Source organism: Phyllobates terribilis, unplaced genomic scaffold (assembly GCF_046119375.1).
Source record: "Phyllobates terribilis strain yellow unplaced genomic scaffold, ASM4611937v1 Scaffold_11__3_contigs__length_659146591, whole genome shotgun sequence".
NCBI classification, from domain to species: Eukaryota; Metazoa; Chordata; class Amphibia; order Anura; family Dendrobatidae; genus Phyllobates; species Phyllobates terribilis.
In genome coordinates, this window is record NW_027362771.1 from 429,460,121 (window position 1) to 429,604,299 (window position 144,179).

At 44.3% G+C, this 144,179-nt stretch overlaps 2 protein-coding genes across 2 annotated transcripts in view; one reads left to right on the forward strand and one right to left on the reverse strand.

Annotated features, from left to right (window-relative positions):
• SERF2 (small EDRK-rich factor 2) overlaps positions 1-10,574 on the forward strand; it is a 15,874-nt gene extending 5,300 nt beyond the window's left edge. Inside the window, exons 2-3 of the mRNA XM_073650847.1 lie at positions 7,923-8,025; positions 10,080-10,574. Of these exons, the coding sequence (XP_073506948.1) occupies positions 7,923-8,025; positions 10,080-10,143 (167 nt within the window). The 3' untranslated portion in view covers positions 10,144-10,574. The remainder of the gene's footprint in view (positions 1-7,922; positions 8,026-10,079) is intronic.
• Positions 10,575-26,069: 15,495 nt separating this feature from the next.
• LOC141166476 (ras and EF-hand domain-containing protein-like) lies at positions 26,070-75,429 on the reverse strand. The gene is made up of 17 exons (XM_073653182.1): positions 74,794-75,429; positions 55,246-55,401; positions 54,125-54,215; positions 52,466-52,561; positions 50,980-51,057; positions 46,404-46,519; positions 44,838-44,906; positions 41,207-41,285; positions 40,046-40,095; positions 38,504-38,708; positions 36,298-36,414; positions 34,625-34,772; positions 32,091-32,172; positions 29,295-29,409; positions 27,872-27,982; positions 27,718-27,794; positions 26,070-26,789 (listed from the first exon to the last, which is right to left on the reverse strand). Exons 1-17 carry the CDS (start codon positions 75,108-75,110, stop codon positions 26,693-26,695), a joined length of 2,004 nt encoding a protein of 667 aa, XP_073509283.1. The 5' UTR covers positions 75,111-75,429; the 3' UTR covers positions 26,070-26,692.
• Positions 75,430-144,179: the final 68,750 nt, after the last annotated feature.

Below are 144,179 nucleotides of genomic sequence, written 5' to 3' on the forward strand. Positions count from 1 at the left end.
GAGATAGCGGATTAGACGGGAATGGACCAGGCGTTACAGGAGTTTAGAGATAAAGGGAAGATTGGAAACAGGTCTGTAGTTGGCCGTGCAGTTCTGGTCAAGGGATGTTTTTTTAAGTAATGCATGTATGCTGGCATGTTTAAAAGAAGAGGGAGAGGTTGAAAATTTTAGTTAGGTGAGTGGTGACAGCTGGAGCAAGGGACTGAAGGAGATGTGAGGGAATAGGGTCACTGGTGCTGGTGGTAGGGCGAGAAGATGCTAGGAGCCTGATCACTTCATCTTCCGTGACTGGTTCGAAGTCAGAAAGTGAGCAAGATACAATGTGGCGGGGGAGAGCATGCATAACGTTTGGGGATTGGGAGAAAATTTCCTGTCGGATATGGTCAATTTTTTCTTTGAAATAATTGGCCAGATCGTCAGCGCTGAGGTCGGGGCCTGTGTTTGATTGAGGAGAGAATGAAACGTGTCAAAGAGTCGTTTAGGATTATTGGAAAGTGAGATTATAAGGTTGCTAAAGTAGGTTTGTTTGGAGAGGTGAAGCGCAGAGTTATATGTTTTCAGCATAAATTTATAATGGAGGAAATCTTCGGGCAGATTAGATTTTCTCCACAGCCTTTCAGCACACCTGGAACACCGCTGGAGAAGACGTGTTTGAGGTGTATGCCAGGGTTGTCGCCATCTATGCCGAATTGTTCTTTGTGTAGGAGGTGCGGCTTCATCCAGCATTCATTGCAGAGTCGGGACATGAGAGGGAGGAGATTGGGGCCAATGATGAGTGCAACTTTTTCATCAATTTCTGGGTGTTAATGGCACGTACATTTCTATAAGTGTGGAAAGTGGGGGGGTCTAGAGTAGAGTCACAGTTCTTGACAGAGAATGAAAGAAGATTATGGTCAGACAGTGGAAGGGGAGAGTTAGTAAAGTCATGTACTGAGCAAAGCCGGGAGAAGATCAGGTCCAATGTGTTCCAGTCCTCATGTGTAGGAGAATTAGCAAGTTGTGAAAGGCCGAAGGAGGAGGTCAGTGATAAAAGGTGAGCGGCAGATGGGGAAAGAGGATCGCCAATTGGGATGTTAAAATCTCCCATGATTATCGTGGGGATTTCGCAGGATAGAAAATTTGGAACCCAGGCAGAAAAGTGATCCAAGAACTGACGGGAGGGACCTGGAGGGCGATAGACAACCGCCACTCGCAGGGAGATGGGCCTGTAGAGTCTGACTGTGTGAGCCTCAAAAGAAGGGAAGATAAGGGAGGGTATTAGCGGGATCACCTGAAAAGTACATTTTGTTGAAAGAAGCAGACCAACACCTCCACCTGATCTGTTGTCAGGTCTCGGAGTATGAGAGAAGTGTAGGCCACCATAGGAGAGAGCTGCGGCGGTGGTGTCCGACTGCTGGATCCAGGTTTCAGTGAGAGCCAGAAGGTTGAGGGAATTAAAGAGGAAAAAGTCATGGATATAAGAGAGTTTATTACATGCTGAGCGTGCATTCCAAAGGGCACAGTTGAATGAGACAGAAGATATGCAGGGAATATTAATGAGATTAGCAGGGTTTCTGAATGTAACAGGGAAAGTGTTAGTGTTATTATTACTGGAGGGTCCTGGATTAGGAGAAATATCACCTGCGACAAAGAGAAGGAAGATACAGAGAGTGAGCAGATGGTTGAATGATTTGTGTGAGCGTTTCCTGTGTTGTATGGTGGGAATGAATGGATCTGTGTGGTATAACATTGTGAAGAGAGCATGACAGCAGTACATAGATGAGAGGAGTGAGGGGTTAATATGGATGAAGTCTGCTGAATTTGTGGGAGAACGGTGAATGTGGATGATTGTAGCAGCCAGAATATAAATGGCACAGATACAAATGGTGAGTACTGTTTGCAAAACAGATGGACTGGAAGCAAGTTTGTTTAATTGTCTTGCATGTCTTACCTGTCTCCTGCCCTGTCCAACTGCCATATCTAACTGCCAGGACACTTTGATAAATTATGGCACTTCGATAAAGTATGCATAAATGCTGCCCCTTGACTATGTCTCAATATATAGGGAAGTGCCATGATGACCCCCGTGTCACCAAGCTACGGAAAGCTCCTGAGACCAATGCACAACAAGTGCATTGCAATACATTATACCTGTGAAAAAACTGAAAGTCCCATAGAAGGACGAGGTAAAAATCTAAAAAAAAATAAATTAAAAAAAAAAAAATTCCTGAATTGCTGGTTTTTGTTCATTCTGCCTCCCAAAAATCAGAATAGAAAGTGATCAAAAAATGTAATTTGACTGAAAATTGTACCAATAAAAGCGTCAACTTGTCCTGCAAAAAAACAAGCCATTACATGACACTGTGGGCCGAAATATGGAAAAATTATAGCTCTCTAAATATGGCAATGCAAACATTTTAGCCTTTGGGGGAGAAAAAAAAAAGTGTCTTTTAGTGTGTGACAGCTGTCAATCATAAAAACCCGTTATGAATCTGGTATCGCTGTAATCGCACCGACCCGAAGAATAAAGTCATCTAATCACTTATACCACACGAGGAACAGTGTTAAAAAATAAATAAAACCAACTCTTCAAATTCTTCACTTGCTGCTGATTTGTTCATTCTGCCTCCCAAAGATCGCAGTAAGGCTCTGCTCACATTTATCCTGCGCTGAGCGCTTACACCATGGTTTCCGTGTAAATCTCTGAAATAAATGATTCAGACGGAAGATTCCCTGTAATGAGGCAGCTGGAGACACTGTGGACGCCGTCTGACCTATGATTTGGTGGTGTCCATCTTTTTAGGCATAGATAAAACTGCGGTCGGCCACAGTTTTGTGCATCTCTGAAAAGGACCACGCTGAACAGAGGCCATACCGGAGTCCAGAGTAACTCTGCTGCCCCATCTCATTATAGTGAATGGATCCCTCCACGTTACTGGTAGTGCAAAGGCTCTGGAAAAGCAAAATGGCTCCTCGCCCCCCCAGGAAAATCTGCGCTCCAGGAGGCAAATAGCTCTCCATCCCTGCCGAGTGTCGCGTTATGGCTAAGCAGTACTGCACAGCCACATATGGGGTATTGCCACATTCAGCAGAAATTATGGCACACATTTTGGTGCCATTTTTATTCATTATCCCAGTGTAAAAATATAAATTCTGGGGCTAAAACAAAATTTTTGCAGTAAAAATGTAATTTTTTCCTCACTGCCCAGTGATATAAAATTCTGTGACACACCTGTGGTGTCAATATGATCACTGCACCCCTAGATGAATTCATTGAGAGGTGTAGTTTGTAAAATTGGGTCATCTATGGGGGGGATTCTGCTGTTCTGGCACCTCAGGGGCTCTTCCAGTGGGTCATGTCACCTGCAGTTCCCAATTACATGTAGGGTATTGGCTTACTCAGGAGAAATTGCACAACAAAATGAGAGGTCCATTTTTGTGTGTTGTGTTTTTTTTTTTTTTTTTTTTTTTTTATTCACGGTTCTACGTTATAAACTTCTGTGAAGCTCCTGGGGGTTCAAGTGCTCACAACACAAAATGGGGTCATTTTGGGGGGGGGGTTCCGCTGTTTAGGCACATCAGGGGCTCTCCAAATGCGACATGGCATTCGCTGATTATTCCAGCAAATTTTGAATTCAAAAAGTCAAATGGCGCTCCTTCCCTTCCGAGCCCTGCCATGCGCCCAAACAGTGGTTTTCCGCCACGTATAGGATATCAGCATGCTCAGGAGAAATTGCACAACTTTTGGGGTCCATTTTCCCCTGTTACCCTTATGAAAATGAAAAAAAAAATTGGGTCTAAATTAAATTTCTTGTGAAAAAAAAGTTAACTGTTAATTTTTTTTCTTCCTCATTGTGTCAGTTCCTGTGAAGCACTTGAAGGGTTAATAAACTTCTTGAATGTGGTTTTGAGCACCTCGAGGGGTGCAGTTTTTGGAATGGTGTCACTTTTGGGTATTTGGCTCAGTAGAGCAGGGACTAGCTCAGCCGATGAAATGGATGTCACTGATCACTCTTCATTTCAGGGTGGGGGCAGAGGCTGCACCAGTGACCACGGCCTCTGATCCCTGATGATATCTCATTTGAATATCTCAGCATGCAGTGGGGGCTCTCAAATTTAATTTCATCCATTCATGAAGTAGGTAAAAAAATAAAGCAGCAGTTAGAGTAGTGAGAGCGAATGATAGGGACCTTTTAATTAAAGTATTAGAAAAGCTATTAAAGGGGTTGTCCACTACTCGGACAACCCCATCTTAATCCCTTTATTTCCCCCTTGTAAAATAATAACACCTATAGTCATCTCTGGTGCTGGCACCGTTCCAGCGGTGTCGGCACTGGCTCTCCCGGTAATCGTTTGACAATAAGTCACGAGATTCCTGCGGCCAATCAGCGCTGGCTTCACTCTCCCCACCTTTAGGCTATGTGCCCACGTTGCATTTATGAAGCAGAAAATTTCTGCTGCATAAATGCAAGTCCTCTCCTGGAAAAACGCATGCGGAATTCCGCACGCGTTTATCGCGCGTTTATCACGCGTTTTCCACATGCGGAATTGCCTTGCGTTTTTTATGCATTGGACTAAGGCAATTCCGCTTGCGGAAACGCAAAATTAAATGACATGCTGCGGATTTTTGAACGCGGCATAAACGCTGCGGAAAAATCCGCAGCATGTGCATAGAACTTGCGGAATCCCATTGGGGACCATGGGGTGCGGATATACATGCGTTTTTCAAGCGTTTACGCTGCGGAAATTCCGCAGCATATACGCTTGAAAAATGCTACGTGGGCACACAGCCTTAGACGAATTGCATATATCTGGAAGAAGTAAGAAAACAGCAGCGCTCACTTTTTCAGGATGCACAGTGGGTACGGAAAGTATTCAGACCCCTTTAAATTTTTCACTTTTTGTTTCATTGCAGCCATTTGGTAAATTCTAAAAAGTTCATTTTTTTCCTTATTAAAGTACACTCTGCACCCCATCTAGATTGAAAAAAAACAAAAACAAATACAGAAATTTTTGCAAATTTATTAAAAAATAAAAACTGAAATATCACATGATCATAGGTATTCAGACTCTTTGATCAGACACTCCTATTTAAGTCACATGCTGTCCATTTCCTTGTGATCCTCCTTGAGATGGTTTTAATCCTTCATTGGAGTACAGCTGTGTTTAATTAAACTGATAGGACTTGATTTGGAAAGGCACACACCTGTCTATATATAAGACCTTGCAGCTCACAGTGCATGTCAGACCAAATGAGAATCATGAGCTCAAAGGAACTGCCCAAGGAGCTCAGAGACAGAATTGTGGCAAGGCACAGATCTGGCCAAGGTTACAAAAGAATTCCTGCATTATTCAAGGTTCCTAAGAGCACATTGTCTTCCATAATCCTTAAATGGAAGAAGTTTGGGACCCCCAGAAGTCTTCCTAGACCTGGCTTTCCATCCAAACTGAGCAATCGTGGTAGAAGAGCCTTGGTGAGAGAGGTAAAGAACAACCCCAAGATCACTGTGGCTGAGCTCCAGAGATGCAATAGGGAGATGGGAGAATGTTCCACAAAATCAACTATCACTGCAGCCCTCCACCAGTTGGGCCTTTATGGCGGAAGCCTCTCCTTAGTGCAAGACATATGAAAGCCTTCATAGAGTTTGCTCAAAAACACATGAAGGACTCCCAGACTATGAGAAATAAGATTCTCTGGTCTGATGAGACGAAGATAGAATTATCACCAAAAGTTCTATCTTCGTCTCATCAGACCAGAGAATCTGATCACCAAAAAGTTCTAAGCGGTATGTGTGGAGAAAACCAGGCACTGCTCATCACCTGCCTAATACAATCCCAAAAGTGAAACATGGTGGTGTCAGCATCCTGCTATAGGGGTGTTTTTCAGCTGCATGGACAGGACGACTGGTTGCAATTGAAGGAAACATGAATGCGGCCAAGTACAGAGATATCCTGGATGAAAACCTCTTCCAGAGTGCTCTGGACCTCAAACTTGGCCGAAGGTTCACCTTCCAAAAAGACAATGACCCTAAGCACACAGCTAAAATAACAAAGGAGTGGCTTCAGAACGCCTCTGACCATTCTTGACTGGCCCAGCCAGAGCCCTGACCTAAACCCAATTGAGCTTCTCAGGAGAGACCTGAAAATGGCTGTCCACCAACGTTCACCATCCAACCTGACGGAACTGGAGAGGATCTGCAAGGAAGAGTGGCAGAGGATCCCCCAATCCAGGTGTGAAAAACTTGTTGCATCATTCCCAAGAAGACTCATGGCTGTACTAGCTCAGAAGGGTGCTTCTCAATACTGAGCAAAGGGTCTGCATACTTATGACCATGTGATATTTCAGTTTTTCTTTTTTAATAAATTTGTAAAAATTTCTACATTTCTGAGGGTTTTTTTCAGTGATGATGGGGTGCCGAGTGTACTTTAATGAGAGAAAAAATGAACTCTTTATAATTTACCAAATGGCTGCAATGAAACCGAGTGAAAAATTTAAAGGGATCTGAATACTTTGCGTACCCACTGTATATGATTTGACCCAAGGTGGGGAGAGTGAAGCCAGCTCTGATTGGCGGCCACACAGATCACATGACATAATGTCAAGCAATCCCCAGGAGAGCCAGTGCTGACACCACTGGATCGGCCCCAGCACCAAAGGTGAGTATAGGTGTTATTATTTTACAAGGGGGGAAACATAGGGATTGTCCGAGTATTAGAGATGGAAATTTAGGATTAAAATCAATGTTGGTTTCGGACCACCCATTAAAGGGCTTGTCCGATCCAAATCGATAAGTCTTCAGTCATTCTGAGTGACCGCAGATTTATGAAACCCCCAACACATGCCCTGTGGGGATTCGCCAGTTTCTGACTCGGGACCGTTATTCATATTCCCGGCCAGAGCCCGTCTAGTGGGCATGGTCTCTCTCCATAATGGTCTCTCTCACTTGTAAGGAGCAGGACTGCGCCCTCTAGTCGGCCATGCCCACTAGATGTGCTCTGGCTGGGAGTATGTATAACGCATTCATTCCCTCCGGTACCGGGTCAGAAACAGGCGAATCCCCGCAGCTGGGGGATTCATAAGTCTGCAGCTACAAAGATTGACCGCAGACTTATCAGTTTGGACCGGACAACCCCTTAAGTTCACCCAAGGACCACAAACATTTTTATGGAGATTGTATGTCCTGCAATTTCTTTATGAGCTGGGAACACTTCTTCTTGTACAGATACACCACAGATAACGGCTGACGGCTGTTGGTAAGGAGTCTCTCAGACTACGGTCACATGACTGTAGATTCTTTCACCCAAGAAAATCTGGGCCGATTATGCAAATAACACTCTGATCCGAGTGTCAGCATAGTGTGATCCAATTCTCTCCGAGCACACTGAGAAGATAGAGAACAAAATTTCTCCATCTTCACTCTGCGAGTCCACGGAAATCGGACTGTACTTGGATGTCATCCAAGTGCAGTCCGATGTTTTTCACGCACCCATAGACTTGAATGGGTGAGTGGCATCTGATTTCAAAGTGAAATCGCAGCTTGCTGCAATTTGTGTCATAGACAGATTCTGTCACTGAAAAAAATTGAGCATCAGCACTGCCCCATTGAATAACATCGGTCCGAGTGCTATCCGAAAAAAAATCAGATGGCACTCGTCCAATATGTGAGCAAGCACATACACATGCAGTCTCAATTCACCTGTGGGAATAAAAAATTAGGCATGTTTGTCCTGACATCTGCCAAAATCATGAGTTTTGGTCAATTTGTGTATAGGCACTAAAATATATAGCAAATATGCTCTGTTCATGTAGTTGCATGCAATAATGAAAGCTTTGACTTTTTTTCCTCCAAAGAGTACTGCCGTTTCCTATTTCATCACAAATGCCAAAATGAAAGTTTTTGTCACTGAGCCATCATGTGATGTAATACATTTTAATTCTGCAGGTGGAAACCAGCGTGAACTTGCACGAGCAAAAAATATGAAAAAAAATCCAGATAAGGGAAAAAAGCAAGATGACGGCTTATCTGCTGCTGCACGAAAGCAAAGGTAATGTGTATGGGTTGCATCTGTGTCTTTTGTGGATTATTTAGGATTGTAATGGCTGCAGATGACTCTAGGTAAAGAAAGTCCAGTAAGAGACCAGCACTCGCTTCATCCGTAAAAAAAGGCTTTTATTCCAATAACTATAAAATCAGGAACAGTTCACACAGCATTACTCCATGAGGCATAGCAGCAGGGCCGGCTCCACGTTTTTCTGGGCCCCGGGCGAAAGAGTCTCAGTGGCCCCTTTAACACATACCACCATTCAAGGTGCACAGATACCGCAGAGAAATATAGATATAGTACAATGCCGAAGATTTCACTTCTTACATTACATGAGTGATATCTATTGTAAATTCCACAATAGCTCAGAAACCGGTGAATCGCTCTATACAGAATATTGGCCCCCATAAAATGCTCCATACTGGAGACTGGCCCCTATAAAATGCTCCATGCGGAATACTGGCCCCCATATAACGCTCCATACGGAATACTGGCCCCCATATAATGCTCCATACAGGATACTGGTCCCCCTTATAACGCTATATACAGAATACTGGCCCCCATAAAATGCTCCATACGGAATACTGGCCCCCATATAACGCTCTATACGGAATACTGGCCCCCATATAACGCTCTATACGGAATACTGGCCCCCATATAACGCTCTATACGGAATACTGGCCCCCATAAAACGCTCTGTACAGGATACTGGCCCTCATATAATGCTCCATACAGGATACTGGTCCCCTTATAACGCTCTATACAGGATACTGGCCCCCATATAATGCTCCATGCAGTCTGTTCCCTCCACATAATGCCCCATGCAGGATGTCCCTCCCCCCTTCCATATAATGCCCCATGCAGGATTTCACCCTCCTTCTTTATAATGCCCCATGCAGGATATAACCCCCCCTTCTTTATAATGCCCCATGCAGGATGTTACCCCCCCATATTATGCCCCATGCCTCCATACATAAAAAAAAAATCAAATACTCACTTCTCACCTGCTGCTGCTGCTTAGGTCTGGACTCCAGCGTCGCCAGCGTCTTCCTGCTCTGCGCTACCTGTGATGGCTCAGGGGAGGGCGCGGTGTAAAGACGTCACCGCACCCTCTGACCTGAGACGTCACAGGGAGAGCAGAGCAGGAAGACAGCGGATCTGCCGAGGCACGGGGAGGGGTAAGTATCCGGCTGCCGGGGCCCTGAGCAAGCGGGGGAGAAGGGCGGGCGCTGGCACCGCTCTCCGCCCATAGCCCGGTGGGGTGCCTGACTGCAAGTGGGCCCCCCGCCTGCTCAGGGTTCCGGCACTTGCCCGGGTGCTGACTCCCGCCCTGCATAGCAGGAAACTATAAAAAGAGAAGGCAACGCATTTCTGACCTTTTTGGTCCTTAATCACTACTACCTTTTTCTCTCTGACTCTAGGTAAACCTTTGGTCTCTAGGTAAACCTTTGGTGCAGATCACTTCCTACTCCCTCTGTTTTAGAATTTGTGTAACGTTTATCATGATGATTTCTTCATTAAAGGGGTATTACCATCACGGACACTGGTCGCATATGCCATAAATGTTTGACAGAGGGTAGGACCTGCTTTTATCTCAAGAGCAGGTCCATGTTTCTCACCATTGGAAATTGAGAGGAGACTGCACATCCATAGCAATGTCCAAAATAGCCAAGGTACTTTTGTAACTCCCAGGAAAATATCCCTTTAAAGGAACAACCCCACATGATTGCTGCAGCCCATCTCCAGATGCTGATGACCTACAGCCTTCATGCTTTTTTCAGACCGAACACTTGCTTCTGATGGAACTGACTGCAGCGGTCTTGTGACATAATCAGTAGCCGCTGATGGGCTGCAGCCTTCAGAATATCATGTGACTGCTGAGCGACATAGTGCCAACATCCCTGGAATTATGTGTTTTTTGTTTAAAATGGGTCACATTGGCATTAAAGAAGTGGTTGTCAAGTACTTAACGATCCACTTAAAGACTACCCAGAATTCTTTGCAGAAAACCATCCAACCATGATGATCATAATATATTTCTCCCTTTTTTATTTAAGAGATGCTCAGATAATGCAAGAGAAGCAGAAAAAGGCAATGGAGAAAAAAGACGAGCCGAAATAGCATTTGTGGATTGCACATGATGGATGAAGATGACGACAATGCGTTGATACATTGCCCAATTCCTGAACAAAAACATTTGGCTAAATGGCTTTGTTTGCCCCAATGCAGAGTTTTATTCTTTTCCGCTGTCATTTTTAGCCTTTTCCTTTTGTCAAACTAGCATAATTTTTACCTTTTTTCCCCTCTCTGCCTTGTGTACATATTATAAATATACCGCCACTTTGTTACAACCCTGCACCAATTTCAGGCCATTTTTATTCCTTCCTTACGGCTTTCTCTGCATGCTGACCTAGCATTGGTTAAGTCAGCTAAAGCAAATGTGTTCTGATGGAAATCAAGGTTCAACAAGCAAATCATGATTTAAAGTAAATTGTCATTTTGTATTCACAGTGGACCCAGTCAGATATGAAATAAAGTGACTTTTTTCCGTGGGTGGTGTACATTGTGGATTTTGTGCGTGTGCTGTCAGAAGGTTGAACTGTCCCCTACATTATAACTGTCATCATCATCAATATCTGTGATAGTTGTTGCTGTGTCACAGATGGAAAACTTTCGTGGTGCATTCCAGTTTCATCACCGAAGCAGTTCTGGTGCCAGAGATGGTAACAATCTTCCTTCAGAGTGCATAAAGCCATATAGTTCTCTGGGTCACAGTAAGATCACATGACCTAACTAAAGGGAAGTATGCTATGAAATGTCTAAGGCCACGTTCACACTATCAGTATTTGTAAGCAAAAACCAGTAGTGGGCCAAAAAATGCGGAAGTGGTGCATGTTTCTATTATACTTTTTCCTCTGATTGTAAGCCAAAACCTGGAGTGGAAGAACTGCTGTGAGGAGGGGGATGATGATGGATGTGAGGAGGGGGATGATGATGGATGTGAGGAGGGGGATGATGATGGATGTGAGGAGGGGGATGATGATGGATGTGAGGAGGGGGATGATGATGGATGTGAGGAGGGGGATGATGATGGATGTGAGGAGGGGGATGATGATGATGATGATGGATGTGAGGAGGGGGATGATGGATGTGAGGAGGGGGATGATGATGATGATGATGGATGTGAGGAGGGGGATGATGATGATGATGATGGATGTGAGGAGGGGGATGATGATGATGATGATGGATGTGAGGAGGGGGATGATGATGATGATGGATGTGAGGAGGGGGAGGATGGTGATTATGGAGGATGTGAGGAGGGGGAGGATGGTGATTATGGAGGAGGGGGAGGATGGTGATTATGGAGGATGGTGAGGAGGGGGAGGATGATGATTATGGGGGATGTGAGGAGGGGGAGGATGATGATTATGGGGGATGTGAGGAGGGGGAGGATGATTATGGGGGATGTGAGGAGGGGGATGATGATGATTATGGGGGATGTGAGGAGGGGGATGATGATGAGGAGCATTGTGGAGGAGGGGGAGTGATGTGGGGCTGTGCGGGGAAGGGTGGTTAATGTCATTCTTATGAGGCTGCATGCAAGGTGGCTGCGTGGGGCTGCGGGATGTGTTGTGAGGGGAGTGATGCTACTCACATGAGGCTGCATAGTGAAGGGGATAATGTCACTCATGCAGGGCTGTATGCTGAGTGCCTGTGTGGAGAAGGGGGTAATGTTACTTGTGTGGGGATGCATGCTGGGGCTGTGCAGGGAGCTATGTGGGCCTTATACAGTACATAGGTAGTTAAATGAGTTCTCATACTGAATCTAGGTAGCTATGTGGGAACTCATACTGTACATAGTTTGAGCCTCCACAAAGCTATCTATGTACGGGGCTGTGTGCGGGCTTATACTGTATGTAGGGGCTATATACCTCGTGTCTGTGAGGTATATGGATGTTTTGTGACTTAATTACACTGCCACTTAACTGGCCATTTATGATCTGAAGGGTTACTAGTTTCTATATTTTATAAATGTTTATTAAATGTTATCTGATCACCTATTGAGAATGCCTGGTCAGTTAGAGTAGTGGTCTGGCTACAGAGGGACAGTTGACGGGGGGCGCCATACCGTGTAAACTTAGGGTGCCAACCTCCGCTGTCAAGAAGGGAATTGTGAAGGGCAAAACTAGTCCCCAACTCCCCGCGTTTCTGCTCTTTTTTTATATCACGGTTTTTCTGTGCTATGTGTGTGTATTTTTGTCTGTATGTTTTGGGTTTTTTAACCCCTTTACAGCCCAATGTGGTTTGCACGTTAATGACCAGGCCAATTTTTACAATTCTGACCACTGTCACTTTATGAGGTAATTACTCTGGAACGCTTCAACGGATTCCCCTGATTCTGAGATTGTTTTTTCGTGACATATTGTACTTCATGATAGTGGTAAAATTTGTTCGATATCACTGGTGTTTATTTGTGAAAAAAAAATGGAAATTTGGCGAAAATTTAGCAATTTTCAAAATTTGAATTTTTATGCCCTTAAATCAGAGAGATATGTTACACAAAATAGTTAATAAATAACATTTCCCACATGTCTACTTTACATCAGCACAATTTTGGAACCAAATTTTTTTTTTTTATTAGGGAGCTATAAGGATTAAAAGTTGACCAGCGATTTCTCATTTTTCCAACAAAACCATTTTTTTAGGGACCACATCGCATTTGAAGTTACTTTGAGGGGTATTTATGACAGAAAATACCCAAAAGTGACACCATTCTAAAAAGTGCACCCCCTCAAGGTGCTCAAAACCACATTCAAGAACTTTATTAACCCTTCAGGTGCTTTCACAGGAATTTTTGGAATGTGGAAGAAAAAAATTAACAATTAACTTTTTTTTTACAAAAATGTTATTTTAAACCCAATTTTTTTTTATTTTCGCAGGGGTAACAGGAAAAAATGGACCCCAAAATTTGTTGTGCAATTTCCCCTGAGCACGCAGATACCCCATATGTGGGGGAAAAAACACTGTTTGGGTGCACAGAAGGGAAGGCGCGCCATTTTGACTTTTTGATTGTAAAATTTGCTTGAATAATTAGCGGACCACATGTTGCGTTTGGAGAGCCCCTGATGTGCCTAAACAGTGGAAACCCCCCACAAGTGACACCATTTTGGAAACTAGACCCCTCAGGGAACTTATCTAGATGTGTGTTGAGCACCTTGAACCCCCAGGTGCTTCACAGAAGTTTATAACATTGAGCCATAAAAATAAAATGTTCACATTTTTCCCACAAAAATGTTTTTCAGCCCCCAATTTTGCATTTTCATAAGGGTAACAGGAGAAATTGCACCATGCAGTTTGTTGTGCAATTTCTCCTTAGTAAGAAGATACCTCATATGTGGGAGAAAACCACTGTTTGGGCGCACGGCAGGGTTCGGAAGGGAAGGAGCGCCATTTGACTTTTTGATTATAAAATTTGCTTGAATAATTAGCGGATGCCATGTTGCGTTTGGAGAGCCCCTGATGTGCCTAAATTGTAGAAACCCCCCACAAGTGACACCATTTTGGAAACTAGACCCCTCAGGGAACTTATCTAGATGTGTGGAGAGCACCCTGAACCCCCAAGTCCTTTACAGAAGTTTATAACATGGAGCCATGAAAATAAAAAAATTAAAACTTTTTCCACGAAAATGATGTTTTAGCCCCAATTTTTTTATTTTCACAAGGGTAAGAGGAGAGAATGGACCCCAAAACTTTTGTGCAATGTCTCCTGAGTTACCCAATACCCCATATGTGGGGAAAATACAGTGTTTGGGCGCACGGCAGGAATGAAGGAGCACTGTGTGACTTTTTGAACGCAAAATTGGAGAGCCCCTGATGTGCCTAAATATTGGAAACCCCCCACAAGTGACCCCATTTTGGATACTACACCCCTCAGATTTTATCAAGGGGTATAGTGAACATTTTGAACCCAGAGGAATTTGATAACATTAGGTCATCATATTGAATAAATTGTCATTAGTCTTGAGCGCAAGTGCTCGCTACTTGAGTTTGCATCGGGTACTCAGGTATGCACCATGTATCGCGGGTGCTCGAGTGACATGCTCGAGTCCCCACCCACATGTTTCACGGTTATTAGACACCCCCAAAAAAAACATTCGGGGGATCACTCGTGCATGGCAGGCAATCCCCGCGAGGATTTTTTTTCGCAAAGCATATGGGGTGGAGACTCGAGCACCCGCGATACTCAGTGCATACCCAAGTACCCGATGCGAACTCAAGTAGCGAGCACTTGCGCTCAACACTAGTCGCCATATCGTCATCTTTTTTTTTCCCAACCCTAAACCTTGCACAACCCTAACCCGAGAGTTTATTTTTTACGCCGTTCCTCGTGCGATATAAGTGATTAGACGTATTTATTCTTCGGGTCGGTGCGATTACAGCGATACCAGAATCATATCGGGTTTTTATGATTGACAGCTGTCACACACTAAAAGACGCACTTTTTGTAAAATCTAGTTTTTGCATCGCCATATTTTGAGAGCTATCATTTTTCCACATTTTGGCCGACAGAGTCATGTGATGGCTTGTTTTTTGCAGGATGAGTTGACGTGTTTATTGGTGCCATTTTCACGCACGTGACATTTTTTGATAGTTTTCTATTCCGATTTTTGGGAGGCAGAATAAACAAAAACCAACAATTCAGAAATTGTTTTTTTTTTTTTTATGCTGTTCCGCGTGTGGTAAAATTGATGAGGTATCTTTATTCTTCGGGTCAGTACGTTTACAGCGGTACCACATTTATATCATTTTTCTGTGTTTTGGCGCTTTTACACAATAAAAGCTATTTTATAGAAAAAAATATTTTTTTGCATCGCTTTATTCTGAGAGCTATAACTTTTTTATTTTCCGGCTGATGGAGCTGTATGGCGGCTTGTTTTTTGCGGGACAACATGACGTTTTCAGCGGTACCATTTTTATTTATATTCGTCTTTTTGATCGCGTGTGATTCCATTTTTTGTTTGGCGGTATGGTGATAAAGCATTGTTTTTTGCTTCATTTTTTTTTTTCCGTGTTCACTGAAGGGGCTAACTAGTGGGACAGTTTTATAGGTCAGGTCGTTCAGGACACGGCGATACCAAATATGTGTACTTTTATTGTTTTGTTTTGTTTCATAATATTTATTGATGGGTACATTATATTTTTATTTTTGATGGATTATTTTATTTTATTTTTTTTCATTATTTAACACTTTTTAGACTTTTATTCTGTGTCCCACTCTGGGACTTTCACTTTTTTTATTCTGATCGCCTGTATAGCTCAGGAATGCAGCACCATCCCTGTGCTATACAGGCTGTCAGTGCTGCACAGGGAGAAGGTTCTTTGGTCATGCACTGCGCATGACCAAAGAATCTTCCTGCTGTCTGGTGACCCGGATGTTGTCATGATGACATCGGGTCATCATGGCAACATCCAGGAAGCCGCGGCAGACAGCGCTGGAGGTCGGAAGAGGAGGTGAGTATTGCGATCACCTCCCCTTGCCACCACAATGCTGCGATCGTCTTCGATCGCAGCATTGCGGGGGTTAATGTGCCGGGAGTGGTGCGGGACCGCTCCCTGCACATTGTCACAGCTGACACCCGGCGGCGATCGCGCTCGCACAGCCTGTGTGCGGGTGCGATCGCCAAGACGTACTATTCCGTACCTGGCTCTTAAAGCCCAGGGCGCAGGTACGGAATAGTACGTCATGGGCTTTAAAGGGGTTAAACTAAATAAAAAGAGAATTCTTCAAGTTTTTTTTTTTTTTTGTTAGGGCTTATATGTATAAGGGCCCCATAGGTTGATCACTTTGGTTGTCAGGATACTTAATTCTGCTCAATATTAAGTCAATATTAAGTCATACAATATTCTATCAAACAGAGGCTGGACAGACATCTGTCTGAGATGATTTAGTGAATCCTGCTTTGAGCAGGGGGTTGGACCAGATGACCCAGGAGGTCCCTTCCAACTCTACCATTCTATGATTCTATGAATAATAATTATTTTTTACTAGATGAAGGCCCGATGCTATGGCATTGGGAGGGCGGTAATGTCACGATGGGGGCAGGCTTTGCAGTGTTGAGAATCTCTCCCCCATGTGCTCACCCACCTATCCACTCTCTCTTTCCCCCATGTGCTGACTTCTCCCATCTGTCCTCTCTTCTTTGACCTGTCTACCCCATGTGCTATCCCCCTTGTCTGCTGTCTCTCTCCTTCCTGTGCTGTGTTCTCCTCTCATGTGCTGTCCCGTTTGAGCTGTCTCCCCCCGTGCGCTTTCTCTCTCCCCTATCTGCTGTCTTCTCCTCTCATGTGATCTCTTCTTTGACCTGGCTACTCAATGTGCTCTCCCCCTTGTGTGCTCTCTCTCTCCACCCCTGTGCTGTCTTCTTCCCTCATGTGTTCTCTCGTTTGAGCTGTCTCCCCGCGCAGTAAATCAGACCGCTGCCCTCTTTGTGTAGGCAGATAGCGGCGGTCACATTAAAACTGCGCATGTGCTCCTCCTGTACAAAGATGGCGACGGTCAGTGAATCATTCAGCTGATCCGGGAGGTGGCATGTACGACGTGTTCGCAACGGTGTTCCGCTGGTGGTACCGCGCAGCGGTTTCCATATTGAGACACCCATCACTTGAGTGTCCAAAATTGGCGGTCGACGAACTTCTGCCACTTGGAATTCTGGGCTCTGGACACATCTGGATGGAACAGGATGTGAAGACATTACAAGGTAAGTATATTATAGATACTATGGTAATATTGAGCAGAATTAATTTCATCCTATTGGTTTGGCCTCCAGAACAGTCATGGTCTCTCACCCCTGCTCTGTTAGGTATGGCGCTGTACATAAGAGAAAAATTTGCGTGTGTTACAAACATGACCTATCACATGATCTATCAAATGGGATCATGTGACATGTCACATGATACATCCGGTATCTAGGGAGGCCCAAGCCTTCTAAACTGCCCGGGGCCCTGGCTACTCTTAATCCACCCCTGCTCACATGTATTAAAGCTTCCAAACAGTTCCAAATCATGCAATAGAATGACTAAAACATAACATTCGAGCACGCTGAAGATACTTGGGCGAGCACCTGAGCATGCTCGCTCATCACTAAGCATGACCTATTCAAGTATTTTAATACTTGCAAACTGGTCCATGATCCCTGGTCTGCAGGAAATATGTCCGGCACCATCGTAAGAGAAACATGCCCATATCATGATGCTTGCACCACCATGCTTCACTGTCTTCAGAGTGTACTGTGGCTTTAATGCAAAGTTTGGGGAATCGTGTGACGAACTGTCTGGGGCCCTGGGACCCAAAAAGAACAATTTTACTTTCATCAGTCCACAAAATGTTTCTCCATTTCTCTTTAGGCCAGTTGATGTTTTCTTTGGCAAATTGTATCCGCTTCAATACTTGTCTTTTTTTTTTCTTTTTAACAGTGGGACTTTCGGGGTCTTCTTGGTAAGAGATAAGCTTCACACAGGCGTCTGTCACAGTACTCACAGGTAACTTGAAAGTGTCTTTGATCATCCAAGAGCTGATCATTGGTTGGGCCTTTGCCCTTCTGGCTCTTCTTCGATCCATTCAAATGTTAGCCTTCCGTTTTCTTCCACGTCTCGCTGGTTTTGCTTTTCATTTTATAGCATTGGAGATTATTTTAGCTGAAAAGCCTATCATTGTCTGCACTTCTTTATAAGTTTTACCCTCTCCAATCAACTTTTTAATCAAAGTACCTTGTTCTTCTGAACAATGTCTCAAACGAACCATATTTCTCAGGCTTTCAAGGAGAAATGCATGTACAACATGTGCTGGCTTCACCCTTAAATAAGGGCCACCTGATTCACAGCATGATTGACCTCGCTAATTGAACGCCACACTGCTATTATTTTGAACACACCCCCTTTCAATTAATTATTAAAATACACAGACTCAAAAACATGGAGTTCATGAATGCTGAGTTTGTTGGTTTTCTTAGAATCTACTGCACCAACTGGTAAATTGTTTGACATGTAATAATATAATTTATACCAAAAACAGTGATTAATCTAGTAAATCATATTGAACTATTATTTTGAAGAAGAAGAAAAAGTTCACAGCATGCTGCGTATGACTGCGACTCACCAATGTAAGTCAATAGGTGTGAGAAAAAGATCGCACGGCCTACGGACCATGCCTGTACCGTGCAATTTTTACGCACTCATCTTATAGGAAACCTGACATTTCATCAGCAGAGTACAGTAAGCTCACAGCGTGAACCATCAGAATAGATATATAGAAAAAAGTGATATATATATAGCACTGTGTGTGTGTGTGTGTGTGTGTGTGTGTGTGTGTGTATCTAGCTACGAAATAAAATTTTAAAAAATGGCGTGAGGTCCCTCTTATTTTTATTAACCAGCTGAGGGAACGTAGACTGCCGAGAGCTGATCTTAATAGTCTGGGAAGGGGGCAATAAACATGGAGCTTCCTAGGCTATTAATGTCAGCTCACAGCTGTTTGCATAGCCTTTACTGGTTATTAAAAAGGGGGGTTACATGGATATTGGCCCCCTCCCAGACTAGTAACATCACCCCTCAGCCACCCCAGAAATGGTGCATCCATTAGATGCTCCAATTCTGGCACTTAGCCTTGGCTCTTCCTGCTTACCCTGGTGCATTGGCAAGCGGGGTAATGTCAGCTGACATCAAGCCCAGGGGTTAGTAAAGGAGAGGCGTCTGTAAGACAGCCCCTTTACTAATCCCGTAAGTTTAAAGCAAGAAACACAGAGAAAAGTCCTTTATTTGTACAAAGCATTCCCAGACCCCATTTTACCCATTTATTACTTTTAATAAATGAAATATTCCAAAGAAGTCCGCCTTAAATCCACGCCATGATGATCTCCAACTCTGCTACATCCGGATGGTGTGTTGAGCCGTGACCTGAGTAATGAGACCGCTCAGCATGCCAGCCTGAAGACACTGACAGTAGCGTGTGAATCCGACTGCTGCGATGATCACTAAGGTTATCGTAGTTCATAGCCGATGAACTGCGGTAACCTTACTGACGTCACTGCTCACAGCATGAGAACTCTTAGGCCATGTTCACACGTTGAGTATTTGGTGAGTTTTTATACCTCAGTATTTGTTAGCCAAACCCAGAAATGGGTGATAAATACAGAAGTGGTGACGTGTTTCTATTCTACTTTTCCTCTGACTGTCCCTCTCCTGGTTTTGGCTTACAAATACTGATGTAAAATACTGACCAAATACTCAACGTGTGCATGTAGCCTTGTATACTATACAATTGTAAAACATCAGGCTAAAACAAAACAGGGGAAATCTAAGTCAAATGAGTCAGAAAACGGTCTTTCATAAGGTGTACCATATTTATTATGTATTTTAGACCGTTCATGTGCCTTGTCTGTCAAATTCGAAAGGAGTCATCAGAATAGGCCATGCCCTTAGTACAACGTCAATCCTAAACGTGACACCGTACACCAAGATAATGTGACATTTTTGCAACAAATTCTTGGAACAAAGTAAGGCAACTAATACAGGGTGTAAACTTAGACTAAACAGTCTTGAGATTTATCAAAGAGCATGAAGCATTTAGTAAACTTACTAGTCAGTCTTAAAATGTGCCAGATTTATCAGTGTCTAAAAGTTAGACCACATTAACCATCCCCGATGTTTGACATACATTGTACATTATAATTGGGTGGAGTTCCCACAATGAGATACAGGGACGACATGGTAAACATGGTGGGCACAGGAGCAGTGCCCGCAAGGTAACTGACAGCCAAGCTCCAATAGCAAAAGCAAGAGTTTATACCAGCACCAACCTTCTAGATGCCAGGGTCAATAGAGAACGCTGCATCAAGATAGTTGAGAGAGTGAAGAGGGATGCCAGTGATTGATGGCAGCCCAAGACCAAGAAATGGCCTCCTGGTCAGCCAGCTACAGTGGTCTGTTAAGATTTGTTAAAAAAAGGCTTGAAAAAAAGAATCATGCAGATTAGTTTAGTCATTAAAACAACTTTTCTATAAAATCAAAAAAATATAAAAGTAAATAAATATAATTGGCATTGATGTGTCCAGAACTATCATCTATAAAACTGTAAACATAATTTAACCTGCATGTTAAACATCCTAAAAAACGCTATTTCTTCATCATACTGCCACACAAAAAAAGTTAATAAAAAGACCAATATGCTGTATTTTAAAAAAAACTGGCTATTACTGAAAACCTCATCTGGCCCCCAAAAAACAAGACCTCATGTGACCAAAAGGAAAAATAAAAGTTATAACTCTCAGAATATGGTGATCTAAAAAAATGTTATTGCAGATATGGCTCAGTTCACATTTATCCTGTGCTCTGGGTACTTGCGTCAGGATTTGTATCTAAATCTTAAAAAAAAACGTGGTTCAGACGCTACCTCCCCGCCAAACATCTCTTTATAATGAGGCAGACAGTCATTTTGGACTCCCATTAGCTTTTTTTTTCAGTGGCATTCATTTTTTTTTTAGAGCTTTTTCTGCATGCCTAAAAAGACTGTTCTGTATGTGGCCTCTGACAGCAATGCCCCGTGTGACTTCATCTGTCTCATTGTAGTGTGTGGTTAAGTCTGTGGGTATGTGCGCATAATGTCTTTATTAGGAGGATTCTGGCTGGAATCCACCTGGAAAAGTGCCGTAAAAAATGAACATAAGATGTGCAGAACAATGTTGTTTTGACATTGCTGTGCATTAAGTTTTTTGTTACTTCTTTTAATCGCTTCTTGGCTTCCGAACCCTAAAGTAGCACTCTCATTCTAGTAGCATGCTCGGTAGTAGTGTGCTAACTAGTTTAAGTTATATAAAAAATAAATAAAAGACAATGGTAGCAAAAACGATGGCAAGACTGCTAGCACAACGGCTTGAAGGAAAAGACCGCTGGCTTCACCTAGGAAATCCTTGATGGGTGCTCCGGCATCTTAAAGATTTTGTGTGCACATACCCGGAATCATGTTTTCCACAGATTTATATAGAAACCCTAGCAAAAAAGTGTTCATCATAGAGCATAGAATAAATGTAAACCTAGCCTTCAAAGTGATCAAAAAATGTTATGTACCACCAAAATGTCACCAATACAAACTTTAAATCATTCCATTAAAATAAAAAAAAACACACCACCCCCACACTCCCCCGTCACTGCGAACATAGGGCGTATCCACATTACTGGTAAGAATCCACACTCCCAGAGCGAAATTGTCACCCCTCGCTCCACACCCTCCTGAACACCAAAATGTGTAAAAACTAGTGTTGAGCGAGTATGTTCTGTCCGAGTATGCTCGGGCCGAGCTCCGAGTATTTACAGCTGCTCGGTGATATGGTTGAATCGCTCCCGTGTGCATGATTTGCAACTGCTTGACAGCTTTATTACATGTGAGGAATGTGTAAGAAATAGACATTCTTCACATCTAATAAAACTGTCAAACAGTCGCAAATCATGCACACGGGAGCGATTCAACCATATCACCGAGCAGCTATAAATACTCGGAGCTCGGCCTGAGCATACTCGCCGAAAGGGTTAATAGAACATACTCGCTCACCATTAGAAAAAAAGTGAGCACCCGCATATATGGCACTGTTGTAGCGCACACATCAAACCGTGGCCCGCAGGGTGATAATATTTGGCACGCGACACTGACACTGCCCGGTATCGCACTTTAGACTATCTGCATCCTAGATTCCGATACAGTTGAAAGCAATGATGGAAGAGGAAGCAGTCTGCTGACGCTCACTCCACCATCATTCTTGCTCTGCGTCTGACATCTCAGCATAGCAGGCACGAGGACGTCACCATTTCACACCCTGAAATCATGTGATGAGTAGTGAAGTGCTTCAGAGTGCTCACTGCAGAGAGCAGAGCAGCGGGACCGGAGAGAGGAGAGTATTTATTTCTTTTGGCCCATTATACTGTATGGAGAACTGTGTGGCCCATTATACTGTATGGAGGACTATGTGGGACCCATTATTTTGTATGGAGGACTACAAAAAGCCCATTATTCTTTGTGGACAACTGTGTGGCCCATTATACTGTATGGAGGACTGTGGGGCCCATTATTCTGTGTGGAGGAAAATGTGGGGCCCATTATTCTGTGTGGAGGACTATGTGGGGCCCATTATACTGTATGGAGGACTATGTGGGGCCCATTATTCTGTGTGGAGGAAAATGTGGGGCCCATTATTCTGTGTGGAGGAAAATGTGGGGCCCATTATTCTGTGTGGAGGAAAATGTGGGGACAATATACTGTATGGAGGACAATGTGGGGCCCATTATACTGTATGGAGGACAATGTGTGGCCCATTATACTGTATGGAGGACAATGTGTGGCCCATTATACTGTATGGAGGACAATGTGTGGCCCATTATACTGTATGGAGGACAATGTGTGGCCCATTATACTGTGTAGGGATCACAGTTGGGGCATCATACTGTTTTGGGATCACCATACTTTGCTAGGGGGGTACAGCAGGGTCATCTTACCGTGAGTGGAGGAATTCACTGTGAGGGTATCATACACAGTTTGGGGGGGCACGTTTGTTGACATCATACTTTATTATCTGTATTATTTATTAATTCAATTTTTTTTATCCTTTGTTATTACATTTAAATTAGGCCATTTGGCCGTATGCTTTTTACTTCTCTTACATAACATATTATTCCAGTATGCCCCATTTGTGATGTGTTTATTTTATTACAAGATCTATTAATTAAAATGTGCTTTATTCGTGGGACAACCCCATAAAGGTTGTTTCAATACAAAAAAAATCAGTTATGTTTTATTAAAAAGGAAAGTCTTCCTCAATTGCACACTTTGTCCAAGTTTTTTATTTGGCCTCTCTGTGAATTTGAGTTTGACATTCCTGCTGTAGCGGAAAAACCCACTTAATAAATTATAGGGTGCTTGTCTCCAGAACCCTAAGCTGGGCACAATGAATTGGGAACTAAAATGGCACATTCACAATTTTCACTTGACAACATCCACTGACTGCCTATTTCTAGAAAACACCTGTGGGTTAAAAATAGTCACCTGTAAATTAATTTCCAGAGAAGTGTAATCTCCAAAATAGGGTCACTTTTAGGGTGTGTGCAGACGTATCTCGCAGCATGCGGCCCCGACGCTGCGGAGGAGCTGCGCGTGGATATGCCAATGAGTTCCGCCTGTTTTTCTTTTACTTACAGACTTTCCCCACAGAGATTAGGTCTATGGGGAAAGTCTGCATGCGGACCCGCAGGAGAAATTAACGTGCTGCTGCCTGGAAAGACGCGCTGCATGTCAGTTTCCACGGGTGTACGGAGGCGCATAGTGGACATTGGATTTGCACAAATCCCATCCACTATGCTGTAACAGCTGGCCGCTGCGGGTTTGACGCTGCAAAAGTCCGCAGCGGCTCCGGATCGTCTGCACACGATGCAGAAATGCTCCGGATTTTTTCCTGAGCGTTTCTGCATCTCCCTGGCAGAAACAACGCATGTGGATTGTACATGCGGATTGTACATGCGTTTTTCCTGCCAGGGACATGCGGAAGTGAAGCGTTCTTCACATGCATTTCCACATGCGGGTTGACAAGCGCTTTCCAAGCGATTTTAGCATCACTTGGAAAGTGCTTGACAACTTGGTCACACTATATAAATCCATGCAACCGGCATGGATTTATATAGTGTGACTGAAAGAATGTTAAAAAATAAATAAATCTATACTTGCCCTCTGATGGCCCCCGGAGTCTTGCTTCCCTCTGTCCTGGCTTGCCGGCAGCTCACGGTACACTGAAGTACCTGCCGTCACATGACTAGGACGTCAGCGCAGGTCCTTCAGTCCACCGCGAGCTGTCGGCAAGTGAAGACGAGCACACCGCAGGCTATCAGAAGGTAAGTATAATATTTTATTCTCTTTTTTTTTTTTTTTTTTACAGGTACTATGGTACCCGGGTCCGGAGGAGATTCTCCTCTCCTCCACACCCGGGTACCATCCGCACATTGAAACGCTTGGATTCTGCATGTACAGATCCAGTGATGCGTAATCCATGCGTTCCAATGCAAGTCAATGGCGGCGAAAACGCAACGCTTCCGCAAAATAATTGGTAGTGCTGCATTTTTTTCCCGCAATGATAACCCGCAGCGGAAATTTCCGCAGCATGTGCACAGCACATGCGGATTATCATTGGGGAACATTGCAGACCTTCTACCATGCGTTTAAGCGTTTCTGCAGCGTTTTTGCCGCTACGGAAACGCTTAAAAAACGCATCATGGGCACACAGCCTTAGGGTGTTTCCTGCTGTTCTTGCAAATGGTGCTCGCAAACTATTAAAAAAAAAAAATTATCTGTACTCAAAAGTCAGATTCCCTTCCAAGCCCTGCCGTGTGCCCACACAGAAGTTTTTGACCACATATCAGGTATTGGTACATTCGTGAGAAATAGCATAACAAATTGTGAGGTTCAATTTCTCCGGTTATTTCTTGTGAAATAAATATTTGGGGCTATTTTTAATTTAAAATTCTGTAAAGCACCTGTGGGTTCAAAACGCTCGTGATAACCTTAGATGAATTCCTTAAAGAGTGTAGTTTCCAAAAGAGGGTCAGTTGCGAGGTGTTTCTTCTGTTTAGGCACCGCAGGGTGTTCTGCAAATACAACATGGCGTCCACAGTGTGTTGTAGACAAATGTGCGCTTCAAAAATCAAAATAGTGCTCCTTCCTTTTCAAGCCATGCTTTGTGCCCAAACAGTAGTCACCAGCCACATATGGATATTACCACTTTCAGGAGACATTGAATAACAAGTTATGAGGTTTTCTCATTACCCCTAGTGAAAATGAAACATTTGGAGCTAAAACAACATTTTAGTGGGTAAAAAAAAAAAACTGTTCATTCTACTTCGCGATAATTCCTGTGGAACAAACTTTCTGAATGCAGTTTTGAATAGTTAAAGGGGTTGTCCGGTCTAAAATGATAAGTCTGCAGTCATTCTGTGTGACTGCAGACTTTTGAATCCCCCCAGCACAAGCATTGTGCACTGCAAGGATTCGGCGGTTTCTGTTCCGGGAACGGCGGTGATGTATCCGATATGCATACTGCCGGGCAGAGCCTTTCTAGTGGGCACGGACTCGCCCCATACAAGTGTATGGAGCGAGGGCGCAACTGTCTAGCGGGCACAGCCTTGCTCAATACACTTGGATAGAACGAGGCCGCGCCCACTGTATAGCTTCTGCCTGCACGTATGCATATTGCATACATCACCGCCGTTCCAAGCTCAGGAACTGGTGAATCCTTGCAGCGCACAGTGCCTGCGCTGGGAGGATTCATAAGTCTACAGTCACACAGAGTGACTAAAGGGGTTGTCCGGTCTAAAATGACAAGTCTTCAAAATGGTGCTACTTTGCAAATGGTATTACTTTTGGTGTTTCTCCAAAATATAGGCCCCTTAGAACCTTCATGACCTTGCAATATTCTGCTTTAGTTTTTTTCCTCCCCTTATTCCAAGAGCCATAACTTTTTTTTTTTTCCTGTCCCTATAGCCGTATGAGGGCTTGTTTTTTGGGGGACAAGTTATAATTTTGAATGACACCATTCATTCTATTACATAGTGCACTAGAAAAGCAGGAACAAAATTCCAAGTGCATTGAAATTGCAAAAAGTGCAATTCCACATTTGTTTTTTTATTTATTTACCATGTTCACTATATGGTAAAACTGACCTGGCAATATGATTCTCCTGGTCAGTATGCCAAACATGTATCATTTTTTTTTTTTAAATTTAAAGTAGTGAAAATTTTTTTTCAAAATTTGTAACAAAAGCAGTTTCGCTTGTTTCCTCATTTTCCGAGACCCGCACCATTTTAAATTTTCAGGATCTGGGGCTGTGTGATGGCTTGTTTTTTGCGCCCTGAGCAGACATTTTTATTGATACCATTTTGGGGTAGATACAATTTTTTGATCGTACAAAACCAACTTTCTACCGGTGAATGGGATAAAATATGACAAATGCTGTCATAGATACTTAAATAAAAGCTTTATTTAGCATAAAAAGGTTCATATTCTCATATGCTGCAGTCCTATCAGGACATGTAGTCCACGGTCATCTCCATCAAATATGTAGGGTGCCCATTCCAGAATTACCACGGTGCAACACAAACTTGCAGTAAGTACATAAAAGACCTCATAGAGGAGCATTTCTCTTCTGTTCTGCCTTGTGTCACAGCAAACACATGAAACGGCACAGAACAAGTTTTATACTAAAATTATGTCACCTTGAGAATTCTCATTATTGGTCACTTCAGGAGTAATTTTGTCAGCTGAGAAGTCAACTGAACGTTAAAATATCAGTCTTGAAATTCCAAAACCACCTAAACATACAGGCAGTGAAGTCATAAAAATACATCCAAATGAAGTAGAAAAACGGAATTATCAATAAGAATATACAGCGCTTGTTCCCTGAGAGCTCACAATTATGTGCTAGAAATGAACATTAAATGCTTGTTAAAACTTAAAAATAATTTTCTTGTCCATGTTGGTGAGGAATCTGCCATCAAGATAATCCAATTACTCTGAAGCACCTTCCATAGTGTGTGTATGCTATCTTGTCCGCAGGACGAGATCCCGACTGCGGATGGCATGGAGTTATATCTTGCAGCAGCTAGACGTCTTCTCTGGAATACTGAGTTTAGTCACGGACTCAGCGTTTTCCTTGGACACATCCACAGTTTTCTTTACTTGTCTGTAAAGACAAAATGTAAAATGACATAACCTGATATTGCACCAGTAAGGCAATGTTCACATAATGCAGGTTTTATGCAGTTGAACGATGCATTTTTCAGCTAGAAGTGGGCGTAAACTGTTTAGAATCTATGCCTGGTTTTGGCTTAAAGGAGCTGTCCGTTCATTGTGACTGCAGACCTCTGAATCCCTACAGCGTGTGGTGCTCCCGCTGTCGGTATTCTCCAGTACTGCAAATGAGATTGTGCGCTCACGTGACCACAAGTATGTCATCTGCTTACTACTGGCCACACTCGAGTAGACTTGCTCGGCCTGGCGAGTACGGGTGAATTGAGCGAGGTCGAGATATCTAGTCGGATTGTGGCTGGAAGTATGCATGATCGCCCGCACTCACCGGTGATACCAGAGAACACAGACAGCACGCAGTGCAGTATTCAGAAGTCTGAGTCACTTAGACTGACTGCAGACTTTTCATAAGACTGGACAACTACTTTAATAAAAGTACCAAATCTACACCATGTGAATAAGGCCTAAAATGTCTTCATTTTCTAAATCTAATTTTTTAAAATAGAGATTTCAAGTGATTCACTTATTAGCATTACTTGTACTCTGGCAACCAGACAAGACAAACCTTTGGATGTTAACAGATGATACTACTGCTAAGCTGAGTAGTATTACAGCCAACACACAGACAAATATTACGTGGCAATAAGGCTGCCCTAAGCAGGTATAAAGCGTAGGGTATGGAGGACAATGTAGCCCATAGCAGTGTCCTATGCCTATGGGAATAAATCTAACAAGACGTTGCTGTGCATCAAGCCATCCTGTCCTCTCCCAGTCTTTATAGCTAGAATACAGCCGACACTATTTTGCAGTAACATATTTGGTTAGCACACCTTTAATGGTGCTGGTTTATGGTGAGACATTACCTGGCGAGATGAAGCACAGCTTCCACTACATTGGTGCCGTCCTTCGCACTGGTCTCACAGAAGAGGGAGCTATAGGCCTGTAAATACACCAGACATAAAGCTCTGCACACCTCATTGTCTATGGGTTAGACAGCTGACATTATTCCAAGCTTACCATGGCTAACTTCTCCCCCATAGAGGTCGGAATTCCAGATTGACTGCCTTCTGTCCTCAAGTCAGTTTTATTGCCTATGAGCATTAGCGGTATTGATCTATCACAGGAGTTCTGTAATAAGGAGAACACCACAAGGGATGTGGTGAACAGAACTGTATCAACCACTACAGCAGAAAAACAAAACTACAGAAATGTGTAGGATAAATGGAACCTAAAAGGATTTGGGGGCTATATATATATAAAATTTTACTTAAAAAGGTAACCTGTCACTAAGGTTTTCCCCATATAAAGTACGGCCACCACCATTAGGGTCTTTTTTTACAGCATTCTAGTATGTTGTATGCAAGTCCCCAAACCAGTCTGTAGATCCCAAAAAAGACTCTTTATGATACTCACAGACGGGCGGTCCGGTCCGATGGGAGTCTCTGGTCTTGATCCGGATCCTCCTCTCTACTTGCAATTGCCGTCCTCCTTGGCTTTGTGTGGATGACGTGTCCCATGTCATCCATACAGTATCCCCATTTTGCTCCTGAGCAGGCATACTTCTATCTGTCCTGATATGAGCAGAGCAAAATACTCTTTCTGGGTCATCGGCACTCTTTGGCCTTTCCTGCGCATGCACGAGGCAGATCGAAGTGCGTCTGTACAGGAGTGCGATGGGGGACAATGTGTGGATGACATAGGACGAATCATCCACACAAAGCAGAGAAGGAGGACGGTGATCACAAGAACAGAGAAGGCGCGGGATCAAGACCAGAGACATCCATCGAACCGACCCGTCTAAGTATAATAAAAGCTATTTTTGAATTGAAGCCTATGTTCTTGGGATTGGTCGGGGTTCCAGGGATTGGGAAGTTATTCCCCATTTCACTGATTGGGTCTTCTCAAGTTTGGAAGTTATACCCTATTAACTGTGAATCTGTCAGTGAGTTCATTCTCACTGCAGGGTTTATAACCATTACTTCTATTCTACTAAACTCTTCTAAGCTGGTTTATGGCTAAAAGTTCAAAGTTCAACTTCTGTGTGATCATAAGCTCGCCTCAGAATAAGAGAATTACCTACAGATGGTGTGCACCCAGTCTAGAGGTATGATGTTTTGCCCGATTGTCTTTGGCTATAGTTTATAATCCAAAATGATGGTGGAGATGCAGGGAGTTTTAGCTGTCATACGTCTCTCTTGCATTATTGTAAATCAGGTACATCACACCATGTATAAACGCCGGTGAATGTGTGATTTTGTTTTTTTATCTGGATGTATTTCAGAAAATATAAAAGGGTGGTTTTAATAAAAATTGGTTTGATGAAAATGGTGTGGGCTTTGCCCATAGCAACTAGATTTATGGTGTAATCATAGTTGTGATGATAATTGGAATGAAATAATGAACACAGTTTATCACAGAGTAAAACATCAGCATTTTATACCTTGATCTCATCAATCCATTGCCGTACATTGAGGAAGCTTTCTTGAGATGTGACATCATACATAAGCAGCACCCCATGTGCTTTACGGAAATAAGACTTTGCTATACTGCGAAACCTAGAACATTACAGACAATAAGTGTGAAAATGTGACCAACAGCTGCAAGTAAAATGCAAAACCCTGAATTATCTTATTCTTTATTAACATCGTTAGCTGAAAATTACATGTTGATTGGGATACTGGATAATTCCAGTGATGTACAACAAAAAAAAAATGCATCAAAGCCTCTTACGTTCAAAATATATATATATATATATATCCACAAAAAACTATTTGCAATAGTTACATTTTCCTCCTCCGTTGTCTAGTGGGAGTCTGGTCCTTTATAAAAATAGAAAAACAAAATGTGTATTTCTTTTTTAAGCTGGGAAAAAGGGGCAATTCATATTTTTATCCACACAGAAAAGTGGTAGGAAACTACTGTTTGGCTACACGGCACGGCTCAGAAGGGAAGGGCCACCATTTAACTTCTGGAGCACAAGTTTTGCTGGAATAGATTGCAGACGCCAAGTCACACTTGCAGAACCCTTGAGGAGCCAGAGCAGTAGAAATTCCCACAAGTGACCCAAGGTTGAAAGTTACACCCTCTTGGAATTCATCTCCGGGTGTAGTACTGATTTAAATCTATGGTTGCTTTCCAGAAACAAGCAGCAGTGGATGTTGCAGTGAAAATTGGCAATATGGTATTGTAATGTTTAATACATAGTGTCGAGCTTGTGCTTCTGGAGACCGGCACCTCGCTGCAGTAATGCCAAACGTGGACACTGACTGTGGCTTAGGCACACGGGGGGTAAAGAGAGTTCAGCAAGGATAGGGGTATTTGGATTAGAGACCTGTTGCTTTTCCAGAACTTTTGCACTACCAGTAAGGTGGAAACCCCCTATGTTTCCATTAACAAATTGTGTACATGATTGGGGACTTGTTTTTCGCAGATTGAGTTAAAGTTTTTCGAGATACATAACCTTGGCTCGGTTCACATTTATCCTGTGATTTACATTGAGCACTTACAACAGGGTTTCCACCTATATCTGCAAAAGACATGATTCAGAAGGAACCCCATACGGATCCATTCACTATCACGAGGCAGATGGAGACACATTGGACTACCTATGGCCGCTGTTGGCATCGTTTGCCCTTTTAGAGACAGACAAAAGGCAGAGCTTTTGTGCATACCTAAAACGATGGGACACTACCAGGAAAGAGGCCAGACTGCATCCAAAACATCCCCATCTTCATTATTATAGTGAATGTTCCATCAGGGTTTTGTCTGAATCACGTTTCTCTGAGATTTAGACGGAAACCCTTGATGTTATTGATCAGTGTAAAGTACAGGATAAAATGTGAACAGAGCTTTTTTGTGAAAAAGCAGAATGAATAAATCAACAGCAGGTCAAGAAGTTGATTTTTTTTTACTCGCAATATTAATAAGACGACTTTGTTCTTCGGATCAGTGCAATAACAGTAATATCAGATTTACATCGACTATGTTTTCCTACTTTTGTTAAAGAGTTTTTATTTAGAGGTAGAATTTATTTTACTGCTGACATGTGAGGGCTTGTTTTTTTTGCGCGATGATTTGAAGTCTTTTTTTACTACCATTTTGGAGTACATAACATTTTTTGATTACTTTCTATCTATACTTCGTATTTTTATACTGTTCAACATGATCAGACAGATTTATTCTTCGGGTCTGTAGGATTACAGTGATACTGCATTTCTTTTGATTTAGGTTTTGGTTACTTTTGTACACCAAGATCAATTTTGTACAAAAAAAATTGTTTACATACTGCCATATTTTGAGAGCTATAATTACTTTCCCGCTAATAGAGCTGAGTGGGGGCTTGTGGCTTGCGGGAAAAGATGTTTTCCAGTGATACAATTCTTATTTATGGTTCACATACAGTTTTTTGATCAAGTTTTGTTTTACTTTTTGTGCAGGAGAACGATGAAAAAAATTTTTTTTATTTTTTTTATTTTTAACGGTGTTCATTTTACAGTTTAAGTAGTGTGACAGTTTTATCGATTGTGTCACTCCAGATGCTGTGATACCAAACGTGTTTTTCTTTAATTTTGTCTTTACTTAAAAATGAGTATTTATTGCCACAATATTGTAAGCGATTTCTTTTTATTGTTCATTTTGTAGCTTTTTTTCTTAAATATATTTTTACAATTTTCTTATTTTTTTTTACATATTCCCTCTGTGGTACTTGAACATTTCATAGAATGATCAATGGTCTAATGCCCTGCAACACACATGCATTGTAGAGTATTAGACCTATCGTTTTAAACACTGAAAGGACGCCTGTTAGATCCCGCTTATGGCAGGCCTGTTCCACCGTGTATAGCAGACCCAGAGGTCATTCTTTCACCTCTGGGTCCATGACATCCATAGTCACCCCACGATCAAACCGCTGGTGGGTTGATGGCGTTAAAGAGGGAGCCCCCTCCCTCTTACAACCTTCTAAATGCTGAAATCGCTCTTGATTGTGGCATCTAGAGGAATAAATATCCAGAGACGGTGTTGGTGTGGTTACTGTAGGAACTCAATCACCTGGACAAACCAATACATCCGCTTACAGAAGTACTTGACAAACAGGACATACCAGTATGTCCAATGTCTAGAAGGAGTTAAATACATTTTTTTGGCACTGTACCTTTTGATATACATACTACAGCTATTTTAGGCTGAAGTATGTTATCAATGTAGATAGACACATATTTTCAAGGTTTGCACACACCTTTCTTGCCCAGCTGTGTCCCAGATCTGCAGTGTTGTATAATCTCCATCAACTAGAAGTTTCTTCATTTGAAAGTCCACTCCTAAATTAGAGAAATTCTTAGCTGACATGTTTATAGCAACCACATAGGTTATAAGACACTACTGAATAAAATAGATCTGAAGATGAAATAGGCTTAGGAAAGACAATCCGCTGTTAACAAGGTAATCTAAAATGGAAAAACAAACACGACATTCAGGACAAAGGTGTCACAGTGTGTGAGAGGCCACCACAGATCTTAGGTGCATTTTATACTAAAAGATCACTATGGGAATGCTCATTTCAGGATTATCTTTCAGTCTAAATAGGCTGCTGATCAACCGATGAACGAGAAAAACGCTTGTTTGTCGGGTGAAATTATTTTTAACCCCTTAGTGGCCGAGCCAATTTTAACCTTCATGACCAGGCCAAATTTTTGAAATTTGACCAGTGTAATTTTATGTGGCAAGAACTCTGGAATGCTTCAACATATCCCAGTAATTCCAAGACTGTTTTTTCGTGACACATTGTACTTTATGTTTTGGCTTTGTGAAAATATCGGAATTTCGGAGAAAATTTTGAAAAATTTCACAATTTTCAAATCATTATATCCTTAGACCAGTCAGTCATGCTGTACAAAATAATTTATAAATAACATTTCCCATATGTCTACTTAACATCTGAATCATGTTTCAAACATCATTTTATTTTGTTAGGAAGTTAGAAGGGTTAAAAGTTTCAAATTTTTTCAAGAAAATGTACAAAACCTGTTTCTTTAGGGACCTACTCGGATTTAAATGGAGGCCTATATATCAGAAACTCCCCAAAAGTGATACCATTTTAAAAACCGCACTCCTCAAATACTTCAAAAACTGCTGTCAGGAATTTTTTTGGTCTCTTTAATGGGTGTTAAATAACTTCACAACAAAACAAAAAGTACTCTTGGTGTACATGAAAATCAGAATAATACAATCACTTGAGGGGAGAAAGAAGAAGAGGGGGGGGGGGCGAGGTAGAAAAAGAACAAGGGAAAAAGAAAACAAAAAACAAACACACAGAAGAAATGTAAAAACAGAGTCTCATTCCGGAGAAGGGAAACTGATATTTTCAGTGCGATAGATATGCAACGTGCTTCATACCACAGTGCATTCAGTGGTTTGCTAACTTCGAACGAAGAAAAAAAATCTTACGGAAAGAAATCTAGAAATGTCTCTGTAGAGTGGAGGAAGGGTGGGAAAAGGAAAAAAAACAAAAAACAAGCCTGGGTCAGGAAGAAAAAAAAAAATACAAAAAAACAAACAAACAAAAAAAAACCAACACCTATTAAGTGACCAAGTATGAAGGTAAATGTCAGTTAACAGAAACTATGGATTATTGCCTTGATCTTAAGTGACGCATCAGCCCCTGAATGAGCAGAGCTGGCACTGTGCCATAGTAGCTATGGGAGGGGGACTATGTTATGTAGAACAAGGTGTGATGAGCATCAATGTACAACTGATGACCGGTTTATGCAGCAGTGCCCTTGATCTGCGGCAGGTCCTCTAGCAAAAAATGTTAAAAAATATCTGTGAGGCTGTCGTGTCACTATTTTCAGTGCAGGTTTTAGGTAACCCTTTCAGGAAGCTCCAGAAATTCCAAGTCTAAAAGAGAGTAGTGGAGAAGGAGGAATAAAAACAAACAAAAAAAAAAAAAGAAAAACACATTCTGTTCTGGGAGGAGAAAGGATGCTAGGAACCGAATTGTGGAAAAGTTGTGCTATAGATGGAGTCTGTGGGAAGGCACAAGAGGGGACAATCCAAATGCTTATAGTTATATTGGTTTATTAAATTTTCAGAAAATCCAAAAAAGGTGGAGCCGTTAGGTGCTATACAGAAACTAATACAAAGTCGAATGTAAAAAAAAAATAAAAAAATAAATAAATTTTTACTCAAACTCTAAAATGTTGCTTTCCAAGGAATAGCACAAGAAAATGGACCCCACTATTTGTTACCTAGTTTCTTCTGCGCCGCCAATACCCAACATGTGGTCAGAAACCTCTATTTGGACAAATGGCATGGCTCAGAAACACCATTTAACACTTTGGAACACACCTTTTCATACATTTTATGTAATTTTTTTTTTTTTTTTAATATACATACTTTTTCACTAATTCCCACTGTGGGACATATTTTGTACTTTGATCGCTGGTGTAATGCATTGCAGTACTCGTGTACTGCAGTAGCAGAGACGGTCAGTGACTCATGAGAACCTGCTTATTGCTGGAACTCACAGGCCACCGTAACCTGGGGTCATCAGATGACCTCTGGGTATCATGGCAATGACCAGCAACCGCAATTACTATCCCGCATGTGGGGGGTTAATCCTGCTATAAGGGGTCTTTTAACCATTTCAATACCACTGTCTCGATAGCAGTATTTAAGGGGTTAATTGGCCCCAAAATCAGCCAGGGCCACAGGAGGAGGGAACGCTGTTTGAGAGAGAGACCAAGAAAGAGATCAAGATGTCAAACACTCAACCTAATGTAGTCGTAATGTCCCCTTTGAATTCATTCAGGCACAGTCGTAGAAGGAAACTGGATTTTCCAGACCCGGCATCTCCAGCCAAGACAAGCCTGTATATTGGACTAGAGGATGGGGCGCCTCCTCCTATCGCCAAGCCTTCTTTCTGCAATAAACAAAACTAATGTCCATTTTCTGCAAATCAACAATGATTTTAGTAAAATAAAAAAAGTCTCAAAAATATTGTCGAGTGAAAATTATGACCTCTTCGTGCAATTATTAAAATAAATATCCATTTTCCCAAAACATAATTTGCTAAAACAAAGCAAAAAAATATTTTGATTAGCTTATCATTGGCATACCTGGCAATCCATTATACATCATGGTCACGGCTATGAAGCTCATTATCATCGTCCATTTTGTCTACTTTGTATAAGTTAAGATGACCAAAGTTCAGATATACTTACAGGAGAGGACAACCACTTAGATGCAGATTATTAATGGGCCCATGTAGGTGTAAAAATAAATACAAAAAATAAACAAGATATTCCTTTACCGCTTCTACACCGCTCCTTTGTGCATTGTGAAGTGGTCATCTACAACTTTAAAGGGAATCACCAACTGAATACCGTGTCTTTGGCATAAAATTGTGACAGTAAATTGTTTCATAATATAATAAATATTTATACTCAGATCTCTAAATTCCACTTTTGTATATATCTATATAGTCCGCTCTTTCTGCTAGAAGCTGCAGACAACAAGAATTTTGTTCTGAGAGTGAACCTTCATAAATGGTCATTGACGTTCATCCAGTGAGACTTCACACATTTGCTTAGCTGAGGCTAGATAGAAGCTATCAATCAATTTAATATGTGACTGGATAAACTGCATTATCGTAACATAACTACATATTTTGTAAGCATGAAATTGTGTGGAATTCATACAGTAATAAACACCTTTTTCCAGGGGTCTTCCAAGTCTTTACTATTGATGACCTATCCTTATAATAGGTCATCAATATTTAGGGAATGGTTTTTCCGACTCCTGGCAGTTGTAGGGGTTAAGCAATTTTATATTTTGATAGGGCAAACTTTTATGGACACGATGATGCAAAGCGCTTATTTTTTCTTCTTTTAAACTGAGAAAAAAAGGAGCAGAAGGGGGGTGCGACAATATATATTTAAGTCCCTATTTCACCCACCCCCAAAATTTATAAATTTTGATGGATGCCAACATTTTTGTTGTCTAAGGTTCCTAGTAGACCGAGCTTACTATATTGAATTCTACGCATTATATATGCTATGATATAAAGCTGTACTATGAAACTATATAAATGTATATATTTTATTTTAACTTTAAATTTGTTTGTTCCTTTATGGGACTTGAGCCCACGATCATTTTATCACTTATGCTAGATACTGTTGTATTGTTGTATATAGGTAAAATGGCTTCATAGGATTACCAACATTGCAGCCCTGGTAACTCATCTACATCCCACAATCAGTGCAGCTACATCTCTACACACCCGGTATGAAGGCTGAGTGGAAGAGCAATGTTGTAGGGACACTTTAAAAAAAAGTGCAACTGAATTTTTGGGTGACAAAATATAACCAGCTATAGCAAATACAGAAAACAGCCATCCACATAGTACCTCCTGGCTGGCTATCAAAGGTTGGAAGTAGTCTACTCACTTTTGGAGTAAATGCAGTAAGTCGCCTTTTTGAAGAGGCGGTGGAGCCACTGCGACTTACAGGGCGAGAAGGGATCCACTTAATCCGCCCATCAACTTCTGATCTGGCTTCCACAGTCTGGAAACACAACAGCAACAAATATTCAAATAACATAGCAACAGGCTGATCCTAGCTTTTCTGCTGCCAGAGGCAAAAACTTAAAATATCCCACCCCCTCCAAAAAAAAAATTATTAAAACCAAAACTGCCACTAGTAAGGTTATAAAGACACACACACACACACACAGTCTGCCTGCATGCGTGCTGGAATGTAATGTCAAAATGAAGGAAAGGTATGTGCTAAATGCACCTATTTGCAAGATGTGGTTGATATGAGCAAATCTAACACTTAAAAAGGTACTGGTTATACCGGATTAGTATATCCACACTACCTTATTGGATGGCTTTCCCCCCTGTACGGATGGCGTGCAAAGTCTCCTTTTCTTGCTGGTGTCTGTGGAGAAGGCACGTTTGGAATTGAGATGAACAGCGGTGTCCACAGCGGTCCAGCTGTTCATGCTTGCTAAGACACAGTGTGAAAAAAAACCTGCCACCTTGGGCACACGTGACGTCACTGGCTACGGCCTCCTCCTTAAGCAAAAAAAAGAGCGTGACTTAATCCTAAGCGTTTCGGAGGCGCAGTCCTCCATCAGGGATCCCGTGTGCCATCTCTACTGACCGCGAGCAAGAAAAGGAGACTTTGCACGCCGTCTGTGCAGGTGGCAAGCCATCCATTAAGGTAGGCTAATTAATCAAGCTTTTGAGTGTCAGATTAATTTCTCACTGTTTGATTTTTTATCTTGCAAGATGTGGTTAATGTGAACAAATCTAAGAAGCCCTCCCATTATATATAGTGTGTGTGTTAATAAACTTATGACCATGTGAGATTTTAGTTTTTCTTTTTTAATAAATTTGCAAAAATTTCTACATTTGTTTTTTTCCAGTCAAGATGGGGTGCAGAGTGTACTTTAATGAGAAAAAAATGAACTTTTTAGAATTTATTAAATGGCTGCAATGAAACAAAGAGTGAAAAATATAAAGGGGTCTGAATAGTTTCCGTACCCACTGTACGTGCAGTAAACCACACACACACCAGGGAATAAACTGCACACAGACAAATAGGCCACACACTGTGTACCTGGTTTTGTGGTTTTTTTTGTTATTATATTTTCACACACTGCACTACTGAAAATAAAATTAAAGTTCTGAGATGATCATAGTGAAAAAAAAGCTGAGCAGGCTCATTCACCGCATGCTCGCCAAATAAGTGCAGCTTCTGAGGGGATATCCACACGTATCAGACACCTATGGCTTATCCTACGAATATAACAGAACTGCTTGTCAGAGTCTAAGGGTATGGTCACACAGGGAGTATACACAATGGATTTACCATACAGATTTTCACAGTGGGAAATTGGTTGCATAATGTCAGCCACACACTTAGGAGGAAATGTTCAATGTATATAGATTGCGGCAGCTGTATCCACAATGGGTAGGACCTGTGTTTGTCCATTAGCATTCTGCATCATGGACTGTATGACAGGGTGGTGTAGAGCTGTCCTGCATCTAACACCTACAATATATTTTCAGACTACTGAGCTCGCAGCCCCTACAGAGGTGATATCATGGTGGCTGACAAGAATGGCTAATAGGAGCTCTGAAGGCCCAAGTACCTTCTATAGGGTCTGCTGTGAATTGTGAGTAGATGACATTATCTGTAAGGGCTGTAATCAGTCCCAACAGAGATTATATAGTCTCCAATCATTTCAGCCCCTAAATTTCCTGGAGGGTGTACAGTTTTTCTTACTTCATTGCACTGCATAAGGCTCTCCTCTCACAGGCAAGTGCCAGCCCAACTAGTCCACCTGCACTGCATCAATAAAAAGTAGGAGGACATGGCGCTTCTGTGGTTTGGGAAGTAGCCAAAAGCTTTGAAAAGACAAGCTCTTCCCACACCGAACACAGTGCTACTAGCCAGTGTGCACAGCGCACGTGAAAAAAAAAACAGGAGGGCTATCAGAGTGCGCTGCAACTAGGAAACAGTACTGCGCCTTAGTGAAGACCTATGACACCAGCTTGCCTCCTGGTCCCGGCAGATGCAGTCCTGTGTGCGTCAGGAGGCGGAAGAAGACTGCGCGTGAGCGGCTTGTTGAAATGTATATAATTACCTCGGTTTCAGAATTTATATAAGACACGCTCCCTTCCCAGGGCTCTTCAGAGCTATTGCTGTGCTCGCTTCCAAAGTCACTTGCAGAGCAGTCGATGTCACTGTATCCAAGGCTTCGTGGCATGGACACCCCACTGTCTTTGCATCTGTTGGCCCAGCTGGCGACATCAGAATACTTGTTATATGGATCATCCTCTGCGGAAAATCTAGGCGGAAAGTCAGACAATGATACTGAATTTATTATAATCTAAACTATGCAAATAAAAATAAATGCTGAGCAAGTAGTTTACAGTGACTGAACCCACTCCACATACACACACACCTCACGTACGTTACTCGTCCAGGAAGAATTAACTATAAATGGGTCTGCGTTCTGGTGTTTAGCATTGTACTGGACAAAATTGTGCACCACGGTGCATTATTCTGGCCAAACATATCTGACAAATCTGTGTACAATTGTCTGGAAGCAGATGTTAAATGAGCCTGAGCCAGGCGGACATGAAGAAGGACAAGTAGAAGATGAAGCAGTTTAAATATCTTATGTAAATCTGATTAATAATTATTATAAAGTGATTAATCATTTTATAAAATGCATCTTTACTAATTAAAATGAATCTATCTTTGAAAAAAACATTTATATATTATTGGGGCTGTATAGTCCTGCCGATCAGTGGGAGTTGGGGTCATGAGACGCTGTGCCCCGAGCGGTCACAACACCTTTGGAGTTCACAGTATCGGCATGAGCTGCGCACACAGAGCGGGGTATGGGCTCAACAGTAAGTCAATAGGATTGTCCACCGCTCTGAAATTTTGTGAAAATGTGTAAAAGTTTTTCCAATTGATAGATACATTTTAAAGGCCTTGCCCACCTACAAAACAGATTGTAGGACTAAAAGTGCCTTCTACTTTCTGTGTGTGACAGGCAATTTGCCATGGATAGCGAGAACCAAAACACTCCAAATTCCCCCAAAAATAAGAATTAATTTCAATGCCTTCAGCAGTGTGTAGGACAGTGGGCCAACGTTTCGGTCACATGACCTTAATCACGGCCTATAAAATACATATATGTACATGCATATGAGCATAAATCTGATAAATGATTTTGTCAGATATACGGAACACATGATTATGGGTATACTTTATTACATCCAGTATGGGAAATCCAGAATAGCATGATTATATATCTCATTGCATATATAAATCACCTCTAGTATATAGCAGTTAACACAGAAAAGGAAGAAAAGGGAGGAGAACAAATGGACTTTTTTTACAAAGATTTTTTTAATTTATTTTAAATTAAGTGAAACATTAAAAAAATTATTAGTCTAATATGTTTTCAAAGCAACAGACTTGGCAAAGTGACCTCATTTTTCCTATGCAATGGACCAATACAAAAACAAAGCTTCAAAAAGGTGAAGGCTTAAAAATACTCCAGACCTATTGGGCCATCAATCTGCACAGATCACGCTCTGCTGTTGATGCCATAGCTGGTCTTATTACTATGGATTATAACGCATCAATGTGCTGTGGATTTACATCCTACCTGCTATAGGTAATCACAGGCGCATCCTTTGGAGGATTGGGGGAGGAATGCTGAAAAAGAAGGAGGAAACAGTTCACAGAAATTGCATGCTTCCTTATATACCATGGCTTACATCCTCATACCTGTAAACGTCACAAAAACTGTATGTTCACATGTGGCAGATATGTTACGCCTGAAAATCATTTCCTTATAGGGTTGAATGGGGTTTCTTCCGCAGCTTGTACATGAATGTCTGCAAACTCCATTCGCAAGAATGGGACAGCGACTGACATTTCTGCACCAAAACTGCCATGTGTGAATATACCCTAAAATAAGTTTAACAAGCCAATAAAAAAAATCCAATTGCATGTTTAATCTCAACAGGAAATTAACCTCAAAACATTTCCATTTCAGTAAAATTACTACCAGTTGAGCTGTTTAGCAGGATCCTACACTTATGTCTGGATAGTTTATATCGCTGGGAAATTAAGCAGAAATGGTTGTATAACTTATCACAGCTAGATACAAAACTGAACTAGAGATGAATGACACTTGTGCTATTTGTGAACTCTACAGTAAATGGTAAAATGCAAAGCTCCGAATTTTGTGCATAATGAGTATAGTCTTATAGCAATATAAATAAGCTGCACGCAGACATTCACGTACAAGCAGAGATATATAGGGCGAGAAAAACCACAGCACACAGATCACTTGTCTCAGGAGCTAGCTTAGTCTGCTATTCACAGACCTCATCAACATTTCAACTTGCAGGAGATTTTTTTAAGCAGCCTTCTAGGAAAAAAATAAAAGACTGATATAGCTTGTACTCTTACTGATCTAAGTGCTGTGGTTCTTCTACCCAAGTAAAGCCATATTAATATAGACTGATGAGACAAAACGCGGGGGTCACACAATCAGCCTCCATGCAGATGAGATTGGGGTCACACCTGATGTCAGAATTCTGCTTTTCTATTGTGTTCTATGAAGAGAAAAACAGACGTCTAGCAGGAATAATGAGTCCTGATACAAACCGCGCCCGACAGCCCCACTGCCTAACGGGCTCCAGTGATCTTCTGTAAGGTTGCGTGTCCTTTATTTTTTGTGTAAAACTGACAACACCACAAGTGTGAACGAAGCCTTACATTTACATTGTACATGTATATTCTACTCCATACAACTCACCCGTTTTTTTTCATTTTCAATGTTTGTTAGTGCAAACCGCATGCTGTCATTATTGTCATACAGAGACTTGTTGGCTTCACTGCAAGAGTAGAGCACAAACATCCAGTAAGTCTCGGACATATCTAAACACCTGTACCTCTTATCAGAAGACGACAATTTCATCCGATTCCCAAAATTACTTAAATCCCTCATAAGACAAGGTAGATTGCATAGACTTACTTTTACATTTACTCCAGCTGTCATTTTTAATTAACATGAAAAAACTATACACTAGCACCCTGAAGATAAGGATAGACTAAATGTGAGAAAGCCGCAGACAGATGCACAGATCCTGGGTGAAAATCTGTGAGGGGAAACCAAGAGAATTAAGTAAAATAAAAGTGAATCTGTCACGCTAATTCACTATGTACAAAAGTGGTAGCAGTTGTAAGGAGAGAGATTACCTACAACTACGTAGGTAAAGGGGAACAGAGTATTCCCCGAAACGCGTTGGTTTGCGCTTTGGCTTCTTCTGGACTCCGTACTCTGTGACGTCACACACCTCTTCCAGCACCGCCGTCCACCTTTAGCCTGGTATCCAGAGACGCTACCGGCCGGACAGTCCCTGGCTCTACAGATATAGCTTCCTTCTTCAGCCTGCTCCTGAGTGCCCCCTTGTGGCTATACAGACGCAGCTTTTGTTCCTGCAGCCTGCATCCATGTGGTACCCGTCGACAGCTCCAGGCAGAAGGGTCAGTGAGTAACCTATTTTATACGCAGTGTGGCTAATAAGATCACTGATACCACGTGCAATTAACATTTAATTTGGAAAGCTATCACTTTTTATTTTGAGCTAACTTTTACTTGGGGTGCAGAAATCACATTCACTGCGGGTGCACCCAGAATTTGACATTTTTATCAAGATGATCAGTTTTTTTTGCATTTTATGCACTAAGGCAGTGTTTAAAAAAAAGTCCACTGGACCAAATGTATATGTGCAGGGAATGGATGCCATATGGTTCAAATGCTCAAGTAAGCAAGGGAGATAGAGTACAATAGGGAAAAATCAGAACCAGGGCATAGACTAACAAGGCAACTGATCGCAAGACAAATCAGGACATTAGTGCTCACCCATAGAGTGTGAGACAACCAGCGTACGCTGAACAAGCCCCAACACGCATTTCGAGGCGGCTTCCTCGGGAGGCCTGTCTGATTTCTCCCTACTGTACTCCATCTCCCTTGCTTACTTGAGCATTTGAACCATACGGCATCCATTCCCTGCACGTATACATTTGGTCCAGTGGACTTTTTTAAGCACTGTCTTAGTGCATATTGTGTTTGGATACCGTTGTTTCAGATGTGTATATATTTCACTTTCCTCATCTGTTTAATCAGGACGTACGGGCCCAGGGATTGAAGCTTTACAATCCATTGTGTTTGATACTAGATCTTTATGGCATACAAATAAAACATGCATTCTCTCAACCACCATTTAGTGTTTATGACCAGTATGTGTTGATGCATATCCCGTGTCTGCACCACTTACCTGATGTTACTTTCTGTTGTCGTCACGCTGTTTCATGTTACTATGATATCTATATTTTTTTCAATATATTCAATAAAATGTATACTTTTTTACATGAATTAAGTCTTAATACTATTTTTGGTTATAACCCTTCTTGGGGCATACAAGCTCCGCATTTCTTCTCTATTTCTTTCCCTAGTATTTTGGGAGCTCACCTTATGGACTATGGTGCTTACTTGCATTTATGGTTCTACAAATGTTGCAGACATCTATACATAGTTCACTAAAGACACAAGAACTGCCACAAATAAGTGCAGCTTTAACCGGAAAGCATAAAACTCATAATTAAAAATATGATTTTATTAGGGTATACATATAAAAGATAAACAAAACATAAAAATTGCTAAAAAAGCAGGAACCCTTGAGTTCCCTACAAAATAGCTCACTGAACCAAATAATGATAGTAATAAATCCAATGTTTAGGTAGGAGTATATCCCCTTACAAATAACAATCATAAGCAATGCAAATACATGTGCTCAAAATTCACATTAGTAATAGATCCTTAAAAATATAAAGTGCTAGTGCAAAATAGAGGACATTCATACCTAGCAAGGGCATATGTACTGAGAAATAGCATTAGTAATAAATCCTTAATTGTGTAAGGTGCTAGTGCGTATAGAGGATATTCATACGTAGTAAGTGTAAGATGCTAGTGCATATAGAGAATACTCATACGTAAAAATAAGGTGACCAGGTAATAAGATTAGCTTAGACACAATGATAAGTCTTAATGCTTCAAAAGAAAGAAAGTTGAACATATAAGAATACAAGTATATATAGAGTGTATATGGAATGTCCAAGAGTAAGGATATATTACTTGCCAGAGGAGAGAGCTTGTAGGGAACCACCCCGACGACGCCGTTTCGCGAGTGCTTCTTCTGGCAAGTAATATATCCTTACTCTTGGACATTCCATATACACTCTATATATACTTGTATTCTTATATGTTCAACTTTCTTTCTTTTGAAGCATTAAGACTTATCATTGTGTCTAAGCTAATCTTATTACCTGGTCACCTTATTTTTACGTATGAGTATTCTCTATATGCACTAGCATCTTACACTTACTACGTATGAATATCCTCTATACGCACTAGCACCTTACACAATTAAGGATTTATTACTAATGCTATTTCTCAGTACATATGCCCTTGCTAGGTATGAATGTCCTCTATTTTGCACTAGCACTTTATATTTTTAAGGATCTATTACTAATGTGAATTTTGAGCACATGTATTTGCATTGCTTATGATTGTTATTTGTAAGGGGATATACTCCTACCTAAACATTGGATTTATTACTATCATTATTTGGTTCAGTGAGCTATTTTGTAGGGAACTCAAGGGTTCCTGCTTTTTTAGCAATTTTTATGTTTTGTTTATCTTTTATATGTATACCCTAATAAAATCATTTTTAATTATGAGTTTTATGCTTTCCGGTTAAAGCTGCACTTATTTGTGGCAGTTCTTGTGTCTTTAGTGTACTATTGGGAAAGTATACCGGGACCGTTGTGGTTTATACTATCTATACATAGTTGTAGGTAATCTCTCTCCTTACAACTACTACCAATTTTATATATAGTGAATTTGTGCAACAGATTCTCTTTTATTTTTAATTAACATTTGTATGCATATTTAGTAAAATATTATTATATATTAAAAAGAATCCTGCCAGCACATTTTTACATATGGGAGTAGTATTATGATTGTATAGGCACTTGTTTCCCATAAAAATGATACCTTTTTTGTAGAGGTCAGATGTACCAGTCATGAGAAACCTAGTACAGAAATCATATGCAAATTAACCTTGAAGAGCACTGGGGGCGTGTCAATGCACTTAGAAGAAGCCGTCAGTATCGACACACCCCCAGCGCACTTCCACATTAGAGTTTTCATGACTGCCACAGCGTAGCTCTACAAAAAAAGTTTCATTTTTATTTGGGGACAAGAGCCTATACAATCATACTACTACTTTCATACATAAAAACAGGCTGACAGGTTGCCTTTAAAAGATAATAAAATAATAAATAATAATAATAATACATAACAAAAAATATAGTTTCCTCACTTGAGTAACTGAATCTGATTGCTGTATCCAGTGCTCTCGTCTATCATGGTCTTCAGTAGTAGTTTCTCTCTGTTTTATAACAAAATGGATTTACAGGTTAGGTTCACCCTTGAATACATGTCGGGTCTGTGTTTAATGTATACATCTGATTACTGCAATACATATAATGCCATATGTCTGCCACATAGAAGCCAGAGGACATTTTCTTGAGTGAGACTTTGAAGATACATTGAATATGCACTCCGGGAGCTTCCCCAGCGTATACATAGAATCCAATGTGAACGCAGCTTAATACATCATTATCAATAGCAGAGCAGACAAATTACACGCCTGCTATCTGTAGTCTTTCCTACCTAAATCAGGGCTTCTCTTAGGGCTCGTTCACACAACTGTATTTTAGGTCCGAGTGCTGTCCATGGAAAAAAAGGACCACACTCTGACCAATGATATTCAATGGGGCAGTGCAGGCGAGTGATTTTTTTTTTTCACTGACTGAATCTGTGTGTGGGAAAAAACAAAAACAACGAAAAAATAAAATCTGATTCTATTTTCCATATGGAGTCACAGTACAGCATCTGATTTTTACAGATACATTGCCGTTCTGTAACATAGGAAACTAAAGGGTCTTGTAAATGATCAATAGCTGCAAAAAAATATATATATCAGATTGCATACGGACTGCACGTGGATGCAAGATAGAAAAAAAAATCATCCCACTTTTCTGAATGACACGGAACAATTTTTTAGATGCTCGTGTGAACCTACCCTTACTGGGAGCAATTAATCAAACATTAAATTGCAAATCCATAAATAATAAAACGCCAACATATTCCGCTGCGCTTTACATACATTATCATCGCTGTCCCCATTGGGGCTCAAAATCTAAATTCCCTATCAGTATGTGTTTGGAGTGTGGGAGGAAACCGGAGAACCCGGAGGAAACCCACGCAAACACGGGGAGAACATACAAATTCCTTGCAGATGTCGTCCTTGGTGGGATTTGAACCAGGACCCCAGGGCTGGAAAGCAATAGTGCTAACCACTGAGCCACCGTGCTAAATAAAGTGCTTGTCACCTACTACTACCACTACTGACATTCAATAAATTTGCAGCAGAATATGTACCGAAATAAAAAGCAACACACATTCTCACTTGTTACATTATCTGCCACTCTAGCACTAATGCTCCTCTGTCCAGCACTGGTCTTAGTTTACATCCACAGTGGTGAAGTGCCATGCTAACTGGCATCACGGCCATGTCTAATGACTGCTGTCAATGACACATCATACTGAATCGTGACTGCTGTGGCCAAAGATCTTGGGAGCACTGGCACTAAAACGGTAGGCAAACAAGTGAGTAACGAGTCTTCTGCTGGCAGCTATTTTTACATTTGATACTCCACTCTAACAGATAACATTATAGATATAGTAGATGGAGAATGGAGGTGTTGTTTTATCCTCATTTCCTAATCCCCGCTAATTCTTGTGCTTGCTATATTAGATCGTGTCAGAATAACCACATAACCAATGCATGTTTGTCTAACGCTAAGCTCCCTCCATTCCTCACCTTTCATGCTGTGCCCGTTGATCTGTAAAGTCACTTTTCAGCCTGTCCAAATCAGTCTGCAGAAGCGAGATGTTTGTCTGGGTTTCTAGCAGGGTCCGTTTCAAGTCTGTATTTTCCTTCAAGAGAAAAAAAAAATAACACTAATAAGGCTCTATTCACATCTTGTATTTGCAGTTTTTCATTTTCACACAACAATAGTATTCTAGACTAATTAATAACCCAAGCGAATACCAATTTCTTTGCCCTCCCGTACAACACAGGTGCCAGCAGAATTACGCTGCCGGCACCTGATAGTTAGGCTGGTTCTGATCTAATCAGTTGAACACCTTAAATTGCGATGTCGAGAGGGACGGCTGCATTAAAAAAAAGGGTTCCAAGGAGGTAGCTGTCAGTTCCGAGCCTATCGGCATGATGTGATGGCGGATTGCAGTCAGGTATCCTCCTTCTGACAGTGTACATGTCTGCCAAGATATCATTCCTTTGAACCCTCAGGCTGGGCTTCATAGGAATAACCAATAGGAAAATGTTTAAAAAACAAAACAAAAAAAACACAACAACATTGTTCTTGCCTATTAAAGTATAAAAACATTTATCCTATATGCTTAAAATGGCATCTACTCCCTGTTTTTACCTGCTTGCCGCATGTTTTTCTGGATTGTCCATATATGATGGAATAAAAGACTTTCAAGCCAAGAAAGATCTGGTGAGTGCAGCGTCCCACATTTCTTCATATTGATGTCTGTTCTGAACTATAGCTTATACACCACCGCAAAAGATCGCACGTAACTGCTGTTATTGAGAATATCACTTGAGCTTGTGGGATTGGTGCCAGTATACTTCTAAAGTCTCCCATTTGAAGCATATTTATAAAATCATTTTCATCAGCAGGAGATCATCATTAGAGGACTAGTAAACCTGCTGCCATGTAGTCCCGACCACACCCCCACTACTAAATGACAGCTTTTTGCCTAGGCACAGTGTACACAGCTGCCAATCAGTGGTGTGGGTGGGGTTATACATGGCTCAGCATTTAGAGAACTGCTAGAGCTACAGCAGAGAAAACAGTTTTTAATGAAAACTGCAGCAAACAGTAAGCTAAATAATACATTGCTCGAGTCATGGTCTCTGCTCCTACATCATGCTGCTCTCAGATGGAGTATCAAAAACCTGGTGACAGATTCCCTTTAAGGCTACATGCGCACTTTGAGTATTTGATTGTAGAAATTTGTCCATCTCTTGGCAGTAACATCGTGCATAATTTGGTGCGTTTTTTACATGCTTTTTCTAAGAATGATTCGAGCAATTAATGCTTTTAGGAGCTAAATAAAGATATTTGAAAAAAGAAAAGTGGGACATCGCTTTAACCCTTGGATTAAGGTCGGACCTGGGGTGAGTATATTGGGTTAAAGAATGTGTGTCTTATTTCAAATAAAGTGTTTTATTCTCGGTGTATGTTTGTTTAACTCTTTACTTAAAGGTTTAGTAATGAGGGTGTCTGGCTGACACCTTCATTACTAAACCAAGGGCTCAGCGACACCTAATCCCATTACCCATATCCCATTACTCCTTGTCCCATTCAAATATTAAGCTCCATTTCTGGGGCAGCCGAGTGCTGTCATTTTTAGTCTAGGAAGGGGCCATTAGGCCAACATGTTCTCTGGCTATTAATAACAGCTCACAGCTGTTTGGTTAGCCTTTAGGGTACGTTCCCACAATCAGGAATCAGCAGCGCTTTGGACCATATCCCTCACCTGTCTGACATGATGACATAATCCAGAGTATCTCACAAAGATCTGGGTCAGTGCTAGAGCAATCACATCAGCAGTCACTGATTTGCCTGCTCTAGAGGACAGCCGGCTATACATGGACATGGAGTGTAATCACTCCTGTGTCAGTGTATCGCGCCGAGCTGCCGGAAGAGAGGTCACTGGAGTTCAATTACCTGACGAGCTCCGGTGACGTCACTTACGGCACCACCGCTGTGTGAGAAAATTCTCACACAGCGGTGGTGCCTTAAGTGAGGACACCGGAGCTCATCAGGTGATTGAACTCCAGTGACCTCTCTCCCGGTAGCTCAACGCTATACATGCTCCTGTCAGTGTATCACCGCCTTCCAGGTCAGATCGCCGTGGGACACTCAGAATTACGGTGGATAGGTGAGTATATGGTGGTTTATTATTTTTTTATATTTTACAGGCGACATGGGCATGGGGGATTAGGCGTTAAGGTGAGTATATGGTTATATATTATTTTTATGTTAATATTTTAACTTTTTTTTTTTTCCTTTACTGTGAGCACAGACCAAGGCTGATGACATCTATGATCAGCGGCAACTGCTCCTGCTATTATCAGCGATAGCAGCTGTAGGCGGATGGGAGGAGTAGTCTCTCATCAGTCAACGCCTGTGAACCCCGGTCAATTCTTTGTGCATTTTGACCCATTGACTTCAATTGTGTCAAATACGCAGCAAAAATCTGCAGCAAATCTGCAAACATTTTTATACCTGCGTTTTTGCTGGGGATGTGACTGACTCAATTTAAGTCAATGGGTGGAAAAAGCGCAAAATGGCACAAGTAATTGACATGCTGCAGATTTAGACGAACAGCAAATACTACCAGGAAAATTACTGATCATGTGCATAGCATTTCAGGATTGTCATTGACTATGCTGGCACAAGGATTGCCTAGAGTTTTTGGTGCGAAAACGCACCAAAGACGCACAGTGTGCACACAGCCTAAGTGTGTAATGACTGATGTAATCCACTATATGCCTATACAGAGGCATATGTTAGCGGTATATAATAGGAATAGTCAATGTAAATAGATGTGAACTGACCCCAAAGTTAAGTGCACTCATGTACAGTGTAATAGTACGGTGACCAACTTCCAAGATTTTGCAGATTTTGGTAGTTATTGGCATCATTGCAGTGTAAAGCTGTTAGCCAAACAATCATTTAGTCAATAAGTATCTAATGTGTATGATCGGCTGGCAACTAATCCTCTAAGTGCCAGTTTTTTTTTAAAGAAACCTTTCTATTAGGGTTTAATAACGATAAAAGCAGTACGGTCAGCGTTCATTCATCATTTACCCTTGCTCAAAACCACAGTTTAGTGTATTAAAACCCTTAACCCCTTCACCACTTTGCGATTTTCCGTTTTACTTTTTTGCTCCCCTTCTTCCCAGAGCCATAACTTTTTATTTTTTTAGTCAATATGGCAGTGTTAGGGCTTGTTTTTTGCGGGATGTGGATTGTATACAGAGAGAATTTATTCTAACCAGGCAAGTAACCAAGGTAAGGATCACTTCCAGTGAGAAGTTCTAGGACATCAAGCTTACAAGTCAACACTGAACTGAGACAGAAGGTAAAAAGGAATAATAAGCAAGCCATCCGATGAATCACAACCTAACCAAGCCATGTAAAGTTATGTAGGTTACTTACAATGTATGCACACATATGAAAGATCTTTTCATGACTTCCGAGTGCGAATCGCAAAGTAAATAATACACGTACTGAAGCATGTACAGGGTAAATAAAGGGAACCTGCCTTGTGTGGTACAGTTCACCGGTCACAGCCCTGATACTTAAGATAAGAGACAGCTGCCTTATATAAGACACTGCACACCGTGTATGTGCACTTAGCGGAAAGTATACATCTGGAGGTTTTCCCAGTGTAAATTTAGCATTCCCATAAGCTGTCATATACCAGACTGCACCTGCATATAATTTGCTTAAATCGTAACCATGTTTTTAATTTTTAATAAAACAATAGTACATGTGACAATAAGCAACTTTGTCACATATCTTATCAGAAAAAAGCTGCTCCTCCAGGACTGGTCATTCATTCTCAAAATTATCAATTCACTGGTAAAATCTGTATTTAGTGGAGACAGATTGTTACATTACTGAGATAAGAGATGACAGTTGGTGCTGATAACATTCTATGTAGAGAGGAGGGGGGGTGAGAAGGGAGGAGCTACAGGCAGAGCTCCTCCCCCTCCCGTCTACATAGAATCCTATCAGCACTAACTGCCATTTCCTATCTCAGTAATGTAACATTCTGTCTTCACTGAATACAGATTTTACCCATGAATTGATCATTTTGAGAATTATCGATCAGTCCTGGAGGAGAAAGAAGCAGATTTCTGATAACATATGTATTATAAAGTTGCTTATTTTCACATGTCCCATTGATTTAGGAAAAAAAATTAAAACAACTTTTGCCCCAGCAAAAAAAAGTTTGAGGTATACTTTTTTTATGTTGCAATGACTATGTTGGATGGATGCCTAGGTATCCACCCTGACTGCGGCCACTGTTTATGTGAACGACAGTGGTCACAAATACAGAAGGCACTTCTGGTGGGTCAGAGTCTGAATCCAATTAATGGTTTCCTATTAATTCAGCCTGTGAATATGTATAAAAATTATTTTAACAATTATCCAGAGTCATGCCCTAAGGAAAATATTAAAAATTTAATACAGATGCTGGGAATAGGGACAATGTGACTGCCAACAATATTCACATTATGTAAGCCTCGGGCATTGCTTAATGTAAGTCAACCATTAGGACTTGCTTACCTGAGAAAGGTCATAGATTTGTTTTTTAAGCTTCGTACTCTCCTCTCTGGTTTCTTGGGCTTTCTGTTCATCATTGTGCTTCAGATCAAAAATACAAAAAAATAGAGTTAGTAAAAATATAGTTATGCTACAAAAATTACATCTAAACTTAAAATGCATAGTAAAATAGCTGTATGGTAGTAAATCAAACCTGGGCAGTGACACATCCAGCCCTTCTGGCTGTTCGAATCCGGCCCGTGGACCAAGACAGCTGAGGGGCTGGAAACCAGTGTCCCATGGGCCGCACCGTGCCCTCCCCCCCACCTGCTCGCCAGCCGCCTGCTGTCTCCTAACTCTCCATCACTGCATTGGTGGAGGAGGGGCCGGAGCCTTCCTCCACCAATGAGCGTGTTAAGCAGCTGATGCGATGATGTCATTTCATCACGTCAGTGCACAGCAGACAGCAGTAGAGGCAGAGTGGTGGCCTGGGGCGCTCACGCTGTACACGGAGCAGGCTGTGCGGGGGGCTCGCGCTGTATACGGAGCAGGCTGTGCGTGGGGGCTCGCGCTGTATACGGGGCAGGCTGTGCCCGGGGCTCGTACTGTACACGGGGCAGGCTGTGCGGGGGCTGGCTCACACGATATAAAGAAGGGTCTGTATTCAGGTTCAAGCGATATATAGGGAGATGTCAGCATACATAATTCAGCTCAATATTAAAGTTATGCAATTAATTAGTAATGATAATAATCTCATTAATATATTCATATTAATATGGAGCAGAATTAATTTCAGCCTACTGGTTCGGCCCTCCACAACAGTCACGGTCTCTCATGTGGCCCCACGGGAAAATGAATTGCCCACCCCTGTAGTAAATATACGTTCTCCTGTGACAGTCTCTAGCACAAGAACTGCCAATCACATAAGAGCAGCTCTCACATGTATCATGGGACAGTGGGAGATGCACTTTCGATGTAAGGGGAACCAAAGAATTTTAGGATCACTGTGCTATTATAGGGAAAAATGCAGCAGAACTCTTTAAGAGGCAAGGCGGGTTATATTTCTGTTTCTAACCGAAATGAAGTCCACACAACAACATGAAGTTGAAACTTTGCATAAAAGACTGATAAAGATTTGAATTTCTTTTTAAAGAGGTTCTGCAGCAGCTGAGTTATTTACAATAAATAAAACATTATGTAGACGTTATCTGGGAGTTATGTGACTAACTGTAACCCTAACACTAAGATATTACCACATATTCTCACTCTGCTTTTAGTTGCTGGGCTTTGTGGCTCAGCACAAGACCACAACTATTAAACCTCTAAATAAGGTTCATCTTTCTTTAGCTGGGATGTCTGAAGGCCACTTATCAAAGGTCTATGCACTGTGACATGATTCTCATATTTCTCGGCATGTGATGGAATGGGATGGGGTCAGGACCAGCTGTAACCAATACACAGTATATATAATATATACATGCAATTAACTATCCTGGGAGGAGAAGCCTACCTTTGCCATCCGGGTGACCCTGGCATGCAGGTCTGATATTTCATTCTGGTGTCTTCTTTGCATCTCCTGAACTGTAGCTTCAAGTCTCTGCTCCTCCTGAGACAATACATAGAATTTCAGGGCAGCGTTTAATACAAGGAAGTAATGGCACATTAACATTACATTAAGTTCAGCTCTTTATCAAATGCCGTATACCATAGCAGAACACTCCAGTCTTATCACTACAATGTTGTGTATTTAACCTACAAAAGCCATGTGATCAGTTAGGAAATTATAGGTTTAATAGAAACACCTCAGCTATGCATTGTATACAGGCCAATTACAGCATGGCAAATCCAAAACGCAGAGAATGTGCCCTGCCTGATCCAAGTCATCATTCCCTGGGAGTTGCCACTTATTCATTAACACAACAAATAATAAAAAAAAATGAACTCACTGATTAAATTTACCATACGGCGTCACTACCTGGACAACTCCTTTAAATGAAGTAGTCCCCCTTATTCATTTATTTTACTAACTTATATAGTGCCATTAATTTCCCCAGCACTTTACTGACACCATTGGGGCTCACAATGTGAACTCCCTAATGCCTTTGGAGTGTGGGAGGAAGCCCACGCAAACATGGGGAGAACATGCTCTTTGCAAATGTTGTCAAAGGTGGGTTTTGAGCCCAGTCCTGCAAGGCTACAGTGCTAAACACTGAGCCACTGTGCTGCCCATAAAAAAAAAGCAGGGCTCCCATGACAATGTCATGCAAGCCCCAGGATACCCAGCAACAACATCGCAGGAACGGCTCTGGTACAGGAAGTGAATATATTATTTTTATTTTAAAAGTAGGACCACTTTGTTTAAAAAGAGGGTGTCCAGGGAGTGGGCAAGCCTCAACTAACTCATTAAAGAGATTGTCTGGTGAAAACAAGTTATATCCTATCCATAGGATGGGTAATAAATTATTGATCGGTGAGGTCCAACAATATTTATCCCCAATAGAATGCAGTGACAATACGCATTTGCAACCTGCACTTTGTTCATTCATTCTCTATGGGGCTGTCGAGAGCTGCGCTTGGCTTTTTCCCCCAGCACCATAGAGAATGAATTGTATTGACTGTCAAATTTTTTATTTTTTTTTTCTTCCCCTCTTTACAGCCTTTACCATACAGGTTGATTAGTATTAGATTTTGATAGGTTAGGCTTGTAAGGATGGGACAATGTCAAATATGTAAATTTGATTTCTTTATTTTTAAAAAATATATATTTTTTATGTATTTAAAAATTAAACAAAAATGTAAAAATATTTTTCATTTAAGTTTTTAGTCCCTCTTGGCACTTGCACCTTCAATTGTGGATTGCTTGTTTTATATACTGCAATACTACCTTTTTTTTTGTGGCTCGGCTTCACAAGAGGACTAAGATGACAAGCACACTGCTTGGCCCCTCAGGGAACCCATAGGAGCAGGTATGTTGGCATCATTTAAATGACTGACAGCGGCACTTTGGGGGTGGGGGAGTGGACATAAACCTGTTTAACCATTTAATACACAGATTCATTTTATGTACTTCACTGTGATTCTGATTGTATTACAGAAATGATATCAATGTGAATCATGCCACAAAACAAACAAGACTTCATGCAGGATTCTTTGTTCGGGTCTGTCTTACCTGTTCACGAATCTGACTTTCTACTTTAACTAAATGATGCTGCAAATCTTCTTCCAGCTCCGCCATCTGTAGGGCTGTTGTCTCCTCAGTCCTACAACATTTATGAACATTGCTTAGAACTTAGACAATATATGACTGCATCACACGATGACAAAGAGCCAGGAAAAGTACTACGTGTTATATTGCACAGAGCGCACACTTTGGCCCACATTTATGTAGAATGATGTATCCATTACTCTAGTCTGAGGGATTTGTGCCAAATTTATTAAAAGGTGCATACCTCCGAAAAACAAACAACGAGAATCTACAAGCAAAAAAAAACAAAAAAAACAGCACTTGGCCGACGGTGGTTTACCTGGATAAGGAGTGGGCATCAACCTTTAGATAGATGTATAAAAGCTAAAGCCAAAAAGAGTCAGAAATTTGGGTGCAAATCTATGCCTACTTGTAGGTAGATTTAATTTAGTGGCTTGAGTACAGTCCAAAATTTGCCACATTTATTAAAAGGTGTTTTTGGTGCAATTCAAAAATGGTTTTATTTTTTTCTAAAAGTCTGGAGTGTGACACACAATCTTAATAAATCTGTCAATTGTCTCCCTGAAGACCACGCACTCATTTCTCATAATTTTTCAGATTTGGCGAATTATGAAAGAAGAAGTCGATGTGGGCAAGTTTCTCCTGGAGTTGTGGAAAGCAGACTAATAAATCTCTGCGTACTCATATTGTTCTGGATCATGTGTGGTCCCGCAGGACAGATGCAACAGACTTCAGCTTGAGATATCATAATCCCTTCCTTCTCCAGTTTCCACAATGACTTCAAGGATGGACGCTTGCCGATTTGCATTGTTTTGTTAACAATTTTTCATTAAAATTGAAGAGGAAAAAAATACACTTTTCAATTAAACAACACAGTAAGGCTTAATACGGCGGTAGAGTGTTCCCAAGGGAGCAGTGTGCCCCCGTGTCCTGTTTTCATGCTGTGGACATTACATCCTGTACTCGGGGCCTCACTGTGTCCTATTGTCAGATTCCCCCTGCAAAGCCAATCTTATAGCCATGGTTACTGAGACAGAAAACCGAGGTTACTATGCTGATGCCAGATACAGGGTTTAGACACAAACCTTTTTAGAATGGACTCCAGTTTTTCAGTGTTTAGCCGCTGAGCACGGAAGTCATAAGACATGTTCTCAAGCAGTTTTTCATATTGCTCAAGGAGGCCGGGTACAGACACCCCCTGAATGTCCTGGTGTAAGCTCCATAGCTGCTCTCTGGTCTCTCTGCAAAGCAAACAAATGGATTTAGCTTAACAAGAAGTACTAAACCTGCCTCTTATAACGGAGAATCAGGAGTTACAGCGCGTCGTCTTAAGAAGAAAAACAGGAGATAAATTAGTAGAAATGGCACAAAAAGGTTTCTCCATTGTCCTGTATGTAACATTTATTTCAGTTATCAAAATTGTAAAACCGGTTTTCTTCCTCGTAAGTTTACAAAAGCTCAGATTCACAATATGCTCACAGACTTTCAGCTCTATCTGGGGAAGATCTAGAAAGTACAGGTGCATCTCACTAAATTAGAATATCATCAAAAAGTTCATTTATTTCAGTTGTTCAATACAAAAAGTGAAACTCATATATCATATAGAGTCATTACACACAGAGTGATCTATTTCAAGTGTTTATTTCTGTTAATGTTGATGATTATGGCTTACAGCCAATGAAGACACAAAAGTCATTATCTCAGTAAATTAGAATACTTTATAACAACAGCTTGAAAAAGGTTTTAAAATCCAAAATGTTGGCCTACTGAAATGTATGTTCAGTAAATGCCCTCAATACTTGGTCGGGGCTTCTTTTGCATCAGTTACTGCATCAATGCGGCGTGGCATGGAGGCGATCAGCCTGTGGCACTGCTGAGGTGTTATGGAAGCCCAGGTTGCTTTGATAGCAGTCTTCAGCTTGTCTGCATTGTTGGGTCTGGTGTCTCATCTTCCTCTTGACAATACCTCATAGATTCTCTAGGGGGTTAAGGTCAGGAGAGTTTTCTGGCCAATCAAGCACAGTGATACTGTTGTTTTTAAACCAGGTATTGGTACTTTTGGCAGTGTGGGCAGGGGCCAAGTCCTGCTGCAGAATGAAATTTCCATCCCCAAAAAGCTTGTCGGCAGAGGGAAGCATGAAGTGCTCTAAAATTTCCTGTTGGACGGCTGCGCTGACTTTGGTCTTGATAAAACACAGTGGACCTACACCAGCAGATGACATGGCTTCCCAAACCATCACTGATTGTGGAAACTTCACACTAGACCTCAAGCAGCTTGGATTGTGGCCTCTCCACTCTTCCTCCAGACTCTGGGACCTTGATTTCTAAATGAAAATTGGAACTCTGGGATCTTGTGGAGTGTGTCAATGACTGCCTTCTGGTCATCTGTCAAGTCAGCAGTCTTCCCCATGATTGTGGAGCCTACTGAAACAGACTAAGGCACTTTTTTTAAATGCTTAGGAAGCCCTTGCAGGTGTTTTTTGTTAATTATTTTAATTTACTGAGATACTGACTTTTGTGTTTTCATTTGCTGTAAGCCATAATCCTCAACATTAACAGAAATAAACACTTGAAATAGATCACTCTGTTTGTAATGACTATATAATATATGAGTTTCACTTTTTGTGTTGAAGAACTGAACTAAATTAACTTTTTGATGATATTCTAATTTAGTGAGATGCACCTGTAGCTGAACTATTAGAAAACTTTCGAGACATCACGCGGAAATGTCAGAAGTGTTGAGGGTTTGGCAGTTTACACTCTCACTAATCACTAAAACAAAGGGGCAGAATTGCCCTTCTTCAGGACTTAATATATAGTCTGTAGAGTATGTCTAAGGGCTCTTTCACACTTCCGTGTTTCCAGTACATGCGTTGTCCGTTTCCACACGTACTGGAGACACTGACACAAGTAGACCCATTCTAATGAATGGGTCTGTGCACATGTCAAAACACGCTGACATTTCCGTTTTTTACCAGCAGCACGGGCCGCAAAACGTCCCGCACACGTGCACACTGATGACACATGGATGACATCACGGTGTCACCCGTGTGACACGAACCGGCGCCTGGGAATCAGCGGTACAGTTCGCTCATGTCTCTAGGATATATCAAATGTTACTGAAACTGCTATTACTTTTTAACATGCACATACAACAAACAGCAATCAGACAAGTGCTCCTTCAGCTGGCAGCTATTCCTTCTGATACCCGCATACAAATGAACAAAGTGTTTGCCTTAAAACGCATGTGTTTTCAATGGAGGGGGAGGAAAAAGCTGCTGCCACACAACTCTGGAGATGACTTTGCTCTCATATGAGAACAAAACATTGGGCATGATTAAATTCATCATGCCCGATCCTTCTTTGGAAAGTAGAGCCGAGAGGCCCTCACATACATAAGATAATTCTCTAGTCTTGGTGGAGTTGACTTCAGAATGTAGTAGAAGTAGTCCAGCTCAACTGTATAAAATCTTCACCTTTATTTGTATGTGATTAAAACATCTTAACATGCATCATTAGTCCATAGATGGGAACATCTACGCGTTTCTGTTGCAGATTTTATACCATTCAGCTGGATTTTTTTCCATTAAATTCTGGTCGTCATAATCAGTGGCAGTGGCTTTTATTCCGTGCTCCAGAGGGACTACGCACCAGATGGCTTTTTTCCTTTTTCCGAATTCGGGTTTGACTTCACTCTAACGTGTATCGGCATCTTTACATTTCAATGTATTGTCAGGGTGAAGCCCACCTTATTGTAATGTCTCGTATAGCACCGGGTCTTGGACAGCATCTATATATAATGTGAAAGTGTGCACTAGGGATTCTACTTTACACTTACAAGGCATGCACAGAGTAATCGGCTTCCTTTTAGGTTAGGGCTACACGGTGCATTCACTCGATGCCTCTGCTACATCACAGTGCTACAAGAGTGAATAGGATCGTGCAACACTTACACTATTGCAACAAGCTAGTCACAAGAAAATTTAATCAAGACTGATTTTCTGCGACTTGTCGCTGTAGTGTAGCTGTCACAATGCGTCCCCATTCACTTGTATAGTGCTGTGATGTAGCAGCGGCATCAAGCAAACTTTAGTTGCACAAAGTTGCTGTGTTGCCCGAGCCTAAAACTTACACTGGCCGTACAGAACTGCAATATAATAGCTATTCAATACATCAGGTTACTAGTGATAAATGTAAATTAGACATTTCAGGAGCTACCATATCCAGTCCAAAATGTACATGGTCTATAAAACTTCACAAGACCAAGGTGACAAGCCATCTCTATTGTCAAGAATACATTCTGTTCTACACGTGAACAGGGTTTGTAATAATCCATATACCTGCAGTGACGACTCTACTGCATACATTCCTGCAATAGATCTAGTGTCCTGGCCTTGGGCACTATGTGACATTGCTCTGTAATTGCTGGATACCTTGAAGGTTAGTTACACGATCTTCAGCCATGACTATATTAATAGTAGCATCTATTTATACAGGTCTTCTGTGATTTAAGGAATATAAAAATCCCATAGGAAATTAGTCTGTAGGCAGAAAGTGTTAATTGTCAAAATCAGCACGTTGCTTACACGCTGAACGTAGGGTAATAAACCCGGATTATGAGCGTATAAACACTGTAAAAAGACATGACTCTCAGCAGGCCGAGACTGGGAGCGCGAGGAATGTGGGCGATGGCACTTTCCTTTTATCTTCTACAAACAGGTGTAACTCTTAAGACCAGTTTTACACTGCTCCGACACAGTCACAAATACCGACTGACATCTCCAAGACTGTTTGCAGTCTAGGTGGAGAATTAATAATGTGACTCTTCTATGACCCATGACCAAGCCTGATTGGCCCTAGTCCAAAGTCCTCCATCACACAAGACACAGTCACTGTTAAATAACTGCTCGAGTCGCCACTTGGTGCAAGCACAGTGCCCCTTTTTGTACAAGTGTAATGTGCTTACTCTGGCGCATTGATAGTCACATTCTGGGAGATCATAATCTCATGGGACCAATATATCGGCATTACTTTATAAATATAACATGCTTACTGGCAACATTTCTTGTGCCTCAGCGCACTTAGTCTGCCTGATCTCTCTCTAATAAATACCGTATTTTGCGGACCACAAGACGCACCCCAAATTTTGAGGAAGAATAAAGGAAAAACATTTTTTTTTTTTATAAAATGGTGGCATGTCGCATAGCCTGCTTTTACGCAAGTTTACCGGAAAGGCGGCTGCGGTGGAGCGGGGGTCCCAGGAGGCAGGGTTGCTTCTGCAGGAAGGTGGTGGCGGCGGCAGGAGTGGGGCGAAGTGAGGATGCCGGGAGCCCCGGGCTTTCACAAAATGTCGCCTAAGCCCCCGCACTTCACATGGTTTTCAATTTGGTGGACTTCAGGAAAATGGCCGCCGGAGGCAGCACGTGCGCAGATTGAGATCTCAGCACAGAGAAATATGGGGGAGAAATATGCAATGTCACTAGTATGGAGCTGAATTATGATGGTGACTGTATTGCCTTTTCACATCCTTTGCATAAAAGTACGTCATAGAACGTGTCCCGGCATTTGATGCGGGCTCCGGTGACGAACTTGCATCTTTTCAAGCACATGACAGCTGATCTTATTAGCTGTCATCTGCCCCTAACAGCCGCGGGTGGAGTCGCAATCCAACCAAGCCTGTTAACATGTTAAATGCTGCCGTCAATCTCTGATTCTGTCAACGGCATTCAACTCTCGCTTACTAGCGGGTTACAAACCATGCCCATTGGTGCCCCTGTCACATGACTGTTGAGTAGCGATGGGTTGGCATGACATCCGGGGGTCTGCAGGCAGGTGTTCATAGGAGATAATGATTTCTGCTACACATAGCCTAGCTTAAGCCCTGCTATGTGTAACACAGGTGATCGGAGACTTGAAGCAGCAATCATCCAAAGGAGACTATTGAAGCCAGTAAAAAGTAGAAAAAAAGTTAAAAAAAAAAATTCTAAAGATTTGAAATCACCCCCCTTTTGCCCCATTCAAAATAAAACAAAAATAATATATATATAAATATAAATATAAATATATATATATATATATATATATATATATATATATATATATATATATATATATATATATATATATATAATACACATTTGGTATCGCTGCGTTCAGAAATGTCCTATCAAAATATAGTTAAATTAATCCGATTGGTAAACAGCATGGCGAGAAAATAAATCAGAATGCCAGAATTACGTTTTTTTTGGTCGTCACAACATTGCAATAAAATGCAATATGGGGAGGATCAAAACATCGTATCTAACCCAAAATCATATCAATAACATCAGCTCAGCATGCAAGAAATAAGCCCTCACCCAGCCCCAGATCTCGAAAAATGGAGACTCTACAGGTCTTTGAAAATGGTGTTTTTGTTTTTTTCCTTCCTACAAACTTTGGATTTTTTTCATCACTTAAATAAAAAAAAGAAAACTATATATGTTTGGTATCTGTGAACTCGTAATGACCTGGAGAATCATAATGGTAAGTCAGTTTTAGCATTTCGTGAACGTGGTAAAAAAAAAAAAAAAAAACTGTTTGCATTTCTATTTGCAATTTCACCGCATTTGGAATTTTTTTTCTCGTTTTCCAGTACACAATATAGTAAAAATCAAGGGTGTTGTTCAAAAATACAACTTGCCCCACAAAAAAAAGAGCCATATTGATAGGGGGGAAAAAAACAAACAAAAAAAAAAACAACTTATGGCTGTGGGAAGACTGGGAGCAAAAAACGAAGACGCAAAAACGGAAAATCCCAAGGTTGTGAAGAGGTTAAGCAGTCTCCACTACAGAAATAGAAATGCTGGGGGCCTCTGGGCAATTGCCCAGTTTGCACCTCCCCCTTTCCTATAACACCAGCCTTGACTGTAACTACGGCTTAAATTTCAAGCACAGGATACTCCAAAAATCCTGTAAAATCATGCTAGGGCTTATTTTTGGGGAAACAAGGTACTTGTTTTCCCCATCTACCTCAAACCCCTCTAGGGCTCCTATAGAGCCAGAGCTGTCAATCAAGGAAGAGGCGGCAGAGATAGATGGAAGACATGTATGCAGAAGGCGCACTGAACTGTTTGACCGTGTCAAGGTTGCACTTATGTGTTGTTTGAACAATCATTTGACCTGAAGGACTAAGAAAATAAAGGTGATGTTCTCAGAAGTATTAGAGCTCAACGCACCCAGGATGTGGTATTTTCTGCAATTAGAATACTGAAGGTAAAAAAAAAAAAAAGAAAAAAAATCAGTCTCATCAATAATAATGGAGCATGAAAACATATACCACGCTCCTGTATATTGAGCATTTATTCACTTGCATTCCACAGGACTGACAAAAGTAGAATATACTTTAATATATACAGTGACTCGGCCTCCTGGACTAGGTTTACAGGTAAGACAAGAAGGTGAAGTATGTGGTAAAGTATGAGAAGATGTGTGCACTGCCCCATCATCAGGCGGCTATCACAGAGCATCACCCTGCATGCTTAGGGCACTGTAAAGGGATTAGGAATCTAATAAAATATATCAAATGTTTAAACACATTGCCAAAGGAATCAAGTATTTATTAGCGCAATCCTAGACAACTGCATGGAGGTCAAGCCTAAAAACATGTGCAGTACACTCTCACATTAAATGGTACTGTGTGACTGCAACATAATAGTGCATCTGACACATACATACCAGGGCTGTGGAGTCGGTAACTCAAACCTCCAACTCAGACTCCTCAATTTCCATGACTCCGACTCCACGACTCCGACTCCCTCATACATGGCCCATGTTTAAGTGATAAATTTACTGTAGCACAGATTCATCTCAGCTAAAAGTCTAGACCCTTAGATCAGGAATAGGACAGACATTTATAGGACATTTCATAACTTTCCCAAATTATTAGGAAAAAATATTCCCCACAAACTACATTGTACTACTGTACCCAATTTATTATATATTTTAGGAGTTGGAGTCGGTCCATTTTATACCGACTCCGATTCAGACTCCGACTCCACATCCCTGATACATACATACACAGCACATCTCAATTACATTTGAAAGGAAATGAAGACCTAAAGTGGTTCTTCAGCCACATGCAGCACAGAGTACTACTGTAAAATGACACAAAGAATTAAACCCACAGAAACACTAGCACAAGTCCACTTCTGGGAAATGTATTCCTTATGTATGTTTATAATTGTACATATAGAGGACAGCACAGTGGCTCAGTGGTTAGCACTGTTACTTTGCAGCGCTGAGCTTCTGGGTTCAAATCCCACCAAGGACAACATCTGCAAGGAGTTTGTATGTTCTCCCCGTGTTCGCGTGGGTTTCCTCCGGGTTCTCCGGTTTCCTCCCACACTCCAAAGACCTACTGATAGGGAATCTAGATTGTGAGCCCCAATGGGGACAGTGATAATGTCTGTAAAGCGCTGTGGAATTAATGGCGCTATATAAGTGAGTAAAATAAATAAATAGCTACATAAAAGCTTAGGATCTATCATACATGGGATACTTCATGAAGAATAGGGAGACAAAAATATTTTACCATTTCTAATGCATTTGAGAAAATTTTAGATTTGGTAATAAAGGCTCTGGCCCTTTAAGAGGAGCCTGTAGTTAATATTCGACACTCCACTGGCTCACTATTTTAGGCCTCATTCACACATCAGTGTTTAAACACGTACATGATGAAAATGGTAACGGTGTCAATGTTTTGGGTCTGTGTGTGGTCCATGTGCCTGTTTTACCATCAGTGTTTTTCATGAATGGATGGAGAAATAAATACATTACATGCTCACCCTTATTATTGGTATCTCCCAGAGAGAGATTTTGCACTCACTCTGTGAAAGCGAAAGAACACCCCACATCCTTGTAAGGGCTCATTCACACATCAGCCATTTTCTCATAAGAGAAAATTGTCCAGAGTCTCATCAGTGATTTTGATTGTAGTGTCATCAGAGCATAGTCTGAGTTTCATTGATGAGACAAAGGTTCTCCACTTTCTCCTATCAGTCTGTGAAAAATGGGCAGCACATGGATGACATCTGAGTGATGTCTGAATTTTTTCACATACCCATAGACTTTCATTGCAGAGCTTGATCCAACACTCAGATCAATATTGGACATGTCCCGGCGAGTTGGCATGGACTACTTGGTCCACCAAAAAAAAATCTGAAACATGTGAGCAGCCCCATAGACTATGATAGGTATGAATGCTATCCATGAAAAACTGACATGTGGATGAGCAATAATACTAAAGGTAAATTATCCAATATGCTAATGACCAATATTTCAAAAAGTCTGATTATTTAATCGACGATCACTGTTTTTATAAGTAGCTATAGGTCCCCTATAAGATATTTTGTACTGATTTACACAATATATTAGAGCCAAGAGCTGGACTCACAATTCTGCTGACTTCTGAGCTGAAATTTCCCAGCATTTTTTGCTCAGAGAATTTGGCACCACACAGTACAGCATATAGTTAGTAATGGACTGTGTCACACAAACTCAACAGTTATGGGGAAATCTGTGATACGGCATTGACATTGCCCAATCTACTGCTGTTAAATGACCGCTGATTAGCAGCTGATGGAAGGTCATTTAAAGGGGGCCTGAAAAAAGTACCTATCACCAGTCACCTATCACCAGGGACTACCCTTTTCATTTCAGAAAAGAGCGGGCAGCCTCAGACATGAATTTTCTAATTCAAACTCATTAGCAAAAATGTGTAAGTATCCATAATGGACCAGACTTTCTAACAAAATTCAGGTGTGAACTCCCAGGTTGTGGGACCAAACATGCAAATCGAGATCGCACAACTCTGTGGATGTTCTCTCGCTCTTTGCATTAGCCCAGCGCTGCAGTGTATCTTACCAAGATGTTATGAAACAGTAATCGCTCCGATTCTGAGGCAGCTTAGTACAGTATGCAGCAGCGCGTGGTTAGCCCAAAGAGCAGGGGATTAGGAATCCCACAACTTGAAAGTTAGAACCAGAATTTTTCTAGAAAGTTGGGTCTTTCAATGGGACACGTGGACATCTTTTGTTATTTAGACGATTCACTGGTCTGAAGATGCCCACTCTTAAATAAAAAAGGGGCAGCCCCAGACTGGTGATGCACAAGTTAAGAGTGTAGTAAACTAATTGGACAAGCCCTTCTCAAATCAAACAGTGCTCTATGTAAAAGTAAAACTGCATATGAGCAACTTCCATACCAGCACCGTTCATGCGATGTCAACACTCACATGACAATCAGCGGCCATCAAAATCATTGGAGCGGCGCCTCTCCGGAACGCGAGTATATGCTGCTTTTAGTTTACATGTTTCATTTAAGAAGCGGTTGTACAAGTATGGAGAACAGTTTTGCTCAGTGTCAGTATAAGCAGACAATGCCCTCAGCAAATATTAACTTGTGTCACCTGCATATTCTACCCAACTTTATTATTTAATAACAGGGGCAACCTCTGAGGAATAAATATTCGGTATGAACTCCATATATTAAGTACTGTCGCTGTATCAGTTAAAAACACTTCAATATTGTCAAATTTTTAGGTTTCATTTTAATTTTTTTCTTCAGGGGAACCTATCAGTCATGCTGGCCTGCGAGCAGCATGGTTCAAAGACCAGCTCTGTTTCTGCAAACGTGTGTTTCACTCAAACGCTGCAAAGTTTTATTGGAGACATACCTTGCTGGGGACGAGATGACTAGTCACAGAGGCATGCCCCCACAGGCTTCTCCACACTGACAGCTTTCTCCCTATACACAGTGAGCAGGGTGGGGACATACTGTACTTACATGTCCAGTTATTCTAGTCACCTTGTTTCTGACCCCCGCTTTACAATATCCTCTCTCTGAAATGTTGCAGTGTTTCAGAATGAAATATGTACGCTGCAATAACTGAGCCAGTCTCAGATTCGGTGGTTCTGGCAGCATGAATCATGTGACAGGTTCCCTTAAGGGAAAACTGTAATGTGAAAAAAAGCTATTAACCTGCAGATATGGGGTTAATCTGCAAGTTAAAAGCATTTGACACTGTGCGGCACCAGCACTGTCAGCCTCCGCTGACGGGAGGAAATTAACTTTACTCCCCACGATGGCGCTCAGCATTCAGTCATGGGGGTGGCACCGGCAAGGTTTCAGTCACTGCTCTATGTATAGAGTGCGGTGACTAACCTCACTATCAGCTCTGACTGACAGCTAGCCCTAATGCTGATCCTGCTGTCAGTCAGTGCTGGGGGGCGCGGTTACAGCCACTACACTCTATACACAGAGAGGTGTCTATTATGCTATGTGCCCACGATGCAGAAATGCTCCGAATTTTTCCTGAGCATTTCTGCATCTCCCTGGCAGAAAAAACGCATGCGGATTGTACATGCGGATTGTACATGCGTTTTCCTGCCAGGGACATGCGGATGTGAAGCGTTCTTCACATACATTTCTGCATGCGGGTTGTCAAGCGCTTTTCCAAGCGATTTTAGCATCACTTGGAAAGTGCTTGACAACTTGGTCACACTATATAAATCCATGCAAACGGCATGGATTTATATAGTGTGACCGTAAAGAATGGTAAAAAAATAAATCTATACTTGCCTTCCGATGGCCCCCGCAGTCTTGCTTCGCTCCATCCTGGCTTGCCGGCAGCTCGCCGTACACTACACATGACTATGACGTCAGCGCAGGTCCTTCAGTCCATCGCGAGCTGCCGGCAAGTGAAGACAAGGAGACCGCGGGCCATCAGAAGGTAAGTATCATATTTATTTTTTATTTTATTCTTTTTTTACAGGCTCTATGGTACCCGGGTCCGGAGGAGAGTCTCCTCTCCTCTAGACCCGGGTACCATCCGCACATTGAAACGTTTGGATTCTGCATCTACAGATGCAGTGATGCGGAATCCATGCGTTCCAATGAAAGTCAATGGCGGCGAAAACGCAGCACTTCCGCAAAATAATTGGTAGTGCTGCGTTTTTTTCAGCAGTGATAATCCGCAGCGGAAATTTCTGCAGCATGTGCACAGCACATGCGGATTATCATTGGGGAACATGGCAGGCCTTCTACCATGCGTTTTTTAAGTGTTTCTGCAGCGTTTTTGCCGCTGCGGAAACGCTTAAAAAACGCATCGTGGGCACACAGCCTTAGAGTACATAGAGAAATTCAGACTGGTACAAAAGAGACAGAGTATTTTATGTTTTATATTTTTTATATAACCAAAATTAGCAGTAAAGCAAATATAAAAATATTTTTTTATATTTTTCCAATGAATATGGAGGTTTTAACCCCTAATGACACATTTGTGCATTTAGGACAATCAGGTTTTTTTCATTGTGGCATTCCAGGAGCAATAATATTTTTATTTTTTTCATCCAGCCTCTAGCACAATCTGAAAGGCTGTAGTGTATGGCAGACCCATATCGTCATCACAACTCATCGGCACGCTACCATCAAGCTGCAGGCAGTCGATCGCAAGTGCCATGGGCTGACAGAGGGAGTTCTCTCCTTGTGTCAAACTCCTGATGTTCTGCTGTCATGAATGACACTGACATATGAGGGGTTAACTCCATATGGAAAAATACATAAATCTTTATTTAAAATCAAATAGATCGGGCAGAGTACAAATGAACAGCACATGGCAGCTGATCGCAATGGAGCAGACGCTGCACCTTGTGATTAGGAAGATGTACACATCCATCACAGAGCACAAAGTGACAGGTGTTCATGACAGATCTGTAATTATGTGGGGTTAAGGCTATGTGCCCACGATGCAGAAATGCTCAGGATTTTTTCCTGAGCGTTTCTGCATCTCCCTGGCAGAAAAAAAAAAGCATGCGGATTGTACATGCGGATTGTACATGCGTTTTTCCGGCCAGGGACATGGGGATGTGAAGCGTTCTTCACATGTATTTCCGCATGCGGGTTGACAAGCGCTTTCCAAGCGATTAGCATCACTTGGAAAGTGCTTGTGACAACTAGGTCATGCTATATAAATCCATGCAAACGGCATGATGTGTGTGACCCGAGAGAGTGGTTAAAAATAAAAAAATAAACCTAATACTTACCTTCCGATGGCCCCCGAGACTTGCTGCGCTCCTGTGCTGGCTGCCGGCAGATCGCGCTATGCTGTACTGAAAAGACCTGCCGTCACATGACTGTGACGTCAGCGCAGGTCCTTCAGTCCTGCGCGATCTGTCGGCAAGCGAAGAGGAGGAGTCCGGGGGCCGTCGGAAGGTGAATATAATCTTTATTTTTTATTTTATTCTTTTTTTTATGGTACCTTGGTGTGGAAGAGAGTCTCCTGTCCTCCACACTCGGGTACCATCCGCACATTAGAATGTGCCAGTTATGCAAGTACAGATGCAGTCTTGCGGAATTGGCGCGTTCTAATGCAAGTCAATGGCGGCGATTACGCCGCGCTTCCGCAAAATTAATGGACATGCTACGGATTTTTGAGCGCAGCATAAACGCTGCGGAAAAATCTGCAGCATGGGCATTGAAAGTGCGGAATTGCATTGGAGACAATGGGGGAAGGTTTACCAAGCGTTTCCGCTGCGGAAATTCCGCAGCGTAAACGCTTGAAAAACGCATCGTGGGCACACAGCCTTTGGGGTTAAAAATGCCCCTACAACATTGTCTTTTTAAAACACAGTGCAAATGTAATAATGTTACATCTATTGTTTACAACCAGGGATCTAAATATCTCCTGTTCTTGATGTGGTTATCAGTGGATTAAGTTTTTTTCTTCACATTTAAATTTATATACTGCAGAAATCTCTGGAAATATTCATTACAAAGAGGCTGTGACAGAACCATCGGCTATAATGGCATGTATTTATCTGGTCATAATGTATACATTTTAAAGGGTTATACCCATCTCTAGACTTCTTGGCTTCTAGGACCCGGCCACAAAGTTATGAGGACACCGAGAATAGCTGTGCAAATTTGTTTTCGGAACTGCTGTAGAAATGAATGGGAGTTACGGAAACCGTGTGGCAAAGTGAACCATGCTGGTTTTGTGACTCCCGAGCTCCAGAACCAGCGTAACTCATTGTGCTGTTTCCATAAATCTCCCTGTGAGTTACACAATCAGCACCGCTGCGCTCGTCTGTTTTCGCAGCACCAGTGCACCACCTCAGGTGGCCGGGACCTACAAGCAGTTATTCCCATCTCCGCCATCAAAGGCAAAACATAGGAATAACCCATCGAGAGATCCCCGAGAGGATACTATATAATGGGGTGTCACTTATAGGCAGGCTAAGGAAAAATGTACAGCATGGTATACAACGTCTAGTCTAATGTATAATGGCCAGACAGACAACAAAAGATCACTCTCTGGGTCTGAGTCCTAATTAAAAATGTAAACAAAAAGATGTGAACGGGGCTTAAAAATCCCAAATTTGGTGACAATGCTGCAACAAACTGCAGAAAAAAACATCATATGACAATTATTGCCATGTATGAAGTGTCAATCAGGACGTTACATCACACCCTGATAACGAAATGTACTGGCCATTATCTAGACAAGTCGCTAATGGGCATATGAGGGAAGCCTGTGTCCTGCTATAAGGACATAAGTAGGATCAGACTGGCCTACCAAAGATCCCTGCGATGGCCACAGGCACCAAACATCAATTCTCATGAGTTAAAGGGGTTTTCAGGTTTCCTGTCCCTGAGCACAGTTTTTTTTTTTCTTTTAACTTTCTCTTCCTTTCTCAGGTTCAGCGCTGAGTCCTCACCGCTGCAGCAGGTATCTAGTACTGTCTTCAGCGATGATGTCATGTCAACAGCGCTGCAGCCAGTCAGTAGCTCTGAGCAATTTGTGCTGTCAACTTGGGCAGAGCATCTAAGCTCAGTGTTTGGCTGCAATACTGTTGTCAGTGACAGAAACTTGGCGCAGGACCCAGGGAGGGCAAGAAAAGAACGTTTATAAAAAAAAAAAAAAAAGAAAGTCTGCAGCCGGGGACCAGTGCTTTTCCAAAACCCCTTAGTCAATCATAATAGATGAGTAGTCCTGTGTGTACAAGTTGTAAGTGATCCCAACCTGCATATATACCCACTGACCACAGCAGTTAAGCCGTCAGTCTGCTATAAACAAGCTGTGCGGCAGTCGTTTAATAGCCCGTGTTCACATGACGACCAGAACAAATGTTAATACGATCATTCTGTGTGCAGAGAATACCATGGTTATCTGCAGCACTTCTCCAGTTTACACAGGATTGTGTGATGATTTTTAGCCTGCACACACACACACACACACTGAAGCCGCAACATGATATTTTTTTTTTTTTTTTTTTGCTGCGATTTTGGAAAATATTGCGGTACTATTGTGATTGCAGAAAAAAACATGCAAATACCAACTTTTGTGATCCAATCACCAATACGCATCATTGATAATCTGAGGGAACCATGTCTCTATGATATGACGACAGGTATGTGAGTGTAAGAGTTTGCAAACATCTACGTATATAAAGTAGCTGAGATTTTCAGCCAGAAAAGTTGGAGAGTGTCAGGTGTTTTTTCTCACCTAGTATCCGTATGACATATATTTTTAACATCAGCTTTTACATACAGTAATTCTCTGTCATTTCAATCTAGTTTTCAAACTTATAAAAACAAATAGATGGATCTAGATAGATAATCAGGGCTTTGCGTGTCTAGTTTTCTGCACATGTATTTAGCCAATACATAAAAGAAAAAAAAAATGGCATGGGGTCCCCCTTATTTTTATTAATCAGCAAAGGCTAAGCAGACAGCTGGGGGCTGATATTAATAGGCTGGAAAGGGGCCATGGATATTGGCACCCTCTCAAACCTCAGTCGCCCCAGAAATGGCACATTCATTAGATGCGCCATTTCTGGCACTAAGCCTCAGCAAGCGTGGTAATGGTTTTGGGGTTGATGTCAGCTGTGTAATGTCCGCTGACATCAAGCCCAGGGGTTAGTAATGGAGATGTGTTAATCAGACACCCCCATTACTAACTCTGCAGTCAAAAGAAATAAACATACACAGAGAAAAGTCCTTTAATTGTAAAAAACACTCCCAGGCCCGCTTTTACCCATTTATTAGCAATAAAAATTAAATTATCCAAAGGGGTCAGTCGTAAATCCATCCCACGTCGATCCCCAACTCTGCTACATCCATAGTTGATGAACTGCGCTAACCTTACTGATGTCACCGCTCAACACACCAAACGGATGTAGCAGAGTTGGGGATAGTCGTATGATGTGGGAAGGATTTATGAAGGGCCCCTTTGGATAATCTAATTTTGTAATATTTGGGTAAAAGAGGGTCGGGGGTTGCATTTTTTTTTTTTTTTTTTATAATTAAGGTTATGTGCCCACAATGCGTTTTTCAAGCGTTTTTGCTGCGGAATTTTTGCAGCGTAAACGCTTGGGAAATGCATGGTAAGCCTTCTCCCATGGTCCCCTATGTAATTCCGCAATTGCAATGCCCATGCTGCGAAATTTTCCGCAGCGTTTTTGATGTGCGGAAAATTCCGCAGCATGTCCATTCTTTGTACGTTTACGCATGCGGAATTGCCATCTACAATGCAGTAGAAAACGCAAGGCAATTCCGCATGTGCAAAACGCACAAAAAACGCATGTCAAATTCTGCATGCGTTTTTCCGGGCAAGGACATGCAGAAATGAAGCGGAAATTTTCCGCTTCATTTCTGCATCGTGGGCACATACCCGAAAAGGACTTTTCTCTGTGTGTGTTTATTTCTTTTGACTACAGAGTTAGTAATAGGGGTGTCTGATTAACACATCTCCATTACTAACCCCTGGGCTTGATGTCAGCGGACAGTACACAGCTGACATCAACCCCAAAACAATTACCCCACGTGCCAACGCACCAGAGAAAGCGGTTACAGCCCAGGCTAAGCGCTAGAATTGGCTTTCCCTCAGCTACAAGTGCCAGCATATCCATAGATATGTATGCATCAAAATTTATAGAGTTCGGTCATGTAAAAGCTTGCTTTTGCCCAGCCAGGTGCCGGCCGTATCACACATTACCTGGTCGGGTCCATCGCGCGCGCACACACACACACACACACACACACACACACACACACACACACACACGCAAACATATACGGGGGTCAGGTGCCGGCTGTATCGCGCAAACATATACGGGGGTCTGGTGCCGGCTGTATCGCGCACACATATACGGGGGTCTGGTGCCGGCTGTATCGCGCACACATTGCCCGGACAGGTGCCGGCAGTATGGCACACGCATTGCCCGGTCAGGTGCCGGCAGTATGGCACACGCATTGCCCGGTCAGGTGCCGGCAGTATGGCACACGCATTGCCCGGTCAGGTGCCGGCAGTATGGCACACGCATTGCCCGGTCAGGTGCCGGCAGTATGGCACACGCATTGCCCGGTCAGGTGCCGGCAGTATGGCACACACATTGCCCGGTCAGGTGCCGGCAGTATGGCACACACATTGCCCGGTCAGGTGCCGGCAGTATGGCACACACATTGCCCGGTCAGGTGCCGGCAGTATGGCACACACATTGCCCGGTCAGGTGCCGGCAGTATGGCACACACATTGCCCGGTCAGGTGCCGGCAGTATGGCACACACATTGCCCGGTCAGGTGCCGGCAGTATGGCACACACATTGCCCGGTCAGGTGCCGGCAGTATGGCACACACATTGCCCGGTCAGGTGCCGGCAGTATGGCACACACATTGCCCGGTCAGGTGCCGGCAGTATGGCACACACATTGCCCGGTCAGGTGCCGGCAGTATGGCACTCACATTGCCCGGTCAGGTGCCGGCAGTATCGCACTCACATTACCCGGTCAGGTGCCGGCAGTATCGCACTCACATTACCCGGTCAGGTGCCGGCAGTATCGCACTCACATTACCCGGTCAGGTGCCGGCAGTATCGCACTCACATTACCCGGTCAGGTGCCGGCAGTATCGCACTCACATTACCCGGTCAGGTGCCGGCAGTATCGCACTCACATTACCCGGTCAGGTGCCGGCAGTATCGCACTCACATTACCCGGTCAGGTGCCGGCAGTATCGCACTCACATTACCCGGTCAGGTGCCGGCAGTATCGCACTCACATTACCCGGTCAGGTGCCGGCAGTATCGCACTCACATTACTGCCGGCACCTAACCGGGTATCGCACTCACATTACCCGGTCAGGTGCCGGCAGTATCGCACTCACATTACCCGGTCAGGTGCCGGCAGTATCGCACTCACATTGCCCGGTCAGGTGCCGGCAGTATCGCACACACATTGCCCGGTCAGGTGCCGGCAGTATCGCACACACATTACCCGGTCAGGTGCCGGCAGTATCGCACACACATTACCCGGTCAGGTGCCGGCAGTATCGCACACACATTGCCCGGTCAGGTGCCGGCAGTATCGCTCTCACATTGCCCGGTCAGGTGCCGGCAGTATCGCACACACATTGCCCGGTCAGGTGCCGGCAGTATCGCACTAACATTACCCGGTCAGGTGCCGGCAGTATCGCACACACATTGCCCGGTCAGGTGCCGGCAGTATCGCACACACATTGCCCGGTCAGGTGCCGGCAGTATCGCACACACATTGCCCGGTCAGGTGCCGGCAGTATCGCACACACATTGCCCGGTCAGGTGCCGGCAGTATCGCACACACATTGCCCGGTCAGGTGCCGGCAGTATCGCACACACATTGCCCGGTCAGGTGCCGGCAGTATCGCACACACATTGCCCGGTCAGGTGCCGGCAGTATCGCACACACATTGCCCGGTCAGGTGCCGGCAGTATCGCACACACATTGCCCGGTCAGGTGCCGGCAGTATCGCACACACATTGCCCGGTCAGGTGCCGGCAGTATCGCACACACATTGCCCGGTCAGGTGCCGGCAGTATCGCACACACATTGCCCGGTCAGGTGCCGGCAGTATCGCACACACATTGCCCGGTCAGGTGCCGGCAGTATCGCACACACATTGCCCGGTCAGGTGCCGGCAGTATCGCACACACATTGCCCGGTCAGGTGCCGGCAGTATCGCACACACATTGCCCGGTCAGGTGCCGGCAGTATCGCACACACATTGCCCGGTCAGGTGCCGGCAGTATCGCACACACATTGCCCGGTCAGGTGCCGGCAGTATCGCACACACATTGCCCGGTCAGGTGCCGGCAGTATCGCACACACATTGCCCGGTCAGGTGCCGGCAGTATCGCACACACATTGCCCGGTCAGGTGCCGGCAGTATCGCACACACATTGCCCGGTCAGGTGCCGGCAGTATCGCACACACATTGCCCGGTCAGGTGCCGGCAGTATCGCACACACATTGCCCGGTCAGGTGCCGGCAGTATCGCACACACATTGCCCGGTCAGGTGCCGGCAGTATCGCACACACATTGCCCGGTCAGGTGCCGGCAGTATCGCACACACATTGCCCGGTCAGGTGCCGGCAGTATCGCACACACATTGCCCGGTCAGGTGCCGGCAGTATCGCACACACATTGCCCGCACACACATTGCCCGGTCAGGTGCCGGCAGTATCGCACTCACATTACCCGGTCAGGTGCCGGCAGTATCGCACACACATTACCCGGTCAGGTGCCGGCAGTATCGCACACACATTGCCCGGTCAGGTGCCGGCAGTATCGCACACACATTGCCCGGTCAGGTGCCGGCAGTATCGCACACACATTGCCCGGTCAGGTGCCGGCAGTATCGCACTCACATTGCCCGGTCAGGTGCCGGCAGTATCGCACTCACATTACCCGGTCAGGTGCCGGCAGTATCGCACACACATTGCCCGGTCAGGTGCCGGCAGTATCGCACACACATTGCCCGGTCAGGTGCCGGCAGTATCGCACTCACATTGCCCGGTCAGGTGCCGGCAGTATCGCACTCACATTGCCCGGTCAGGTGCCGGCAGTATCGCACACACATTACCCGGTCAGGTGCCGGCAGTATCGCACACACATTACCCGGTCAGGTGCCGGCAGTATCGCACTCACATTGCCCGGTCAGGTGCCGGCAGTATCGCACTCACATTGCCCGGTCAGGTGCCGGCAGTATCGCACACACATTGCCCGGTCAGGTGCCGGCAGTATCGCACTCACATTGCCCGGTCAGGTGCCGGCAGTATCGCACACACATTACCCGGTCAGGTGCCGGCAGTATCGCACTCACATTGCCCGGTCAGGTGCCGGCAGTATCGCACACACATTACCCGGTCAGGTGCCGGCAGTATCGCACTCACATTGCCCGGTCAGGTGCCGGCAGTATCGCACTCACATTGCCCGGTCAGGTGCCGGCAGTATCGCACACACATTACCCGGTCAGGTGCCGGCAGTATCGCACACACATTACCCGGTCAGGTGCCGGCAGTATCGCACACACATTACCCGGTCAGGTGCCGGCAGTATCGCACTCACATTGCCCGGTCAGGTGCCGGCAGTATCGCACTCACATTACCCGGTCAGGTGCCGGCAGTATCGCACACACATTACCCGGTCAGGTGCCGGCAGTATCGCACACACATTGCCCGGTCAGGTGCCGGCAGTATCGCACACACATTGCCCGGTCAGGTGCCGGCAGTATCGCACACACATTGCCCGGTCAGGTGCCGGCAGTATCGCACTCACATTACCTGGTCAGGTGCCGGGTCTCTCCCCCCAGTCGCCCCTCCAGCTCCTCCCAGGCAGGGGACGGCTCGCCCGGCTGATGACTCGCCGGCAGGTTGAGGGCTTCGGAGACCTCCTCGTACCGGGCGCAGAAGTCCTGGAAGTCTATTAACCCGTCTCCATCCACATCCAGTCTGCGGAACAGAGGACGCACCAGGTGTGACTGGAGCCCGAGATCCGTACACACGGTAGCGAAGTCCTCCAGCTCCACCAGCCCGGAGCCGTTCACATCACAGGCGGAGAACAGGCTCCGGAGCTGGGAGAGGTCGTGTGCTGAGCCCATCAGCTGCTGGAAGTTCTGCACCCTCCCCCGAGCGGGTCACTATGGTACAGCCTGTGCCCGGGAGTTTGGCTACTTTGCATGTACCACACCGATTCTTAGGGGTGAGGGCGGGGGTCGCTCTAGTGGCTCCTCATCAGTACGCCCAGCTCTCGGTAGTCCAGGTGCTGGATAGAGACGATCCTGGCTATGTGTTGTCCGGTGTCAGCAGCCGGGAGTCCTCGTATTCCGCCTCACGTTCCTGCACACGTCCGTCCGCTTCCCGGCCATGATGTGAGAAGTTTGTTGTGTCCGTCCTGTGAGCGCTCCTCACTGCGCCCCGCCCCGGGCACAGCCGCCGCCTCCCGCCAGGTAACAGTGTCCTCATCTGGTGCCATGGTTACCGGGGACTGCCGCCAGCGCTGCTCTCACTCCACGGCTCAGGACGTGTCTGTTCCCCACAAAACCGGGATTCAGCCCCCGAGGCAGCCGAAGTCTTCCCCTATCAGAGCCCATAACAGGCAGCTTTCTGTCATGTCCGGCTCTGTGGCCGATAACAATGGACCAACTGAGACAGAGCGTGAACCCATGGCCGCCGTCCCATAGTGTATCCGGTTCTGTCCGTCTTTTACGCCAGATACCATATCGCCTCAGACCGCACCGTTGTGTCTGATAGAAAACATGGCTGCCACCGCCGCCAGAAACATGACACGTGGCGTCCAGACTGCGCCTCCGTTTGCCGTGTTCCTTACCGTGACTGTACCGCGGCTTTGCGGTTTACTTGACATATCTGTTTGTAATGGGGAAAAAAATAACCCTTTGAACACCAGACAATTTTTAATTTTTACTCTGTCATTCTTTCCAAGAGCCATCACTTTTTCTTTTTCTGTTGTGTAACGAGGGCTTATTTTTGGGGGGACGAGTTCTAGTTTTGAATGACCTCATTAATTTTACCATTCAGTATAGTGAAAAAAAAGAAAAAAAATTTCCAGTGGGATGAAATTGTGAAAAAAAATGGAATCCTGTAATGCTTTTATTTCCAATTCGAAACTTTATTGAAGGTTTTAACATATCATTACATAACCTAAATCAGATGTATAGCTATTCTCAAGCAAATAGATGAATTGGTAATCAACAACGACACAAGACACAGACATAAGGGGGAAAACATCAAGAAAGAGGCAGCCGGTGAAGACTGAGTGGTACTTCAAGACACTCACTGCAGATCCAGTGGTTAGTTTACGCACCAATTGATTTAAATAATGGGGAATCTAGGAAGACGTCCCAGCGGTACCATTTGTTAAGGAATTTGTCTCTTTCCTCGGGGGAGTGTGTAATCAGCGACTCCATATGCTGAGTGGTGGCGACCTCCGAAACCCATTCCTCCATAGATGGGGCAATCGAGGACTTCCAGTGTCGGGGAATGACCGTCTTCGCGGCTTAGAGAAGGTGCCTCAAAAGTGATTTTTTTAAAACCAGATCCTGACATGTGGAACATGAACAGTAGGACCACCTCTGGCCTTTTGGGTATTGACACTCTCATCACCTCCTCAATCACCTTAAGAACTCCCTCCCAGAATGACTAGAGAACAGGGCAAGACTAACAAATATGAATCATAGTGCCCTCATGCAGTCCACACCTCCAGCATAGCTCGGAAACCACCGATGCAGAACCGCGGGGACCCGGTACCATCTCGCGACAATTTTGTAGTTTGTCTCTTGAGCCTTAGTATCTATACGAGATTTGTAAGAGAGATGGAAGCACCTTTGCTCTACAAAGGGCGGGTGACATCCTGCCTCCCCTCAAGGGAGGTGAAGAAATGCTTAAGCTGAGCTCAGTCAAAGTACTGGCGCATCGTGGGGAACCTGCCCTGTAAAATGGTTGAGAGGGGGAGGAGGGAACCCCGGGCAACTACCATGTGTGAGTGAAGATTTTTTTGCCTTTTTTACGGTGTTCTATACACGGTAAAGATAACCTGGTAACATGATTCTCCAGGTCGGAATGATAATTACACGACCAAACTTTTTTTATTTTGTTTTAAGTGGAAAAAGCAAATTCAAAAGTTTGTAAAACAAAAAAAAAAATCACACATCGTTTTTCATGTCAACACTTTTTTTTACTGCAGAAAATACTGACCGTGTGCACACACACCCTACCGGTTTTCTGAATGCTGAGCCTTGTATAACCCAATCCACATCACTGATTGGCAGCTCTGTGTGAACTGTGCATAGGCAGAAAGCTGCCAATCACTGGTAGGGGCAGGGTTATATGAAGCTTATGAATGTGGAGGAAACAGAAACAGGGAAACAGACTTTAGATCTTTTCACTGTTCGGCTCACTCAACCATGTGGATTCCAGGCCTGATGGCCAAAGGCTGCAGATGCGCTGCGTGACAGGAAGAACACAGTGTCACATTGGATCTAATGTTAGTCATTAGACACAATCTAAAGCAATGCACTGTAGCAAAAAAAAAAAATCAAACCTGTTGGAAGTTTGGTTCCTTTTTTTACCAGCAAATTGCAGTTCCATTACCCCTACTATGTGGCTGGGTCATTAGTGCTGATTGCAGGGGGGGGGGTTGTTTTATATATACATATATACAGGTGCTTATCACAAAATTAGAATATCATCAAAAAGTTTATTTATTTCAGTTCTTCAATTCAAAGAGTGAAACTCCTATATTATATAGAGTCATTACAAACAGAGTGATCTTTTTCAAGTGTTTATTTCTGTTAATGTTGATGAGTATGGCTTACAGCCAATGAAAACACAAAAGTCATTATCTCAGTAAATTAGAATAATTAACAAAAAACACCTGCAGAGGCTTCCTAAGCGTTTAAAAAGGTCACTTAGTCTGTTTCAGTAGACTCCACAATCATGGGGAAGACTGCCTTCTGGACATCTGTCAAGTCAGCAGTCATTGACACAATTCACAAGGAGGGTAAGCCACAAAAGGTCATTGCTAAAGAAGCAAGCTGTTCACAGAGTTCTGTATCCAATCATATTACTGGAAAGTTGAGTGGAAGGAAAAAGTGTGGTAGAAAAAGATGCACAAGCAACCGGGATAACCGCAGCCTTGAAAGGATTGTTAAGAAAAGGTCATTCAAAAATTTGGGGGAGATTCACAAGGAGTGGACTGCTGCTGGAGTCATTGCTTCAAGATCCACCACACACAGACGTATCCAGGACATGGGCTGCAAGTGTCGCATTCCTCATGTCAAGCCACTCATGACCAATAGACAACGCCAGAAGCGTCTTACCTGGGCCAAGGAGAAAAAGACCTGGACTGTTGCTCAGTGGTCCAAGGTGTTGTTTTCAGATGAAAGGAAATTTTGCATTTCATTTGGAAATCAAGGTCCCAGACTCTGGAGGAAGAGTGGAGAGGCACACAATCCAAGCTGCTTGAGGTCTAGTGTGAAGTTTCCACAATCAGTGATGGTTTGGGGAGCCATGTCACCTGCTGGTGTAGGTCCACTGTGTTTTGTCAAGACCAAAGTCAGCGCAGCCATCTACCGGGAAATTTTAGGGCATATCATGCTTGCCTCTGCCGACAAGCTTTTTGGAGATGGAAATTTCATTTTCCTGCAGGACTTGGCACCTGTCCACACGGCCAAAAGTACCAATACCTGGTTTAAAAACAACAATATCACTGTGATTGATTGGCCAGCAAACTCGCCTGACCTTAACCCCATAGAGAATCTATGGGGTATTGTCAAGAGGAAGATGAGAGACACCAGACCCAACAATGCAGATGAGCTGAAGGCTGCTATCAAAGCAACCTGGGCTTCCATAACACCTCAGCAGTGCCACAGGCTGATCGCCTTCATGCCAGGTCGCAATGATGCAGTAATTGATGCAAAAGGAGTCCTGAGTATTGAGGGCATTTACTGAACATATATTTCAGTAGGCCAACATTTCGGATTTTAAAAACATTTTACAAGCTGTTGTTATAAGGTATTCTAATTTACTGAGATAATGACTTTTGTGTTTTCATTAGCTGTAAGACATAATCATCAACATTAACAGAAATAAACACTTGAAAAAGATCACTCTGTTTGTAATGACTCTATATAATATGAGTTTCACTTTTTGTATTGAAGAACTGAAATAAATGAACTTTTTGATGATATTCTAATTTCGTGAGAAGCACTTGTACAGCACATGGTCTCATATCATATAATGAGATATTTACCTATAATTTATATGTACCTGTGCCATGTCCCTGGTGAGGATATGGAAGGAAGAAGTACCATCTCCTCCCCAAGTGCAACATTAGATTAATTTCTGGAGTTTCTAGTCATTGAGGCCTAGTTATACAGTGATTGCTGAGTAGTGATATAATACAGTGATTGCTGAGTAGTGATATAACTCTGTCCGTTAACACTTTCTAATACTGGTCCATTTACATAGGCCAATAATCAGTGAACAAGTGTTCAGATTGTAGCACCCCGAGGGTTCGGTCGCTACGGAGGTATTGCATCTCATCCAGAGGTGTGGTATCTCGCTTCCAGGTAAGGATGGAGTGTGGCTCAGGACCCTTACACTGACATGCACTACACATTTCCGGGGGACAGGGCAACAGTGCCCCCAAGAGTGAGCACAACTGCCCCTGTCCCTGGCTGGAGTGGGAGGAGGGAACACCTAGAAAGGGGGAACCCGGTAGTGTGTGGGTGGGGAGAGTAGATCCCGGGTACACTGTATAGGGGAGTATATAAGGTGGGCACCATCTTGGAGTCCGAGAGAGAAAGGGGAGAGCAGAGAGAGAAGGAGGCTGGGAGCAGAGGCTTTGTATGGGCTCTGCTCCGCAGGCAGGCCAAGTCTCAAGGCCTGGTCCTGGAGGAGAGGAACGAAGGAGGCTCCAGTAGTGGAGTGAAGGGACCCCAGGGGTGCGGACCGGCCAGCCGTCACTGCACGCCCGCCGCTACCAGAGTAGGGGGGTCAGGCCAAGAAAGGGAACCGGATCCCTCATCTAGTGGAGGAGAGCAACTACCCTCAGCTAGTAACCGGAGGCCGTGGCATTGCACGTGCACGGCCCCTCACTACACTCGTTAGGAAGGCACCATATAGGATCCAGGGAAACGGAACATACGTTTGCCCGCCAAGGCCCGAGGCAGCTGGACAGAAACGTGGTCAATTGTGGGGTACGACAGGCCAGAGAAAGGACACACGAAGGGGACCTGAAAAGCATTCCAAAGGTACTTGGGAGTTGGCCGAGCCCCTCACCTGGTGAGCACAGTAGGACGCGGGCAGCCATCACCTGCAGAAGTGGCTTGGAGTGTAAAACTGTGAGTAAAGACCCTGGACTGCATCACTGGACTCTGAGTCATTACTGTTGCTCCCGCGCACCAACACCCCCCACCATCTGCACTCACTGCCTTGAGGCTATACTCCTCCTGTGGGGAGTTATACTACCCTCTGCTGCGCACACAACATCAGCCTCAGCGGTCTGCCCCGCAGCGGTGGTTCTCAGTGGCCGCAATCCACTTGTGGCGTAGTCGAACATTTCATTATTAAACACCAAGTAAACAGATCCGCCACTGGTTTGACCACCCTGAGCCATGGGACCGGGTCGCCGCCACGGAGACTACAACCCCTGACATTACACAGAGACCCGGCTCCGGGTATTCCCCCACACGCACGGCCCAGGGGGCGCGTCAAGATGAAGTGGACAGATTTCGGCACCAGAAATTGCTGCAACAAATTCTTACATATCTTAGGCTACGTTCCCACGATGAGCTTTTGGAGCATTTTTGACGCTGCATATTTTTGCTGCTTACAGTTCCAGTGAAGTAGATGGGATGTATAGAAATCTCCTACCCTCTGTGCTTCTTTTATACTCAGCGTAAACTGACCGGCGGTGTGTGTTTCAAATCTGCAACAGGTCAATTTCTCTTGTGGGTACGCTGAGTTTTCTGTGCAGATTTTCCCCATAAACTTACATTAGGTGCTGAAATTCCGCAGGTAAAAATGCGTTATAAGTACGTTTCAGCAGCAGAAAAGCATCAAAAACTCATTTAACCTGCACCTAAGTATGTGAATAAAGTTTTTCCAAAGCCAAATACCAAGAAGTATTAAAAACAAAGCAGCTTTATTTAAAGTATGACACACCAGAGACAAAAACGCAGTGTTAAAAACGAACGTTAAAGAAACGCCCATAAAAACGCAATAAAAAACACAAGTAACCTAATTTAAATAATAGGTGCAGAAATTCTGCAACATCAAAAACTCAACAAAAGCTCATCATGGGTACATAGCCTTAAGGTTGGATTCATACGGCTGTATTTCATGGTCCGTATACAGTTATATGAAAAAGTTTGGGCACCCCTATTAATCTTAAGCTTAATGTTTTATAAAAATTGGTGTTTTTGCAACAGCTATTTCAGTTTGATATATGTAATAACTGTTGGACACAGTAATGTTTCTGCCTTGAAATGAGGTTTATTGTACTAACAGAAAATGTGCAAGCTGCATTCAAACAAAATTTGACAGGTGCATAAGTATGGGCACCTCACCAGAAAAAGTGACATTAATATTTAGTAGATCCTCCTTTTGCAAAAATAACAGCCTCTAGTCGCTTCCTGTAGCTTTTAATGATTTCCTGGATCCTGGATGAAGGTATTTTTGACCATTCCTCTTTACAAAACAATTCCAGTTCAGTTAAGTTTGATGGTCGCCGAGCATGGACAGCCCTCTTCAAATGATCCCACAGATGTTCAATGATATTCAGGTCTGGGGACTGGGATAGCCATTCCAGAACATTGTAATTGTTCCTCTGCATGAATGCCTGAGTAGATTTGCAGCGGTGTTTTGGATCATTGTCTTGCTGAAAGATCCATCCCCTGCGTAACTTCAACTTTGTCACTGATTCTTGAACATTATTGTCAACAATCTGCTGATACTGAGTGGAATCCATGCGTCCCTCAACTTCAACAAGATTCCTGGTGCCGGCATTGGCCACACAGCCCCAAAGCATGATGGAACCTCCTCCAAATTTTACTGTGGGTAGCAAGTGTTTTTCTTGGAATGCTGTGTTTTTTTGCCGCCATGCATAATGCCTTTTTGTATGACCAAACAACTCAATCTTGGTTTCTTCAGTCCACAGGACCTTCTTCCAAAAAGAAATTGGCTTCTTCAAATGTGCTTTTGCATACCTCAGCCGACTCTGTTTGTGGCGTGCTTTCAGAAACGGCTTCTTTCGCATCACTCTCCCATACAGCTTCTCCTTGTGCAAAGTGCGTTGTATAGTTGACCGATGCACAGTGACACCATCTGCAGCAAGATGATGATGCAGCTCTCTGGAGGTGGTCTGAGGATTGTCCTTGACTGATCTCACCATTCTTCTTCTCTGCCTTTCTGATGTTTTTCTTGGCCTGCCACTTCTGGCCTTAACAAGTACTGTCCCTGTGTTCTTCCATTTCCTTACTATGTTTCTCACAGTGGAAACTGACAGGTTAAATCGCTGAGACAGCTTTTTGTATCCTTCCCCTGAACAACTATGTTGAATAATCTTTGTTTTCAGAACATTTGACAGTTGTTTTGAGGAGCCCATGATGCCATTCTTCAGAGGAGATTTAAACAGGAGAACAACTTGCAAGTGGCCACTTTAAGTAGCTTTTCTCATGATTGCATACACCTGGCTATGAAGTTCAAAGTTCAGTGAGGTTGCAAAACCAAAAAAAGTGCTTTAGTAAGTCAGTAAAAAGTAGGTAGGAGTATTTAAAACAAGAAAATGATAAGGGTGCCCATACTTTTGCACCTGTCAAATTTTATTTGAATGCAGATTGCACATTTTCTGTTAGTACAATAAACCTCATTTCAAGGCAGAAACATTACTGTGTCCCACAGTTATTACATATATCAAACTGAAATAGCTGTTGCAAAAACACCAATTTTTATAAAACATTAAGCTTAAGATTTAGAGGGGTGCCCAAACTTTCTCATATAACTGTATAGAGTGAAGTGCCTTGATGACCATGGGTCTGCAAATCCAAACTTACAGCTTCATAGGGATATATGAGGTTGTAATGTAAGGTTAGGAGATCCGTGGTCAGTCCAGGTATTTCAGTCCATATACGGGCTGCCAAATATGGTGGTCTAAAACCTGGTCAACTTTTGGCACATTACACTAAAGTCCCCCTAACCAGTTGACTTTGATAAGACTATCTGACCTTCCAATGTGTACTAGTTGTTTGTCTGACATTCATTCTGCAGATGTTAAGGAGAAAAAAAAATTTCATCTTGCTGAATACTTTTGCTCTCTAGGGAAAATGTCATGTCTAAGGCTATGTTCACATGTTCCTTTTTTGCTGTGTTTTTTTCCGCAGGCAAAACCTGCTCTCTTGGCCGTAAAGAAGCAACGTAAAAAAAGCAGGATTTGCTTAGTTTTTGCTGCGTTTTTTTTTACTGCATTTTTATCAGGGTTCATTTGTCTCTTGTGCATGCTGATAAAGTTTAGTGCCTAAAAAATAACCTAATTCAACTTCTTCAGGTTTTGGCACCAAAAACTCAGGAAAACCTAATACCTGTGTTTTTTGCAGCATCTTTGTCCATTGCTTTCTATGGGTGAAATACGCTGAAAGAAGTGGCATGCTGCATTTTGCAAAAACGCAGCTCTTTGACAAAACAGTCAGGGAAAAAAACCAAAGTGTTGGCATGAGATTTCTGAAATCTCATAGACTATGCTGATACTGTAAAATGCAGCTGAAAATTTTCATAAAAAAATGCGACATGTGAACATAGCCTAACTCTCCGCCTTTCAATACAAATGGATGCTCGGCCAAACCAAATGTGCCTGGGTGGGAGGGTTTGGATAAACAGCTGTTCCAACACAGTGTCCTTAGTCTTTTGTACTTGGCTACAGCAGTGATGCAGCACACACCTAACCAGACAGATCAGCAGGGTAAACACAAGACTGATGGGAAGGACCAGACACATTGCTGTGGGCAAATTTTGAAATATCACAGAAACCTCTTTAAATGTAGCTTAACCCCTTCGCAACCCTGGGATTTTCCGTTTTTGCATTTTCGATTTTTGCTCCCCTTGTTCCCAGAGCCATAACGTTTTTATTTTGTGGTCAATATGGCCGTGTGAGGGCTTACTTTTTGCGGGACGAGTAGTACTTTTCAACGCCATTACTAGTTTTACCATATCATGTACAGGAAAACGGGAAAAAAATTCCAAGTGCGGTGAAATTGCAAAAAAAGTGCAGTACCACAGATGTTTTTTTTTTAATTTCTTTTACCACGTTCACTGAATGGTAAAACTAACCTGTCATTATTATTCACCAGGTCTTTATGAGTTTGTAGACACCAAACATGTATAGGTTCTTTTTTATTTAAGTGGTGAAAAAAAAATCCAAAGTTTGTTAAAAAAAAAAAAATAGCGCCATTTTCTAAGACCTGTAGCGTCTCCAGTTTTCAGGATCTGGGGCTGGGTGAGGGCTTATTTTTTGCGCACCGAGCTGAAGTTTTTATTGATACCATTTTGGGGTAGATCCGATGTTTTGATCGCCCCTTATTGCATTTTATTGCAATGTTGCGGCGATCAAAAAACGTAATTCTGGAATTTAGAATTTTTTTCTCGTTACGCCGTTTACCGATCGGATTAACTCTTCTTTTATATTGATAGATCGGGCGATTCTGAACGCGGCGATACCAAATATGTGTATGTAGGATTTTTTTTATTATTTTATTTTGAAAGGGGGGTGATTTAAACTTTTATATTTTTTTAATTTTTTTTATATTTTTAAAAACATTTTTTTTTCACTGTTTGCTTGCTTCTATAGTCTCTATAGGAGACTAGAAGCAGCACTTGTCTGATCGCCTCTGCTACATACAGATGATCAGCAGATCACCTGTACGTAGCAGAAATGGTCCTGTGCTATGAGCGCCGACCACTAGGTGGCGCTCATAGCGACCAGCTCATGACAACCACTGGTGTCTGCTGCAGACCCAGGGTTGTCATGACCACCCATCGGTGACCAGCGATCATGTGACGGGGTCGCCGATGGGCGGGGTAAGTGACGCGCTTCCGGCGCGGCACTGCTAAATGCCGCTGACAGAGATTGACAGAGGCATTTAACATGTTAACAGCCGCGGGTGGATCACGATTCCACCCGTGGCTGTTGCGGGCACATGTCAGCTGTAATAATCAGCTGACATGTGCCCGGTTCAGTGCGGGCTCAGCGCCGGAGCCCTCACTAAACCGGGGGATTACAGCCTGTGCGTACTAATACGGCACAGGCTGTGAAGGGGTTGCATTGCACTGAGATCTAGCAGTCTGTGTAAGCCTACTAAGGTCTCATTCAAATGTCCGATGTTCATAGATGGAACTGTAGCACCCTGAGGATTCGGCTGCTACAGGGGTATTGCACCTCAAGCCAGAGGTGTGGTATTCCACTCCCGGGTAAGGATGGAGTGTGGAACTGAGCTCAGTTAGCTGCATGCACTACACACATCCCATTTCCGAGGAACAGACCGACGGTACTCCCACTAGAGAAATGTGCAGGTACGACAGTGTCTGTTCCTGGCTGGAGTGGGAGGGGGGTGGAACATCCCAGTAGTGTAGGGGCAGATAGGGGGAGCAGTCTGGGTAAAGTTAGGAGCTCATTGGGTGCTGGTCACCTGAGCTCACACATAGAGGGAGTATATAAGGTGGGAACCATCTTAGATCAGGGTCAGTCTTTTGCAGAGTGAGGTCAGTCTGTGAGAAGACAGTCAGTCGGTCAGTCAGTCTTTTGCAGAGTCAGAGGAAGAGAGCAGAGAAGAAGAGCAGCTCCAAGGCCCAGAGAGAGAGAGGAGAAAGAAAGACCCAGAGGGGGAGAAAGAAGGAACTCCAAGAGCCCAAATTAGACCAGAGGGTGAAGAGTTGGCAACAGGGTACCGGATCCCAAGCTGGCAGAGGCTACAGCACACCTTAGCCAGGAACCGGAGGTCGTGGGCAGGACTGATCTGCCACGATCACCCACTAAATCCACCCGGAAGGCAGACCAGGAATAGGGTCAGGGAACCCAGAGACAAGGGTTTACCACCAAGAGGCCCGAGGGAGCCGGACATAGGTGGATCCCTGGTGGGGAAGGCCAGAGAAGAGGACAGGACAGAAAGGGAGCTCAGGACCACGCTCCAGAATCACCTGGGGGTTGGCCGAGTCCAGGACCTGGTGGACGCAGCACGGCTCGGGTGGTCACTTAAGGCCGGAGTGACCAGAACAACTGCAGTAAGTAAACAAACCCTGAACTGCACAGCCCGACTCTGAGTCTCATTTCCATCCTCGCTGCACCACCACAACCCCCATCCTCTGCAACTGACCCCCTGAGGCTATACCCCTCCCGTTGGGGGTTATACTACCTAAGCTGCACACACATCACCAGCCTCAGCGGACCCTGCTGCAGCGGCGGCCTTTTGACCGCAAATCAACGGGTGGCGTAGTCGACACAAAAGAACATCTAGTAACATCATAAGGACTGCCACACACTGAGCTTGACACCCTGGGCACGGACCGGGTCACAGCCACTCGGAGACTACAACCCCCATCTGATCCGGCTCCGGGTATCCCTAACAGCACTGGCCCAGGGGGCGCGTCAACTTTGGCGTAGTCGGCAGGATTACGTGCCCGCAACAACCGGGTACTGCGTGCCTGAAGAGAAGTTCACCGTTACCTTAAAAAGAAGTCTCCCGCCGGTTCCGGAGGGTCCCCGCCATCGGGCCCCATCACAGGTCGTTTCCCGCCGGTTGTCCGCCATTTGCAGCTTTTTCCCGCCATCCATGGAGTTTCCCGCCACTGGGAGACGATTCCCGCCATTTCCAAAGATTTCCCGCCTTGGAAGAGCGGACGCCATTATGGGCGTGCCAGAGGGTGGCAAAAGGCCACCTCCCATTGTGGGCCAGGTCGAAGAATGGCGCCAAAAGCGGAAACCGCGCCCACCAACAGAGACTGTGATGCTGGAAGTGTCCATCAGCGTAAGAGAACTGCCCCTGGAACTGACAATCACAAAGTTGCCCCGGGACCACCCTCAATGTGGGCGGAGACAGAAGAAGAGAACAAAGATGGGTGTCGCCTGGAGCAGTCTGGAGAGAGCGCACCCGGAGACAAGACGTCTGGAGGGAGAGTCAGGCAGCACCGACCCAGTGGTCAGGAGCCTGTTGCAGGTCGCCACTCCAGAAGGCCTGCTGGAGATCCTAGCACAGCTCCCCCGAGACCGGGAGTGTGCACAGACCGCGTTGGAGGGCCTCGCACGGAGGATGGCCCGGGTGCAGCGAGAGACGTTGGCGGAGTGGAGCCGAGAGATGGCCCAGCAGACCGAGACTCGTCAGCGGAGCACGCCACCCGAGACGAGGAGACAGACCGCCTCTGAGGATGGCGCAGGAGGACTGAAGGCCGGAGACGGCGCCGAGAAGGGAGCCGAACGAATGGAGGCAGGTAAAGGGGACGTCACTACCCCGAGCCGGGAAACCGCGTGCCTGCCCCAGCTCCCCGTCGCAGAGCCCGAAGTACCCCCTGCCGTGCCCGTCGCTGCAACGTCACCGCCGCAGACTAGGCCTCAAACGGAAGCCGCGACCCCTGTGACGTCACACGCCTCGACCTCGAGCGTGGCCAAGCAGGAAATACCACCGGCCTGGTCGCAAGGCCTAGTACCCCCGGGCGACGCAATACCAACAGCGCCCCCTACCTCCGCGGAGCCACCGGCCTGGCCGCAGGGCCGAGTAACCACGGGCGCCGCCGTTCTTACGGTGCCCTTTGCCTTTAGGGTGCCCCAAGCCTGGTCGCAAGGCCTGGTCGACCCGGGCGCCACTACCATCAACGCGCCCTCAACATCTAGAGTGCCGCACCTGGGTGAAAATCTATTTGCCCAGCATACGTGCCCGGATGGGCAGCCCTTCATATGGCCCCAGGAGTACATTCAGCTGGAACTCCAGAGAGCAAGACCCCTAGACGAGCCCCTGATTCCGGCTCCGAAGCCTGTAAAGAGGACCTCGCCCCCGCTGGAGGAGGAGCTGCGGTGTGAGGAGGAGCAAGAGGACCCGGACGGGTCTGAAACTGAAACTGTCCACAAAGAAAGAGCAGGAGGACGCCGTCGTTGAGTACGGTAGTGAAGAGACTGTATATAGTTACCCGTAAGGGTACCAAAAACTGTTGCTGCTATTATAGTCCCCGTTGGGACAAGAGTGAACTGTTAACCCCGTGTGTCCCTATTCCCACTGACCGAGGACTGAGAGCGGTCAATCCTCCCCAATACCTGGCCGAGGACTGAGAGCGGCCATATCCCCTTGTATATAGTTGCGCTTCCTAAAGCGCCCCCTACCGGTTTTATAGGAAACTGTTTTATTCCAAGAGAGACTGTCGCACTTTACCCGGTCACAAGTTGCACCGTGACCGGAGGAACCAGAAACAAGAATGTTTATATGAAAAGTTTATGCTGATAATATATGATGTTTTATATGTTTATGTTTTATGAAAAAAAAAAAGTATGTTTGTGGATGTTTATATCTTACAGCCCGAGGACGTGCTGTGATTTACCAGGGGGGAATGTAGCACCCTGAGGATTCGGCTGCTACAGGGGTATTGCACCTCAAGCCAGAGGTGTGGTATTCCACTCCCGGGTAAGGATGGAGTGTGGAACTGAGCTCAGTTAGCTGCATGCACTACACACATCCCATTTCCGAGGAACAGACCGACGGTACTCCCACTAGAGAAATGTGCAGGTACGACAGTGTCTGTTCCTGGCTGGAGTGGGAGGGGGGTGGAACATCCCAGTAGTGTAGGGGCAGATAGGGGGAGCAGTCTGGGTAAAGTTAGGAGCTCATTGGGTGCTGGTCACCTGAGCTCACACATAGAGGGAGTATATAAGGTGGGAACCATCTTAGATCAGGGTCAGTCTTTTGCAGAGTGAGGTCAGTCTGTGAGAAGACAGTCAGTCGGTCAGTCAGTCTTTTGCAGAGTCAGAGGAAGAGAGCAGAGAAGAAGAGCAGCTCCAAGGCCCAGAGAGAGAGAGGAGAAAGAAAGACCCAGAGGGGGAGAAAGAAGGAACTCCAAGAGCCCAAATTAGACCAGAGGGTGAAGAGTTGGCAACAGGGTACCGGATCCCAAGCTGGCAGAGGCTACAGCACACCTTAGCCAGGAACCGGAGGTCGTGGGCAGGACTGATCTGCCACGATCACCCACTAAATCCACCCGGAAGGCAGACCAGGAATAGGGTCAGGGAACCCAGAGACAAGGGTTTACCACCAAGAGGCCCGAGGGAGCCGGACATAGGTGGATCCCTGGTGGGGAAGGCCAGAGAAGAGGACAGGACAGAAAGGGAGCTCAGGACCACGCTCCAGAATCACCTGGGGGTTGGCCGAGTCCAGGACCTGGTGGACGCAGCACGGCTCGGGTGGTCACTTAAGGCCGGAGTGACCAGAACAACTGCAGTAAGTAAACAAACCCTGAACTGCACAGCCCGACTCTGAGTCTCATTTCCATCCTCGCTGCACCACCACAACCCCCATCCTCTGCAACTGACCCCCTGAGGCTATACCCCACCCGTTGGGGGTTATACTACCTAAGCTGCACACACATCACCAGCCTCAGCGGACCCTGCTGCAGCGGCGGCCTTTTGACCGCAAATCAACGGGTGGCGTAGTCGACACAAAAGAACATCTAGTAACATCATAAGGACTGCCACACACTGAGCTTGACACCCTGGGCACGGACCGGGTCACAGCCACTCGGAGACTACAACCCCCATCTGATCCGGCTCCGGGTATCCCTAACAGCACTGGCCCAGGGGGCGCGTCAGAACATGTACCCATCATACACTTTGGTGCTGTTCACATGAACGTGATTTTTTGCAGACCTTGGCATATGTTTGTGTAAGGGGTGGGGAGTCGAAGATACAGTTCTTCAAAGTTCCACGGCACTTGTGACCAAATGTCGCCATCTACTGAGCAAGCTGAGTAAGGTGGACCCGGAACATGGAGGAAGCGTTCCTGAGGCAATGGATTTGAAGAGAGCACCAGGTCAGGTGGTAGGTGTGGCGCAGCTACCAAATTTAAAATGGCGGAGCGACAAGGCGGGAAGGGAGTTGGCGCCATCCAGGGAGAGAGGAAGGATGTGGGAGCGGTGGAACGCAGTGGCGGGAGACCGAGACCAGTGGGACATTGTAGATCAAGCACCGAAGTCCAGACTTTACCAGTCAAGAGCCCAGATTCAAACTGCGCCGGTCAAGACCTGAAACCCAGTCTTCCCCAGTTGAGACCCGATATCCGGATGCCGCATGTCAAGCACAGAAGGTAGAACTCTGATCATCGTATGGAGCCGGACGTCTGCTGTCGTGACCAGGAGACACGAGTGAACCGGGCCGTTACTTCCAGTGTAGACTTACGGTACAGGGTGCAAAGACGTTTCAAAGACTTACTGTTGTGCATGTGCCTGTGAAAGTTAAAGGAGGTGTCCACAACTTTCACATTGATGCCCTACTATCCTTAGGATAGGACATCAATGTATGATCGGCCGGGGTCCCGCAAGCGTCACCCCCGCCGATCAGCTGTTATTGGTGCTGGCGGCCGGAAGTCCTTACCTGCTGTGCTTGGCTGTCAAGTTGTAGTGGCTGGCGCTTGTTACTGCACATCCACCTCCTATTCAATTGAATGGGAGGCGGATGTGCAGTACCCCGCGCCGGCCACTACAACTTGATGGCCAAGCACAGCAGGTAAGGACTTCCGGCCGCCGGCACCGATGTCCAGACGATAATACATTGATGCCCTATCCTAGGGCATCAATGTGAAAGTAGTGAATAACCCCTTTAAAGCAGAAGATCAGTTAAAGGGCCGTTCATACTGAGAGATAGAATAGAGAATAAGATATTGAACTGTTAAACTGTTGTTATCGCCATTACTGCTAATATTGTGTGAATTTATACCCTGTACCTGAATAACTGACTGTTTCCATAATTGACACCTTTATTTCCGTGTTAGGAAAATAAATAGCTTAGTTGATTACTCCCGCTTCATATCTATCTGCATGTTATATACTTTTACACCCCAGGTACATATGAAATACTCTAAGACAGTGGTCGGCAAACTTTTTTGCACCAGGGACCGGCTTTAAGCAAGACCAGTTTTCAATGGCCCGGTGGGGGTGGGGGCGGGGCTTTGGTCATATGTGGGTGGGGTTATGGAGGGGTGGAGCTTAGTGCATACTTATCATATAATTATGACATTTATAATGAGAATGTGATTCAACTTACCATAGGTTCAGAATGAGTGGGAGCACCAGGCTTGTTTCCCTGGATCAGTGGGAGCACTGGGCTTGTTTTCCTGCAACAAGACGGTCCCATCTAGGTCCCATCTGATGATGATGACCACTACTGCTGCTACTGGACACAGCCACTGCTGCTATGAATTTTCACTGTTATTTGCTTTTTTCACTTTAACCAGAAAATCTGCTGCTGGGCCGCACGACACCAGAACACAGCTACAGGAGTCATAAGGGTGGGACACCTGACGTCATATCTAGCTGCCCATTAGCATCCAGAGCCCCTCCCCCTCCAACTCGCAGCTAGCAGGAGGGGAAGGAGCGCTGGACACACATGACCTGCTTGTCCCTGCTCCTGCCTGAGCACATTCTGCGAGTAGGGCCGCATGGCTAATTATCTATTCACTGCCAGTCCCTCCTCCTCTTTTCTTATAGGCTACTGATCACATGCTGGCTTTCTCCCTGCTGATCCTCTACAACTGTCAGCGGCGCCGCGGACCGGCTGAAAAACCCCAACGGCCCGGTCCTGGTCCGCGGACCGGCGGTTGGGGACCTCTGCTCTAAGAGGTGCAATAAATGTCCCATGTATCTCTTCTGGTGCTCTTTGACACCATACAAACAGATAAAACACAGCCACGTGTATTAGGCCTTAAGGGCATTTTATTTCATTGCTCCTAATGTTTATTGTGTTCTTGAATGAATGTATTTTAACAGGAAGTACCAGAATGATATTTGCATTTATAACACTTCACAGTCCAGTATTCCAATGAGTAACTTCTATAATCCAATGTGTGTCTGCTTATGAATGAGGAGCAGGTAAAGCCTGTATTCATAACACGTTTGTCAACATGTTGGTTGAAATTATCAAAAGAACCTAAGGCGATGTTGTCAAAAGTGATATCAATGGGAAATTGTGCTAAAAATAGAATAAAACACTAAGTATTGCTTAATTTCTATTTGTTTTCTGTAGCAGATATTGAAGCTCATGTTGAGAGACTTAACAGATCTCAGTCAAAGGTCATGTTCACACGTTCAATATTTGGTCAGTATTTTACATCAGTATTTGTAAGCCAAAACCAGGAGTGGAAGAATCTGAGATGAAGTATAATTGAAACACGTCACCACTTCTGTATTTTCACCCACTCCTGGTTTTGGCTTACAAATACTGATGTAAAATACTGACCAAATACTGAACGTGTGAACGTGGCCTTAAAATTCTCAATTTCATGATACTTGACAACACAATCTAATCATCAGTAATGACTGTATAACATAGGAATGACTGCACCTCATAGAATTGACTGTATAATTTAGTTATCACTGTGGTATGTTATGATAGTGTTACCTTACACTGATTTTACAAAGCTGTAATACTTATGGTGATCTATGTTTGGTTCAGTAGCACCACAGTGAGGTCCTAGGCATTGCTGCACTAAACCTTCTCTGAAGATTGTTTTAGAAGTAAAAAAAAAGAAAGAAAATAGAACGACAGGACGCTCTTTTGCACTGTTTCTGTAACAGTTACTTGAGTAATTGGATGGTGGTTTGTCCAAAAAACAGTCATTTTTTCTTTGTTTTTTTTAAGTCTCCTGCAAGTTCTTCCACTTATTTGTGTATCCTCCACTCTGGTACCTTTACAGTGTTATTTGCCTTCCAACGCCACTGTAACTGCAACAGCTCCAAAGCCCACTTATATATTGCCTAGAACATAGAACATCAGGACTCACCACATATATCAATAAGCATTTGAGGCCAATAACCCTGTCACCAGGACCATGCTGTCATTCTTTAGGTTATTTTTGGTAATACCCATATACTGGAAACCTCAAATAAAACCTGTACTTTTGGAGATGCTCTGACCCTGTCATCTAGTAATCACTTCTTGCCCGTTCTTAAAGTGGTTGTCCTTTACTTGGACAATCCCTGCTTAAATACTATATTCCCCCTTTTAAAATAAATATGCCGTCTACTCACCTCCTGCATCGGTGTTGTTCCAGCGATGCCAGCGCCGGGTCTCACTAGGATCATATGTCATTAATATGCCACGTTAGCGTGCAGCCAATCAGCTACCATTATTGAGCTGCTCTGCTTTCACTTACTTTGGACGTCCGAGAGAGGTGTGAGCATTGCAGTCTATTAGCGGCTGCTGATTGGATGTAGGGCTCATGTGGCATAATAATGTCACGTAAACCTCAGGAGACTTGGTGCTGACATCACTGGAGCAATGATAGAGCAGGAGGTGAGTATAGGGCATTTTTATTTTACAAGCAGGAATATAGTATTTAAAAAGCTGTTGTCCTAGTAGTGGACCACCCTTTTAAAGTAATTTAGCTCACTTACACATGCCCATTTTTCCTTCTTTATTTAAGCACATTAATATCAATTACTATTTCCACTTTTTTGTGCTGTGTAATATATCTGCAGTGCTTATTTAGGCTGCACACTCCCGCTGGCAGGACTTGTGGACTCGTGGGTCATATGACCATGAGGTCATTGTTAAAGGTCCTTCAGCTCTTCTATGTTATTGTCTTCTTATTATTGGTCAGTATCATACAGGAGGCAGAAGTACACGCCTCCAAAGAAAACAATCTACTAACACCCACTTGGACTTAACTCAGAGAGGTGAAAAAAAACCTAAAACTATTTATTCTGCTCTGCAGCCACTATTACATGGTGTATCCGGGTCAACATGAACAATTTGGTGAAAGGTTCTCTTTTAACCGAGTAGAAATAATAGCTATAAATCCTGTAGACTGAAAAGAGCAAAATTCTATTCAAAACTATTTCTGCATATTCTAGACTATACTCATCAGGTGATAGATTCAGAGGATGAGTGGTCTGTCCAGTTTTAATGTTATGGCTGTATGTATATACTCTATTACTTAAGTACTATATCTACTACTGTTGCTTTACTTATTTTCCAGTTTCTCGGTAGCTAGACGCATTTATTTTAATCCTTGATTTACTTTCATCCTTGATGTTTGAAGATATCAATACGTTGTAACATTACAAGGACATATTACTATAATATAAGCATAAGAAGCTGCTTAAATAGCTATATTGCCTTTTCAGGTTACTTTGATTTTGCCCTTTTGATCCTGTATCCTAGGAAATAAAAAGAATGTGCTCTGTGTTTATAAGACCTGTCCTATATTGTCTTGTAAGATCGGTGTGCATGTACATCATTCCTCAGTGAGGATACTTCTTGTGAAAAGGAGAGCACAAAAGTTCTTCAAAACACACATTCCTTTACTTACATAAGACACACATGACAAATAAATCTAAGGTGCGGGGAGGTGGGAGGCGGGCATGGGATGGGAATGTTTTGCTTCTAAAGTCTCAGAACAACTCACAGATAAAACAGGTTGCTGAAATTGCAAACACTTTAAGGCTGAGTTCACACGATGCGTATTTAATGCGTTTTTGCAGTTGCGGAAACGCCGCGGAAACGCATTAAAAACGCATGGTAGAAGGGCAGCAATGTTCCCCAATTGAAATCCGCATGTGCTGTGCCCATGATGCGGATTTTTCCGCAGCGTAAACACTGCGCTCAAAGATCCGCAGCATGTCAATTAATTTTGCGTAAACGCGGCGTTTTCGCCGCCATTGACTTGCATTAGAACGCGCCAATTCCGCAAGACTGCATCTGTACTTGCGTAATTGGTGCGTTCTAATGTGCGGATGGTACCCGGGTGTGGAGGAGAGGAGAGTCTCATCCACACCCAGGTACCATTAAAAAATCTGTAAAACAAGAATAAAATAAAAAATAAATGTATACTTACCATCTGTCGGCCCGCGCAGCGCTCCTGCTTGGTTCCCGGCACTTGCAGTGAATTGAAGGACCTGCGCTGACGTCAGAGTCATGTGACGGGTCACGTGACGCTGACGTCGGCAGATCTTTCAATTCAAAGTTGCTGGCGAGGGAGAACGGATTGAGCAGGACAGCGCGGGCCATCGGAGGTAAGTATATACACTCTCTCGGGTCACACTATATAAATCCATGCTGTTTGCATGGATTTATATAGTGTGACCTAGTTGTCAAGCACTTTCCAGGTGATGCTAAAATCGCCTGGAAAGCGCTTGTCAATCCACATGCGGAAACGCATGTGAATCCGCATGTATTCCGCAGGAAAAACGCATGCACAATCTGCATGCGTTTTTTCTGCCAGGGAGATACAGAAATGATGCAGAAATTTTCTGCTTCATTTCTGCATCGTGTGCACATACCCTGAGGCCTCGTTCAGACGTCCGTGTTTCTCATACATGTTGTATTCATATTTTTCTCAGATAGAACACGTACCCAATATAATCTATGGCGCTATTCACATGTCCTTGTTTTATCGCTGACCATGTGTTTGTTTTTCTCTGCCAGCATGGATGAAAAGTGCCAAACACTTACAGCACACGGATGGTACATGTCCATGTTTAACATCGCATAGGATAGGAGAAGCTTTGCAATTTATTTATTTATCCATACATGAAAAACACTGATGACACACTGACCAAACATTGATCACACACTAATCTAAACTACCGATGATGATCATACTACCTGTGTACGTGAAAAACACGTATGGGAACTAAAGAGTAATTCTACTTGAGTTTAACCCCTTAGCGCTATATCAGTACATGTAAGTGATTGCGGAAGTGATCACATGTGGGGGGGTCTCAGAAGAACCATATCCACATGCAGTGCCTAATGGTCACACACTTTTGAAGACAAAACCTGTTTTGCTAATCAGCTATTAGCCACCTCAAATTAACGTGGTCTTAGCTGCATATATCTACCTCAGCATGGAAACCCGATTTGATAGTAGGAGTTCCTTTTCATGCACAGTTATTAGTGTGAGCGAGCATGCTCGACACTGCTCGTTACTCGCCCGAGCATCTCACTACTCGGGATGTTCGGCAAGCACTGAGCATTTCCGGGTTACTCGGGCGGGAGCTCGGGTCTCCGCCCTGCATGTTTGGCACTCTTTCCAGAGCCAATGAACATGCAGGGATTACCAGCCAGTCACTGTAATGCCGCAGCCATGTTGGTTGTGGGCATTACAGTGATTGGCTGGCCGCACAGCATCACCTCGAGTATTTAAAACCGGGCGCCACCATCTTGGACACAGTCGCTCCGGATCAGACAGTGTAGGGAGAGTGCTGCTAAGTTAGGGAGAGTTATATAGTGCGAAATAGGTAGTGTAGGGTCTCTAAAGCCTGCCAAATCAAACAAACAGTCCTTCTCAGGACTAATATCCATCCCAGATATCAGGCAGGCAGGCTGTATAGTAGACGCAGTGGTTATACCAGCAAACGCTGCATTACAGTCCTGTGTGCTCCTGGTGGTCAAATTGCTAGACTTATTCCCCGGTCTGAGGGGCCAGGAAAAATCCTTTTTTTCCATCTAAATTCTTTTTTTTTCTTCCCTCAGTCAGACTGTACAAATACGCGTCTTATTGACCTTTGGGTATCCCCCCCTCCCCCCCCAAAAAAAATTGAGTGTGTCTGTGACTGTTCAGACACCAATATATCTGTTTAAAAGATTCAGGTGTAGGCCACATAACTATAACTGTGGTTTTGCAGTTCCACGGGTCAAATCTCTGTATTATCCTGCTTTTGGCATTTTTTGCCGTAAAACAAAACTGTAATAGTGTCTCCCTGACTGGTCAGACACCAATATATCTGTTTAAAAGAGTCTGGTGTAGGCCAGAGAAATAGAACTGTGGTTTTGCAGTTCCACGGGTCAAATCTCTGTATTATCCTGCTTTTGAAATTTTTTGCCATAAAAAAAAACTGTAGTAGTGTCTCCATGACTGGTCAGACACCAATATATCTGTTTGAAAGATTCTGGTGTACGCCACATAACTATAACTGTGGTTTTGCAGTTCCACAGGTCAAATCTCTGTATTATCCTGCTTTTGGCATTTTTTGCCGTAAAAAAAAAACTGTAATAGTGTCTCCCTGACTGGTCAGACATCAATATATCTGTTTAAAAGATTCTGGTGTAGGCCAGACAAATAGAACTGTGGTTTTCCTCTTCCACGGTTCTAATCTCCTGTTTATTACCCTTTTTCCATTGATAGTGCGAGTGTAAGCTATTTTACTTCATTTACAATGGGCATGGCGCGTGGCAAGAGACGTGGAACTGGACGTTCTGGTGATGGTGCGTGTAGAGGACGGGGCCGTGGCCAAGGTGAGAATGTGCCACAACCAACAGCCACATCTTATCGCTCCCACTTCTTGACCGAATTACTAGGGAAGCTCACTACAACACCAGTATTGCGAACTGTTCAGTGTGAACAGGTTATTAATTGGATAGCAGATAATACTTCCAGTTACCTGGACACCACAACCTCCAGTCTGTCTTCCACACGGTCAAGTTTTAGTAGCCGTGAGTCTCGACCGCATACTCCTCCTCACCCTGATGCGTCTTCTTCCCACCATGCCGAGTGTCGTCAGACAGCAACTGATCCCACACTTGGACACTTTGAAAAGCTGTACACTGGTCCATTTCCATATTACTGCTCCTCGCCTGCTCCGCTTGAAGTGGTAGAAGAGGAGATCCCATGTAGCGATGCCCAAATATTTGAACAGCCACGGCCACAGGAAGTCGACACTGGCAATTTGTCACAAGAGGTGGACGATGTCGAGACACAATTGCCACGAAGTGAGAAGGAGGATCGTGGTGCGCAAGTGGAAGAGGAGGTGGTGGTGGATGATCTAGTAACTGACCCCACATGGCAGGAGGACACGCAGAGTGAGGCCAGCTGCACACAGGGGGAGGGAGGCCGAGTACCTGAACAGGCAGGAAGAAGCAGTGTGGTGGCCGCACACAGAAGGCGGGCAACAGTTCCCCGTAACACCAACACGAGGGACGTTGCCAGCACAACCGGTAGGTCTTCCAGAGTCTGGAATTTTTTAAAATACTCTGCTGATAACCCCCAAAAGGCCATTTCTACCACCTGCCATGCCAGCATCAGCAGGGGTGACAAAACTACCAGCCTGACCAGCACCAGCATGATCAGGCACATGTCAGCAAAGCACCCGACTTTGTGGGGCGAACCCCAGGGTCCACGACCAGTGTCAGCGGGTGTCACCACTGCTTCTTCCGCTGTTGTGCGTGTAATAGAACCCCCTGTTGTGCGTTCAAGGCAATCCCCTGTCCATACTGCATGCAAAGATGCCCCTCCTCTCAGTCTTCACTTGTTATGGCAGTTTCTCAAGAAACAGCATCAACGTCCACGTAGCACCGCAGCGTTCAATTGTCCATATCCCAGAGCTTTGAACGAAAGCGCAAATTCGCAGCCAATGCCCCACAGGCCACAGTCCTAAATTCGCACATTTCACGACTGCTTGCGTTGGAAATGCTGCTTTTTAGGCTGGTGGACACGGAATCCTTCCGCAACCTTATGGCGGTGGCTGTCCCTCGGTACTCGGTCCCCAGCCGACACTATTTTGCCTGGTGTGCCATCCCCGCACTACACAAGCACGTGTCCCAAAACATCTGCCGTGCCCTCAACAACTCAGGTACTGGGAGAGTCCACCTGACAACGGACACGTGGACAAGTTCTTGTGGCCAGGGGCGGTACATCTCCCTGACGGCACACTGGGTAAACATAGTGGAAGCCGGGACCCAGTTGGACCTTGGGATGGAACACATCCTCCCCACACCGAGGATTGCGGGCCTTATGTCAGTCAGAGTTTCCCCCACAGTGTACAGCTCCTGCGCATCATCCTCCTCCTCCTCCTCATGTTCAGCCTCCATCTCAGATATCACCACATCAGTTACAAGCTGGAAAAACTGCAGTACTGCCTCAGCTAAGCGGCAACAGGCTGTGCTGAAACTCATAAGCTTAGGTGATATACCTCACACTGCTTGTAAGTTGTGGACAACTGTGAAAGAGCAGGCAGATCTGTGGCTGAGACCCCTGAACCTACATGCAGGCATGGTCGTGTGTGACAATGGCAGTCACCTGGTGGCGGCTCTGAGGCGAGGCGAGATCACACACGTACCATGCCTGGCTCATGTGCTTATCCTCGTGGTTCAGCGGTTTCTTAAATCGTACCCCGAGTTGCCAGATCTGCTCGTCAAAGTACGTCGCCTGTCAGCTCATTTTCGGAAGTCGGCTACTGCTTCCGCCGCCCTTCCTGTGTTGCAGCAGCGTTTGCAGCTTCCGGCACACCGACTGGTGTGTGATGTCCCCACACGTTGGAATTCTACCCTCCACAAGTTGCAAAGGATTTGTGAGCAGAAGAGAGCAGTTGTGGAGTACCAGCTGCAACAAGGCCATCGATATTCAGGTCAGACTCCACACATAAGACCTCATGAGTGGACCTGGATGTCTGACATATGTACCATCCTGACAAACTTTGAGGAGTCCACCAAGATGGTGAGTGGCGATGACTCCATCATTAGCGTCAGCATCCCACTTGTCTGTCTTTTGCAACGCTCTCTGCAGAGAATTAAAGAGGAGGCATTGCAGCCAGAGTATGATGAGATGGATCAAGAACCCGTAATGGGCGATTACACACAGCCCAGCCTCATCTCATCCCAACGTGCATTGGGGGACAATGGGGGAGAGGAGGAGGAGGAGGAAGAACAGGAGCTGGTATCATGCGCTGTAGACGGTAGTAACTGTACAACTGTCATACAGTCGGTTCAGCGTGGGTGGCCTGAGGACAGGGGGAGGAGGAGGAGAGCATGGTCAGTCGTCATCTTTGTGAGGACACGGAAGTCTTGCCCGTTACCAGTCTGGCACACATGGCTGACTTTGTTACGCTGCCTTAACCGTGACCCTCACGTTGTCAAAATGTTGGATGACAGTCATTACTGTTACGGGTCCGGGTGGTGGAACCTCTGTGCCGCGGTGCAAGGAGGAACCCAGAGGGGCGTGACTAAGTATCAACCCGAACCGACCCTGGTCGGACGGCGGCTAACGACTCCGTGACCAGGGAGGATCCGGGCAGAGGGACCAGGTGCTACTCTGGGGACGACCTTGTAAGAGAGCAGGTGGCTCCCACGGGTCAGATGGCTGGGACTGTCCGGTATGACGGATGGACACAGCAAGCAGGCAGAAGTCTCTGGTTAGCTGACAGGTGGTCACGGTACGTGACAGCAGAGCAAGTAGTAGTCTCTAGGTTTACCAGGCAGGTGGTCACAGCAAGTGACGGCAGAGCCTCCAGGTAGGCAAGCATTTAACAGACGGGTGCTCCCAGGTGAGCGGGCTGACGGACACAGCAGGTAACAGGCGGGTGCTCCCAGGTGAGCGGGCTGACAGGCCAGGCAGGTAACAGGCCGGTGACAGGTGGGCTCTCCCAGGTGAGCGGACTGACGGGCACAGCAGGTAACAGGCGGGTGCTCCCAGGTAAGCGGGCTGTCAGACAAGGCAGGTAACAGGCAAGTGACAGGTGAGCGCTCCAGGTGAGCGGGCTGGCAGGCTCGGCAGGTAACAGGCAGATAACAGGCTGGCAGGCAGGACGAGGAGTCAGGCTAGCATCGGAACCTGAGGGCTGAAGCAGAGATAAGTAACAGTGCAACAACTTTGCTCGGGCACCTCCATTTTGGAGGAGGTGCCTTAAATATGGGAGGTCCTCCGGCTATTGGCCGGGGACTCCTTAGGGGGGCGCGCGCAGTCCCTTTAAGAGAGAGGGAGCGCGCGCGCCCTAAGCACAGTGCCTGGGAAACTGCGCACGCCGACAGCAGGCTGAGAAGGAGAGCGGGCTGCACAGAGGGAGAGGAGGTGAGAGGGATGGCGTCTCTGCCTGGCAGGAGGCAGAGACGCCGATGCTACAGGACTGCGCGCGCCGACAGTAGGCTGGGAAGGAGAGCGGGGAGAGAGGAGGTGAGAGGGACGCCGTCTCTGCCTGGAAGGAGGCAGCGACGCCGATGCTACAATTAGTGGTTGGTGACACTTTTAGACCCCCGCTACAAGGAGAACTTTCACTCTCTTATTCCTGAGGTGGAGAGGTCTACAAAAATGTGGCAGTACCAGAAGGCCCTTTCTGCTGAAGTGTTAAAAAAATTCCCATCTGAACACGCTAGCGGCAGAGGTCACAGTTCGTTGACCAACCAAGGCGTACAGGCGAGAGAGACGCAACTCCAATCCAGCAGGGGAACACTGTCAACATTCTGGAACAGTTTTCTGAGACCCACCCAGCTTACAGGCCCTGAGGCGTGGGGTACTCTCACAAGGAGTGGAAAGTTTCAAAACATGGTGAGGGAGTACCTTGCTGACCGTACCAGCGTCCTCCGTGATTCCTCTGTGCCTTTTAATTATTGGGTATCCAAGCTGGACACTTGGAATGAACTCGCTCTGTACGCCTTGGAGGTCCTGGCCTGCCCTGCCGCTGACGTGTTATCAGAGCGTGTTTTTAGTGCCGCTGGGGGAATTATAACTGATAAGCGCACTCGCCTGTCAACTGACAATGCTGACAAGCTGACCCTTATCAAAATGAACAAGGGCTGGATTGGGCCAGACTTCTCATCACCACCAAACGACAGCAGAGTAACAAAGTCAAAGCCACTGTGTTATTTCGGGAGGTGTATTCCCATGCACCGCTTAACACCCACACATGAGTATACGGTTCCTCATTTCGGCTGTATTTTGCTCTTCTCCTTATCCTCAGCCTCCACTACCACTATACCACCAGGGTGACCGTGGTCCGTGTTGCCAGCATTGCAAGTTCCTCCGTCCTAATTTTTGGCAGCTTTTGCTTGGAAGGCATAGGCAAAGGCTATGGGAGACCCACTCCCCAATAATGAGAATAATGCTTTTAATATGCTGTACTGCATGGCTCCTGTAAGGGGCATGAAAACCGTCTTGTTAAGCTACTGCGATCTCCACCACTTTTCCCAGGGGCATTCATATTGTCTTTTTATTCCACTGCAACCTCAACGTCTCTTCCAAGGGGCATTAGAACCGTCTTTTTATTCCACTGCGACCTCCACGTCTGTTCCAAGGGGCATTAAAACCATCTTGTTAAGCTACTGCGACCTCCACCATTCTTCCAAGGGGCATTAAATCCGTCTTGTTAAGCTACTGCAACCTCCACCACTTTTCCCAGGGGCATTAAAACCGTCTTATTAAGCTACTGTGACCTCCACCATTCTTCCAAAGGGCATTAAAACCGTCTTGTTAAGCTACTACGACCTCCACCACTTTTCCAAGGGGCATTAAAACCGTCTTGTTAAGCTACTGCGACCTCCACCACTTTTCCAAGGGGCATGAAAACCATCTTGTTAAGCTACTGCGACCTCCACCACTTTTCCCAGGGCATTAAAACCATCTTGTTAAGCTAGTGCGACCTCCACCATTCTTCCAAAGGGCATTAAAACCGTCTTGTTAAGCTACTGCGACCTCCACCACTTTTCCAAGGGGCATTAAAACTGTCTTGTTAAGCTACTGCGACCTCCACCATTCTTCCAAGCGGCACTAAAACCGTCTTGTTAAGCTACTGCGACCTCCACCACTTTTACAAGGGGCATTAAAACAGTCTTGTTAAGCTACTGCGACCTCCACCATTCTTCCAAGGGGCATTAAAACCGTCTTGTTAAGCTACTGCGACCTCCACCACTTTTACAAGGGGCATTAAAACAGTCTTGTTAAGCTACTGCGACCTCCACCATTCTTCCAAGGGGCATTAAAACCGTCTTGTTAAGCTACTGCGACCTCCACCATTCTTCCAAGGGGCATTAAAACCATCTCGTTAAGCTACTGCGACCTCCATCATTCTTCCCATGGGCATTGAAACTGTCTTGTTAAGCTACTGCGACCTCCACCACTTTTCCCAGGGGCATTAAAACCATCTTGTTAAGCTACTGCGACCTCCACCATTCTTCCAAGGGGCATTAAAACCATCTTGTTAAGCTACTGCGACCTCCACCACTTTTCCAAGGGGCATTAAAACCGTCTTGTTAAGCTACTGCGAACTCCACCATTCTTCCAAGGGGCATTAAAACCGTCTTGTTAAGCTACTGCGACCTCCACCACTTTTCCAAGAGGCATTAAAACTGTCTTGTTAAGCTACTGCGACCTCCACCATTCTTCCAAGGGGCATTAAAACCGTCTTGTTAAGCTACTGAGACCTCCACCATTATTCAAAGGGGCATTAAAACCATCTTGTTAAGCTACTGCGACCTTCATCATTCTTCCCATGGGCATTGAAACCGTCTTGTTAAGCTACTGCGACCTCCACCACTTTTCCCAGGGGCATTAAAACCGTCTTGTTAAGCTACTGGACCTCCACCATTCTTCCAAGGGGCATTAAAACCATCTTGTTAAGCTACTGCGACCTCCACCACTTTTCCAAGGGGCATTAAAACCGTCTTGTTAAGCTACTGCGACCTCCACCATTCTTCCAAGGGGCATTAAAACCTTATTGTTAAGCTACTGCGACCTCCACCACTTTTGCCAGGGGCATTAAAACCATCTTGTTAAGCCACTGCAACCTCCACCACTTTTCCCAGGGGCATTAAAACCGTCTTGTTAAGCTACTGCGACCTTCACCATTCTTCCAAGGGGCATTAAAACAGTCTTGTTAAGCTACTGCGACCTCCACCACTTTTCCAAGGGGCATTAAAACCATCTTGTTAAGCTACTGCGACCTCCACCATTCTTCCAAGGGGCATTAAAACCGTCTTGTTAAGGTACTGCGACCTCCACCATTCTTCCAAGGGGCATTGAAACAGTCTTGTTAAGCTACTGCGACCTCCACCATTCTTCCAAGGGGCATTGAAACCGTCTTTTTAAGCTACTGCGACCTCCACCACTTTTCCCAGGGGCATTAAAACCGTCTTGTTAAGCTACTGCGACCTCCACCACTTTTCCAAGGGGCATTGATATTGTCTTTTTATTCCACTGCGACCTCCACCATTCTTCCAATGGGCATTAAAACCGTCTTGTTAAGCTATTGCAACCTCGACCACTTATCCCAGGGGCATTAAAACCGTCTTGTTAAGCTACTGCGACCTCCACCATTCTTCCAAGGGGCATTAAAACCGTCTTGTTAGCTACTGCAACCTCCACCACTTTTCCCAGGGGCATTAAAATCATCTTGTTAAGCTACTGCGACCTCCACCACTTTTCCCAGGGGCATTCAAACCGTCTTGTTAAGCTACTGAGACCTTCACCATTCTTCCAAGGGGCATTGAAACAGTCTTGTTAAGCTACTGCGACCTCCACTACTTTTCCAAGGGGCATTAAAACCATCTTCTTAAGCTACTGCGACCTCCACCATTCTTCCAAGGGACATTAAAACCGTCTTATTAAGCTACTGCGACCTCCACCACTTTTCTAAGGGGCATTGATATTGTCTTTTTATTCCACTCCGACCTCCACCATTTTTCCAATGGGCATTAAAACTGTCTTGTTAAGCTACTGCAACCTCCACCACTCTTCCCAGGGGCATAAAAACCGTCTTGTTAAGCTACTGCGACCTCCACCATTCTTCCAAGGGGCATTAAAACCGTTTTGTTAAGCTACTGCGACCTACACCACTTTTCCAAGGGGCATTAAACTGTCTTGTTAAGCTACTGCGACCTCCACCATTCTTCCAAGGGGCATTAAAACCGTCTTGTTAAGCTACTGCGACCTTCACCACTTTTACAAGGGGCATTAAAACTGTCTTGTTAAGCTACTGCGACCTCCAACATTCTTCCAAGGTGCATTAAAACCGTCTTGTTAAGCTACTGCGACCTCCACCATTCTTCCAAGGGGCATTAAAAACGTCTTGTTAAGCTACTGCGACCTCCATCATTCTTCCCATGGAATTGAACCGGTCTTGTTAAGCTACTGTGACCTCCACCACTTTTCCCAGGGGCATTTAAACCATCTTGTTAAGCTACTGCAACCTCCACCATTCTTCCAAGGGGCATTAAAAACGTCTTGTTAAGCTACTGCGACCTCCATCATTCTTCCCATGGCATTGAAACGGTCTTGTTAAGCTACTGTGACCTCCACCACTTTTCCCAGGGGCATTTAAACCATCTTGTTAAGCTACTGCAACCTCCACCATTCTTCCATGGGGCATTAAAACCGTCTGGTTAAGCTACTGCGACCTCCACCATTCTTCCAAGGGGCATTAAAACCGTCTGGTTAAGCTAATGCAACCTCCACAATTCATCCAAGGGGCATTAAAACCATCTTGTTAAGCTACTGCGACCTCCACCACTTTTCCAAGGGGCATTGAAACTGTCTTGTTAAGCTACTGCAACCTCCACCACTTTTCCGAGGGGCATTAAAACCGTCTTTTTAAGCTACTGCGACCTCCACCATTCTTCCAAGGGGCATTAAAACCGTCTTGTTAAGCTACTGCGACCACCACCACTTTTCCAAGGGGCATTAAAACCGTCTTGTTAAGCTACTGCGACCTCCACCATTCTTCCAAGGGGCATTAAAACCATATTGTTAAGCTACTGCGACCTCCACCACTTTTCGAAGGGGCATTAAAACCATCTTGTTAAGCTACTGCGACCTCCACCATTCTTCCAAGGGGCATTAAAACCTTCTTGTTAAGCTACTGCGACCTCCACCACTTTTCCCAGGGGCATTAAAACCATCGTGTTAAGCTACTGAAACCTCCACCAATCTTCCAAAGGGCATTAAAACCGTCTGGTTAAGCTACTGCGACCTCCACCATTCTTCCAAGGGGCATTAAAACCGTCTTGTTAAGCTACTGCGACCTCCACCATTCATCCAAGGGGCATAAAAACTGTCTTGTTAAGCTACTGCGACCTCCACCACTTTTCCAAGGGGCATTAAAACTGTCTTGCTAAGCTACTGCAACCTCCACCACTTTTCCGAGGGGCATTAAAACCGTCTTGTTAAGCTACTGCGACCTCCACCATTCTTCCAAGGGGCATTGAAAGCGTCTTGTTAAGCTACTGCGACCACCACCACTTTTCCCAGGGGCATTAAAACTGTCTTGTTAAGCTACTGCGACCTCCACCATTCTTCCAAGGGGCACTAAAACCGTCTTGCTAAGCTACTGCGACATCCACCACTTTTCCAAGGGGCATTAAAACAGTCTTGTTAAGCTACTGCTACCTCCACCATTCTTCCTAGGGGCATTAAAATCGTCTTGTCTAGCTACTGCGACCTCCACCATTCTTCCAAGGGGCATTAAAACCATCTTGTTAAGCTACTGCAACCTCCATCATTCTTCCCATGGGCATTGAAACCGTCTTGTTAAGCTACTGCGACCTCCACCATTCTTCCAAGGGGCATTAAAACCATCTTGTTAAGCTACTGCGACCTCCACCACTTTTCCGAGGGGCACTAAAACCGTCTTTTTAAGCTACTGCGACCTCCACCACTTTTCCCAGGGGCATTAAAACCGTCTTGTTAAGCTACTGCTACCTCCACCACTTTTCCAAGGGGCACTAAAACCGCCTTGTTAAGCTACTGCGACCTCCACCACTTTTCCAAGGGGCATTAAAACTGTCTTGCTAAGCTACTGCAACCTCCACCACTTTTCCGAGGGGCATTAAAACCGTCTTGTTAAGCTACTGCGACCTCCACCATTCTTCCAAGGGGCATTGAAAGCGTCTTGTTAAGCTACTGCGACCACCACCACTTTTCCCAGGGGCATTAAAACTGTCTTGTTAAGCTACTGCGACCTCCACCATTCTTCCAAGGGGCACTAAAACCGTCTTGCTAAGCTACTGCGACATCCACCACTTTTACAAGGGGCATTAAAACAGTCTTGTTAAGCTACTGCTACCTCCACCATTCTTCCTAGGGGCATTAAAATCGTCTTGTCTAGCTACTGCGACCTCCACCATTCTTCCAAGGGGCATTAAAACCATCTTGTTAAGCTACTGCAACCTCCATCATTCTTCCCATGGGCATTGAAACCGTCTTGTTAAGCTACTGCGACCTCCACCATTCTTCCAAGGGGCATTAAAACCATCTTGTTAAGCTACTGCGACCTCCACCACTTTTCCGAGGGGCATTAAAACCGTCTTTTTAAGCTACTGCGACCTCCACCACTTTTCCCAGGGGCATTAAAACCGTCTTGTTAAGCTACTGCTACCTCCACCACTTTTCCAAGGGGCACTAAAACCGCCTTGTTAAGCTACTGCAACCTCCACCACTTTTCCCATGGGCATTGAAACCGTCTTGTTAAGCTACTGCGACCTCCACCATTCTTCCAAGGGGCATTAAAACCTTCTTGTTAAGCTACTGCAACCTCCACCACTTTTCCCAGGGGCATTAAAACCATCTTGTTATGCCACTGCGACCTCCACCACTTTTCCCAGGGGCATTAAAACCGTCTTGTTAAGCTACTGCTACCTCCACCACTTTTCCAAGGGGCACTAAAACCGCCTTGTTAAGCTACTGCAACCTCCACCACTTTTCCCAGGGGCATTAAACTGTCTTGTTAAGCTACTGCTACCTCCACCATTCATCCAAGGGGCATTAAAACCATCTTGTTAAGCTACTGCGACCTCCAACATTCTTCCCAGGGGCATTAAATCCGTCTTGTTAAGCTACTGCGACCTCCACCACTTTTCCCGGGGGCATTAAAACCGTCTTGTTAAGCTACTGCGACCTCCACCACTTTTCCAAGGGGCATTGATATTGTCTTTTTATTCCACTGCGACCTCCACGATTCTTCCAATGGGCATTAAAACCATCTTCTTAAGCTACTGCGACCTCCACCACTTTTACAAGGGGCATTAAAACAGTCTTGTTAAGCTACTGCTACCTCCACCATTCTTACAAGGGGCATTAAAACCATCTTGTTAAGCTTCTGCGACCTTCACCATTCTTCCAAGGGGCATTAAAACCATCTTGTTAAGCTACTGCAACCTCCATCATTCTTCCCATGGGCATTGAAACCGTCTTGTTAAGCTACTGCGACCTCCACCATTCTTCCAAGGGGCATTAAAACCATATTGTTAAGCTACTGCGACCTCCACCACTTTTCCAAGGGGCATTAAAACCATCTTGTTAAGCTACTGCGACCTCCACCATTCTTCCAAGGGGCATTAAAACCTTCTTGTTAACCACTTCGCGCCAGAGCCTGTTTTTGCCTTCGTGACCGGGCCAATTTTTTCAATTCTGACCACTGTCACTTTATGAAGTAATTACTCTGGAACGCTTCAACGTATTCCCCTGATTCTGAGACTGTTTTTTCATGACATATTGTACTTCATGATAGTGGTAAAATTTCTTCCATATAACTTGCGTTTATTTGTGAAAAAATCGGAAATTTGGCGAAAATTTAGAAAATTTTGCAATTTTCAAACTTTGAATTTTCATGCCCTTAAATCAGAGAGATATGTCACACAAAATAGTTAATAAATAACATTTCCCACATGTCTACTTTACATCAGCACAATTTTGGAACCAAAATTTTTTTTTGTTAGGGAGCTATAAGGGTTAAAAGTTGACCAGCGATTTCTCATTTTTCCAACAAAATTTACAAAAACATTTTTTTAGGGACCACATCATATTTGAAGTCACTTTGAGGGGTCTTTATGACAGAAAATACCCAAAAGTGACACCATTCTAAAAACTGCACCCCTCAAGGTGCTCAAAACCACATTCAAGAACTTTATTAACCCTTCAGGTGCTTCACAGGAATTTTTGGAATGTGGAAAAAAAAAAATTAGCATTTAACTTTTTTCACAAAAATGTTACTTTAGACCCAATTTTTTTTATTTTCACAGGGGTAACAGGAAAAAATGGACCCCAAATTTTTTTGTGCAATTTCTCTTGAGCGTGCTGATACCCCATATTTACAACAGGCTGATGTATTGAGAAGGAGATTCCTGGAAAGAGGGTACAGTCGTCGCTCTATTAAAAGGGCATTTAATAGGGCCAGACATACTTCGAGACATCTGGCATTGTGCTCTAAGAAAATGAATGCGTCAGATAAAAATGTCAGATTTATTACCCAACATCATGGACAGATTAACCTGATGCGCCACTTCTTGGATAAATCATGGCCCATTCTATTATCAGATCCAGTCCTCTCCAAGTACCTCAGTCCAAAACCTAACATTACTTTCCGTAGATCACGGAATTTACGTGACGATCTAGTAAAAAGTCATTATATAAATACATCTATATCATTTCTATCTAGAGCAAAAGCACACAATGGTTGTCGTCCCTGTGGGAAATGCGTAGCTTGTCCTAACGTGGGGAGATCTGAAAGATTTCACAGCTCAGATGGACTTACAGAATACAACATTCAACAACAGATTACATGTACCTCCACGGCTGTAATATACTATGCCACATGCCCATGTTCACTAATTTATGTGGGGTTAACAACCCGCCAATTAAAGGTAAGGGTACGTGAACATGTTCTGGGCATTGTGGCAGCAAGGGAAATTAATGATCTGTCCCTCCTGAAGACACTACCTAGACATTTTAAGCAGTTCCATGGATGTGATGCTTCACTACTTAAAGTCATCGGGATTGATATGATCGCACCAAATATTAGAGGGGGAAAAATTAGTAAGTCTCTGGCCCAACTTGAAACACGTTGGATCTGGACACTAAAAACAGTGTGTCCACATGGGTTAAACGAAAATATTAGTTATGTCCCATTCCTGTAATCCACATAGTCCCTGAACCAATGTCGTGTCTTTGTTTTTAATTGATTTTATTTGTTTTTAATTTTCTCCTTCATATCTCTTTACAGTTTTTTCGTGATGTGATCCTTGTTGTCATTGCCAGACTGGGACTTCGCGTCTTGGGGTGGACCTGGAACTGAAGACTACATTTTGCCACTGCGATTCCTATTATATTTCCTTCCATTTTCTTTTTCCCTATTTCCTCCTGCTTTTTGCCCCCTTTTCTTTCCTCCTCTCCCCTTCCCCTTCCCCCCCCCCTACCCCTGCGCTTTTTCATGACCATGTTATCTTTCTGTTTCTTTATATGGAATGCTTTTACATGATTTGACACATTGTCATAATGTAAAAATGTGCAATGTATTTTAATCTTTTATGAGATGTATCTATTTATTGTTATATTGGTATATTATATCCATATTTTTATCCTGATATTTTATCCTCGCGTCACATTTGTCACATATGATTCCACTCTTTTAGTGGTCCTTTGTTTCACGTTTACTCACACACTCTATGCATATGATACTTATCATTTTTTCACTAATTATCTCTACATATAGCTATCTATCCATACACCTTTTTCTCTCACAATAGCAGGTTATTATGCCGTTGGTTTAGGTACACTAGGCTTTATTGTGATTTGTTCATCCATATCATCTCTTTCTATTATTTTTTATTTATTATTTTTTCATCTTCCTTTTTCTTTTTCTTCTCCCTCTCCCCCATTTATCTCTCTCTCCCTCCCTGTCCTCCCCCTCTCCTTTCCTTTCCCTCCTTTCCTTCTTTCTCTTTTTTCGTTTTCCTTCCTCCTCCTCCCCCCTCCCCCCCCCTCCTTCTTTCCCCTCTCTTTGTTTTCCTTCCCTTTCCACCTTCACATCATCACTTGTGCACATACACATATACTGCTATTTATTATTTATTTTTGCACTGTTTTATTCCCTCACCATTTATTCACTGTTATTTACCCCCTCTTTTCTTTTTATTATATTTTTTTCTTCTCTCTTTTTTTTTCTTCTTTTTCTCCCTTTCTTTCACCTTGATTCATTTTGTCTACTCAGTCAACGATACATCTTTATTTACATTTACTTTTTCTCATCATTTTACCTTTCTTCACTTCTTTCGTTCATTTTCACGTCTGCACATTTTATTGTGACTTTTTACTTTCTTCATCTTGTTTGCGAACATTTAATTTACACTATGACATATGCATTTTACACTTCTGCTATTTCTCTTCATTTATTTATTTTCTCAATCCCGTTCACATCATTCCTTATTCCTTCTGCACATTATCTTATGCATTTATCTCTTCCATTCATTCCTTACCTACTTTGCTTCTTCTTCTGCATTATATCGCTATGATCTTGATTTTTTCTTTGTTGGTCTGGTTCGTCTCCAGTTACTGTGTATACAACACAGCAGCTCCTTCTTGTAGCGTGTCAGTTGCCATAGGGATTTGGCTGGCGTTGCGCGCATGCCCTGTCTGTGTTCCGGGTAGCTGTGATGCGTGCGTCTCCATGTGTCATGTGACTTGGGTCCTTCCGACCCGGTGTCAGCTGATGCATGACGCGGCGCTCGCGGCTCCCGGTTCCTCCTGATGGCGCATGCGCGCACCTTCAACGCCTCCTGTCTCCTGCCCCCATTCACCGGCATACAGCTGGGCGCACGTGTCCCCATGTGATCCCGATTATGGGTCACACTAATTAGGCATGTCATGGCTCACATTGGTCACATCACCCTTTATATGCACGGTGGTTCATATGGACGGTACCCCCTGACGAAGGACGTGTTGTCCGAAACGCGCGTCGGGGTTTGCCGCGGAGTGCCATTCACACTAGCTGCTGTATACACAGGTACGCTATATATTCTTCTCCATTTGACTGTATGTTGCCCCTTTGGTACTGCCTGCATATGTATGTTGGATATAGATATGGCCAATACTATAGTGCACATAGCACTCTTATACATACTGGCTGATCATATACCTGCTCTTTATCCTAGATTCTTAGGAGATTCTCAGGGGACTCTCATTATATGTTAACTAGATTTCTAGCAAATACGATCTAATATTTGTACCTGCTGTATTACCATCATATTTTGTATTATGCAGCTTATTATGTAAATCTTCATTCTGAGATGTAATTCTATGTTTTTTGGACTCCACTATGCGGCTCTCTCTTTGCATGTAGTGCCACTTGTTACCTTTACTTAATAAAGTGATTTATATAATCCTTTGTATGATTGGACCTATCATTCGGTGGTTCTCTTTTCCCTATGTGTGTTACCGAATGGTCTGCCATTCCCTATTGGTCCATATACTAAGCACTTGATATATTCCTTTGACCAGGCCAGCCTACGGGTGTTAGTATGGTCTGTGTCTTGTGCTTCAAGATTCAGTGTTTTCTGTCTCTCCTAATTTTGCTGTGTTCTGCACAGGTTACATCTACTCTGGATATGGACCTAAAAGCCAGGGAACTTTCCTGGCAAGGACAAATTAACGATGTGTTTGGCAACAGTGGTGCTATGGCAATGGACTTCAGTGGTTCACAGGTTGATTCAGTTACAAGCACAATTAGGGGTTTATTACTAAAAAGAACACGCTTATGGTGGAACAAAGCGTTTCTGGAAAACTATTTGTTGAAACAATTGATCCCTAGGGGCCTGAGGGTACGGGTCATACCATCATTTTTTGTGGAAGACGAGGTGTTCATCAGGGACTGGGAACAGATATGCAACGAGACGTCCAAGAGGTTTATGCAATTGTTGATACAATTGAATCTCAGATCCATTAATGAGATTGACAAAACCCTTGAGACCATTTTTGAGAAGGCTAAGGTGGATTTTTCGGTGGATCAAATGAGTACCATTGATACACAAATGAATAAGTCTATGGACTTATGGGTTAAAGATATCCAGTTAAATCATGCCAAAAAACTGATGAGAGACCAGAGGGATCTTGCCTCAGGGAGAATTTATTTGTGGAAAAAGTCTACACCTCCAGGCATTAATAGAGCTCGCACCCCCTCATTATCATCTAATCCGCTGACTAGTGAGGCTTCTGACGCCTCCTCTTCCGTCTCTGGTTCGGTGGTGTCTACTCCAAAACGGAAACGAGAACTATGTTTTCCTCCCAACAAGCGCAATTATACTTACGCACCAGAAACAAGGGACAGTTTAAAGGTAATTAATTTGAGCCCTCATTCCTTTTCCAAAATGGAGATGTCGATATTAAAGAAAGGTCTAATGTTTTGCCCTACGGCTCATTTTGATAGATTCTCAGCCATCAAGGACCTGCACCTCTTTGCTAGGAAACTGTTATTTAAACGACACTTCCATAATGAGACTACATCTCGCTTATTTCCCACAGAGACGGAACAGGAGGCGTTAGCTGACCTTGAAACATTGGCGGAGGAACATAACAGTCTAATAGAGGGTAAGATCCCTCTGTCTATTCAACCACGTTCTCAGAAATTTCCTCCCTTGTCCACTTGCTCAACCATTGAGGTATTTGTCAAAATGGTGAGCAAGGACTTTGAAAACATTCCCCGATATCCGACACGGGACAACCTAACTAGAGATGAGAGACAATGTCTCCAGAAACTACGGAAATATTCTGATATTCTATTTAAACCAGCAGACAAGGGTGGGAATGTGGTAATTTGGCCCAAACCAATGTATGAGGAAGAAGCGTTCCGTCAATTAAAAAATCCGAAATGCTATAAAAAATTGACCTTTAATCCCTCGGTGAAATACCAAAAGGAATTAGGATCCATCCTACAATTGGCTAGAGATACTGATGTTATCTCTAAGGAATTACATTTAGCACTCCAGGTCAGTGAACCTGTCATTCCCACCCTGTATCTTTTACCTAAGATACATAAAAATTGTCAGATACCACCTGGAAGGCCAATAGTGTCAGGGAGGGGGAACTACTTGGAAAACGTCAATCGTTTCATAGATTCTGAACTCCAGCCTCTGGTGGAGCTATTACCTTCATTTACGAAGGATACCTCCGAATTCTTAAAGAAAATTGATGGGCTCCACATAGACACAGACACCATTTTGGTGACATGTGATGTGGAGTCGTTGTACACTAATATTCGTCATGTTGATGGTATTCAGGCTACCCAATTCTTTCTCCAGTCCTCATCTAGGACATTGGGTATGGTGAACTTCATCAGTCAACTGCTGGAGTTCACCCTATCACATAATTTTTTTCTATTCAAGGAATCCTTCTACCTCCAGCTCCAGGGCACCGCCATGGGTGCATCATTTGCTCCGGCGTATGCCAATCTGTTCCTGGGGCTGTGGGAGAGGGATCTGTTCATGTCAGATCAGTATCCTTCGATGGACCGCGTCCTTTTTTGGACGCGGTACATCGATGACATTTTCTTGATCTGGCAGGGCACTAATGAAGAATTACAGGGATTCATTAATTGTCTGAATCAAAATCATTTGAACATCCACCTAACATACCAGAGTGATAAGACTTCTATTGAATTCCTGGATGTCAGAATCTACAAAGACCCCCAGAACTGTTTGCAATCCTCCCTGTTTCGTAAGGACACAGCAGTGAATTCCTTACTGTTGGCATCCTCATCACATCCCCCTTCAATGATCCGGTCGATACCGGTGGGCCAATTCCTTAGACTAAGGAGAATTTGCTCCAATGATGCCGACTTTTTACAACAGGCTGATATATTGAGAAGGAGATTCCTGGAAAGAGGGTACAGTCGTCGCTCTATTAAAAGGGCATTTAATAGGGCCAGACATACTTCGAGACATCTGGCATTGTACGCTAAGAAAATGAATGCGTCAGATAAAAATGTCAGATTTATTACCCAACATCATGGACAGATTAACCTGATGCGCCACTTCTTGGATAAATCATGGCCCATTCTATTATCAGATCCAGTCCTCTCCAAGTACCTCAGTCCAAAACCTAACATTACTTTCCGTAGATCACGGAATTTACGTGACGATCTAGTAAAAAGTCATTATATAAATACATCTATATCATTTCTATCTAGAGCAAAAGCACACAATGGTTGTCGTCCCTGTGGGAAATGCGTAGCTTGTCCTAACGTGGGGAGATCTGAAAGATTTCACAGCTCAGATGGACTTACAGAATACAACATTCAACAACAGATTACATGTACCTCCACGGCTGTAATATACTATGCCACATGCCCATGTTCACTAATTTATGTGGGGTTAACAACCCGCCAATTAAAGGTAAGGGTACGTGAACATGTTCTGGGCATTGTGGCAGCAAGGGAAATTAATGATCTGTCCCTCCTGAAGACACTACCTAGACATTTTAAGCAGTTCCATGGATGTGATGCTTCACTACTTAAAGTCATCGGGATTGATATGATCGCACCAAATATTAGAGGGGGAAAAATTAGTAAGTCTCTGGCCCAACTTGAAACACGTTGGATCTGGACACTAAAAACAGTGTGTCCACACGGGTTAAACGAAAATATTAGTTATGTCCCATTCCTGTAATCCACATAGTCCCTGAACCAATGTCGTGTCTTTGTTTTTAATTGATTTTATTTGTTTTTAATTTTCTCCTTCATATCTCTTTACAGTTTTTTCGTGATGTGATCCTTGTTGTCATTGCCAGACTGGGACTTCGCGTCTTGGGGTGGACCTGGAACTGAAGACTACATTTTGCCACTGCGATTCCTATTATATTTCCTTCCATTTTCTTTTTCCCTATTTCCTCCTGCTTTTTGCCCCCTTTTCTTTCCTCCTCTCCCCTTCCCCTTCCCCCCCCCCTACCCCTGCGCTTTTTCATGACCATGTTATCTTTCTGTTTCTTTATATGGAATGCTTTTACATGATTTGACACATTGTCATAATGTAAAAATGTGCAATGTATTTTAATCTTTTATGAGATGTATCTATTTATTGTTATATTGGTATATTATATCCATATTTTTATCCTGATATTTTATCCTCGCGTCACATTTGTCACATATGATTCCACTCTTTTAGTGGTCCTTTGTTTCACGTTTACTCACACACTCTATGCATATGATACTTATCATTTTTTTCACTAATTATCTCTACATATAGCTATCTATCCATACACCTTTTTCTCTCACAATAGCAGGTTATTATGCCGTTGGTTTAGGTACACTAGGCTTTATTGTGATTTGTTCATCCATATCATCTCTTTCTATTATTTTTTATTTATTATTTTTTCATCTTCCTTTTTCTTTTTCTTCTCCCTCTCCCCCATTTATCTCTCTCTCCCTCCCTGTCCTCCCCCTCTCCTTTCCTTTCCCTCCTTTCCTTCTTTCTCTTTTTTCGTTTTCCTTCCTCCTCCTCCCCCCTCCCCCCCCCTCCTTCTTTCCCCTCTCTTTGTTTTCCTTCCCTTTCCACCTTCACATCATCACTTGTGCACATACACATATACTGCTATTTATTATTTATTTTTGCACTGTTTTATTCCCTCACCATTTATTCACTGTTATTTACCCCCTCTTTTCTTTTTATTATATTTTTTTCTTCTCTCTTTTTTTTTCTTCTTTTTCTCCCTTTCTTTCACCTTGATTCATTTTGTCTACTCAGTCAACGATACATCTTTATTTACATTTACTTTTTCTCATCATTTTACCTTTCTTCACTTCTTTCGTTCATTTTCACGTCTGCACATTTTATTGTGACTTTTTACTTTCTTCATCTTGTTTGCGAACATTTAATTTACACTATGACATATGCATTTTACACTTCTGCTATTTCTCTTCATTTATTTATTTTCTCAATCCCGTTCACATCATTCCTTATTCCTTCTGCACATTATCTTATGCATTTATCTCTTCCATTCATTCCTTACCTACTTTGCTTCTTCTTCTGCATTATATCGCTATGATCTTGATTTTTTCTTTGTTGGTCTGGTTCGTCTCCAGTTACTGTGTATACAACACAGCAGCTCCTTCTTGTAGCGTGTCAGTTGCCATAGGGATTTGGCTGGCGTTGCGCGCATGCCCTGTCTGTGTTCCGGGTAGCTGTGATGCGTGCGTCTCCATGTGTCATGTGACTCGGGTCCTTCCGACCCGGTGTCAGCTGATGCATGACGCGGCGCTCGCGGCTCCCGGTTCCTCCTGATGGCGCATGCGCGCACCTTCAACGCCTCCTGTCTCCTGCCCCCATTCACCGGCATACAGCTGGGCGCACGTGTCCCCATGTGATCCCGATTATGGGTCACACTAATTAGGCATGTCATGGCTCACATTGGTCACATCACCCTTTATATGCACGGTGGTTCATATGGACGGTACCCCCTGACGAAGGACGTGTTGTCCGAAACGCGCGTCGGGGTTTGCCGCGGAGTGCCATTCACACTAGCTGCTGTATACACAGGTACGCTATATATTCTTCTCCATTTGACTGTATGTTGCCCCTTTGGTACTGCCTGCATATGTATGTTGGATATAGATATGGCCAATACTATAGTGCACATAGCACTCTTATACATACTGGCTGATCATATACCTGCTCTTTATCCTAGATTCTTAGGAGATTCTCAGGGGACTCTCATTATATGTTAACTAGATTTCTAGCAAATACGATCTAATATTTGTACCTGCTGTATTACCATCATATTTTGTATTATGCAGCTTATTATGTAAATCTTCATTCTGAGATGTAATTCTATGTTTTTTGGACTCCACTATGCGGCTCTCTCTTTGCATGTAGTGCCACTTGTTACCTTTACTTAATAAAGTGATTTATATAATCCTTTGTATGATTGGACCTATCATTCGGTGGTTCTCTTTTCCCTATGATACCCCATATGTGAGGGAAAACCACTGTTTGGGCGCACTGCAGGGTTCGGAAGGGAAGGAGCGCCATTAGACTTTTTGAATGTAAAATTTGTCTGAATAATTAGCAGACGCCATGTTGCATTTGGAGAGCTCCTGATGTGCCTAAACAGTGGAAACCCCCCACAAGTGACACCATTTTGGAAACTAGACCCCTTAGGGAACTTATCTAGATGTGTGGTGAGCACCTTGAACCCCAAGGTGCTTCACAGAAGTTTATAATATTGAGCTGTAAAAATAAAATTTTCACATTTTTCCCACAAAACCGTTTTTCATCCCTTAATTTTGCATTATCATAAGGGTAATAGGATAAATTGCACCATGAAATTTGTTGTGCAATTTCTCCTGAACACGCTGATACCCCATATGTGGAGGCAAATTACTGTTTGGGCGCATGGCAGGGTTTGAAAGGGAAGGAGCGCCATTTGACTTTTTGAATGTAAAATTTGTTTGAATAATTAGCAGACGCCATGTCGCATTTGGGGAGCCCCTAATGTGACTAAACAGTGGAAACCCCCCACAAGTGCCACCATTTTGGAAACTAGACCCCTTAGGGAACTTATCTAGATGTGTGGTGAGCACCTTGCACCCCCAGCTGCTTCACAGAAGTTTATAATATTGAGCCGTGAAAATAAAATTTTCACATTTTTCCCATAAAAAATGTTTTTCATCCCCTAATTTTGCATTATCATAAGGATAACCGGAGAAATTGCACCATGAAATTTGTTGTACAATTTCTCCTGAGTACGCCGATACCCCATATGTGGGGGAAAACCACTGCTTTGGTGTACGGCAGGGTTCGGAAGAGAAAGGAGCGCTATGTTGGCTGGGATAGGCAGCAGACACCATGTCACATTTGAAGAGTCGCTGACATGCCAAAACAGCAGAAACCTCCACAAATGACCCCATTTTGTAAACTACACCTCTCAAGGAATTCATCTAGGGAAGTAGTGAGTATTTTTTAATTTTTAAATTTATACCATTGGGCAGTGAAAAAAATCATAATTATATTTTTACCACAAAAAAATGTTTTACCCTCAGATTTTACATTTTCACACAGGGCAATGGGTAAAAATGGTGCCGAAATGTGTCACACAATTTCTTCTAAAAGTGTCAATACCCCATATGTGGCTGTATCGTACCGCTTAGCCATACGGTGAGATCTGGGGGGGACGGAGTGCTATTTGACAATTGGAGAACAAATTATTGTAGAATAGGCATTTGGATTTGGGAGCACAAAATTTTCTGAATTTCTTTTGGGGGGCAAGGGTCATTTTGCTTTTCCAGAGCCTTTCTGCTACCAGTAACTTGGAAGTCCCTTATATTTTTAACAGATGACGGACCTGAGTGGGGACTAGCTTTTTTTGAGGACTGAGTTGAAGCTTTTATTGGGAACATTTTACGTAACATTTATCCGGCGCTCTAGGCTGAGCACTTACATCGGGGTTTCCATCTAAATTTCCAAGTGATGTAATTCAGATGAAACCCCTGCAGGATCCATTCACTGTAATGAGGCAGCAGAGTTACTCTGGACACCGTCTGGCCTCTGTGTAGCGGTGTCCTTTTTTTCAGAAGTGCACAAAACTGTGGCCAACCGCACTTTTATGCACGCCTAAAACAAATGACACCGTGGGATCCCAGGCTAGACGGCGTCCACAGTGGCCTATATCTGTCTCATTACAGGGAATCTTCCGTCATGGGTTCCGGCTGAATCATGTATTTCAGAGATTTACACGGAAACTCTGGTGTAAGTGCTCAGCGCAGAGCACAGGATAAATGTGGGCAGAGCCTTACTGGGATCTTTGGGGACATAATAAACAAATCAGTAGCAGGTGAAGAATTGGTTTTATTTATTTTTTACGCCGTTCCTAGTGTGATATAACTGATTAGATTACTTTATTCTTCGGGTCGGTGTGATTACAGAGATACCAGATTGATATCGGGTTTTTATGACTGACAGCTGTCACACACTAAAAGACGCTTTTTTTGCAAAATCTAGTTTTTGCATCACCATATTTTGAGAGCTATAATTTTTCCATATTTCGGCCGACAGAGTCATGTGATGGCTTGTTTTTTGCGGGACGAGTTGACATTTTTATTGGTACCATTTTTGGGGACGTGACATTTTTTGATCGCTTTCTATTCCGTTTTTTGGGAGGTAAAATTAACAAAAACAAACAATTCAGGAATTGTTTTTTGAGTTTTTTTTTTATGCCGTTCTGCGTGTGGTAAAAGTGATCAGGCAGCATTATTCTTCGGGTCAGTACGTTTACAGCCATACTACACTTACTGTATTTTTTTTATGTTTTGGCGCTTTTACACAATAAAACTATTTTATAGAAAAAAATATTTTTTTTGCATTGCTTTATTCTGAGCGCTATAACTTTTTTATTTTTCGGCTGATGGAGCTGTATGGCGGCTTTTTTTTTGCGTAACAAGATGACGTTTTCAGTGGTACCATTTTTATTTCTATTTTGTTTTTTGATCGCATTTTTTTCCACTTTTTGTTTGGCAATATGATGAAAAAGCATATTTTTTTGCTCCGTTTTTTATTTATTTTTATTACGGTGTGCACAGAAGGAGTTAATTAGTGTGACAGTTTTATAGCTCGGGTTGTTTCGGACGCGGCGATACCAAATATGTGTACTTTTTTTGGTTTTGTAAAAATATACGGATTTATTGGTTTAATATTTTATTTATTTATTTTTATTTATTTTGTGATTTTTTTATTAATAGTTTAAAAACTTTTTTTTTACTTTTTTTCACATTTTTTCTTAGTCCCTGTATGGGACATTAATTTTTATTTTTCTGATCTCTGATCTCATGTAATGTAATAGACATATATTACATTACATGAGATCTTCCCTGACTGTTTCAGTCAGAGTCTCCTGTCTGGCTACAGCTGCAGCTGAGCCAGACAGGACACCATATATGGCAGAGCTGGAGGCGGTCATGTGACCTCCAGCTGCCATAGCAACCCCAGGTCCTGGAAGGACTCGGAGGTCTTCGGAGAGGTAAGTTGACGACCCCCTCTCCTCCTGCTGTCTGCTATATGCCGCGATCACTATAGATCACAGCATATAGAAGACAGCTAAGGGTTAACATCACTGGGACCTGATCTAATCAGGTCCCGATGATGTTCTCTGTCAGAGCTAACGCTCTGCACTGGAATCGCAGCGCTTGCAGGACCCTGGGGGTCCTGAGCGCTGCGAGACCACCCACCGTTTTTAAACGTCGGCGCTGCACAGAGCCCGGCAAGCGCCGACGTTTATCTACAGTGGGCGGTCGGGAACCGGTTAAGCTACTGCGACCTCCACCACTTTTCTCTGGGGTATTAAAACCATCTTGTTAAGTTACTGCGACCTCCACCACTTTTCCCAGGAGCATTAAATCCGTCTTGTTAAGCTACTGCTACCTCCACCATTCTTCCAAGTGGCATTAAAACAGTCTTGTTAAGCTACTGCGAACTCCACCACTTTTCCAAGGGGCATTAAAACCGTCTTGTTAAGCTACTGCGACCTCCACCATTCTTCCAAGGGGCATTAAAACCGTCTTGTTAAGCTACTGCGACCTCCACCACTTTTCCCAGGGGCATTAAAACCGTCTTGTTAAGCTATTGCGACCTCCAACATTCTTCCCAGGGGAATTGAATCTGTCTTGTTAAGCTACTGCGACCTCCACCACTTTTCCCAGGGGCATTAAAACTGTCGTGTTAAGCTACTGCGACCTCCACCACTTTTCCAAGGGGCATTGATATTGTCTTTTTATTCCACTACGACCTCCACCATTCTTCCAATGGGCATTAAAACCGTCTTGTTAAGCTACTGCAACCTCCACCACTTTTCCAAGGGGCATTAAAACCGTCTTGTTAAGCTACTGCGACCTCCACCATTCTTCCAAGGGGCATTGAAACCGTCTTGTTAAGCTACTGCGACCTCCACCACTTTTCCCAGGGGCATTAAAACCATCTTGTTAAGCCACTGCGACCTCCACCACTTTTCCCAGGGGCATTAAAACCGTCTTGTTAAGCTACTGCGACCTTCACCATTCTTCCAAGGGGCATTAAAACAGTCTTGTTAAGCTACTGCGACCTCCACCACTTTTCCAAGGGGCATTACAACCGTCTTCTTAAGCTACTGCGACCTCCACCATTCTTCCAAGGGGCATTAAAACCGTCTTGTTAAGCTACTGCGACCTCCACCACTTTTCCAAGGGGCATTGATATTGTCTTTTTAATCCACTGCGACCTCCACCATTCTTCCAATGGACATTAAAACCGTCTTGTTAAGCTACTGCGACCTCCACCACTTTTCCCAGGGGCATTAAAACCGTCTTGTTAAGCTACTGCGACCTCCACCATTCTTCCAAGGGGCATTAAAACCGTCTTGTTAAGCTACTGCAACCTCCACCACTTTTCCAAGGGGCATTAATACTGTCTTGTTAAGCTTCTGCGACCTCCACCATTCTTCCAAGGGGCATTAAAACCGTCTTGTTAAGCTACTGGGACCTCCACCACTTTTACAAGGGGCAATAAAACTGTCTTGTTAAGCTACTGCGACCTCCAACATTCTTCCAAGGTGCATTAAAACCGTCTTGTTAAGCTACTGCGACCTCCAACATTCTTCCAAGGGGCATTAAAACCGTCTTGTTAAGCTACTGCGACCTCCATCATTCTTCCCATGGCATTGAAACGGTCTTGTTAAGCTACTGCGACCTCCATCATTCTTCCCATGGCATTAAAACCGTCTTGTTAAGCTACTGCGACCTCCATCACTTTTCCCAGGGGCATTAAAACCATCTTGTTAAGCTCCTGCAACCTCCACCATTCTTCCAAGGGGCATTAAAACCGTCTGGTTAAGCTACTGCGACCTCCACCATTCTTCCAATGGGCATTAAAACCGTCTTGTTAAGCTATTTCGACCTCCACCATTCATCCAAGGGGCATTAAAATCGTCTTGTTAAGCTACTGCGACCTCCACCACTTTTCCAAGGGGCATTAAAACCGTCTTGTTAAGCTACTGCAACCTCCACCACATTTCCCAGGGGCATTAAAACCGTCTTGTTAAGCTACTGCGACCTCCACCATTCTTCCGAGGGGCATTAAAACCGTCTAGTTAAGCTACTGCGACCTCCACCACTTTTCCGAGGGGCATTAAAACTTTCTTGTTATGCTACTGCGACCTCCACCATTCTTCCAAGGGGCATTAAAACCGTCTTGTTAAGCTACTGCGACCTCCACCACTTTTCCCAGGGGCATTAAAACCGTCTCCTTAAGCTACTGCGACCTCCATCATTCTTCCCTGGGGCATTGAAACCGTCTTGTTAAGCTACTGCGACCTCCACCACTTTTCCCAGGGGCATTAAAACCATCTTGTTAAGCTACTGCAACCTCGACCATTCTTCCAAGGGGCATTAAAACCGTCTGGTTAAGCTACTGCGACCTCCACCATTCTTCCAAGGGGCATTAAAACCGTCTTGTTAAGCTACTGCGACCTCCACCACTATTCTAAGGGGCATTAAAACCGTCTTGTTAAGCTACTGCGACCTCCACCATTCATCCAAGGGGCATTAAAACCGTCTTGTTAAGCTACTGCGACCTCCACCACCATTCTTGGAAGGGGCATTAAAAGCGTCTTGTTAAGCTACTGCGACCTCCACCATTCTTCCCAGGGGCATTGAAACCATCTTGTTAAGCTACTGCGACCTCCACCACTTTTCCCAGGGGCATTAAAACCGTCTTGTTAAGCTATTGCAACCTCCACCACTTTTCCCAGGGGCATTAAAACCATTCTGTTAAGCTACTGCAACCTCCACCATTCTTCCAAGGGGCATTAAAACCGTCTCGTTAAGCTACTGCGACCTCCATCATTCTTCCAAGGGGCATTGAAACCGTCTTGATAAGCTACTGCGACCTCCACCACTTTTCCCAGGGGCATTAAAACCATCTTGTTAAGCTAATGCAACCTCAACCATTCTTCCAAGGGGCATTAAAACCATCTGGTTAAGCTACTGCGACCTCCACCATTCTTCCAAGGGGCATTAAAACCATCTTGTTAAGCTACTGCGACCTCCACCACTATTCTAAGGGGCATTAAAACCGTCTTGTTAAGCTACTGCGACCTCCACCATTCATCCAAGGGGCATTAAAACCGTCTTGTTAAGCTACTGCGACCTCCACCACCATTCTTGCAAGGGGCATTAAAAGCGTCTTGTTAAGCTACTGCGACCTCCACCATTCTTCCCAGCGGCATTGAAACCATCTTGTTAAGCTACTGCGACCTCCACCACTTTTCCCAAGGGCATTAAAACCGTCTTGTTAAGCTACTGCGACCTCCACCACTTTTCCCAGGGGCATTAAAACCATTCTGTTAAGCTACTGCAACCTCCAGCATTCTTCCAAGGGGCATTAAAACCATCTTGTTAAGCTACTGCGACCTCCACCATTCTTCCAAGGGGCATTAAAACCATCTTGTTAAGCTACTGCGACCTCAACCATTCTTCCAAGGGGCTCTAAAACCATCTTGTTAAGCTACTGCGATCTCCACCACTTTTCCCAGGGGCATTAAAACCATCTTGTTAAGCTACTACGACCTCCACCATTCTTCCAAGGGGCATTAAAACCGTCTTGCTAAGCTACTGCGACCTCAACCATTCTTCCAAGGGGCTCTAAAACCATCTTGTTAAGCTACTGCGATCTCCACCACTTTTCCCAGGGGCATTAAAACCATCTTGTTAAGCTACTGCGACCTCCACCATTCTTCCAAGGGGCATTAAAACTGTCTTGTTAAGCTACTGCGACCTCCACCACTCTTCCAAGGGGCTCTAAAACCATCTTGTTAAGCTACTGCGATCTCCACCACTTTTCCCAGGGGCATTAAAACCATCTTGTTAAGCTACTGCGACCTCCACCACTTTTCCCAGGGGCATTAAAACTGTCTTGTTAAGCTACTGCGACCTCCACCATCCTTCCAAGGGGCATTAAAACCGTCTTGTTAAGCTACTGCGACCTCCACCACTTTTCCAAGGGCCATTAAAGCCATCTTGTTAAGCTACTGTGACCTCCACCATTCTTCCAAGGGGCATTAAACCAGTCTTGTTAAGCTACTGCGTCCTCCACCACTTTTTCAAGGGGCATTGATATTGTCTTTTTATTCCTCTGCGACCTCCACCATTCTTCCAAGGGGCATTAAAACCATCTTGTTAAGTTACTTCGACCTCCACCATTCTTCCAAGGGGCATTAAAACCGTCTTGTTAAGCTACTGCGACCTCCATCATTCTTCCCATGGCATTGAAACGGTCTTGTTAAGCTACTGCGACCTCCATCATTCTTCCCATGGCATTGAAATGGTCTTGTTAAGCTACTGCGACCTCCACCACTTTTCCCAGAGGCATTAAAACCGTCTTGTTAAGCTACTGCGACCTCCATCACTTTTCCCAGGGGCATTAAAACCATCTTGTTAAGCTACTGCAACCTCCACCATTCTTCCAAGGGGCATTAAAACCGTCTGGTTAAGCTACTGCGACCTCCACCATTCTTCCAATGGGCATTAAAACCGTCTTGTTAAGCTATTTCGACCTCCACCATTCATCCAAGGGGCATTAAAATTGTCTTGTTTAGCTACTGCGACCTCCACCACTTTTCCAAGGGGTATTAAAACCATCTTGTTAAGCTACTGCGACCTCCACCATTCATCCAAGGGGCACTAAAACCATCTTGTTAAGCTACTGCGACCTCCACCACTATTCTTGCAAGGGGCATTAAAAGCGTCTTGTTAAGCTACTGCGACCTCCACCATTCTTCCCAGGGGCATTGAAACCATCTTGTTAAGCTACTGCGACCTCCACCACTTTTCCCAGGGGCATTAAAACCGTCTTGTTAAGCTACTGCGACCTCCACCACTTTTACAAGGGGCATTAAAACCGTCTTGTTAAGCTACTGCGACCTCCACCATTTTTCCAAGGGGCATTAAAACCATCTTGTTAAGCTACTGCGACCTCCACAATTTTTCCAAGGGGCATTAAAATCGTCTCGTTAAGCTTCTGCGACCTCCATCATTCTTCCCAGGGGCATTTAAACCGTCTTGTTAAGCTACTGCGACCTCCACCACTTTTCCCAGGGGCATTAAAACGATCTTGTTAAGCTACTGCAACCTCGACCATTCTTCCAAGGGGCACTAAAACCGTCTTGTTAAGCTACTGCGACCTCCACCATTCATCCAAGGGGCATTAAAACCATCTTGTTAAGCTACTGCGACCTCCACAATTTTTCCAAGGGGCATTAAAATCGTCTCGTTAAGCTTCTGCGACCTCCATCATTCTTCCCAGGGGCATTTAAACCGTCTTGTTAAGCTACTGCGACCTCCACCACTTTTCCCAGGGGCATTAAAACGATCTTGTTAAGCTACTGCAACCTCGACCATTCTTCCAAGGGGCACTAAAACCGTCTTGTTAAGCTACTGCGACCTCCACCATTCATCCAAGGGGCATTAAAACCGTCTTGTTAAGCTACTGCGACCTCCACCATTCTTCCCAGGGGCATTGAAACCATCTTGTTAAGCTACTGCGACCTCCACCACTTTTCCCAGGGGCATTAAAACCGTCTTGTTAAGCTACTGCGACCTCCACCACTTTTACAAGGGGCATTAAAACCGTCTTGTTAAGCTACTGCGACCTCCACCATTTTTCCAAGGGGCATTAAAACCATCTTGTTAAGCTACTGCGACCTCCACAATTTTTCCAAGGGGCATTAAAATCGTCTCGTTAAGCTTCTGCGACCTCCATCATTCTTCCCAGGGGCATTTAAACCGTCTTGTTAAGCTACTGCGACCTCCACCACTTTTCCCAGGGGCATTAAAACGATCTTGTTAAGCTACTGCAACCTCGACCATTCTTCCAAGGGGCACTAAAACCGTCTTATTAAGCTACTGCGACCTCCACCATTCATCCAAGGGGCATTAAAACCGTCTTGTTAAGCTACTGCGACCTCCACCACCATTCTTGCAAGGGGCATTAAAAGCGTCTTGTTAAGCAACTGCGACCTCCACCATTCTTCCCAGGGGCATTGAAACCATCTTGTTAAGCTACTGTGACCTCCACCACTTTTCCCAGGGGCATTAAAACCGTCTTGTTAAGCTACTGCGACCTCCACCACTTTTCCAAGGGGCATTAAATCCATTCTGTTAAGCTACTGCAACCTCCACCATTCTTCCAAAGGGCATTAAAACCATCTTGTTAAGCTACTGCGACCTGCACCATTCTTCCAAGGGGCATTAAAACCGTCTTGTTAAGCTACTGCGACCTCAACCATTCTTCCAAGGGGCTCTAAAACCATCTTGTTAAGCTACTGCGATCTCCACCACTTTTCCCAGGGGCATTAAAACCATCTTGTTAAACTACTGCGACCTCCACCATTCTTCCAAGGGGCATTAAAACCGTCTTGTTAAGCTACTGCGACCTCAACCATTCTTCCAAGGGGCTCTAAAACCATCTTGTGAAGCTACTGCGATCTCCACCACTTTTCCCAGGGGCATTAAAACCATCTTGTTAAGCTACTGCGACCTCCACCACTTTTCCCAGGGGCATTAAAACTGTCTTGTTAAGCTATTGCGACCTCCACCATCCTTCCAAGGGGCATTAAAACCGTCTTGCTAAGCTACTGCGACCTCCACCACTTTTCCAAGGGCCATTAAAGCCATCTTGTTAAGCTACTGTGACCTCCACCATTCTTCCAAGGGGCATTAAACCAGTCTTGTTAAGCTACTGCGTCCTCCACCACTTTTTCAAGGGGCATTGATATTGTCTTTTTATTCCTCTGCGACCTCCACCATTCTTCCAAGGGGCATTAAAACCGTCTTGTTAAGTTACTTCGACCTCCACCATTCTTCCAAGGGGCATTAAAACCATCTTGTTAAGCTACTGCGACCTCCACCACTTTTCCAAGGGGCATTAAAACCATCTTGTTAAGCTACTGCGACCTCCACCATTCATCCAAGGGGCATTAAAACCATCTTGTTAAGCTACTGCGACCTCCACCACCATTCTTGCAAGGGGCATTAAAAGCGTCTTGTTAAGCTACTGCGACCTCCACCATTGTTCCCAGGGGCATTGAAACCATCTTGTTAAGCTACTGCGACCTCCACCACTTTTCCCAGGGGCATTAAAACCGTCTTGTTAAGCTACTGCGACCTCCACCACTTTTCCCATTGGCATTAAAACCATTCTGTTAAGCTACTGCAACCTCCACCATTCTTCCAAGGGGCATTAAAACCGTTTTGTTAAGCTACTGCGACCTCCACCATTCTTCCAAATGGCATTAAAACCGTCTTGTTAAGCTACTGCGACCTCAACTTTTCTTGCAAGGGGCTCTAAAACCATCTTGTTAAGCTACTGCGATCTCCACCACTTTTCCCATGGGCATTAAAACCATCTTGTTAAGCTACTGCGACCTCCACCACTTTTCCCAGGGGCATTAAAACTGTCTTGTTAAGCTACTGCGCCCTCCACCATCCTTCCAAGGGGCATTAAAACCGTCTCGTTAAGCTACTGCGACCTCCTTCATTCTTCCCAGGGGCATTGAAACCGTCTTGTAAAGCTACTGCGACCTCCACCACTATTCTAAGGGGCATTAAAACCATCTTGTTAAGCTACTGCGACCTCCACCATTCATCCAAGGGGCATTAAAACCGTCTTGTTAAGCTACTGCGACCTCCACCACCATTCTTGCAAGGGGCATTAAAAGCGTCTTGTTAAGCTACTGCGACCTCCACCATTCTTCCCAGGGGCATTGAAACCATCTTGTTAAGCTACTGCGACCTCCACCACTTTTCCCAGGGCCATTAAAACCGTCTTGTTAAGCTACTGCGACCTCCACCACTTTTCCCAGGGGCATTAAAACCATTCTGTTAAGCTACTGCAACCTCCACCATTTTTCCAAGGGGCATTAAAACCATCTTGTTAAGCTACTGCGACCTCCACCATTCTTCCAGGGGGCATTAAAACCGTCTTGTTAAGCTACTGCGACCTCAACCATTCTTCCAAGGGGCTCTAAAACCATCTTGTTAAGCTACTGCGATCTCCACCACTTTTCACCGGGGGCATTAAAACCATCTTGTTAAGCTACTGCGACCTCCACCATTCTTCCAAGGGGCATTAAAACCGTCTTGTTAAGCTACTGCAACCTCAACCATTCTTCCAAGGGGATCTAAAACCATCTTGTTAATCTACTGCGATCTCCATCACTTTTCCCAGGGGCATTAAAACCATCTTGTTAAGCTACTGCGACCTCCACCACTTTTCCCAGGGGCATTAAAACCGTCTTGTTAAGCTACTGCGACCTCCACCACTTTTCCCAGGGGCATTAAAACCAATCTGTTAAGCTACTGCAACCTCCACCATTCTTCCAAGGGGCATTAAAACCGTTTTGTTAAGCTACTGCGACCTCCACCATTCTTCCAAACGGCATTAAAACCGTCTTGTTAAGCTACTGCGACCTCAACTTTTCTTCCAAGGGGCTCTAAAACCATCTTGTTAAGCTACTGCGACCTCCACCACTTTTCCCAGGGGCATTAAAACTGTCTTGTTAAGCTACTGCAACCTCCACCATCCTTCCAAGGGGTATTAAAACCGTCTTGTTAAGCTACTGCGACCTCCACCACTTTTCCAAGGGCCATTAAAGCCATCTTGTTAAGCTACTGTGACCTACACCATTCTTCCAAGGGGCATTAAACCAGTCTTGTTAAGCTACTGCGTCCTCCACCACTTTTTCAAGGGGCATTGATATTGTCTTTTTATTCGTCTACGACCTCCACCATTCTTCCAAGGGGCATTAAAACCGTCTTGTTAAGTTACTTCGACCTCCACCATTCTTCCAAGGGGCATTAAAACCGTCTTGTTAAGCTACTGTGACCTCCACCATTCTTCCAAGGGGCAATAAAACCGTCTTGTTAAGCTACTGCAACCTCCACCACTTTTACAAGGGGCATTAAAACTGTCTTGTTAAGCTACTGCAACCTCCACCATTCTTCCAAGGGGCATTAAATCCGTCTTGTTAAGCTACTGCGACCTCCACCACTTTTCCAAGGGGCATTAAAACAGTCTTGTTAAGCTACTGCGACCTCCACCCCTTTTCCCAGGGGCATTAAAACCATCTTGTTAAGCTACTGTGACCTCCACCATTCTTCCAAGGTGCATTAAAACCGTGTTGTTAAGCTACTGCGACCTCCACCATTCTTCCAAGGGGCATTAAAACAATCTTGTTAATCTACCGCGACCTGCAACACTTTTCCCAGGGGCATTAAAACCGTGTTGTTAAGCTACTGTGACCTCCTCCACTTTTCCCAGGGGCATTAAAACCGTCTTGTTAAGCTACTGCGACCGGCACAATATTCCAAGGGGCATTAAAACCATCTTGTTAAGCTACTGCGACCTCCACCATTCTTCCAAGGGGCATTGAAACAATCTTGTTAAGCTACTGCGACCTCCACCACTTTTTCAAGGGGCATTGATATTGTCTTTTTGTTCCTCTGCGACCTCCACCATTCTCCCAAGGGGCATTAAAACTGTCTTGTTAAGCTACTGCGACCTCCACCACTTTTCCAAGGGGCATTGATATTGTCCTTTTATTCCACTGCGACCTCCACCATCCTTCCAATGGGCATTGCATTTCCTCCTAATTTTAGTCAGCTTTTGCTTTTCAATGCATAGGCGAACACTAAGGGAAACCCACTCCCCAATAATAGGTAGAAAGTTTTTAGTATGCTATAATTCTCGTCTGTTTCAAGGGGCATTGCAGTTCCTCATAATTTTTTGGAAAGCCTTTCATTCACTGTTTAGGCCAACAGTGCACAGGAGACCCAGTTGCTATAAATGGAAAAAACGGTTTAGTTAAGGCCGTCTGACCTCCATATCACTGCCAAGGGGCATTGGAGTGCCTCGAAATTTTTGGTAGGCATTGCACTCCCTGTATGCCCTATAACTGTGTAGCCGAACCGCTCCTTTTGGTACAGAAACATATCCTACAAGACATGTGTGGTTGACTGGCCTGATATTGATGTGAATGGTCCCTGTTCCTCCTGCTCTTTCTCCTTTACCACCACCTCATCCATCATTCATCACCTGAAACTTTGTTTTAACGGGAGTCATAGAACTGGGATAGTAGCCGGAAAACATCCAGCAATCCTCGGAGGAGGTAGGATATGCGCCAAAACGCTGACCACCTCAGACCTAGCCGCTACTACATACATGCGCTTGTGTAGCACCCCGAGGGCTCGGCTGCTATAGGGGTATTGCACCTCAGACCAGAGGTGTGGTATTCCACTCCCGGGTAAGGATGGAGTGTGGACTAGGGCTCGGTAAGCTGCATGCACCACACACACCCCATTTCCGAGGGACAGCTCAATGGTGCTCCCACTAGACAGAAGTGCAGGCACGACAGCATCTGTCCCTGGCTGGAGTGGGGCGGGGGGAGGAAAACCCAGTGGTGTAGGAGCAGATAGGGGTGGGTCTCTGGGCATAGGTAGGAGCCCATTGGTTGCAAGTCACCTGGGCTCGGGTGTTAGAAGGAGGTATATAAGGTGGGCACCATCTTAGATCAGTGTGCAGTCTGAGGAGAAGTGACAGGGAGCAGAGCTGCTGCATGGGCTCTGCTCCACGGGCAGGCCTTGTCAGGAGGCCGGAGCCTGAGAGAGAGAAGAAAGAACAGAAAGGAAAGTAAGAAAGGAAACAAGGAACAGGAACACAGAGAAAGGCCCAGAGACACGAGGACAGAGGGAACCCTAAGGACCCAGGAGACTGCGGGTGACGGGTTGGCAGAACAGGGTACCGGAACCCAAATTGGTGGAGGCAACAAATTCCTCAGCCAAAGACCGGAGGTTGTGACCACATCTTGGTGCGACCCCTCACTACATCCACCAGGAAAGCATACCACATAGGGTCAGGGAAACTGGAGAGAGGTTTTGCCAACAGAAGGCCCGAGGAAGCTGGACAAAGGTGGGTCACTGGTGGGGACGGCCAGAGAAAGGTAGAGAAAGGAGTCCTGTGCCACGCTCTGGAATTGCCTGGGAGTTGGTCGAGCCCCTTGCCTGGTGAACGCAGCACGGCTCAGGCGGTCCTTCATGTGCACAGGTGACCTGGATGAGAACTGTGAGTAAAGCATTGGAAACTGCAACCACACGTCTCTGTGTTTCATAACCGCACCAGCACCATTAGTACTAGGACGCTCACACCATCACTCCCATCATCCACATTAGCTGCACTGAGGCAATACTTCTCCCGTGGGGAGTTATCCCATACTTGGCTGCGCATACAACATCAGCCTCAGCGGTCTGCAGCGCAGCGGCGGTCCCCACTGACCGCAATCCACGGGTGGCGTAGTCGGACAATTACAACACAAATAGACTGCCACTGGTTTGACCACCCTGAGCCACGGACCGGGTCAGTGCCACGGAGACTACAACCCCCAGCATCCCACCAGAGGCCCGGTTCCGGGTTCCCCACGCGGCCCAGGGGGCGAGTCACTTGCATTCCAAGAAAACAAAGCAAACGGTAACTTCTATCATCATCATCATGCTCCTCACCTTGGCACTCTCAACTCCCCTGATGGAGAAGCCAGGGCCCACCGGAGGAGTCTGGTTCTCTGGTGGGCTCGTCCAATGCTGCCCTAAAGCAGGCCCTGCTAAGAAAAGTGTGTGGGGAACTTCCAAGGAGAAATAGGGGCGGCTAGGGACTGAGTATGGACACCCGGCCGCCCCCTGGCGGCTGGGGACCGAGCGTGGAAACCCGGCCGCCGGGCGGCTGGGGACTGAGTATGGATACCTCGCTGCCAAAGCAGCCATGAGGTAGTGGCCAGCTTCGGCCACCTCCAAACTAAAAGGCCCTATTTCAAGTGCAAGCTAGCAGTATGGTATTGCAGCCTGGGGGTGGGTGGCAGGTTGCACACTTACGCTTGTGTAGTGCCCCGAGGGCTCTTTCACTACAGAGGTATTGCACCTCTGCCAGAGGTGTGATATTCCACTCCCGGGTAAGGATGGAGTATGGACCAGGGCTCAGGTAGCTGCATACATCACACACACCCCATTTCTGGGGGACAGTTCAACGGTGCTCCCATAAGACACCAATGCAGGCACGACAGACCATGTCCCTGGCTGGAGTGGGGAGGGGGGAGGAAAACCCAGTGATGTAGGAGCAGGAGCGGACGGTTCCTGAGCGTAGGCAGGAGCCCATTGGTTGCTGGTCACCTGGGCTCATGTTTTAGAGGGAAGTATAAAAGGTGGGCACCATCTTAGATCTAGGTCCAGTTCCGTTCAGACGGTCAGTGAAAGGAGAAGACGGGGAGCGGAGGCTCTGTAGGAGCTCTGCTCAGGAGTGGGCCTAGAGAAGAGGCCGAGAAAGGAGGAAGGGAAGGGACAGGAAAGAAGGAGAAGAGAGAGAGAAACAGAGGGGCTCAGGAACAAGAAGGTGGAAGGGACCCTAAGAACCCACGAGAATACTGGGTGAAGGGTCAGGCAGATTAAGGGTTCTGGACCCCAAATTGGTGGAGGAGAAACCACCCTCAGCCAAAGACCGGACGTCGTGATCATTATTGGCGCGACACCTCATCAAACCTGCTAGGAAGGCACCATATAGGACAGCGGGGAACAGGGCCCACGTTTACCCGCGCAGATCCGCGGCAGCTGGACAAAAGTTGGTCACTGGTGGGGCAGGCCAGAGAAAGGATAGAAGAGGGTCCTGTGCCATGCTCCTGAACTGCCTGGGAGTTGACCGAGCCCCTCACCTGGTGGACGCAGCACGGCTCGGGCGGTCATTGCCTGTACAGAAGTGACCCGGAGCATATGAACTGTGAGTAAAAGGCATTGGACTGCAGTACGTTGTTTGTGTGTTCCTTGCTCCTCCAGCACTAACGGTACCGGGACTCTCCTCACCATCACCCCCACCATCCTCTGCACTGCCCTGGGGCTACACTCTTCCCATGGGGAGTCATACAATCTTAGCTGCACACACCATCGGCCTCAGGAGATTACCTTGCAGCGGCGGTTCATAATAACCGCAATCCACGGGTGGCGTAGTCGGACATCACTTAAAACATATAAAAGACTGCCATTGGTCTGACCACCCTGAGTAACGGACCGGGTTGCCACTACTACCCCCATCGTCTCCCTATTGCCCGGTTCCGAGTGCCCCACGGCCCAGGGGGCGAGTCACTTGCATTCCAAGAAAACAAAGCAGATGCTAACTTCTATCATCATCATCATGCTCCTCACCTTGGCACTCTCAACTCCCCTGATGGAGAAGCCTGGGCCCACCGGAGGAGTCTGGTTCTCTGGTGGGCTCGTCCAATGCTGCCCTAAAGCAGGCCGGGCTAAGAAAAGTGTGCGGAGAACTTCCAAGGAGAAATAGGGGCAGCTGGGGACCGTTTATGGACACCCGGCCGTCCCCAGGCTGCTGGGCACCATGTGTGGACACCTGGCCGCGGGGCGGCTGGGGACCAAGCGTGGACACCCGGCCGCCCCCTGGCGGCTGGGGACCGAGCTTGGACACCTGGCCACCGGGCGGCTGGGGACTGGGTATGGATACCTCGCTGCCAAAGCAGCAATGAGGTAGTGGCCAGCTTCGGCCTCCAAACTAAAAGGCCCCATTTCAAGTGCAAGCTAGCAGTATGGTATTGCAGCCTGGGAGTGGGTGGGTGGCAGGCTGCATACTTGCGCTTGCATTGCAAGGAATGGGGGAGGTACAATTGAACACTGCCCTGGGACAAGGACTTGCATGGGGATAGTTGCAAGTCTGCATCTTCTGATGCGGCAAGGATCACTTCTGATGGGCACACTTTTAGGCAGTGACCTGGGTGTCAGAGATGCTTCCAGGGGTCTTCCCCATGCTGTTCCCATGTCTTTTCAGCACTGTATGCATGTGTAACACAGCACATGGCCAGATAAGATTGTAAAATCTTAAAATGACATTTCCCGGTGAATGCATTTATCACGGGTGAAAGCAATACAAAAGTGCAAAAACACATAAAAAATGCTACTTGTGAACATAGCCCAAGGTGTGGAGGAGTATTTTTGTTTTTGGTTATTTATTTTACCTTATACACAAGTCTTTACCCTTGAAAGGAAGGTTCCTTAACATATTTCACAGGAAAACCGTTTCAGTTTCATTTTTGAACGTTTTATTGTGAGCCTGTAAAAGTGGCTTAATACCTCTGACCACGTTGTTGACAGCAGTGACCCGGGGGTCAGAAAAGTTTCCTGGGGCTATCCCCATGCTGTCCCCATGTCATTTGAGCACTGTCACTATCGTTTTGGGCACTTATTAGGCTTTCTACAGACTGCCAGGGGTGCCGCCGCAAAAATGCTCGGGTCTCCCATAGACTAACATTGGGCTCGTTGCTCAGGTCGAGCACCCGAGTATCACGGTGAGCTTGGCCCGAGCTTCGAGCACCCGAGCATTTTAGTGCTCACTCAACACTAACAGTTATGGCTTCTTACAAGACAGAGCTTTGATACATTTATTAACCCACATGTTCAGGACATATTTCTATCCATGGGAAGTAAACAGTTAAATGGAACCTGTCACTAGATTCAATCTGCCTATAGCATGGCTCTGTAATTCCATGCCCCATTCCAGTTGAGTGACAGGTCTCCTCAATGTGTGTAAAAAGGGAAAGACCTGACAATCACCTGGAATGGGGCAGGTAAGAGCTGGCTGGGGGCTGTGTTGGACTAGTCGACTCTTTCCCTATGGCTGTCTTTTCAAACTACAATACAGACAAAAGTTTGGACACACCTTCTCATTTAAAGATCTTTCTGTATTTTCATGACTATGAAAATTGTACATTCACTCTGAAGGTATCAAAACTAAGAATTAACACATGTGGAATTATATACTTAACAAAAAAGTGTGAAACAACTAAAAATATGTCTTATATTCTAGGTTCTTCAAAGTAGCCACCTTTTGCTTTGATGACTGCTTTGCACACTCTTTGCATTCTCTTGATGAGCTTCAAGCTTTTTGTTAAGTATATAATTCCACATGTGTTAATTCATAGTTTTGATGCCTTCAGTGTGAATGTACAATTTTCATAGTCATGAAAATACAGAAAAATCTTTAAATGAGAAGGTGTGTCCAAACTTTTGGTCTGTACTGTATGTTTTTTTTTCTGAAACACTATGGCATTTCATAGTGAAACATAGATGGCTTCAATAGCACAGCCAAGCTCTGAATCATGCTGCCCACTGTTCAGGCAGGATAAGTCTAGTGACAGGTTCCTTTTAAAGTTTTTATTGTATTACTGCAAGCGGAAACTTTAGGCTATGTGCACACTGTGCGTTTTTCTTGCGTTTTTCGCTGCGTTTTTTTCTCGTGGAAATGGCCCAAAAATGCTAGGGAATCCTTGTGCCAAATAATGCAATGACCATCCTGAAGTGCTGTGCACATGATCAGGAATTTTCCTGCCAGGATTATAATTGCTTTTAAATCTGCAGCATGTAAATTCTTTGTGCGTTTTTGCAGCGTTTTTCATCCATTCACTTCAATTGAGTCAGTCAAATCCGCAGAAAAACGCATAAAATAAAAATATTTGTGGATTTGCTGCGGATTTGACTGACTCAATTCAAATAAATGAGTCAAAAACGCGGCAAAAACGCACAAAGAATTTCCAACGGGAAACTACTCCTCTTATCATATGGCCGCACCTACTGATAACAACGCTGAGTGGAGAAGTAGTCTCTTCAGCCGGCTCCTGTGCGCCATCTAAAAAAATTTTTTTTAAAATAAATTGCTATTAAAATTAAAAACACTTCATACTCACCTACCGCCTTACCCCGAGTGTCCCACGGCGATCTAATCAACAGGCAGCACACTATATACTGATGGGAGCGCGATCGCTCCCGGCAGTGTATAGTGCTGAGCTGCCAGGACTGAGGTAACTGGAGTTCAGTCAGCTGATGATCAGCTGACAGCTCCGGTGACCTCACTTACGGTATCGGTGCGTGAGAATTTTCGCAAAACTGGTGCAGTAAGTGAGGTCACCGGAGCTCATCAGCTGATTGAACTCCAGTGACTTCACTCCCGGCAGCTTAGTACTACACACTGACAGGAGTGATTACACTCCTGTCAGTGTATAGATTACTGTCCTCTAGAACAGTTACACCAGTGATTGCTGATGTGACTGCTCTAGAAGTGACCCAGATCATTGTGGGACACTGGATTATGTCATCACATCGGACAGGTTAGGGATATGGTCGTTTTTTTATTTTTGTTTTTTTACAGTTGACAATGGCTTCAGCGGAATGGGCGTTAGATGAGTATACAGTGTTTTTTATTTTTAAATAAATTATTAAAACCATGTGGAATTTTATTTAAAATAAAAGACTTTATTCTGGCCGTGTCTTTATTTAAAAAATGTTACTACGGGGTTAGTAATGGGGGCGTCTTATAGATGCCCTCCATTACTAACCTGGGCTTTATGTCATCTGCCAATACAAGGCTGACATGAACCCCAATCCTATTACCCCACTTGCCACTGCACCAGGGTAAGTGGGAAGAGCAGAGGCCAAGAGTCAGATTTGGTGCATCTTATGGATGCGCTATTTCTGGGACGGCTGAGAGCTGATATTAGCCTCGAAAGGGGCCAGTATCCATGGCCCCTTCCCTGGCTATTAATATCAGCCTGAAGCTGTCTGCCTAGCCTTTGCTGGTTAGACTTTATAAGGGGACCCTAAGAAAAAAAATTTCTGGGGTCCCCCTGTAATCTAGCAAACAGCTAAACATCTAACAAACGGCTAAGCAAACAGCTGTGGGCGGTGATTAATAGCCAGGTAACATGTTTGGCTAATGGCCCCTTCCCCGGTTAGTAATATCTGCCCCCAGTGGTTGGCTTTCCCTCTGCTGGTTATGAATATGACACGGGAGCCTACGCCATTTTTTTAAATTTTACTCACCCACAGCATGTCAATTTCTGCAGATTTTGACCGATTGAAATGTCATTATATGCGTTGGATCTGCATGTACTGACAGCACAAGTGAGGCATTAGGAGTAATGGGATTAGCGTTAATGGGACTAGGGGTCGCTGACACCTAACCCTAGCTTTAGTAATGAAGAGGTGTCAGCCAGACACCCTCATTACTAAGTAAAGAGTTAAATAAACACACACACTGAGAATAAAACACTTTATTTTAAATAAAACAGACACATTCTTTAATCATTTAAATTAATCAATATACTCACCCTAGGTCCGATGGTAATCGAAGGGTTAAGGTGACGTTACAAGTTTCTTTTTTTAAATCTCTTTATTTAGCTCTAAAAAGCATTCATTGCTGAACAAAAATGCATAAAAAAAATGCACGTTTTGCCGCAGCGTTATTGCTGCCAAGAGATCCAGAAACCTTGCAGAAATTTCTGCAATCAAATACTGAACGTGCGCAGATAGCCTTAAAGACCAAGGTGAATTGGAACAAAAGGTATTAAAGGTACTTGCTGTTGTAGCAGTCGCACACTGGCCCTAATGATCATAGTCCTTTCTGTCACATAGGAAGACATCAGTACTAGTACTAGAAATGGTACATGCGGAATACTGCTATAGATTTTGCATTGGGCCCAGAAGTCTCAAATTACCCCTCTGACTATGGCAAAATCCTGCCATATATTTACATTCACACTATTTTTATGCTTCTAGTATTTCTTGAGAAACATATTCCAAAGTACTTTAAAATTTTGACCCAGACCCCTTTCACACATTAGTTTTTTTTTTCTCATGTGAAAAACAGTCTGTATTGTTTCAGTGGCCTGGACCCAGTTTTAGTCTATTTGTCAGTTCTTCCAATCCTTGTTGCATCTGTTTTTCTCGTATGAATAAGGAAATATCAAAATTTCTTAGCTTGTTTTATAATAAAATACAGACAGTATACAGACAACAGCTGTGTGTTATCCTTTTTTTCACACGGCCATTGAATTGCAGTGCCTAGTTTGATCCACAATGGGCAAATGGACATAGCTCCATTTTTTTTTTGCAGATAATCGGTCCTCAAAATAAGGACACGTGAAAAAGGCACATTTGTTGTAATGGGTCTGTGATCTATCCACAAAATTAATGACACAGTACCAAAAACTTATAGGTAAATGAGCCCTAATGGGAATAATAGAGCATGGTTCTCTGCCATTCGACACGACAGAACTAGGTTAATGTGTAAAAGTAAATACCTGTACACACAATGAACAGGATCTCCCAGTGCCAGCAGAGCACACATTGTCACTGGCATCAAAATGCCAGGAACTCACGATTCATCTTTGATCTCTATTTTATATGAACAGGATATAATATATTAAAATAGAAGACCTGTAAATGTTTTTCATGAAATATTTAGCTAGGACTATGCTTCAATTTATGTTCTCTTGGCTAAATTTGGATCTAATGATAGTAGCTTTGGTCAAGCTGGAATCCAGCAGGTTTATATTTATGCTGTTGTATCACTGTTGCAGTAACTTGTGGGTCACAAATCAAACCACATTCTCTAATTCAGGGGTCTCAAACACGCGGCCCGCGGGCCTTCAGGCTGCTTCATGCGGCCCGCAGGCACCATAGACCCCGATCGGCGGCCCGGTCCAGGAGCTGCCGGCAGCTGCGCTTCTGTTCAGTGTATTGCCGCACAGAGACCGGCTCTCTGCACAGCAATACCAGTGCCAGCCGCTGGCCTATCAGAGGCCAGCAGCTGACATCTGTGTCATACTGGGGACGTATGATGTCACTGGCACGCGCAGATGTCAGCTGCTAGCCTCTGATAGGCCAGCGGCTGACACAGGTATTGCTGTGTAGAGAGCCGGTCTCTGCGCGGCAATACACTGAACTGAAGCGCAGGTGCCGGCAGCTCCTGGACCGGGCCGCAATCGGCGTCTATGGTGCCTGCGGGCCACAGGTGCAGAAAGGACGCGGAGGGAAGGGAGGACAAGTGAGAAGAATCTTTTTTTTTCTCTTGTATGTGTAGAACGGCACAAGGGACAGTCCTCCAAGATGGGGACCAGGCTGGGGACAGTCCTAAAAGATGAGGACCAGGCTGGGGACAGTCCTAAAACATGGGGACCAGGCTGGGGACAGTCCTAAAAGATGGAGACCAGGCTGGGGACAGTCCTAAAACATGGGGACCAGGCTGGGGACAGTCCTAAAACATGGGGACCAGGCTGGGGACAGTCCTAAAAGATGGGGACCAGGCTAGGGACAGTCCTAAAAGATGGGGACCAGGCTGGGGACAGTCCTAAAACATGGGGACCAGGCTGGGGACAGTCCTAAAAGATGGAGACCAGGCTGGGGACAGTCCTAAAACATGGGGACCAGGCTGGGGACAGTCCTAAAACATGGGGACCAGGCTGGGGACAGTCCTAAAACATGGGGACCAGGCTGGGGACATTGCCACAAGAGGGGGACCAGGCTGGGGACAGTCCTAAAAGATGGGGACCAGGCTGGGGACAGTCCTAAAAGATGGGGACCAGGCTAGGGACAGTCCTAAAAGATGGGGACCAGGCTGGGGACAGTCCTAAAACATGGGGACCAGGCTGGGGACAGTCCTAAAAGATGGAGACCAGGCTGGGGACAGTCCTAAAACATGGGGACCAGGCTGGGGACAGTCCTAAAACATGGGGACCAGGCTGGGAACAGTCCTAAAACATGGGGACCAGGCTGGGGATAGTCCTAAAAGATGGGAACCAGGCTGGGGACAGTCCTAAAATATGGGGACCAGGCTGGGGACATTGCCACAAGAGGGGGACCAGGATGGGGACATTCCTAGAAGATGGGGACATATCTACAATATGGGGACCGGTATGTGACATTACGACAATATGGGCCCAGGATGGGAGACATTACAACAAGATAGTGACCAGTATGGAATATTACGACAAGATGGGGACAAAGATGGGGGACATTACAAGATGCAGAACAGGGTGGGGCACATTACTACAAGATTTTGGCAGAAAAACTTCAAAATAAAGCATGAAAAAATATTTTGCCATTAAAAATGCTGCTTTATATCTAAACTAAAGTAAACAAAAAAAGTGCATGTTTTATTATCCCCACATCCATAACGACCCAAGCTATAAAAAATAAAACAGCAAAAATGTTCAAATGTCCTGCAAAGAATGTGGCCCCCAAATTAAATTTTTTTCCGTGTGCGGCCCATATACCCAGCCGAGTTTGAGACCCCTGCTCTAATTAGTTATGATGCAGCAGAACATGGTTGCATGGCCACAAGCCGCTGTGTAGTCCTAGCTGAAATCCTAGTGGCTAGTGGCAAGATTAGAAATTTGACAAACACCTTTTGTTTCCACTACATTAGGACTTCATCACACACAATGGCAGATTTATCAATATTTTTAGGCTATGTTCCCACACGTTTTTTGCTGCAGATTTTTATGCAAAATTTCAGCTGCGTTTCGCAGTACCAGCAAAGTCTATAAGAAACCAGAATTCTCTTTTCCAACATCTTGTGTTTTTTTTTACTGCGTATTTTGTGCCTTGGATGTGCTCTTGGAAAATAGAGCATATCACTCCTTTCAGTGTTTTTGCAGCGTTTTTTCACCCTTAGGAAGTAATGGGTGGTGAAAAAAACACTAAAAAAATGCACCAAAAAGTGCAGGTAAATTTTTTTCAGCGTTTCTGATGGCAAAATAGAATGGGGTTCTTTTTTTCACAGAACTTTATGTACATGCAGAAATAGAGACAGAAAGACAGTGAAAAAAACCCTGAAAAAACGCATCAAAAACAGCAAAACCTGCAGATTTGACGCAGCTGATTTCCTGCCAGAGATCAGTTTTGCTGCAGATTTCTGACTGAAAAAAAACACAACATGTGGGAACATAGCCTTACAGTGTAAACGTAGACTAGTCTTAAATTGAGCTTGTTTATCACAATGGTTCATGCTGTTTGATAAATCTGTTTAAGTACGTACTCAGATGGCCTTATAACTCTGATGGAGATCGGAACACAATGCTCTGACTGACCGGCGACTCTCTCTATCCGAGCGTGTCATAGAAAATATTAAAATCTCTATGCCATATGAAATTGCAGGGGCAAAAATAGCTGGCAGTCTAAGTCTCTTAGATATAGGATTGCACATCCGACTGATGCCAGGTCACATTCACTCACCCCCCCCTCCTTTTTCTTCTCACATGGTTTTGCAATAAGGAAACAAGAGCTTACAATCTACCAACCTCTTTTGATAATATGACCACACAGTTAACATATGATGGAGTGAGGAATCCTAGTTAAAATGCAGGATGTCTATTGGGCATAGACAAAGAGTTATAGTTTGGACAGGTAATTAGACAAAAGGTCTTTTCATGCAGCAATACTATACATGTGTTTACACATAGACAGGGGAGTGGAAGAAGCCTTTGTCCCCAGGAAATGCCCTTTGTGTGAAATAATGAGATATACAGAAAAGAAAATCCTCTTTAAGTTTTGAGAGGATTAAAGAGAATAGCTAATGCTTTTTAGAGATAGCTATTGTCACCCAGGATACACATTTCTTTCATCAGAACAGCTTCAGCTAGACGTGATGTCCCCAAAAGAAAATATTGACCATCAAAGTTTGTATAAATCCGATATTGATGAGACATACATTTTCAGCGCCAGGGTGAACCAGGGAAGAAGATGCATATTTTCTCATAACTGTAACCCCTTCCTATAAGCCACAAATCAATAGTGACCAGATAACTGACAGCAGCGATGTCATGTTTGGTCTCTAGGTAAAGGTAAAATCCAGATGAAAAATATGGTGGAGATCTCAAACTTCTGCGATCATCTGGAGAGGAATTATCACAGAAGTTGCAAATTCCATAAAATCCTGAAGGGTTGAGTACAACCTGGCCCACGTAAGGTCATCACGTGGGGGATGGGGGGGTGGAACTCAAGTGCTAATAAAAGCTCAAGCCGAATTATGATCCATGTTCCTGTAGAAGTTGCACACATCGTGTATGCATGAAGCCCGTTCTCTGAACGTCCCCAAGCGAAGCGCTCTCCTTCGGGTAAGTTGACTCGTCTCTATGAGCGGCGTAGTAAGTTTACTTTGTTAATCCCTTTTATTTTCTGTAACTGTATATGCTGTATTGTTTTGTCCCCTTTGTAAAATCTATTGCATATTTTTCATAAACACTGCCTCGTTTTCGATTACATATAAAATGTAATAGTTCTGTTCCTTTTGTTCTGTAAACCGTGCCATATGCTACCTACCAAGCATCCAGTCAGCCTGATTATAACACAACTGGTGGTGTAAGCTAATAATCTTTAGCAGTGACCGTACAGGGGTATATTCATATATTCAATGTGTTGGAATCTGGAGATGTATATACCATACGCTCACTGTTAGTTTCCAGATAACTGGACTATTAGTGGAGACAGCCTGCGGCCTTCTCCGCTGATCGTTGGCCAATCGTGTAATTGTCCAGATGATAAGGGGCAACAGAGAGCTGTTCGGCACAAAGATCACAGCTGGTGGTTCTGTGTGACCATTTCCTGGCTGCGATATTCAGAGTGTGACAGCTTCATGTATTTCTATGCAGCTGTCACTATCGGGTGGGGAGAGCCGCTGGCCAATCCAAGTATTGTCCAAGTATTGCGTTCCAATCTCCGTCTGATTAATACAGCCAGCTGAGTGCACCCTAATTTTAAGGCTGTCTAGTCAAGTTTGACACCACTTTTTAGTTGACTTACTTTGTGCCAGAAATCTGCACCACATTTCTATCGCATTTTTAGGTCAATTGTGTTGTGCATTAGGCCACATCCCTTTCACGATAATCCACTCCCATTTTCAGATAGTATTTAAACATGTAATAAATATGGTGCGGGTCATAAAAGACTGTTTTGTGGCTCAAATTATGCCAGAATTCTGTTGCATTTAGCTTGATGATTCTTAAGCTGTTTAATCATTTGTTAAAAAGAAAGATCCATAGTGCTATTTAGAAATGTTTTTGTGCCATTTTTCATTTTACAATATTTTAAACATGCAGGATTTTTCAAATCCTATAAAAAAAAGTATATGGGAAATCAGAAAAATGCAACTGACTCCAATATGGCACAGATCAAAATGCTTTGTTTTAATACTTTGCTATAGATTTTAAAGTAATATCTCTCTAAGTTTCACCTAAACAAAACTGCAACCCTGCTAAAGGAGCTGCCAAAAGAGCTACAACCCTGCCAAAAGGACACACCACCGTTGCATTGGGTTTCATAGAATCATAGAATCATAGAATCATAGAATGGTAGAGTTGGAAGGGACCTCCTGGGTCATCTGGTCCAACCCCCTGCTCAAAGCAGGATTCACTAGATCATCTCAGACAGATGTCTGTCCAGCCTCTGTTTGAAGACGTCCATTGAAGGGGAACTCACCACCTCTCGTGGCAGCCTGTTCCACTCATTAATCACCCTAACTGTCAAAAAGTTTTTTCTAATATCTAATCTGTGTCTCCTCC

Excerpts from the sequence above, each read along its gene's own strand:
- LOC141166476 (XM_073653182.1), bottom strand. The coding sequence starts at position 75,110 with ATGGGCTCAGCACACGACCTCTCCCAGCTCCGGAGCCTGTTCTCCGCC. Across the intron at positions 34,773-36,297 it reads TTACTGCATTTACTCCAAAA|AAAGAAGGCTTGGCGATAGG; the intron begins GTGAGTAGACTA and ends TGTTTATTGCAG. Across the intron at positions 32,173-34,624 it reads GGACATTACGACTACATTAG|GAGTGGACTTTCAAATGAAG; the intron begins GTTGAGTGTTTG and ends TCTCTAATTTAG.